This window comes from Hetaerina americana, unplaced genomic scaffold, assembly GCF_022747635.1.
Source record: "Hetaerina americana unplaced genomic scaffold, ioHetAmer1.1.p SCAF_16, whole genome shotgun sequence".
In the NCBI taxonomy this organism is placed as follows: Eukaryota; Metazoa; Arthropoda; class Insecta; order Odonata; family Calopterygidae; genus Hetaerina; species Hetaerina americana.
The window spans coordinates 5,549,299-5,690,565 of record NW_027286719.1 but is presented as its reverse complement, the minus strand read 5'-3'; the positions used below and the strand labels follow the sequence as shown (position 1 = coordinate 5,690,565).

Genomic DNA, 141,267 nt, shown 5'->3' with positions numbered 1-141,267 from the left:
TCACTTTTTTGTACTGGAATTCTTTTACAGAAATGGGTCGACCCGGTTAACGGGTTTGGGACAAGCAGCAGTGGCTCTTAGACTACTCAGTCCACCCAGTCGCCACCGACGGCAGAGTTCTTTATCTACACTCCTCAAAAGCCTCTAAGTCTTTTTCATCCTGTCACCCTAAAGACCAGGCTTCAGATTTATGCAATGCTATGCTCTGCATTAAAGTCTTAACCAATCAATTTACAAACTTGCTTAAAGCCCCATTCCAAATTCTTTACTTGTAAATGCTGAAAACAAACTGTAGCGGTAATATTCATATTTCTAACGTATAACAGTGAGTTTAATGTGGGTGATCACTTTCCATTCTAAATTATATAGTTTGGCTATTCATAATACAATCCAGATTAATCTGGATGAGGTTGGAAGAGAAATGCTTAACAATACCTTATGCCTGGCATAATCTCCAAAAGAGATGAAGGTACACCAGGAAAATGTCCTCAGATACATGGAGACAACTGATTACACAACGGTTAGATATAAATTTAGGGAAAATGTCAGTTGTTAACATAGCTTCCTCAAGTGGAAGAGATTCAGTCAAAATTGAACAATACATAGAAGAAATAGAAGGTAGTGTAGTATTAGGCTAATGAGCTTTGTGATAGAAAGTATATGGAGTTTACAAACAAGAATGATGAAATGGCAGCTTTGGGTCCTCATACTTGATAGACAAAGAAAACATGCATTGAGGAAAATGAAAAAAAATCTATGAGTAAAGAAAAAATAAAAGGATTACCCAAGGATTTAGAAAAAGCTTTTATGGGTAAATTCAAACTGTTTTTTGAGGGAGATATTTGACTGGAAGATATTGTTAGATCAATATTGACTACCATTGTAAAAAAGGGAAAGTCAGCAGCATGTGTAGAATATAAGCTTGATTTCACACAGAGTTAAGAGAGTACTTTAAATCGCCAAGAAAAGAATAGAGGCCCTTTAATACTTATGAAGAGATTATTAGTTTGTGTTTAGAAAGCATAAGGATATGCAAAATGACATAGGAGATTATGAATTGTGAGGTCACTAAAAGACAAGAGATTTAGTCCACATGTACCTATATGGTTTTTTGATTTTGGAAAGGATACAACAGTGTATGTTGTGAAGATTTGACATGTATTGAAAAAGATTAGGATAAACTGAAGGGTGGGTGATGTATTTGAAACCCATACATATCCCTGACTGCATGAGTGCTGCTTGGGCAAGCCAGAGGATAGAGAAGATAGGAGGAATTGTGATGCTGAATATTGATTAAAGGTGAATGTTGGGTAAGTGAAATATTAGATGAAGGATTGGAAAAGGTCTTAAATTAGCCCAGGCTAAGAGGCTTGGATCAAATTTTACATTTTTTCGCCATGCATATTGCCATCTCCATACTTTTTCGCAGATGAGTGTCAAAAGACCAGCTCCTTTCTCCTTATCATTTGTTTATCTGAACATCCTAAGTTTCATGGCAAACAGCATAGTAAACATTTTTGGCATCTTTTCTTTGAAGGTAGGAATGGGGGGTTAATATGGGCTTGCAATGAGCCTGAAGTGCCATCCATTGAAATATTTAAACATCACTTGATATAGTTGAAATTCATATACTATATTTCTCCTATCATGCTACTACTGCCTAAATGTTATGAGTGGTTCCATAAATGTGGAGGATGGCATTTTTTGACGTTCGGTTATGAGGATCAATGTGATTAGATGTGCTACAGTCAAAGCTTATTTATCAGCATTCATCTATCTACATGTATCGATCTAAAGTAAGTACCTACAAAATGGTATGTTCAGAAATTGCGGATGGTAACATTCCCATAAGTGGCCATACACCCTAAATTGACTGCAGTTTAAATTCAGCGAATAAGTAATGAATGACCATTTAAATATTAAAATAATATGTAAAAAACTGTACTCATAATGAAATAAAAGTAGAAAGCGGTCACAAAATACGTTCCTTATACTTAGCTCTCCCAATGATTTGACGCTCTATTCTGAGGGTAACATCTATCACAAGCTCGGCTATGCTTGAAATTGGCTCGTAGTCTCCTACCAGCAACCATGAAAAAATTCATGCTGTGTAAAGGGAGGAAAATTTGTTGGGAGTAATTACATGGTACGGAGGCAACTATGACCAACGTTTTACTCTTTGTCCACATTTCAATTCACAAAAGAACCCATCCTAATTCTATCAAAAATGCCAAATTTTTAAACATGGGCTATGTTAAAACAATGAAAGTTACAAATTTAATAAATAAAAATTTCCTTGTGCCCAACGAAGGCTACTTTATAGTTCAAATAGATGCCACAGACCCACTTAACTAATAAAAAATTCAATAGCTATTAAAGATAATGGATAAAACAAAATTTGAGATCCATTACAATGTACGAGGGTCATCCGGAAAGTAGTACCCGTTCGTGAAATAAAGACACAAAAGTAAATATTAACAAACATAAAAAATTTTATTTGAAAGAGGATACTTTAAACTACTTCTCAACATAATCTCCAAGCAAATTAAGGCATTTGTCATAACGTGTGACAAGTTTCTGTATTCCTGCTGCATAGTCCTTCGCCGCCAGCTCATTGAGATACGCGAGGGACCCATCTTGCACAAATTTTTGCATAATGCAGATGGTGTTTAACAATTTCATGAACAATTGTTCGAGAAACATTGGGAAAATGCTCACAGATGTCATCAATTGTGACGCGCCGATCGTTCCTCACGAATTCGTCAACTGAGCTCACCAGTTGGTCTGTAATGACAGACGGTCTCTCCGAACGCTCATCGTCGTGTGTGTTCCCCCTCCCCATGTTGAAGTTGCGACACCACCGCCGAACAGACGACTCGTCCATTACATTGTCTCCATACACCTCCTTTAATTGGCGATGAATATCACATGGGCGAACGTTTCTTGCATTGAGGAATTTAATCACTGCCCTCACTTCACAACTGGCGGCGTTCTCAATTTTTTTAAACATTGTAAACAATCACAGAAACAACACAGGCAATGCTAGCGTCACGCAACTTGGCTCAGAGAAGGCAGACAAGCCACTGAAGCTATCTGACCTCGTCCAGCGGCTACTCGCGTCGTCAGCACTTCATGCGGCACGAACGGGTACTACTTTCCGGATGACCCTCGTATGTAGGCAGCGCGCGAATGAGGGCGATTAAAGTGAATCGCCGGCGCGGTGAGACTTATAAGTAGTAGGATTTGGGCGAGTTTTGTGCAGCAGGCCAGCGCGTGCACGCGGCGGCCATCTTGGAAAACAAAAGCGCAACGGAAAAGCGGCGGGCGATTCGAATCGGGTCGAAGCCGGACCCTCCCCTCCGCGAACTTAATCGCGGCGGGGCGTGTCGATCCGGGCCCCGGCCCCTCCCCTCCCTCCCTCCCTCCCGTCCGCGAGCTTTAGCGCGGCGGCGGGCGTGTTTGGACTTGTTCTTCCCCTCTTGAAATGATTATTGCGACCTGAAAAGGTCGGTTTATTTATTTATATTTATAAATCTCCTCCTTTCCCTTGCGGATTTATAATTTCTACATAAAAAAGGTCGGTTTACTTGTATATTATTCCCACATCCATGGCAGTTCTTTTTCAATGGCGGCGGTCCGTCGATATGTGTCCGCCCTTTATTGTAATGTTCGTAACACAAATCGAACTCGGTACCATACCCTCCTCTTCGCAGCCTCGACAACAAGACATGCACCTGGCTGGGCCAGTACATTTCTAGAAAAGCGAGAGGCAGGTGTGCAATGTGTTCGTCGGAGAGTATATTAATTTCGCCCTTCGCGACAATGCATGCTCTGATGGAGTCGTTGACTCTCTCCATATGACTGCTCGCATTCATGGCTGGAATAATTATGAGCTAAATGCTCAGGTATTCATTTTGAGAAGCGTAACACGCGGGAGAGGAAAAAGGAAACCGGAAAAAAGATAACAGAGCTTTGGGAGACAGGAAACTTGTTAACCGCAGCTGCCTGAAACTCTTCTGAGATGCACACTTTTAAGAAGGCTAAATTTTATCATTACTTGTATTATTATTATTTTCCAGAGAAATAATTTCACTATGGAAGGTGATGGAAAAATGAATGAGGAAAAACAGTTTTTTTCAACCAACATATTTTATATAACTAATTTAAATACACATTACAATAAGAATATGATCAATTAGAACAAACACTAAACATTACAGTTGGAATTCAAAACAGAATAATGAAATAAATCTTAATATTGAATTAAATTTATCATGCTGCACATTATTGTGCATCCAAGCTTTTAATTTCGAACAATTTTTCACCGCGCATACTAATTTCTCCGTTTTGTGAGATCGCATGTCGTTGAATTTGGTGGGAGCGAGCTCAATGTCGGGACATCGAAATATTTTGCCAGTTCTATTCCTGGACGTTTTATGATTTCCGACAAAATTTCACATTTTTCCAACCCTTTTGCAAAACCATATTGAAATGGTTCTGTTTCCCTTTTCAGAATTGCGTTCAACATGTCGTAAGGTACACCACCCGAATCATAATCTAACCCGTGCCAATTTCAAGCGAGGCACTGTTTCGTTTCGATGGTGTTTGGGGTGCCAGGTGGAAACTGGAAAAGCCATGACCTCCGCCACTCCGATTCCAGATCCTCCATAGCCAATTCTCTGATCACCAAAACCTTTCCATCAACTCCTGCCTGGAAGTCTACAATGACCTTGCCCATCCTTGTGCTCGAGATGGGTCGAACGGGAAGGGTACGTTTAGACTGGCGGTCGACTTCACGCCAAAGGTTATTCTCATGTGCTTGCACCCCCCACTGTGCTTACGGCATCCTGAACAGGTGTAAAGAATTGGTCCAGCTTCGGGCTCCAATGATTGGCAACTAGGATAGCATCTATGGGTACGTTTAGAATTTTTGGAAACTCGAGCCATTCCGATAAGTTTAGCAAAACAGTTTTACCCAACCGTTGATCGAGGAGAGCCGCTCCTGATTTACAAACAAACGCTACAACATTACCACCGTTATGCGTACCAAACTCGACGGAGAAATTCGTAAGTGGACGGATTATTTTCGGTTTTCCCTTAGATCCGCTTAAAAAGCCACTAATGACCATTTCACAATTTCGTAGGGCATAAAGGTCACAATCGAATAAGTCCAGTCCGCCCAACTCGTCACAGTCGTCTGGTATATTTAACAATCTCACGTAAGCCCGTCCACCGTCACTGTGCCTCACCTGCCACGCAATGTGAATTTTCTTGTTTGCACTTATAACAGCACCGCAATAGTATAAATGTTTAATGTCAGATAGATGTTTCTCATCACCCCAAGAGGTCGTAGGTGTAACTGGTGATGGTTGAGGTGGAGGAGGAGGTGGATCGGATGCCGCATCGGGATTATCTGCGTGTAATGCTCGAAGGATCGCTTCCTCTATTTCCCTCTCCAAACTTTCGAATGCAGTGATACCGCAATGTTCGATTGTTTTACTTTTCTTCACCGGCTTCTTGGGCTGTATATTCTCCTTCCCTGCCGACTTGATATTTCGCTTGATGCGACGGTCAGAAGCACTCTGCTGTGGGGGCGAGCACGGCTGCTGTTGCTCCTCGGCAGGCTGTAGCTGATGCTCAGGTTGCTGCTGATGATCTGGTGGCGGCATGTGTTGTTCGAACTGCTGTGGAGCCGGCGGATACTGCAAAGGAGAAGAATGAGGCTGTTGATGCTCCGGCTGCTGTTGATGATCTGACGACTGCATGATGATTGACTTAAAATTTGTTTGGTTCTTCAAATTTCTTTATATGCTTATTTCCGGGCTTCTTATCTTCTTTGCATCCGGTCTTTTTTTATTATATCTAACCAATCCGGGATATCCTTTATTTTTTTTATTCCTTCGATTCCTTTTCTCGCGGAATGCGACATGGTTCTCTCCGTTTGACAGCAGACGGGTTAATGATTATTCTATTAGCTCGTGTAGCCGTATGTCTCAGTCTCTTCCGCCGAGCCTAATTTCCGCTAACGAGCAGCATATTGTGATTTTGGATGGCACTTGCGTTTACTGCTGACTTTACCGAAAAACTTTGCAAACAATGAAGCAACTTTGCAATCATTTATGTGTGTGTGAGAAAACCCTAATGAGCTGCGAAAGGGGGCGTTTGGTGGATTTGAAGAGCGTGTACAAGCAGCAGTACTCTCCACACAAATCAGACTTGAAATTCTGAAGACGTGTAGTATTTTTTCGTAAGGACAAAAATTTTTAAAGAAAAATTAATATATTGTGAACGAAAGGCTGAATTGCATACGAATCGAAATATTCCACATGCTGCGAATTGATGACGTGCATTGCAACCCAATGAATCCCCGGTCTGCTCGATGGAGCAAAATTAATTACATACATGCCAGGTTTAACATTATATTTCGGTAAAATGTCAGAGGCGAAAACTCCCCGAAATGAGTCTCGTGTTAGCGGATTTTGTCTAAGAACTCTCTCAATCTCGTGAGTTTGCATGACGTGCACCTTATGACAAAAGTAAAGTTACTTCCCTATTGTTATTAATTAAAATCTCCGAATCATACTCAGCATAAACGAGGACGGTCACGGCGTTTAGTAAGGTTTCTTGAATTTGGCTTGCAAGCGCAAATTCCCCGTACGAGTTGGGGAAATGTGACTCTCGTGCCCCGAACCGTCGCGAGTGAGATTCCACGCCATAATGAAGTACCCATGCTCAAACATCTCCTTGGTTACTTGGTTTCCACCGTCACTATGATGAAGCCTCAGGGCTCGGTACAGCTGACGGTATGCACTGATACATAACTTTTTGGAACGGGTATCAAAATCAGTTTCGCACCCTCCACAAGGGTATTCTTGATCGTCCACATAGACCGAACAGGCATATATGCTATAATGATGAAAGTTGAAAGGATTTTTATTCCTTTTACCGAGAAATGAATTGCTATCTAACAGAACGACGACTAGCGTGTTTGGAATTCTTCCTAATATTAAGTTATCATTGTAAAACATGCTGCTATTTGCTGGGATAGTAAATATTTTAATTTCAACTCGCTTATAGGGTAACGTTATCGGCATTCCACCGGATAAAACAGTAGCGTGAGCCACGAGAAGGGAAGGATCTAGATCGTAATGCGTGACATATAGTGTAGCTTCTTCAATTTTCAAAATGGAATCTCCGTCCTCTTTTTCCATCAAAAAGAAATCAGGCTTGGCAAATGATAAATCTATATCAACGTCTACATTATTGATGAACAATCTGTCTTGATGCAACACATCCGCGTGGAGTTTCCCTTCTAATTCTAGCAAGGCACTATCTTTCAACCAAGTTTGACGTTTTACGAAACCCATGTTCGGTAATTCAGTTTTGTCCAAATCGTCGCCTTCATCGAGTGCCCATCAATCGCAAATCATGTGTGTACGAGCAGGGTCTTCGCCATAGTTCAGGAGCTTTTCTAAATAACTTATTTATACATAGTATTCCGAGGTGGTTACCCTTTTCCTGTTTAAGGACACGTTACAATTTTCGAACATGGAATGTAAGATGTTCTTTACGACCCCAGGTTGATTTGGGTCAACACTCGCGTAAGACTTTTCATCAGTTTTGACTAGTCCTAATTTAACATTGAGACATATGCTGCTCAGATCGAGATACCTATCTCCATTGCCTTTGATTGAAAATTTCAATTCCGAATATGTATCCATTGCGGTAATTAGTTTGTACGCTACCATCCTGTGGCCTAGAATGCTGGTTTGCATAGAAAGCTGTTTGAACAGATACAAACACGAAGGAATGACTTGCTCTATTTCGTTTGATGTAGTCCACACCCAAGCTCTAGAAAGACTGTTTATCTTTTGTGTTAAATCACGGTTTTATGAGAAAATGTCCCTTCCACCACCACCACGCTGCTTCCCTTTCCTCTTCTTCGTAACGGTATTCTTTTTCTTGCGGTGAACCTTTTTCTTTCGGTTTAACTTTGTATTCCTATTAACTTTTCTTCTTTTTCTCTTGGGAGGTGAGGATATGCCATTCATTTCGATGACGGCGTCAGCAGGTATCCTAACATTATTTGATGCAATGCGCGGTCACTTTGCAGTACGCAAGCCTGCACCAGCCATTCCTTCCATCTTTGCTTCGGCTCTTCTCTTAAGGTTGCTTCCTGCCTCTCCTAAACGCGTTCGTAATATTTCCCTCCCCGACTTCGAGCCAACGTCGGAAAGTGCCCCTACCCCGGCCTTCACCGCTTCCTCGACGAGAGCTCTCAAACCGGAATTAAAAAATGGTGTGACGTATCTCCACAATCCGCTGAAAAAAGACCCAAGTCCCATTCCTCTCTGTTTGAAATGGCTGGCACGATAAACGGATCCGACATCGCCGCCTCTTTGACTCCTCGAAAGGTAATATCTTATGTATCGATTGGTATCATTCGCCATCTTGATACATACTAATGAAAATTAATGATATCACTTCAATTTAAAGTGTAGTATCACCGCAGCCGGATCCAAACCATCAATAAATGGAAATGGTTTATCCATTTTATCTGTGAGAAATATCTCAATGCTATCGAATTCCCTTCGTTCGATGGGTAAATAATATGGATTTGAAATATTTGATGTCTACAGCTCCCTGTACTTATAACTCTCATGCTTCTGGCTAATTTATCACCGATATATTGTCGTTTTATCAAATCGGTGTACACAAAGAGGGTTCCGGAATGGTTCACATTTTCAGCGGCCGGTGTATGACGAGTGATTCTTCTATAATCTTTTTCTGTCGTCCCTTGTCTATTTATTCTTCTATCTGCAATCCTTTTTATCTATATAATTGTGCCAATCCGAAGTAAATTTATTCTCCACTCTCACGTCAGCTTCCTCCTCATTCGCCCCCTTATCACCTTTGCTATTACCAACTGCAACTGTAGTATCATCCATAGTCGTCGCCATAGGAGAACCAAGAGTCAAACCGTCAATAATTTTAGCAATTTCGACGTTTTAATCCGCATGACTATCTGCAGGCACAGAATCTCACATCGCATCAAGTCATTCTTTCAGCGAGCCGTATTTTTGATCCAATTTCATTACGCGATTCGGGAGGACTCTCACCGATACATCTTCCACGGGTGTTTCATATGCTTCCGGTATCAAAATTTCCAGCAACCCCACGTCCACTCTCCATTTTCCAGTAAAATCCGATGAGGGAGCCTCGTACGAAAGTGTGCGATGGTATTATCAGGAAAATAATTACCAGAACTATCGCTGAGAAGCGTTACGTGAAAATTATCCAACATCTTACAATCTCTTCACGGCAGACGCCGGCACCCAACTCTTAAAGTCTCTATCATAACCTCTCCATTTAACGAAAAACTCCAACTTTTTCCCTTGCCCCTACGCTTGAGTATGTTATCGATCTGAAATTCGGTGTTATCACTCAACCGTACTCGAACCAACTCCTCTCCGTAAAATATTCCTCTTTTATATCTTCTCCGTTTAAATCTTCCAGTTGATAGGTTGGCACCTTCAAACCCTGTACTACAGCCTTAATTCTGAAGACTTCAGTGGAGTAATTGGGGGTGTATCCTTTTGCGAATGGTGTCTTTTCTTTGCTGATTCGAACGTGATCGCCCACTTCAAAAGCTGCTTTATTGACCATTCTGTTTCTCGAACGTCTTGATTGAGTGAGCTTTTGTGCAACCTGAAAAGCATTTGAAACGTTAACCTTCGAAGGTGGAATTCCGATACTAGAATGCACTCGATTGTTATAACTTTGGAGCAGTTTAGAGAGCACTTTCACGTAATTATATGTGTTGTACTTTGTAAAATATTTGTACATTCTATCTTTCAATGTCCTGTTGAATCTCTCTACAACAGCTGCTTTGACGCCGGGTTGGTTGGTAGTATAGAATTTAATTCCTCTTCTCTTGAGATATGACTTGAATTTTTCGTTGGCAAATTCAGTTCCCTTATCACTTTGCACTTTCAATGGTTGTCTTTTCTTGAAAATAGCATGAAAAGCGCGGATGACATCTTCAGCCTTCTTGCTCCTCGAAGGTACAGCCCAAGCATATTTAGAAAATAAGTCCATGATCGTCAAGAGATACCGATAGCCTTCATTAAACTTCATTAAACTTCTCATATCGTTGAGGTCGCACTGCCAAGTTTCATCAATGTAATAATCTGCGTAATAATTTCGCGAAATCTTCTTTCTGATGGGTTTGTGTAACGAATATGTTTCCTGCGATCCCAGCCATTTTTGAATGTCATTCTTTGAAATTTTCCTTCCGAGAGCCTCCCACAATGCGTTCTTAGTCGAAAAACTGGCCGTATGTGATGGGTCGTAGTAAATTTTATTCTAGGATGAGTCCAAGCTCGAATCTTGCCTCCTTTTTGAGAGACTTTTCCCTTCCTTTTGCCGTTTGTTGACGGTGGAGTGTATGGTGGTCTTTTCGATCGTTTTCGACTTCCTCTTTTTGGTGGTAAAACTTCCTCCTCTTCCTCGTCGTCGTCCATTATTCTTCCCTCCTGTTCTTCTTTTATAGACACGTTCCCCGTTGTTTTTCCCCTTCTCGCAATTGTTGATCCAAGTCGTGCAGTAGGTCCTCCAGCCTCTGTATTCCTTTCTCTTGGTTTTCCTTCCATTGCTTCCCAATCTTAGTGTCTGCTTGCAATAATTCCTTTCCAGAATTTACTATGTCACTTCTTGACACCGCCTCCTTGGAATGACTACCATCATCAAATATTGACGATGGAATGAACTGCTTATTTTTTTAATTGGTTTTCTATATACGAATTCAATATTCTTCTATATAAAATCCATTTTTGTTGATCGGGGAGGTCCTTTCGATTTAAAATCTCTCAAATTTTTTTGTCCAGAGCTATGTCATTGTTTTCTCCAAAAATAAAATAATGATCAAGCTCGGACGGTTTAGCAATTTTTCTTCCTTTTCGACGTGTCGACCAGAGTCTGGAGGACTCTAAAATGCTGTGATGGGTTAATGCATTATATTCGCTCCCTTCGGTTACTGTGTCTAAATATGAATCTAATACTTTTCGGTAATAATGCCATGTTAGCGAATCGTTAAAATCAATCCGCTTAAGAAATCCTTGCATTTCTTTATCAAACTTTGACATTTCGTTCTTAATATTCTGTTACTTTTCATATGTGGTGGTGGTGGTTGTGACGGAATCCACTAACATGAACCTTTTGAAACTCATTTATTTTTTATCAAACTAGGTATTCCGCCGCTGATTAGTGGGAGTACTGCACCAAGAAGAGCTGATAAAACTCCCCTTGTTGACTAAGTAACACGTATTCTTTTCAGGGGTGCTCTATAGCAACCTATCTCTCTGAATGCTTTTTTGTATCTGAGCAATTTTTTTCTCAATGTTGGACTAATCTTAATATTACCGTTTAGTACGTTCCGGCAACATTCGCTCAAAGATTTGACGACATCTGAACCAGCTGTCTTAATGATGGATCTTCTCTTCGTAGCCGAGGCCTTCTTTATCTTTCTTAAAATGTTAACATTTCGCTTTAATCTGGCTAATTTCATTCTCTTCATCTTGGGTTAACTTTGAAGGTGGTTTAGTAAATTTGGTGGGAGGAAAATTTCACCGATTTCATCGGGAAATATGTTCATTCTGAACCTCAAGCAATCGTCCGTTTCTTGAGCAAAGTCAAGTACCAAGTGAATGACTTCGAAGTCACCCGCCTATATACCTCGGTGAGAGCTGCAGGATTTTCAGGATAAACCTGATTGGCCAAATGTCTAAAATGTGACCAATCACGGAGATTTCTAAAATATACGATGTATTTTGCGTTTAGTGATATAGTACGTGAAAAACGCGACTGATAAAAACATTTTGACTAATAAGAATTACGGAGCTATTTGAATGATGCAAATCTTTCGTAAAAAGCTCGCTTACTCTTTTGTCGCTGAAGGAGTCATGCATCAAGTCGTCTTTGATGTACAGAGTTGGTACCTTCTTAGGATTTGCAAAGCTTTCAGGAAGGCTGAATATGAACTGAACCTTGGAATTCTCGATTGTATTAGGTGCACTCCCGTAGCTACAACACCATATGAATTTTTCAACCTTTCCATCCACCATCGACTCTAAATTTCTAAGAAACTTTAAGACAAATTCTGTTTTTCCGCTGCTTGAAGGGCCAGCAACCACACACGTAAAAGGATGCTTCCAATTGGTCATCATCAACGTTTTCTCGAGGTACGAATAGAAAAATGAACGCTCCTCTCTTCAGTTTGTGCTTTTATCTTCATATTTCGAGCATGTCATGCATACGTGCCACGAGCTCGTTCAACTCTTTCGCGACGTTTGTTAACACTGGAGAATAATTCTTGGGACATGGTATCCCGAATAGTCCTAGGTTTTTTTTACCTGCTCTGACTAGTGTTGTTGAACTCGCTGTACTCATAGACATTATCGCCGCGAAAGAAGTATAAGATGCCATTAGTATATCTAAAGACAGAAACAATGTCTGATGATATTTGCGGAAACCTCTTTTGATAGCGATATTGAGTTTTTGGTCTAAAATGATATTCATCCAGTCCAATGATAAAATCTTTTCTGTGAAATATTAACGTCATCCCAGTATATGTGTTCACGGCTGCTTGAATTTCGGCATTTCGCGGCAATCCTACGGATGACGCAGCCAAAGGCTAACCCTCTACCAATTGGATACTTGGGTAATTTATCATATAAATCATTTCCTTAATTAAAATTACAATTTCCCCGCTCGGTCTTTGATAAATTTCTGTAATATTTTTTTTATCCGGAAGAAAGGGAAGTCAATCGGCAATACGTTGGGGTCCAAATATAACCAAATTGGCCAATTTTCCATATCCATGAACCAAAAATACTGACCGTGAAATATGTATAACAAGTGATTTAGTATAAGATATTTATCAATTTTTTTTAATTCGCACAACATGGGAGGAGGGCCATTACTTTCTTGTCCCATATTCCCATCCTCCACCTCGCCACCATCTCCCTTTTCGTTTCCTTCCTTTTCTACAGGTCTGCCATAAATGTGCTGTATCGCTTGAATGTCATCTTCGTGTAAGGCTATTCTATAATCGGATGCGTTGTATATTGCGTACATGACAGCATTTTTATAATTGGAGAGCGCGATTCCCAAAGCATGACCACTTTCATGGATAATTGTTGCAAGAAGGCTGTATTTTAGTTCAGCCCTATCAAATCCTAAATACCAATCCTCGTCTTGGTCAATGTGAATTTCTACTAGCTCACCGTTAGCCCTCGGATAATCTGCGTGGGCTATGTCGTATCCCCGCGTCTTCGAGGGGATATTGGCGACACGAGAAAGTACCCCACGAGTCGAGTGGCTGCCTCGAGGGCAAACGGGGGCTTTTAGTTTGGTGGGTGATGACGTGTAGATGAGACGTCGATAGAAATGGGGGAAAGGAAGGAACTAAAGAGAGTACAACGGTGGTCCCGATTTAACCCAAATTTAATATAGTCTAGGGAGAACCAGAGTTTAAAACAATGTATTTATATCCCTTGGCACCCGCTTGGTGCTTCCAACCAGAAAGGCCCAGCCCAACCTTCCTCTTGGATCTCGAGTCCCAGACTGATTTCTTCGGGATCTCATTAGTCACCCGTCGTCGTTATCACCAAACCTCCACAAGAAGGGGGGGTTTGCATCACCCACTAGTCCGTAGTCCTTAGCGAGTCACCAGTTATTATTGTTGGTCCACCAGTCACCAGTCAACATTGAGTCACCAACGGTGATTCGGATGCTCGAATCCACGCGTTTACTTGGTCGGTGAATCAAACGGCGGAACACGTGGAAACACGCGGATGCAACAGCAATTGACTACCACTTCCATCAAAATTCATAGCGCAGAGACCCGGACCAATATTTTTATGAATAAGGACGGCATTTCTGATGATGATATCAGCTGTTCTAGAATTTTGCTCGAATGTTATATTCGTTACCTCGGCCCATGAATCGAATGCTTTCTTTGTCAATGCAATGTAGGTTTAATTTACGAAGATGTAATTCCAATTGATAACATTCTTACGCCACTTGTACGGGGTTATTGAGAATGCAAAATCATCCGCTACGCCACACCGTGGTTTTTTCATAAATCCACAGTCTCTTCATCCATCCGCCCTCTCCCATCCTTCTTATTGATTCGGTGATTTCCACCGGTTTTACGTTGACAAGCCCATTCTCACTCACATTCAGGTAACCATATTGTTGCAGATAACTCGATAAGCAATACGTACAGTTGTTGCCTGGTATGATGTCAACAATGCTCAACCCCAGCTCAGTGAGAAACAAGACCAAAAATATTAATCTCATGATGATGCTAAAAGCTTCGCGAATCCCAATGTGCCACTTACCACTTACAAAGAGTGACTGTGTGTGACTTGCACAAACGTTATTATATATATATATATATATATATTCAAATATACTCATTTCAATCAATGTTAACAATCGGTAATTTACGTATCGGAAAATGCTTCGTCCGTTCGCTTTAATTTGTAGTGGTAATGTATCCCATTTTATGGTAATGTATCAAATCCGTTTTCGCATACGTATCCTTTATCATCATCGGAGCTGAGAGCTTTTTTATTTATTTCTACCGTACGCAGTTGATGTTTCATGTTTTGAATTCGTTCTGGAAGTTCGATAAATCCGGTCCCCATCAAGGGTATATTCGTTTATTCTCAGTTCAAGTCCTTTCACCATCGAAAAAATCCATCCAGAACCTTTTGTTTGGTGTTCCGACTTTTCTTGCAACAATTTCCTGTACAATGCTTCTAAATGTTCATCTACGTCATCGGCTTGAAACACTCGAATATTTTTGGTTTTAAAACATCTTTCACCCGTTTCGTCGCCTTTTACAAACTGACATTTTAAAATCAAATTAATTTTTACTCCTCTGTTTTGCAATTGTTCGGTTATTTTTGTTCGGATAGTACTTTTTATTGAACCTAGAAATGTTACAACATCTGATATTTCGTTGAATCCACTCACCCAATATGTTTTACATCGACGTCGTGCTGCTGATTCAATTTCGATAATTGGTCGAATTTCGCCGTCCAGTTGTCGTACTGCGTGTCTTTGGTGCACATCCGTGGTTTGGTGTCTTTGCAAATTTCGATAATATGCGTAGCACACGTCACAAAATTGTTGCTCTATTGCTTCACAAACTCTTACTACTCTCACGTAAGAGGCTAGCAAGCAACCGAAGGACGAGTGCTAAGTTCGCATATGAAAAATGCTTCAGCTTCGCGCTACTGGCGGGCAGCACGAGTCGAGAGCCGATGGAAAATATGTTTGAACAGCGCCAAGCGTCCCGAGCGTGGGCTATATATGTGTGTTCGGCTTAACACTACTGGCGGTAGCACAAGACGGGAGTCGATGGAAAATATTTTTTCCATGAACGGAGCGGGGTCGCCGAGCGTTCACCTCTAGAGAGAGATAAGATAGGGCGAGCGAGGAGTCGCTCGCCGTTCCATCGAGAGAGGGGGGAAAGAGACGCCTCCCCGCTTGGTAAAAAATAAAATCGTAATGTTAAAAAAAAATAAATTTCTTCTGTAACGAGCCTTTAAACGAGACACATCGGCAAGATATTCTCCTTATCGGAAATGTCGCGTCCGCTCTTTGACCGAGCTTTTCCTGAGGGTGCCGCCCTGAACTTCATTCGAACTACAGCATCGTAAGAGGTAAAATGTCGTGCTTGAGTTGCTCAACATCATTACATTATTATATAAGTAAACCGACCTTTTTTATGTAGCAATTAAAAATCCGCAAGGGAGAGGATGTTCCGCAATACATATAAATAATATAAATATAAATAAATAAACCGACCTTTTCAGGTCACAATAATCATTCCAAGAGGGGAAGAAACAAGTCCAAACACGCCCGCCGCCGCGCTAAAGTTCGCGGACGGGAGGGAGGGAGGGAGGGGAGGGGCTGGGGCCCGGATCGACACGCCCCGCCGCGATTAAGTTCGCGGAGGGGAGGGTCCTGCTTCGACCCGATTCGAATCGCCCGCCGCTTTTTCGTTGCGCTTTTGTTTTCCAATTGGCCGCCGCGCGCACGCGCTGGCCTGCTGCGCTGCTGCGCCAAACTCGCCCAAATCCTACTACTCTTATACGAGCGACACTATTGAATACTAAGTAACACACAAAGTAAACTCTCCTCGCCGCAAACCAGCTGATTTTTAGCACCCATGAATAATACACGACTGCCATGCACTAAAATCAGTCAATGAACAATATATTAATACAATAAAATATAAAAAACTTGATTAATGCTATGGCATTCGCTTCAACATGATGCAACTTCATGATGAAAAGTGATTAATAATTGCTTTGTAAGTTCCACTGATGTTTATTTTCAAAACGACCGGTTTCGTCGGATACTCGACTCTCATTTTTTTGAGAGGGACCCAGATCGACCCATGAGCACCACGACCTGGCGTTCTGCCAGCGGCGCTCTCGCTCTAGGCGCTCATAGCCCCAGCTGCAGAGAGCCTCTTTAGGCGGCATGATTCCCCCTTGTGGGAACCACAAAAGCTGCATTTGCGCTCCAGAACAGCCAGTAGACGGTCACGGCCACTCCACAACTGGATCGTTGGTAGAGAGCAGGTGGGTGGGGAAGATTGAAGCCAGAGCTCATTCGGGCACGTCCGTTCACGTCAACAGCCAAGAGCAGGTAGGAATATCTAGGAAATATCATGCTCTACCTATGAGACCACTTACACATGTGAACCCAGAGGTCCGTGATGATAGGAGAGGGTACAGGTCATCTAGTACTAAGCCCAATGCCTATTTATTTATTCAATCGAGATTTATGGGGAGCCATTTTGTTTGTATTTAAGTTTTGTTGTAAGTATAAATTGGAGAGAAAAAATTAATTAATAATATAAAATGTGTAGAGTTATGGCCGGAGAAAATATAAGAAAACTGAATTCCCTGTATTTACTAAATTTCTTACTTCGACGGATCTTTTCGATGACTTTTTTGTTGTAATTATTTAAATATGTCTGAAAATTTATTAATACAACCGTGTGAAGATCCGCGGAATTTGCGCGTGAGGGCAGGGGAGTCAGTTCCTTTCCATGTGCCGCCAATAGTATTCAAAGAAGATGTGGTATCCCAAAAAGCATTTGGGCGGAGCGAGGACGTTCGGAGGTGACTCCTTGATTCGAAACGGGATCCTCCGGACCCCCCGTACTACGAGGGAGCGCTCACGGTCGACAAAGCATCTTCCCCTTGTCATGTTTCAAACGCAGTGTTGTCATAGAAACCGTTTACGAGATAAATGCCTTTTTCTGAGTGTCATTCACTAGCAAAAGGGGGCGAGATTGTTTTGCAAGGAGAATTGCGATTTGTGGGTTTTCACCAAAGATGCTGGTTTTATAGTCGAATGTTTTTAAACAGAATATTTTAATTTAAATTTTCATTTTAAACATATCACCCTAAGTTTAAAACTAGCTAAATATGAATAATAAGCTAGACACCAGGCATTGGCACGGGTGGCCTGGTGGCTACACGGCATTCTGCTTTGTCTGCCATATTCAGATTATTTTACGAAGCAGAAGCAAAGGATTACAATGACAATTGTTCACTCTCCCACTTAAAATTAATGCTGGAATCTTTTCCAAAAATCATCCTTAGTGAAGTTCATATTTTTCAGTACTTTATTTATTCCTTTATCTGTAGTATTGTATACTCATTTCTCTACTATTAGGTGTTTGCAGGATCGTTTACATTACTTACACGTACTGAATTCCCCGTAAGATTCCGCAAATGCGCTTGACGGGAGTGTTAAGGTGCAGACGTTCAATCGTAAATACGTATTAGTACATACATACTTTTTTAATCCGATAATAGAACTTTGGTGTATACATTTGTCGTTTTAACAACGCTGTAACAATATAAAAAATTGTATACAACGGGAATCGAACGCGCTGCCTCAGAGAATATATTCTAGGAATATAAGCTTGCTCTATCATACGTATCCTTTGTGCACAAAAATGTCCCAATACGACATACAATTATTTACCCTTGATCAATGTATCAAATTCCAATATTCAAGTCAATTCAATATTTTCTGGCCGGTGGGAGGAAAGTTGATGTACGCATTTGCTAATCGTTTCGGGGAAGAACGAATACTTAAATCTGAGTGTGACGTTTTTATTTCTATTAGTTTTTATCGGTGGTCGCTTCTACCATTATAGTTTTGAGTCTAAATAGTCCCTTCTGAGTCGAAATACTCAGGTAACCAGTGCGTTTCTTAGATTCTAAGCCTGCTAGTCTAATTGAATAAATGAAAAACTGCAATAGCCGTAAACAGTCAACCTTTCTAAACAAAGTACAAATGAGATTAGTTGGCTAACACCTCAAGTCAAGGATGAGGTAAAAAGTAAAAAGGAAAGGAATAAGATAGGTGAATAGGATACGCGTATCTCGGCCACAAAGTAGCCCTCTTCAGCGTACTGAAGGTGAATCGTCAAGACAACACTTCCTCACTTTCCTCACTTCGATTTGTGTTGTCGTGACGATTCACCTTCAGTACGCTGAAGAGGGCTGTGGCCGAAATACGCGTATTCGTATTCACCTTTCTTATTCCTTTCCTTTTTACCTTTTACCCCATCTTTGACTTGAGGTGTTAGCCAACTAATCTCATTTGTACTTTGTTGAGAAAGGTTAGCTGTTTACGGCTATTGGAGTTTTTCATTTATTCAATACTACAAGTCGTAAGAGCTCAATTCTATCAATTCTACTGGTCTAAGACTGCTTTTTTGATAGTCACGAGGCCTCCGACCCAAATCCTTCAGCGTACTCGTGACGCTTACTCATTGTAAATATTGATGAACTTAAGCTTTAGCTCGGACGAAACTTGATGCTGGGACAGAGAAAGTAATATATTGAATTTAATGATAAGGAAAACATCTATAAGTGAAGATAGCATCCCTTTAGATTAACCCACACGTTTTGGAGAGCATAGAGAAATGAATTTTTATGGGTCAATTCGTAGCATTTTTAAGGAAGACATTTCGCTGGAAGATATTGTCGGAACATTATCAGTATCATATAGTATCAGTACAGTATCATTTAGTATAGATCAGTATCAGTAAAATGGTCCGGCAGCCCGAGATGACTATATGGTCAAGAGTTGGATTTCGCAGTAGTTGTTTTTATGGTAGGCGACCGACACCTAAGGTCATTTGCGTCATCAGGGATGGGTGGAGAGAAATCTGGTGTCGAAATTAGCTTACCCTTGTCGAAAGGCGCCAAGGGCAGTACGACGACAATACAAACGACGCAGTACGATGTCTCATCTCTCCCATCACTAAGTGCTCTCCACGAATCACCTGAAGGATACCACTGAAAATTTTTGCTGCCTCCAGCATTTGCTCCTGGGCCATTTCGGTGGGAAGCTTGTACGTTAGCCACCGCACCGCGTTGAACTTTCTTCGACAGGCCACCTTTTACTCCATTCCTTCCCACACATTTACATCATAAATATATTCTTACCCACCAAATATAATAAACTTTTTAACGGCATTGATAAGTTTATAAAGTCATGTATGGATGTTTGGGAGGCAACTTTTGAAAATTCAAACAGTGACACCGTTTACGCAGACAAAGTACTGTTGTGCCCCTTGAAGTGTGTTATCCGAAAAAAGGAAGAAAGAATACCCATTAACTACTAAAGAGTAACGAGCAACTAAATAAGACGCAACGAGTAGTAACGATTACCAAGAGTTACCTGCAAAGACCCACACTATTCCGATTATAATCTACTCCATCAGCTCTCGAAGAAACTCCTCTATTTCAGTTTGCTTCCTTTCTTGGGCCAAATGGTTCATTTTGAAAACTTGATTTCAATTTTCTTGCACTAATCATATCATACCCGCGTGACTTATTCGTGATCATCAGTTCGGCTCCCATCGCGGGGATCAATGTTTCTCGTGGAAATTGATGCTCGGTAATCCTTCTCGCGGCGGCGCTATTCGTTGTTTACATGGCCTCGCATTCGTTGAGTGAGGATAACGTTTTCTGCTTCTTCAGAACGTTGTAGAGTCCTTTCCCGGTGATCGAATACCTCCGTCACCGTGAAACGAGTACTTTTGGCTGGCTGTTTCTATGAAGGTTGCGTCCAAACTCATCAGATAGGCGCCTCAATCGGTCACTTTTACGGAGGTTGTCATCTTGTGGGGTGCCAAAAATCGTTAGGCAGCAAGAGAGCGCAAATTTGGGCACCTATCTCGACCCCTGGATTAAGCATACAAGAAGTGTTTTCCAAATACGCCATATTACAACCCCACAATTCCAAGTACTAGAGCCGTGAAAACTAGCAGCATGGCAATTGTCATGGTGGGGATATATCATATTAGTAGGTCCAAATAAAAAAAGTCTTTTCTTTGAGAGAGTACACTTACTATAACTCAAGGAGCGCTGAAAAAGGGTGACCTTGATTACCGCGAGAGGGGAAAAGGTGGAGATGTTCTGAGGCAAGAGAAATTTCGCGTCTTCCGTGAACAAAGTTTAATCCTTGTAATATGTTTCTTTAATGAAGTTATTGGATACAGCTATTTGAAATGGAAGCTATATTGTTATATTTCTTAGTTTGGTGCATCATTTCACAACTAAAATCATCGTCTTTTTAAGTTATCGAGTTTGATCCGATTCGCGCTTACTATCCTGGGATACCTCGTGCCTGGTTTTTGTGCTTGTTAAATCTTGTTTTGGTATATAAAAATTACAAAAAATAACCTTCGGCGTAATGCTGTGTTTTTGTAAGTGCAAACGCTTTGTATTGCCCTTAGAAAAGATATAGCTTCCTATATTGATGCCACTGGGTAATTATAGGTCGCTCGCCAAATCTTGGTTAGGGTTTCACTGCATAGAAAAAGCCCAACAAGTGAGATAAATAACAAAAATTTAAAAATTCCAACAAAACCTAAATTCTGGAAAAAAATATAATTGATCCTAAGCTAAACTTACCAAAAATTTATATATATATATATATATATATATATATATATATATATATATATATATATATGTATATATATAATAATAATTATTATTATTAGGTAATCTACCGGTTAAGGTAGGTTTTTGGATGGACGTAATTACTAATTAAATTATTTGTGGCCCCTAGCAAAACACAACATCCTACTTTACATCAAGTCCCTCTTTAGCTCTGAGTACTTTCTTCCTCCCCTCATCCCGTCCAACATCCCTATCCTGTTCCTTCCCTTTCCTCGTTTGCCTAACATTCTCCCCTCTATCACAGTCTTCAACGTCCCGCTTCTGGTCAATACTCCATTCATCCACTTTTCCTGCCTCCATAGGATTTCTCCCAACAAACCCCTCTCTTCGCCCACCACACCAAGTACTTCCTCGTTTGTTTTCTTCTTGGTCCATTTCACCTTCTCCATTCTTCTACACACCCACATTTCAAAAGCCTCCAGTCTACGTCTATCATCCTGCTTCAATGACCACGTTTCCGCGCCGTACATAGCTACGCTCCATATCAAAGTTTTTACGAGCCTTTTCTTAACATCCTTACTCAATGTCCCCGTCATCAACTCCCTCCTCCTTGTGAAAGCCTCTTTGCCTAGTGCAATTCTTCTCCTTACGTCCCTACTACTTTGACCGTGTTGGTCCAAAACACTTACGAATTATATAAACTACTCTACCTGCTCTAGTTTTTGCCCTACAATTTTACTGTTTAGCTTAGCCTCTTTCTATCTGGAAAATCGCATAACCTTTGTTTTATTTATATTGATTCTCATCCCATACCTGTCGCACTGAATTTCCAATTCACTAAGCAATGCTTGCAGCCCCTTGGCTGACTGACAAACTAAAGCTTGGTCATCAGCAAACCTAACTCCCCGCCCACCTTCATTCCTAACTCCAGTTTTTCCCATGCCTCTTTAATCATTTCCTCTTCATACAGGTTGAACAGCAACGGTGATAATGGGCAACCCTGCCTTACACACCTTCCTAACACAGCCCATCTGGACTCCCCGTTCCCCACTTGTACTCGAGCTGTCTGAGACATGTGGCGGTTTATTTGTTGATGTAGCAGTTCATTTGTTTGTGCGATTCAGGGGTGTGCCGCGAGGTGTCACCCTAGGCACGACCCACGAGGAGGCATTTTGACCCATGCAGAACCAGTCCCTTCTCAACCCCCGCCGAGCGTTCATCCCTCTAGTGCACCTTGCGCCCATGGCACATATCTTACCGTGTTGACCTTTGGTCTGTTATCCATAGCACTCAGAATAAATCTGCTGTTCATTCAAACGCTTTATATGTGCTTTATTAGTATTTCCTAGCACCGCCTGCGCTAAAATAATTTCCAGCACTCCCACAAGACATGTACAGGTTGCGGATTAGCCTCCTTTCCCTCCAATCTATTCCTCTTTTCTGCAATATACTCATTAGTTTTTCCCAATTCACTCTATATATATATATACTACCTTGATCAAAATGTTCCCGGAATAACCACCGTGTGGCGCTCCCATCGTTCCGATTTGAGTTCAGTTTTTTTGTTAAATTGGTACATCTGTTGTTCATATTCCCCTTGGGTTTATGAGTACGACACGCAATCCAGACATCAGGCAAGTGAATGGCGTTCACCAAATGAGCCGAGACCAAAAAAACCACGTCGTTTTCAGTCAAAAAAGAAGGCAATGCTGACGGTTTTCATGGATTACAACGGTGTAGTGCATCATGAATTTTTGCCAGAAGGCCAGACAGTAAACAAAGAGTATTATTTGGGCGTTATGAGACGTTTGCGTGAAGCAATTCGCCGAAAGAGACCAGAAATGTGGGCAGAAAACTCGTGGATTTTGCACCATGATAACGCACCGTCGCACAGTGCTATCATTATTCGTAATTTTTTGACGAAAAATGCAAAAAATACCATCCACCAGCCACCGAATTCACCTGATTTGGCTCCCTGTGACTTCTTTCTGTTCAATCGAGTTAAAAAACCATTACGGGGAACGCGTTTTAGCAGCCGAGAGGAAGTAATGGAAAAATCGCAGGAAGCACTGATGGACATACCGAAAACCGAATATAAAAAATGTTTCGAGGATTGGATCAAGCGCTGGCATAAGTGTGTTGCAGTCGATGGGGATTACTTTGAAGGGGACAATATAGATTTAGATGAATAAACTTGTATTTTTAATTTTCTGAATAAATTCCGGGAAATTTTTGATTAAGGTGGTATATATAGAGTGAATTGGGAGAAACTAATGAGTATATTATATATATATAGATATATATATATATATATATATAATTTTATATATATATATATATATATATAGAGTGAATTGGGAGAAACTAATGAGTATATTATATATATATATATATATTTTTTTATACATATATATATATATGTGTGTGTATGTATATATATATACAAAACACAGTAATCGACCCGAAGGTCGGTTTAGTAGGTGATGGTAGAGATCACCCAGTACTAAGCCCTATACGGCGTGTGAAAAGTCACACATCAGGGTAGGGGGGCCAGTTCCTTTCCCTGTGCCGGTTATGGTTTCCCAGGAAGACCTGGTACCTGAAAAAATTCACTTTAGTTTGGGTGGAGCTGCAGGTGCCCTGAGTGCCTTGCCCGGGAATCGAACCCGGGACCCTCCGGTCAGCAGTCCAACGCTCTCTACCCACTGGACTACCGCGACCCACGTATATATATATATATATATATATATATATATATATATATATATATATATATATATATATATATATATATATATATACAGGTTCGCACCCAAAAGTGGTAGGACTGATTTTCTCTTCCGCGAACGGAGCGCTGGAGGGGGGTCTACCTGGCAGGATAAGGTGAAGGGGGCTCTTAGCAACAGACCGACAACAACCTCAGTCGCCTGCGGGCTGTGGTTGAGTGAGGACACCGTTTTTAGTGAAGCAAGTTTTCTGTCCGCGTCGAAAAACAAAATGAATCTGAATTTAGAGCAACGTTATTCCGTGAAGTTTTGTGCGAAACTCTGGAAGACGGCAACTGAGACCCTCCATATGATCAAGCAGGCTTATGGGGACACTGCCTTAAGCCGTTCCACAGTATTTGAGTGGCACAAGTTGTTTGAAGAGGGTAGGGAGCTCGTTGAAGACGACCATCGCTCCAGACGGCCGTCGACGGCAAGAACCGACACGAATGTGGATGGAGTGAGGCCACTGCTGAGCACAGACCGACGCTTAACCAGTGAAGAAATTGCAGACCAGTTGGGTCTGTCTGCATCCAACGTCCAACGCATTATTTCACAGGATTTGGCCATGCGCAAGGTGTGCGCCAAGATGGTGCCGAAAATTCTGAGTGTCGCGCTCAGAATGGCGCGTTCGTCGTCAGACAGCTCCTGGCCAAATACGGTGTTGCCACGGATCCGAACCCGCCCTATTCTCCCGATCTGGCACCACCAGTCTTCTTCTTCTTCCCCCTGATGAAAAGACAGCTCAAGGAACGACGTTTTGACTAGATAAAGGCCGTTCAAGAGGCTTCGACGAGGGTCATCAACGGCATCCCCAAAGAAAATTTCCAGCGGGCGTACGGGGAATGGGAGCAACGTTATACTAAGTGTGTAGCAGCTCAAGGAGCATACTTTGAAGATTATTAAGTCGATGTAAGTATATCGTCAATAAAAGTCTTGTAAAAAAATCAGTCCTACCACTTTTGGGTGCAACCCTGTATGTATAAATGAGCTACACACCACACAAAGCATTCCTTAAACCAATTACCTGCAAGGATTTATGACCAAAAAACTACCCTGGAGTGTGATACCATATAATAAGATAAAAATTCTTATATTATTAATGTGAAATACTATCTGTTCTAATAAATGAAAGCAAAAAGCCGGATAAGATAGAAGAGGATATATGAGGGGGGACCCAAAAATAACAGGAATGTTGTCATAGATTCTTTACTTCTCAATATATTCATTTTAAATTTTGTCAACTTCAAAGTATTCCCCATTGACCACAATGCACTTCTCCAAACGATGCTTCCATTTTTCTAAACATTTCTGAAATTCATTTATCGGGATGTCCTTTCGCCTTATAGCGATTTTTGCTTTACCTCCTCAACAGTGTCAAAACGCTTTCCTTTCATGCCCCTTTTGAGTCTTGAAAAGAAGTCACAGGGAGCTAAACCTGGTGAGTAGGTGGGGTGGACAATCGATGTCATGCCGTTTTTTGTCTGAAACTGCATCACGGAGAGGGCGGTATGAGCCCGTCGCGTTGTCATGATGGAAGACCCAGTCGCCTGTGTGCCAAAGATCAGCTCTAGAATCCTCTGAATTGAACTCCATGACACTCCAGACATCTCACAGAGTTGATCAATGGTTCTGCGACGGTCTTTACGAATGAGGGCATTGATTTTGTTGACGTTTTCGTCAGTTCTTGATTTTGAAGGGCGGCCCGAACGGGGTTGGTCTTCAATCGACATTTCACCATGTTTGAAACTTGTAAACCGCTCATAGACTCTGGTTTTGCTTAGGACAGCTTCCCTATAAGCAGTATAGAGCATTACATTAGTTTCCGCGCCCGATTTCCCCAACAGGAAACAAAATTTCACTGCAGCGCGTTGCTCTTGTTAATCCGCCATCACGTTTTTCGCCGAAATGAAAAAAGTTATCTCACTGAAACAGCTCTCACGGACGGACCGATCCAGTCCCAGCGACGGCACTGCGCATTCTGACGCAGGTGGCTTGAGCCTTACGTACAACCGGCCGAACAAATACTTTCCCCACTCTAGCTCCCCGCCGCCGCCCAATTTCCATTACTTTTGGGTCCCTCCTCGTATAGTCCGATAAAAGAAAATAAAAACGAAACAAGTCCCAAACATCACCTAAGTTAGTAAATTAAAAGAAATAAAAAAAATCATAAAAACTGCCAAATGAATTGTCAAGTGAACTCAAGATTTCGGAAAAAAATCATTTCATGGATTTTGCTCTTACACAAACTTCATGGCACAAGTCATCATTTGTCAACATATTTATAACCGTACCACATTTGTTAATTCCTAATTCTTACCTACATAAATGGCAGTACTCCTACTTAGGGTGTCCCAAATCAAGCTGCGTTTTCAATAGTCACCTTGCATTTAGGCACCTGAAAGCATGCACTCCAACGCCCGATCAGTTTGGACGCAGTCTTAATTTCGGAGACACTAGTGTTGCTTAAAAATAGAGAGTTTGGTTCTGCCGTAGATTTTGTTGTTTGAAAGACTACTTTGATGATTATTTTAAATGTTTTGGCCTGGCCAAAAGTCTCATTCCCTAATTAGGATATGTCATACCAAAGGGCACTATTGTCAACATACAGAAAGAGAATCATTCGAAATATTTTTAAATACTTTAAAGCATATGGCATGGAGACGATTTTAACAATTTTTTTTCTTTTTCTGCCAACAATTCAATTCACAAGAATGAATAAAATTTCTTTTGACACTTTTCTTCTCTTATATGTTTTCAATGAAATTTCAATTTGAATATAATGGATGAACAGCAGGCAAATCTGCATCCTGTATGTTTTAGAGTGCTCAGGTGCAAGTGGGAACCGGAGAGTCCGGATGGGCAGTGTTAGGAAGAGGTGTAAGGCAGGGTTGCCAATTATCACCGTTGCTGTTCAACGTTTATGTGGGGGAAATGATTAAAGAGGCATGGGATGAATAGGAGATAGGAATGAAAGTGGGCATGGAATTCGTAAAATCAGTTATGTTTGCTGATGACCAAGCTTTAGTTTGTCAGTCAGCCAAGGGGTTGCATGCAATGCTGAGTGAATTGGAAATTCAGTGCGACAGGTATGGGATGAGAATCGATATTAATAAAACAGAGGTTATGCGATTTTCTAGAAAGAAAAAGGCAAAGCTTAACATTAAAATAGGAGGGCAAAAACTAGAGTTAGAACAGTTTGTTAGGTAGAACAGTTTACGTATCTCGGTAGTGTTTTGAAGAGGAGAGTGTAGAAGAAGGTACTCAGAGATGAAGAGGGGCCTGAGGGCCTGATGTAGAGTAGGATGTTGTGCTTTGCTAGGAGTCACGGCATATTTATTAGGAGCTGTGTCCCATCAAAACCTACCTCAACCGGGAAATAACTTAATAATTTAACAAATCGATTTCAATAGGTATCGTTCAATGCAGAGCACTTCAATGCCACTCTTAACATTTCCCACAACTATGCGTCAAGAGAGCGATGTGGGAGACCAGTGGTTATAGCGTGGGGCTGCTGACCTAAGGGCTTGGATTCTTTATGGGGTCATAAAGACCACCAGGCACTCGAATTATCATTTATGAATATTTGGGCATCAAATCTCCTGCAAACCACAGCAGGGACGGGAAAAGGGAATATCCCCTACCCTGACGTGACTTTTCACAGGTCGGTGGGCTCAGTGTATGAATCTCATGAGCCCTCAATTATCTCAACTTTCGCCTCTCAAATCAACCTAACTGTTTTTATCGTTTGAAAACACGAATGAAAATGGACTGGATTCTTACACCCCCCGGAGGACAATGGATATTCTGATTTACTAATCTTCAGTAGCATATGCACTATGCGACGAGGCAATTGTGCACGTTTCAAAGACAACCAATTCCTTCATTTATCCTCAACTTTGTCAAACCTTGGTTAATTTTATAAATTTTATCCTATCGAAAAAATCACGAGAAATAGACTACTTATTGTTTAAACAGAACATTTATAAGAGGCATCTAGTGTTTTTATAAAAACGATTTGAATAATTATATTAACATACATTTGTTTTGAAGTTCACTTATTATATTAGATTGTATAACAAAGTTAATTATTGAAAAAAATTAGAGAAATATCAACCAATAATGTATTATATTCTTATTCGACGTGGAATAATATATCATCATAATAAACATTTACATTTAGAGAAAAAAATGGAAAAAGTATTTTAAAAAACCACTTACATCAATAAACATTGGCCGTCAAAGATACAGAGTGTCCATGAAAATTTCCTTTATCAATTTTAGCGAGATTTATGATCTTTTGCGGGTGATGGCATATGAATGACTTCAGGTTTAATTTGTATTAACGTTTAACGCTGCATCTGAGTCAGCCTTTAGCAATTACTCTTGAAATCGGATATGACTTGGTTGATTAGAGAAAATAGTGATTCTCAAGCGTAAGAAGCAGAAAACATCGAGACTATGGCCACTGCTTATAATTTTGGACAGGCAAGAATTTCCATGCTTTAAGAACTTCATCTTTCAGAATTTCTGCGTTGTTCAGTGTTGAACCAGCCAACTTATATCTTTCAATATTTTCTTATTCATGTCTCAAATCGATAATTAGCCGCAAAATACAACTACTCCGTACGTCAACTACCTAAATTTCAAAATTTTGCAAATTAATCGATTGGAGCGTACCCAATATCAGTTCGTATTTTGTTGCCTTGTCCGCATGTTTTATGGATTCTCTTTTTTCTTAAATGACCCGAGCCGAGTATATCTTAATAAGAACTGATCTAGGGTAGAATCAACAACCGATAATAATTGTTTGTTAGATCAGTGAACTTCCGGAACTTGACCTCTAGACTAGTTGGGTATTAATTTTGATTGGGAATAATGAGCAGTCTTATATCTGCATTCATCCATCAAAAACGAGCTCCTACTAAACGCTTTGTTTACAAATCGCGGATGGTAACATCCGCGTAAGTGGCCAACCACCCCGTAGTTTGAACTCAGTCAGTAAAAAAGAAATATTAATTAACCATTTAAAGGTGAAAATGATATGAATGTAAAAAACTGTACCCATATTATCATATAAGCAGAAAGCAATCAGAACGTACGTACCTTTTACTTATCTCTCGCCACTACTTGACGTTCTCTGGTGACTGTGATATATAACTACGGGTTACGTCATATAGTCAGCTGGTCCGAAGTCTCCTGCCGCACCACGCATAACGACATAATAAATTACGCTTACCTAAAACACCATGAGACTTGAAAGGAGGGAGAATCACTTGCTTGAACGTACCGAACTCCAAATGGCATGGAGACGACTAAGACCAGTTTTTTACTTCTTTTGCTACATTACAATTCATGAAAGATACTAAAAATTCTTTTCAAACTTTTTAATAATCTGTGTACGTGTCTTCTTCTGACATAATGACTGATGAAGTCGCATAATTTGAAGGATGCAAGACTATACGAAATTAAGCCATTCCAAGTTCAACAAATATGTGCCTTAATAATATCTGCATCAAACTCCACGCGCATAATTTGCAAAACATACATACCTATAATGGTAATAATCGTAATGATAGAGGAATCATTACGCTCATGTACGGGAGTACCTCTAGAGGAATCATTACACCCATACATGAAAGCACCTGAACTTGAAAGTAACGAGTATTTTTCAGATTGAGAACTCGCTAGCTCAGACACGAGTGAGTGACGAGTAACAAAGGAAGGGGTAGTGACTATTAGACCATCTCTGTAGAGCTTTCACCTATAAAGTGAACAGTTATGGCTGAAGAAATTTAGTTAGAAACAAAATGACCTGTTTTCACTATATTTCTTACTTTGACACCTCTTTTTGACAATTTTCTAATGGGGGAATTATCGAAATATGTGTGCAATGATCTGTGAAATTCGTGCATGATTGCAGCAGAGTTGATTCCTTTCCCTGTGCCGCCTATGGTATTCCAGGAAGATGTGGCAACCTAAAAATTACATATTTTGTGTGAAGCGGAGGGTCCTCAAAGCCTTCTACTAGAGTCGAAAAGGGATCCACCAGGCCCACCTGCACAACAAGGTAGCATTGGCGGTTTACACCATCTTCCCATTTCCCATGCGTCAAACGCAGTATTGTTGTAGAAACCTTTTTCGAGGCTTTTCTGCATACCATTCACTAGTAAAAATGGGGCGAGATTATTGAGAATTCCGAATTGAGTATGTTTAACTAAGATATTGATGTTGTTAGTGGAAGAACTTTCCTTGCAAGGGGAATATTTTAATTATTCATCAAATTTCCGTTATAAAATGTCATCTTAGGTTTGAAAAAAACTGAATATGAATAATGAGCTAAACACCAGGCAGTGGCCTGGGTGGACTTTACAATGAATTCTGGTTTGTCTACCATATCTAGTTATTATAAGAAACAGAAGAAAAGGTTTAAAATTACAAGTTTCTACTCCGCCACATAAAAGTAATTCGCTGCAGGAATCTTTTCCAAAAATCATCCTTCGTCAATTTCATATTTTACTTTATTTATTTATTAGTAGTGCTTTACATTTATTAGTAGTGCTCGGGGGGAAATTCCTGCTACCTGCAACGTTGGGTCGAATTCCCTTCCTTTTACTGTCTCTTTGGGGGGTAGAGTGTTTTGTGGTGCATTTTCATGTGGTAGTGATGTTTCACATTCTTGCTTGTTGTGTCCTGGCTTGCGTGTTTTAGGATGGCTTTGGTGCTGTATCCTGGGGTGCAGTTTTTTGTTGTTTTGCGGTGTATGTGTTTGCATGAGTATTGGATGGAGGGAGTTTTGCATGAGTGTGTGCGCTGCTGGGGTGTAATTTTCCGTGTTGTTTTTTGCATGTGGTATTTTTCGTTTTTACGGTTGGTGACCTAACACCCCCCGCCACACGCCCTTGCGGCGGCTTGCGGGGTATTATGTAGATGTAGATGTAGATGTACATCCATTTCACTAATATTAGGTATTTGTGGGATCGTTATTTAACCTACACTAATTAAATTCCTTATAAGGTGTTGCAAATGCGTTTGGCGGGGGTTTTAGGGCACAGATGTTCAATTAGAAATATTAGTACTTGCATATGCTCGAAAATATGCCACGTAGCATATATACTTCATGCACAAAAATGCCTCAATACTAACAATAAGTAATAAAAAATAAAATTTTAAGATCGACCAAATAAAGGCATTCCTGGAGTCCTAATGTATTAAGAATATCCCTCATTTCTGTCCTGGACATATTGTATTGGAGTCTACAAATTTGTACATGGTTGTCTGTATGTGTGCTTTTCCCTTGAAAGAAACAAACTGAGAACTAGAGTTAATTTGGATTCTACTGAGATCATGCATGTATAAGATTCGTTATTGATGAAATTAATGAATTGGTCCTCTAAAACCAAACAACATGAATGTAATGCCAATATTATACACCAGAATTTACGAGTTGAGAATAAAACTTTGTATCATTTTGTATTATTAAATTCTAACCATATCAACATAATTATTTAAATAACAATATATTATACAAAAAATTCTAATACCCAACTGATGAAAGGGAAGTCCACAGAATTCTCAATAAAATTAGCTCCAAAGTTAAAATATGAATCAAAAGTTTGATGTTCAAAGAATCATATATGATCTCAGTAAAATCAAACTATCACCAGCTCTCAGTATGTATTTTTCAATGGAAAAGCAGATTCTGACAGCCATATAAACATATATAGATAATACCCCATGTCCAAGATTGACATGAATGATATTCTATAAACTTAATGACTTGAGGAAGGCCTTTATTTGGTGGACCATACCATCTTGCTTATTAAACTGAAAAACTATGGAATCACTGACATTACTAATCCATGTATTCAATCATATTGCATGAATATTCCAAGATCCCTGGTAAAATTAATGACTTGTCAGATAAATGAATGCCATCAAAATGTGTCCCACTAGGCTCTCGGTCTCTACTATGATCAACATTTTTTCTCCTATACATAAATGACCTTCCATCATATTTTAATAATGATGAGCGATGTATGTGTGTTGATGATGCAAATCACTTCATAAAATATACCCATGGTACTGTGAACACTCTAAAGAACTAGTAGGTTTGGTACTACTTGCCTGCATGACAAATTAGTGCTGTGGAAATGTGTAATAATAAATAAAAACAAATCCACATTTATTCAATTTTAACCATATAAAAAAATGCAATCTAGTCCACTCCTCTGACTGAATTGCTTAAATCTTTTGAGCATCAAATGTGAAATTCTTGACTGTTAAATAGATGAATACATGCAGTCTGCACACATATTAATGACCTTTGTCTGAAAATTGCCTTAGAATACTATCTCTCTAAGATTATTTGTTGATCACACAAGGACAAATTTTAGGGCAGTCACGTCAGTTCATTATGCCAATAATTTTATTTGGCTTGAATAGTGTTTTTGGCTGGGGCAACACTTACACCATACAATAAGTATCAAATCAAATTAAAAATATGGATCTGTACATGGGACATGTCCGGTGTATGTTGGGAGTATTTTTCAGTCACCAATTTAAAAAGATAAAAACTTCAACTGATTTTCAACAGAAAAATATTTAACTGAAAGCTCATTTCATTCTGTAAGAATATTCTGTGGTGATGATTAATTTAAATATATTGTTACTACTCTGTCCAATAAATACTCAAACTAAGGCCATAAAAACTATTTTGCAAACTTTAGTCTACATTGATTTGGTCCCCTTCAAAGTACACTCCATTCACTGTTATGCACTTATTGTATCTTCTTGTCCACTGTTTAAAGCACCCTTGGAAGCCCTTGGCAGATAGGATTTATAGTTTCCTCGTCACTTCTTGCTTTATTGTGTCCACATCTTCCCAGTGATGTACCCTTATCACATTTTTGCATTTTGAGAAAAGGAAAAAGTTACAGGGGGCAAGATCTGGGGAACTAGGAGGATGATCAAGGATGGTGATTGCATTGTTTGCCCAGCTAACAATCTTGACTAGCGAACAATTAATGCTGAATGTGCAGGTGCATTGTCATGGTGAAGGATCCATCCATCATGTCCAGTTAAAATAGAGTGCACTGTTGATTTTCCCTAAATTCAGTCCACCAGGTATCATTTGGACAGTTTTTCAATGATCTGTACACGGGCAAGGGACCGCACATGATCAATGCTACCGTCAACACAGGTGTTTGAAGGTCATCCCGGCCTTGCATTGTCCGTGGCATCTCTTAGACCATCTTTAAAATGCACAATCCAATTAAAAATGGATGTTTTATTCAAAGCATTATTACCATAAACAGTTGCCAATATTTTAGTAATTTCTTGATAACTTACCGCATTTCACCAAAAAAAACTTGATGTGCTCCGTTTATCTGTGATTTTGTCACTTTCCGTTTTCGACAAAAAGTAAAAACAAGGACAACAGATATTACCATTACTGGCACCATATGCTCAGGTCGAAGATCCGCCAAGCACAGGCGGCTCATTGAGTCTCAGGCAACTGGCACCGCTGGTGGGCGGGGCTGTAGTCCACCTCACGGCTGCCAGATTGCACCAGTCCACGCATTTATTGCATAGACCACATATATACATTTGTAGTTCATTTATACATAATTCATATCAGTACAACAAGCTTTATATTTTTAAATGTTTTCAGTCTTCCATTGTAATGTTTGGACATGCCTTTCTGACACTCCAAGTGACTTGTTCTGTATACATATGTACCAAATGTATGTTCTGTATACATACATATGTACCAAAACCTGTCCTGGGACTAATAACTATGTATTTTTGTATAATCATTGTTTTTACTGACACCCAAAATGAAAAAAATATCATTGTTGACATTGTTGATAAGTAGCAAATTATGCAAATGATGATATTGCCGCATGGCAATCAAAGAGAAAAGTAGAGCAAGTCCAAGTACAAATCAATTTTTTTTCTTATGATCAAAGGATTATTTCTGTAACTCTCTGTCACATGAAGCAGTGGTTTCATCTGTGAAAGGTTTCAAGCAATGTTAAACTGTAATTTATATGAGTTTACCTTTGTTGCAAGTTGATGATAAAGAAATAAATAGTAATTATATAGTCCATAAAAACAACCCTGCACGGCATTAAATCACCACATTTATTAAAAATAAAATACATATATTTATTATAAAATACATCAACTGAATCCCTTTTAAGAATTACAGCAAACGGAGCCAATGAGGAATGTAATCACTTGAAATAAAATGAATAAACTCAAGTAATAAAATAAAACATATATTTAATGAATCACAATTCATCCATACAATTATATTTGCTGTATATGATCCGGTAAAACTCATAAAAACACTATGACAAAAATTACATTATTCGATGGTTTCTGGCTCAACTTTGCGGAAGTTCATGTTCAATAAATGAAGAACACAATGTAATTTTCCACTGTTATTTATTTTGGCAGTACTACGAGGGTCATCCGGAAAGTAGTACCCGTTCGTGCCGCATGAAGTGCTGACGACGCGAGTAGCCGCTGGACGAGGTCAGATAGCTTCAGTGGCTTGTCTGCCTTCTCTGAGCCAAGTTGCGTGACGCTAGCATTGCCTGTGTTGTTTCTGTGATTGTTTACAATGTTTAAAAAAATTGAGAACGCCGCCAGTTGTGAAGTGAGGGCAGTGATTAAATTCCTCAATGCAAGAAACGTTCGCCCATGTGATATTCATCGCCAATTAACAAGTGTTAGGAAGAGGTGTAAGGCAGGGTTGCCAAGGTATGGGATGAGAATCAATAATAATATAACAAAGGTTATGCGATTTTCTAGAAAGAAAAAGGCTAAGCTTAACATTAAAAGAGGAGGGCAAAAACTAGAGCAGGTAGAACAGTTTACGTATCTCGAAAGTATTTTGGACCAACACGGTCAAAGTAGTAGGGACGTAAGGAGAAGAATTGCGCTAGGCAAAGAGGCTTTCACAAGGAGGAGGGAGTTGATGACGGGGACATTGAGTAAGGATGTTAAGAAAAGGCTCGTAAAAACTTTGATATGGAGCATAGCTATGTACGGCGTGGAAACGTGGTCATTGAAGCAGGAGGATAGACGTAGACTGAAGGCTTTTGAAATGTGGGTGTGGAGAAGAATGGAGAAGGTGAAATGGACCAAGAAGAAAACAAACGAGGAAGTACTTGGTGTGGTGGGCGAAGAGAGGGGTTTGTTGGGAGAAATCCTATGGAGGCAGGAAAAGTGGATGAAGGGGGTATTGACCGGAAGCGGGATGTTGAAGACTGTGATAGAGGGGAGAATGTTAGGCAAACGAGGAAAGGGAAGGAACAGGATAGGGATGTTGGACGGGATGAAGGGAGGAAGGAAGTACTTGGAGAGGAAGAGGGACCTGATGTAAAGTAGGATGTTGTGCTTTGCTAGGGGCCACAAATTATTTAATTAGTAATTACTCGTGAAGCAAATTTTAGGGTAATACGAAGCCATCATGAAGCAGAGACCCACTCTATATTCATGAGCTGAAGGGAAATTGTTCAACTCATGTATTATTGAGAACCTTTTTGAAGCGTAAGCTAATAACATTGGAAGCTATAATATCAAATAATTGGTGCTGCTCACATTTTTTGCAGAATTGTCCAAAAGTGACCCAGCATAGATAAGAAGTCTTTGAAACATGGTACTGCAGAGGAGACTGATGAAGATTAAATGGACAATGTTCCTGTTCCAATGTTCCAATGATTAAATTCCTCAATGCAAGAAACCTTCGCCCATGTGATATTCATCGCCAATTAAAGGAGGTGTATGGAGACAATGTAATGGACGAGTCGTCTGTTCGGCGGTGGTGTTGCAACTTCAACATGGGGAGGGGGAACACACACGACGATGAGCGTTCGGGGAGACCGTCTGTCATTACAGACCAACTGGTGAGCTCAGTTGACGAATTCGTGAGGAACGATCGGCGCGTCACAATTGATGACATCTGTGAGCATTTTCCCAATGTTTCTCGAACAATTGTTCATGAAATTGTTAAACACCATCTGCATTATGCAAAAATTTGTGCAAGATGGGTCCCTCGCGTATCTCAATGAGCTGGCGGCGAAGGACTATGCAGCAGGAATACAGAAACTTGTCACACGTTATGACAAATGCCTTAATTTGCTTGGAGATTATGTTGAGAAGTAGTTTAAAGTATCCTCTTTCAAATAAAATTTTTTATGTTTGTTAATATTTACTTTTGTGTCTTTATTTCACGAACGGGTACTACTTTCCGGATGACCCTCGTGTGTGTGTGTGTGTGTATATATATATGTTTCTGTATATATGAGTATATATATATATACATACATATATACATATATATATATGTATATATATATGTGTATATATATATATATATATATATATATATATATATATATATATATATATATATATATATATATACATATATACATACACATTCAAACACGAAATCCCGCCAAACGGCGAATAAATACTCAGATATACAGAAAGAGATATCTGTTTCTGTATATCTGAGTATATATATATACATATATATACATATATATATATACATATATATATATATATATATATATATATATATATATATATATATATATATATATAATGTAGAGGACACTGCTAATGGAAATAGGCAAAAGACCACTACTAGCTCAGACAGGAAAGATTCATTAGGAGATATATATGTATGGTGTCTACCTTTCTGTGGATGTGAGACTAGGATGATAAGAACTGAGAAAAGAAGATTGGAGCCAAAAGAAATATGAATTAGAGAAGAATGTTGAAAATCAAGTGGATAGAGAAACAAATAAAGAAGCATCTCCAGGAGAGGGAGAAGAGAGAGAAGGCTCATGAGGGCACTGGCAAGAAGAAGGAAATTGATTGGACAAATTTTGATGCATGATAGTGTACTGAAAATCACTATGGGCGGAAGCGCTAATGAGAAGAATTACTTGCACAGGAGGGCCCAGGATCAACTATGAGAAGGAAGTAATGGAAAATGCTAGTGCAAGGAGCTAAGAGAGACCTAAGAAATTGGTTGGTTGACTGGAACTGGAGTCTCGAGAGCTGCCACAAACCCAATCCTTAAATTGATAACCTGTGATGAGGGCGAGTGTTTTTGAGCTTAAGTTCATGGTTCGCATTTTTTAAACTGCCTGCTGTATGACAGCAAGGTGACACCCACTCTCGATTGAGAAATGGGAATAAACACTCTAAAATGGATATAATTTAGACTTTAAGCTTAGCCACTCGCACTGAAATCAGAGAGTTCATTTGTCCGCATTTCAGCAACAATGATATTTTTATCGGGCAGAAATAACGAGTAAACTGGCTACTTACTGTTTAGCAAATCACCTCATATGTGGTAATTATGGGGGTAGAATTTAGATGTGGTTTCAACTTACTGCACTGGGCCGGCAGTTTCCCAGAAGCGTAGGAGTCGTACAACAGGAGATGATGCATGACTGGTTGCATGAAGTCCACAATATAATTGATTCAAGGATTGAATTCATTTTATTATGAAAGGGCCCATGGTAACACTATTTACAGAAAATATAACATTGAATATCACTAATTTAGGCCACCAAAGACATAGTGCCAAACCAAGTTGATACCAAATATCTATGAAGATACATTAGGATCAGCCAATGCAATCATTTATTGTTGATCTGTAATTCATCAATGGAATAACTAACACAGATAAAAAGGTAAAGAACTGGATTTTCAATTGAGATTCCGCCCCTATAGAGATTATTCTACAGAGTTACGAATCTCAATGCACTTTCACTTGAGTAAACTATGAAGGATGTGAGCTCTTCCAGGTGGTGAGGAAATTCTTAAGATTGACCCTAAAACTTGGATAAACAACCATTCACACATCTTATCTTATACATTTGACACACGCATATGTAAATGGTTTAGTTCTGTGCACATACAGAAGTATACATGGGAAACCACAGAACAGAGAATATGACAAGACCAGCAGAGTTGAAAAGACATTAAAAACAGAAAGATTACGAAAAAATGTCCACCTTGTCACACCAATCTTATGTTGGAAACAATTAAACCCATCCCTTTTACAATTAAGTAACCATTTACTAGGGGTGTGTGAAGCTTCGTTATTATGAATTTTGAATTATATCAGTCAAAACTCTTGTGAATCAGTCATGATTCTAGTGAATTTAGCCACACTTAAAAGAGTTATCAGATAAGAGTGCAAGACATGTCAGATGAATATCATTCACTTTGACCAGGACCCCTTGATTTCCAGCAGAGTGCTTCAACAGTCAAACTACCGAGGTGTCTTCTTCCAATATGAATATTTAATAAATGAAAAAACTCCAATAGCTGCAAACAGTTTACCTTTCAAAACAAAGAACAAATGAGGTTAGTTGGCTAACACTACAAGTCAAAGGAAAGGGTAAAAAAGGAAAGGGATGAAAAAGGTGAACCTTTCTCAGAACCTTCCTCATCCCTTTCCTTAATTACCCTTCCTTTGACTTGTGGCGTTTGCCAACTAACCTCAGTTGTACTTTGTTTTGAAAGGTATACTGTTTACAGCTATTAGATTTTTTCATTTATTCAATACTACTAGCCGTAAGAGTTCAATTCAATCAATTTTATGAATATCTAAGTGGTTTTATAGGAACAATATGTTCTGACTAATTACTGTACATAAAATACTAGCTGATATCTATTCTTGCCTTAGCAAGTGATTTTTCCAGTTAGCAAATTGTTCACATCTCTGTACACATCAGCAAGCGACTCTGCTCCAGTTGATATTTCAGCGCTTAAAGCAGCATCACATAATTGAAGTAAGTGTTGCATTCATGCAAATTTTTTTCATTTACACAGAACTCATTTTAGTATTGGCTTAAAAAATCGAACAAAAGAGTGCAATAAATTTAGGCTAGTGATTCAATATTTAAAAAAAGGACAGTAATTATAAATACCTACTGCCTGTTACTTCAAATATTGCATAGATAGTGATCACTTGAACATATTCCAAGAAAGAATAAATTTCCTCCATAGGTACCTAAAATCATACACACAATAAAAATAGTTTACAGATTAGGACATAAAAACCTATTAAAATATATTTCATAGTTCAAATTATCTCATTAGATAGATGTTACATCTAAGTCAAACTACTGATGTAGCAATGATATCTTGGGGTAATTTTTGATATCAACACTGGAGAAATAGTCCTGCGCCTCTGATCAAAAACTTTGTAAACCAAAACCAACCATAGTTTGGTAGTGTTATAAAAACATTTTTTTGCAAACTTGCTGGAATTACACATAACACTAGATGTGGATTTTCCTATTCAAGGGCAGAGATCAGTCAAATATTAACATATTTCTGGAAGAATAATTAAAAAATTACTTAGTGTCTCGTGGATTATATCTAATTCAAACATTGTCCAGTTAATTTAAGCAAATTTTATTTGAAGACCTCATTTTTAATTTAAAAAAACCCGTATCTTTGGTTCAATTAATGATCATTTTCATATCTCTTGGATGGCCCACACAATTTATCTTGATACACTGAGGCTGTTTAACTTAGCAACCACTATGATGATCAATCAATCAATCTGTGGGACTTGTACATTTGAAAACTATGGTTTAAGTAACAAGAAATAATGAAAAAATATTATGAATGCTATTGGTATAATTAATGACAAAATGCCACACCTTAACAATAACAGTCATCAGGCAGTTTAATATTTGGCTCCCTCAGTGAAAAACTCCTGAGCAACCAAAAAGATAATTTAAAACCACACCATGGACAGATCATTCTGGACTTCTAACACCATTAATTTTCGCTGACATTGCCACTGCAAGGTATTTTATAAGATCCTCACAACTTCTGATGAGTTTATATTAAATATCAGATAAATTTTAATATTAGTAGTTTTAGGGGAGGCGACCGACAGCTGAGGTCATTTGCACCATTAGGGATAGATGAGAAAGGAAAGGTGGAGAGAAACCCTGCGTTGTCATTAGCCTCCTCTTTATGAAAGGTACCAAGGGGTTTGCAGTTTAACGTCCCAACCAACAGATAGCGTACTCACTCAAAGTGCCCTCCACAAAGCACCTCGGGTAGGGATGGGATACCACTGAAAAATTTTAATAGTATTTTACATTCTATAACAACCTAATAATCTCTGGTCTTAGCTTCAGGATTCACTACTGTAATAAAAGCTGGAGACTTGAGAGGGGCTAAGCCCTCTGGTACCAACGTCTGCCACCATGTGATAGAGGGCTACCCTGCCACCAGGGGTGCCTTTTGAGATGGAGAGACCCCAAGAGTTATAACAACCCCCAACCGAGGCCTTCTGCACCCTGGCCACAAGTGGGATTCAGCACTCTAGCTCCACAAGCTGGGATTCATTTGATGTTCTCCGTAATGAACCCTTCACTCCAGCTTTTAACTTTATTTAATATTATTTGAAATTTAATCACCATATTTCTCGACCTATAAGAAAATTTTTTCAACTTCAAAATGTACTCTGGCTTCTAATTTTTTTTTGCATAAATAGAGTAACAATTTGCACGGTAACGTAGGTTCAATTTAGATATACTTTTCAGGAAATTTTTAAGATTAAAAAAAATCATTTTGAAAAAAATTTCACACAGATGGCAGCACATATTTCACTCATTATTAAGATTTTAATTCCTTCACTTCAATGAGGATTGACAATTAAATTGCATATTTTTTCCAGCTGTTGTATCAGGTACAAAATCATATCAAAAGTATTTATAACTTTTAAAGGGCATCAATTCATTTTTTCAAATTAAGTGTTCATTATGCCACAAAGATTAAAATCGCATTTGTCCAAAGCATCTGCAAAATCACCTACCCACAGATAACACTGTGATGAAGAAACAGCTCAAGTACTTAAAAAGACCTGTAATACATATTAAAAGGTTACAGCTGTAATGAAAAATTCATTCAGCAAAGACGGGCATAGCTGCTAATTATTATTTTACCCAATTAATATTGTTTTACGCATTCCATATTCACCTTTCACAGTAAACTGATGATGATTGTTTTACTTAAGGCTCTAATACATTCAAAATGTTAAGTAAGTAGGTAAGAGTTCGGAGTTACATTTTTCAAAGCTCAAAGTTAGTTTTACACGACATTGCACTCACATAATGCCTAAAATTTTGACCTTTATTAAAATCTAAGAAGAAAATGGAAATAGTATAAACTCCACTCTTTCCATGCTGAGTTCATCCCCATATACTGTCTCACCTTTGCACATACCTTTCTACCACTCCCTCACAACTTCACTTAACTTCCTAATCCATCAAAATACATTCCACTACTCCACCAAAAGAAGAACTAGCTCATTATTAATATTTACATTAGGATACACAAAGTGTATTCAAATTCCAATATCTCTTATTTTCTCTGACCAAAAATTACAGCACAAAATTGCAACTTCACCACATCATATCCCTGCAAACGTACAATTTTTCTTGATGTTGATGCCTTGATCCCAAGGCCACCGAGAATTCTTCTGCATGGGATCCTTTTGCCCTCTTGTCAAAACTGCTTGGTCCAAGACCATGGCTAAATGGATTCATTGTCACACACAATTCAGCCTTTCTTTTAACTATCACACTTACAAACACACATTTTTCACATCAATAAAACAATGACCTCACGTCCTACTAAATCGCAATAGAATTTTAAAGGGTAATGAGCCATGCCAAGTGGAAATAACGGATGACACTCTGTTCTTCTACACTTAATGATGCCATTTTAAGTACTCCAAATGCTCCTTACTCTAGTGGCAACTATATACACTGTGTGAACTATGTGTATGGTGAAGCAATACATGCATTTTATTAATTATGAGTTCCTGCAAAATTTAAGTTCAAAACATCTCTCTGTTCTCTCTCAGTCCCAAGAAAAAAATTGGGTGACCTTGGAGCTTGAATGCATCTTGGACTAATGTACGTCATGCTTGAAACTTGGTGCCAGTCCTCAGTAACGCCAAAACTCTAGACCTTGACACCCACTAGTTATTGCCATCATTTCTCCTTAGCTGTTATTGTTTTACGTCCTATTTTGAAATACCTCTGAATAACTGAAGCATTTACACAACTAACACCAATTATCAAAACAATTTCATTGTGAATAAAATGTGTGGACTTGAAATAAAACACAGAATTTTGGCTTAGGAAAAAAATAGGTTCAAATGACTGCCACTTTTAGTATTGTGCCATGCTGGGAGTAGAAGCCATTGACTCCTGTCAGTAGCTCCTCCTCGAGTTGTAAGTTGCCACACCTGGCCAGTTAATTGGTAAAGAGTTCTGTGCCCAGTTGAAAACAATTACTTTACATAACATATTAGTTATTTACAGATATATAATCTCTTAACATTCAATTCATTGAAAAAAATGCTGCTTCACACATCCCTAGCATTTACTCATTACAAAAATTATCTATATTCTACAAACATTAGGTAAACTCTGAATCACAATTAATGAAATATACAAAAATTATAAGAGCCAATATCACAATAAAAATACCCTTCGAAACACAAGAAGTGCAATCAATGCAATTATTATACTCAGGGGGGCATAGCTTTTAAAAATTTCTGAATTTTGAGGCCTTGAAGTCATTACATGAGAAATGACTGATGGTCTAGAATCATGACTTCTCACACCCAAGGTAGAAATCAGGGCCCGTTGCTGCTCATTGCATTGCACATCATTTTCTTTGTACGTAAGAAAGCATCCATCGTTATTTAGGGCCCCAGGCTGAAGCGCTGACTTGTTTACTTCTTCCTACAGGGATATAACCAAAACAAATAATTACAAATATTGAAAATTATACAAAATGGCAACAAAAGCTTAATAATGAAAACATGGTAGGGGTCCATGAAAAAAATCTGAGTAATTCTTATGACCTCCTCACAAGTCAAGTGACCACATTTTATGGCTTTTGATTATTCCCTTTAGGAGTTTTTTTTGCAAGTATTTAGACCATGGTGCTCATGGTGCTCTCAAAGGTTTGAGTACACATATCAAGTTGGAGAAAAAGTCTAAAAATGGGTGAAATTCCATTTCCAATACCAACACTTCTGAAAAAAACAACATGATAAATACTAATGGGATCAAGTTTTTTCTTCCTGAAAATTGTGTAAAAATATTAACTGTAAACTTACCAGGTCCATTGGTGCAGGATTTGGTGGGCAAATAAGTTTGCATGGCACTTAACCCAAGTGAAAAGCAGATCTGGCCAGCCATAGAACTGGCCGACAACATAAGCAACTGTGCAATGATCATTACTACCTATCACTGAATAATGAATAGAATGGTTCCTAGCTTTGACAGTGTTCCTAACTAAGACGATGCCCCGCAAATATTAAATAAAATACAACTATGATATTTACAAAATAAATTTTAAATATCTAACCTAAATCAATGAATTCATATGAAGAAACATATGTCTCCATTGTCTTTAGAGCAGAAATAGGCAAAATGATATTATGGACACTAAAGTATTGACTTAAATTAAACACCTTTATCATGGGAATTTTTTAATCCATTTTTTTATACCAGATATTTCAAATTCCTTCCAAATTTTTGGCTGGTTGAAATTTTAAATAATTACAAGGGGTAATTGTACAACATTATTCAAGGGTATACAAAAGAAGTGGCAGAAAAATCAAATTGATACATACTGTCTTCCCTTATTATAGTATCCTACACCACAGAATGTTGAATACTGGTATCATAAGAAATTCAAGTAATTTAGTAGAAGGAAAAGGGGAGGCTAAATATTATACTGTTTCTTTGTCGCAGAGGGCACATGGGTAGCTTCATACAATTTATGATATTTCAGATGATTTCAAAACTCCACGCATTGAAATAACGTTTATACACTCATAATATTCCTTACTTCTAAAGGCCTCTGAAACCATCTGAGAACATAAGGGCGAGTAGATGTTTAATATGCAGTCAGATGCAACCTAATTTTGAGTTTCAAATGCTTAATAAACTCAAAAAACTAAAATAAATAAAAAATCTTGTTATCACCTCTTCTGTGTCCCTCTTTCCAACTCCTCTTTGATGTTAGTTCAGCAAAAATCTCCAAATTAACTACAGGAGAGCTGCTGAATGCATAATCCTTCATTAAAATGAATCCTTATAAGCAGAAAGTCAAAGCCTCAACACTGGAAAATTTAGTACTTGGTCCCCGATGGGCTGATACAAGTACCGAAGATAGCCCGATAGTATGGTGATTGCACCTTGTTTTTCGAACAAATTGAATCACAGCAACCCAGTCTTAGAATTTAGCAATTTCTCTCACCGAGAAATTGCATTTTATATTAAAAAATGTTTAGATTTAAGTCTTGGAACTTAAACATTCTATATCATGTTCAGGAGAAAACATTTTCCATTTGCATCTAATCAAAGTGATTTCTATCCATAAGCAGCCCCTAGTATAATCAGTGAATCAACTAAATTGGGGGTCAGGTTGTTGCTATCCTGAGAGCCTGGGTTTGAATCTTGGCAGTGAGTGAATTTTTCAGAGGCATTTCAATCCCAACTTGGCGTGCAATGGGGAGCACTTCAAGTGGCGTACGCCATCCGTCATACTCCACTTGGATGGGGCATTAAACTGTGGACTCCTTAGCACATTTCAATAAGAGTAAACTCATGCCAACACCAGGTTTCTGTTCATCCTTCCCCATTCTGTCAATTCTTCCCCATTTCCTAAAAATATTTCATCTCTCATAAATTACCCACCAATTCCCCTGATGGCAAAAGTGACCTCGGCTATCAGTCATTTCCACCAACACTACTAAAACTACCCCCACCATTGTCATCCTTCTTTCGCAGAAAATGCTTACCTTCTGGTTAAAAATGACAGCGTTGCCATTACCATATAACCAAATATAATTTCATCTTTTTCTTTGTTGACAGTGTAAGGATTTTATTTTTAGGACTAATCTGACAGATAGGATTGGCCATAACAGACTCAATAAAGGAATTAGTCAACTTTTGGAAAAATCCCACACCACCTTCTTTAGTTCAACAGTTAACTGCAACCAGTTTACCTACCAGTATATTCTAAAGGTTCCCACTTCAAACTCAAGTATAAGGAACTATAAATAATATAATTGACAATGGAAAGAGGAGTGTTAGCCTAGTGGGTGGTGTTTGGCTTGGGGAGGCTGGCTTTGTAGGTGATTGCTAAGCGTACCTCAAGCTTCACCCAAGTTATACCACGTTTTAGGATCTAGGCCTTTCGACAAATATGCAGGCAATGTTGGGATCTGATGAGGTAAGTCCCCAACCCTGAAGTGAGAATTTCACATGCCAAAGACCTTAGCATGGAGTGGGCTCTACCCTCACCCATCATAACCAACTTTGAGTTAATTGCTGTGATTGGGTTTGGATTTGAAAATTCATGATTCTTCCATGGCTTAATCATAGCTTAGGACAAATATTTACTGAAAGTTAAAGTTAATATTCCCTCCAAGGAGAATGCAATACTGCAGAAGACTCAAACACTGGCAATACAAACAATAACCAAACAAAGTAACAGAGGTTTGACAAAGTAGCACACAAATTCACCAAGTGAGTACAATGGCAGTGGGTGAGTGGTTGACTTTTTGAGAGGCAGGAGGTCACCCGCTGCATCCTCGTAGGTCACTGGAAGGTTTTCCACCCTACCCCAAATACCTTGGCTCAGCTCCTTAGCCCCAAAGATATTTAAAAACGACAGTAATATTCTTTGGGCTCCATCTTAGTCAATGTCATACACCTTTGATAAATGGAATATGCGAAGTACTTTGCCAAAAAGAGTAATGGGCAAAGCTCCTAGCTGGGTAGTTGAGACTTTTGCCTTGCTATGGAAAAAATCAAACTATTTTTTTATTACAGGCTTTTTAGTGTGAGGGTGCGCAAATACATATTCTCTTTAAGAAGTTTCAAATTCAAAAACAATATAAGGAGGATGTGCATTATTACGGTAGGCTGAGTAAGAGTATGTATGTACCAAGTAAAAGTGACAATTGTAGGGGACTCTACAAGGTAAATAAATATTACATCTTCGGTGAGCTTTAGGTATTATTTCACAGGAACATTCCTGAACAATGTTCCAATAACTTTTCATTGCACCAATATTCAAATTCTGAGGTGTTTCAGCCATAATTCTTTGTACCACAAAATATTTTCACCAAGTTAAAACAATCGACATGAGTCAAAACATTCTGTGTCCGAAATATATTTTTAGAAAAACCCAATTCAGTCCCTGCCCCAGTTCAAAATCTAGGCCATTTGATAGAATTTATATGCAGCAGATGAAGGCTAAATACAGGCATAGAACAAAACACACCCATAACTACCATTCCAATCTCTTTCAGTTATTAATGTGGAAGAGTGGAAAACTTTTTGTGTTGCTTGGGTAAATCTCATTTAAAGTGTGCCTTCATGGATAGGATACCAAAGGATTCCAGCATAAAAATTTATTTAATTTTTCATGAATACTATGGAAGAAGGTTTTTTTAAATATTCTATCAAACCATCATTAAAGATTTGCTATTATTGGATGCTGATTCAGAAGCAAAATATCCAATAAGGATGTCAGGGTGAGCCCACCATAAAATGTTCAAAAATCTACAAAAAAGGTTCACTTCCAAAAATCATCCTCCAACATATGCACGTAAAATTGACTTGGAAATGAAAGAAAACTAGAGGAGCAACTAGCTAAGAGCTGTAAAGAATTGATGCCTCTTCAGCAGGCTCAAGTTTATATGGGTCACTTCCCACCGAGTAGTTTTGTGAAATTGAGAGTGCTCAACCTTAAACTGCCTCAAGTTTAGCCTGTTGCGCACATGGCTGTTGCCAGGATATGCAGTCAATGAGTGGGGGAGGGAAAAGAGGCAAGGGGGGCAGAGTTAGCACTGCTGCGCTGAGATACCCTCAGAGAAGTGCTGTTATGGCGTGGTATTTTCAGACTAACCTCACGGATTCCACTTGAAATTTTAAGAAATTCCATATTCTAGTTTAATCTGCAAAGTCAATCTTCTTTCATTTATGCCTATTATTTGACTTCAAACAGGCCTTATAGTATACAGTACAGAATATGCAATAATAAAATAGAATTTTGCATGCAAGTTTTGGACATGTTCACAAATTCAGACACACCCGCCCATCATTATGTCCTTAAGATTTACAAATAAAAGCTTTCTCATCTTGATTGAAATTTCAGAAGATACGCTAGATGTGGGATGCCAGGACCAAAGATGACTTGATGAATATTAATTCATTAGCAAGATTAGCAAAATTTGATGAGCCGTTGAATCAAACCCATTCCCAACCTTAATATTGTAGAGGATAAATAAATAAAATATGAAACTAATATTTTTTCTGACTGCAGGAAAGTGTCTGGCCCACAAAAGTCAATTTGTACAAAGTAATTAACTTGTATCTCCCATTTTGTCAGCAAACAAAAATAGGACAAACTTTACTTTAAAATCATAAATAGCACATGGCCAGAAATACACCAGGCAAAATATGTTATACACATATGGTTGTTACAACATAGGTCTTCATCAATAAAAATGTCACCTGCCCATCTTCACCAAAACAGTAATAGGGGGCATGGTTGACTGTGAAATGAAATATATTTTAAAAATGGCTTGATTGGGAAGGAGTACATTTTGGCCATTTAGCCTCCACTCCCCACATTAAAATCACATTCATATGTAAAAATATGGAAAGATCACAGGTATATGAGTAATTCCAATACCATAAATCTTGGTCTCATAAATTACATCGCCTTATTTAAACACAGGCTCAAGTGACAGTCATTGGGTGACTTACATGAACATTTGAGACTCAATGGCATTGGCAGAGAAGGAGAGGTCTCCAAAATGTCTCATCTAAAAACTTAAATTGGCATTTCTGCAATCAGGACAATCACAAGGTCCATTTGCCATACCTCCAGTTCATCCCCTTCATATTTATAATTGACCAGCTGTTCTATGGTGTTCAAGTACAGCTGTTCACACGTATCACAATTTCCTCAAATTCTGTAGCTTTTTAGACCAGAGCCAATAATTGTCCTTTCTTAAGAGTAGTGGTAGTTTTTATGGGATGCAACCGACAGCTGAGGTCATTTGCACCATTAGGGATGGATGGGAAAGGAGGAAGGGTCGAGAGAAACTCGGCATCAGCATTAGCTTAACAAAAGGCACCAAGGGGTCTGCAGCTTAACGTCCCATTCGACGGACTCACTCGAAGTGCTCTCCACAAACCACTTCAAGCAGGGATTGGGATAACTCTGAAAAATAACTGCCGTAGCTAGGATTTGAACGTTGGCCCTCTCGGTTCGAGGCCAGTATGTTAGCCATCGCACCATCCCAAACTCCTTGTCTTTTCTTTCTCTTTGAAAACCCAAAACGCATGTGGGCTATGACCTCTAAAAGACTACATAGGTAAATAAACGAATAATGTACGAGACTATCAGGGCATGTAGGGAGGTGCTAAGCTCATAGCCATTTGAACAATCATGAGTTTCCTAATGCCGAGGCATTAGGAAATATTACTGTTGAGTATTTTTAATGCTTTACATGCTGTTCTCTACTGTTGTTTTCATGAACGGTAAGAGGGGAAAAGGGATTTCTTATATAATTTTCTGGTAATCAGTTTCCTTTAGCTCATTGTGCTTTCACCTTCCAAAGTAATGGGTGGTTTGAATTATTTCCACTGTGTTATTGAACTAATGTGATTTGTATCATCCAATATGTTCAGTCACCCGTGTAATAATAATGCTTCCAGCAGCTCCCATTCAAAGCTTTCGAGTAATTTCGTGGTATTTTCTGTTCATTCAGCACAATTTTTAATTTACTTGGCCAGCTAGCTGTATCTTATTCCATTCAGAAAATGGAGTCTTCAGCAGAGGGTCCTAAACACTCAACATGTATTTACGGTTAGGTCCTAGTAGTAGTTTTGAGGGGAGGCGACCGACAGCTAAGGTCATTTGCGTCATAGGGGATGGACAGGAAAGGATGAAGGGTGGAGAGAAACCCGGCGTCGGCATTAGCCTACTCTTTACGAAAGGCGCCAAGGGGTCCGCAGCTTAACGTCCCACCGGACGGACGGCGTACTCACTCAAAGTGCCCTCCACAAAGCACCTCAAGTAGGGATCGAGATACCTCTGAAAAATATTCAACACCGCCGGGATTTAAACCCGTGCCCTCAGGGCGGGAAGCCAGTACGTTAGCCCCCGCACCATCTCGATCCCCTTACGGCTAGGTCCTCCTTAGTTGAATTATATAGAAATATAATAGGGTATGCGAGAAATAAAGATATGTTATTGCGCATATTATAGGCCAAAATACACCATATGGCTGTCTCTGAGTAACATTAAGAAACACATTAAAAGGAAAAGAAATATAGATGTATGGATCATGCCACTGCAGTTGCACACAAAATAAAAAACAATACACTTTAACAATGAGTTTTAAAGAAACTGTGGGAGATGCCACAACAGTGACTTTTAACAGATTCATCTACAAATATGCATTTCAATGCAACAATTTCAGAGTGTAAAAATCATTCGCCTTGACTGGGATTCGAACCGGATCCCTTGATGTCCAGCCGAGTGCTTTAGCCAGTTGAGCTATCGAGGCATCCTCTTCAACTCTGAAATGTTGGAGTTGAAGAGGACGCCTCGATAGCTCAACTGGCTAAAGCACTCGGACGGACATCTAGGGATCCGGTTCGAATCCCAGTCAAGGTGAATGATTTTTACACTCTGAAATTGTTGCATTTAACGATAAGCTAAAAGAGCAACTGACCTTAAAAAAATGGAAAATAACCACAGTCCCCCAGGAATTTAGAGATTAATAAACAATATATACAGCGGAATGAATACTGAAATACTCTGGCATTTCATAAGAGTAAGAGTATCATGAGTAATGTCTGAGGTATAGTTTATTGCCCCCTTATTATTTACATGCAAAATAAATCGATAACAACAAGGCCTACACATAGGACCCTCAGGGGATATTCAATATTATGATTCAACATTTGCATTTAAATGGAAATAATAAAATTCTACCAATATTCAAACTGTCAAGGGCACCTATTTTCCACTTCCTTATCCTCCCCATTTATAATTTTTGGGGGTACAAGTGCAGGATGATATGTTACCGGTTAGTTTAATGCACAATTTAAGACCCTTAGTACACTGTGAGATTCCATAAAAGACACGACAGAGATACTTATAGGAATTTAAATTACATGAAACTATGTTCCTTACACAAACTGCACTATGAGTTACCAGTAGCGAGGAGAATAAACGCTCTGAGTCTACATCCCTTTTAGAGCAAGTGCAATGAGAGACCATACATGTTGTTATCTTACAAATCACCCCAGGTAAATCTGAAATGATGTTGCACATTATTTTCCACTGGCCACCTTCATCAAATACATATTACCCAAGTGCCATTAATGAGATGGCTTTAAAATTTTTTTGTTGGTGTACGTTAATATTGCCTTAAAAAACATAAAATGTAATATTTACAAAACTATAATGCATACGAGGGCAGTTCCCGTGTACCCGTGTTTGATGACAAAGGGCGTTCCCGAGGGAAGTTTATGTTATCATCGTGTGCTGCCATCTATCAAACAACAACAACGTAAAACAAATTTCAGACTGATTTAAAGGTTAGTTTGGATTTGGCAGCCATTCGAGTAAGATGTGTTTCGTGATTTTTGCTAAAATGGAACAAGAGCAGTATCGTTTGGTAATTCGCTTTTTGTTTTTGGATGGGATGAAATGCGAGGAGATAAAAGCAAAGTTGGATGCTGTTTACGGGGGCACTTTGCCATCTATGACTACAGATTGGTTCAACGAATTTAAGCATGGGCGAACATCTGTTTTTGATGAGGAGCGACCAGGATGCCCAGCAGACGTGGTTGCCGAGGAAATCATTCAAAAAGTCCACGCCATGATTCTCGCTGATCGACGAACGAAAGTGCGCGAAGTAGCAGAGGCCATGGGTGTGTCGACCGGAACGGCAATTAATATTTTACATGATAAGTTGGCGATGAAAAAATTGTCGGCCCGATGGGTGCCGCGATTGCTCCATTGCACCAGCACATTCATCCGCCAAACTGCATGAACTACGTTATGAATTGCTGCAGCACCCCCCCCCCCCGTATTCACCCGATCTGGCTCCCTGCGACTTTGTCCTATTCCCTAACATGAAGAAATGGCTTGCGGGAAAAAAATTAGCTCAAACGAGGAAGTTGTCGCCGAGACAGAGGCATATTTTGGAGAGTTCGAGTAGTAGTAGTAGTAGTTTTGAGGGGAGGCGACCGACAGCTAAGGTCATTTGCGCCATAGGGGATGGACAGGAAAGGATGAAGGGTGGAGAGAAACCCGGCGTCGGCATTAGCCTACTCTCTACGAAAGGCGCCAAGGGGTCCGCAGCTTAACGTCCCATCCGACGGACGCCGTACTCACTCAAAGTGCCCTCCACAAAGCACCTCAAGTAGGGATCGAGATACCTCTGAAAAATATTCAACACCGCCGGGATTTGAACCCGTGCCCTCAGGGTGGGAAGCCAGTACGTTAGCCCCCGCACCATCTCGATCCCTTGGAGAGTTCGACAAATCCTATTTATTAGCGGGGTTAAAAAAATGGCCGGAAGATTGGGAGAAGTGTATCTTTCTAAAAGGGGACTATGTTGAAAAATAAAAAATTTTTTTTGGAAAAAATGGTTTCTTCATTTCTAACACGGGTACTTATTGAACTACCCTCGTATGGGTACATGTTATGTGTGAGTACCCTTGATGATAACAGGACATAGTAGAAGCACACTAGTAGCCAGTAGTTGGTAACCTTAAGCATAAACCCCCAAAAGGTATGCTCCAATAAACTACTCTCTAAAAACCCTTGAAAGTTGTTTGATGACTTAAATGTACACACTGTTATTCCATAATATCCATTTCTTTCCTAGCGAAGCATGTGTTGTTTTATAATGAAAATAAATAACCTAGAACTCCCGTAAGAAACTTGAACGGAGATAGTTGCACAACTTACCACACTTGATCTTGTGGCCACATCATTGGTTTGGCGTGCTATCAGTCGAGACTTCCTGCCAAATAACTGAGATACATCACCACAGATCGGGCAATGCCAACACCGAGACCTAAAATAAAGAATTTTCATCATCAGAACAATACATTACAATAACTTTTCAACTGTGTAATGTAAACAACACATTTATTCTTGCGATTGTTTGTAAAGAGTATCACTATTGCAAAGCAAAATTATCAGTCCTGGCCAAAATGGTAAAAGGTATGCATCAAAGGTTAAGTGGAACTTCATTTAATGAACGCCTCGCATAGGGATTAATTCACATAACTAGCAAAAATATTTTACCCCAAAATGACTCACTTAATGAGACTTATCAGATAACGAGTAGCCAGAGAGAGGTATTCCCAGAATAATTGTCTCCAGTTTGTGTTCAGCACCCATTTCACTGGCATCTTAAGAGTCGCTCTAACGATCACGTGTTTTTCCAAACTTGTTTTCAGACACATAATTTGAGATTTGTTTCATGCAGAGTTTATTAATATTTTGTGGATAGTTTAAAAAATATCCCCAAAGCAAATGCTGCAAGAAGAATGCTGCTCATTGGAGAATAAACATAACTGGCAGAAATGAAAAAGGAAGACACTGAAAAGCGAGAATAAGGTGTGAGTGTGTGGTTGTTCAGGCATGCACAATTAATTGGTCTATGTCAGCGATTTGCACAAGCCTCAAGTATAAAAGAAATCTAAGGAGACAGATGCTTCAAAGGGAGTGACAGGAACAGTTACGTATTCCAATTCATGTTGAAAGGTTGCTTCCCATATGGATAAACAAAAAGTAATTGCAATTCATAACTATTGATGTGAATATCATTTGTGAGAAGCAAAAGTGATTTTTGATGACCTCATTGAGAAAATGTCAAGATAGTCAACGGCTGAATAAGTATTTAAGGGGAGCCGTGCATGGATCGAGAAGTTTAAGAGAAGAGCCGGCATCCATGGCATTGTGAGCCATGGCGAAGCAGCAAGCTCCAAATCCAAGGCAGCAGAAAACCTCATTGACGGCTTTAAGCTTGTAGATTCTGAGGGTTACCTGTAGCAACAGGGTTTACATAGTGAAAAGACAGGTCTCTTTTGAAAGAAGAGCAGAGGAGAATTCATTACCTGGCCTAAAGCCAAAGAAAGGTCATTTCATGCTGCTATATTGTGCTTAGGCAAGGGACAATCAGAAAATGAAACCCCTGCATGTTTAACATTCAGAAACTCCATGAGCAAGTTCAGACAAGCAGGTTAAATGTGATGTGGAGGCCATGGAGAACTGTACCACGTGTACAGAGCATCCCCTGATAAGGCAGTGGCTACAAGCTAGGAGTTTATTTAACAATGATAATGCTCGGTCACATTTTCACAAAATTTTGAAGCATCAGCAAAAACAAATATCTCTACCCAGGTTTCTAGTAAAAAAGAATTTGGAAAATATCATTAATAAATGTTTTTAAAAGCGAGTTCACATTCCTGGTTGGTTCATTCTGCAATAGGTGAAAAGATGATCCTAAAAAAAATATTTATAATTAGTACATAATTTCTTTCATTCGGCACAGAGTGCATTAATATATTTTACATTAATTTATATGGGAAAAATTTTTTCCCTAAACTAGTGTTTTGCCGAATGAGAAAGATTCCAGAACTAATTATGCCCATTGTATAAGGTTTTACTGCATTACTATATTCAAGATTACCCAGTTTTTTTTTTTAGGTTTTCGATCCATAAATCAGGCACTTATTTTTGAATATTATTTTTAAAATACCAAAAGAAAAACAATACTGAACATAAGAATTACCAGGAAGTTCTGCAAGTAGTATATGTGAATATAGGAACCCCATAAGGCTAAAAAAAGTGATGTCCAAATTTTGCTCCCACACGAATGGCCGGGACCCCGTACTCTCTATCACAGTGTGGATGAGCTAATGTTGGTAACTAACCCCGCCCAAAAACACTTCCCTTCTCTCATATATTTCGGATATCCCTACTCCTACTTTTCTCAAGCCTCACTTGGCCATAACTTAACACCTATCCCACTCTTGATGGCTGCCACAGTGCTGAGTTGTCTTTTCTAAGGTTTCCACTGGGTTGCAAACAACGCTAAGCATGATCACTTCCAGATTTCAAGCAGTCTCTTATATCCTATGCCAAATTCAGCATTTAGCTGCAGTCCATTTCTGAATAGTGAACGTTATATTTCCTATCTGCATCATTTGAAAATTACTGACTCATAACTTTTGAAAGTAACCAAGTCCTGGCCCATTGTGACCAAATTTTCAGTTCACAAGCACTCTTCCCTTCACCCTCCTTACGCATGTACCATCCCACGTCTTTATTTATCATAAATCAAAAAACCACCATTTTTTGGCCTTTACATAGGACTTTTTAATTTGAAAATAACAGCAAATACGATTACAAACAACCAAGCCCTTTGTAGAAAAAAACCCAATCAGGCAGGAATTGAACCCACGGCCTCTGGGTTGCCTGGTGCAAATGGTGCCCTGCCACCACTGGGGCCAGCACAATACATCACTCCTCCCTGCTGGACACTACGAAATTATCAGGTTAATTGAAGTCACCAACCTTCGGGCTAATGCTTTACGTTCCTCCACGGTGTAATCCAGAGCACCAATCATTCCTTTCCCTGGACTGGGCATAAATGCAATCAAAGCAAGAAGGGCTGTGCGTATTGACCAAGATGGTTGCCAAGTCTCAGGATGATGTCCTGAGATGCTCAGGCATATGCTTTTATTTGTTTCAAATCTCCCATTTGGCTGAAAGGATAAAAATTAATCATAGTTTTTTTACATTAAATTCTCACACGAAATCACCACAAAATGATTAAATTTCAACTGCACTAGTATTTTATATAAATGGTAATTTTTGCTCAAGAGCTAACTGAGCAGACACAATGGAATTTCAATCGGGCCACGTTCACTTGTCCAGAATTTGGAGATATTAAAAGAGTCAAGTCATCAATTTGCATATCCACATGTGATTATAATTCACTGGCCACACCAGCTCCTCAACATTCATGAGGGATACTTTCCTAATGCCTAGCTAGAAGTAGAATTTCATGAATATGCAAATTGACCTAGTCACAACACCCCATGCTAAATTTAACATTCCCACGATTAACCCTTCATGTGAAATTGTGGTAAAGTTAACGGAGAAAATTATAAAGAGAAAATTAAAACGTGACAATAATCACAGCAAATTATGCTCTTGACACAATGAAAATTAGGCTGATTTCACAATGCTAACCCTGGGGAAAGGGAACAATGAAACTTTATACAAGATTTTGAGGAATTACAGGTATGTTACGCTGAAATACTACTATCCTTCTGTATAAGCATTAGAAATTTTAAAAAATGCACAAAATTTTCAAAACAATTTGCATGTGCAGCAATGTAAAAAATCCTTTTTTTGTGTGAGTGGTTCAAAATTTTCCAGCTCAGGAAAATTATCAGCAGGGCAGCCTATCAATTTGAAGGCACAGGGAGTGTATTACAATTAATAGTTAAATGTTCACATTGGCAATGTTCATATATGCTCTCTTCTTGGAATATCCTTTTTCCTTCCAATGCCCTTGAAGGTAGGTCTGAAGAGGTCCTTGCGGGAAACAAGAATAAAATTGATAACATAAAGGAACCTGAAATTAAGTATCAATCCACTGTCATTGAAGTAGGAACTTGCCTTTTCTTAACTTTTTTCATAAAAAAATAATTATCGGTAGTTACATCAATCAATGCAACCTTGATTTAAGATTTTCTGAAACATACCAATGAAAATGAACTATGAGCGTGGTAGTCCAGGGGTAGAGCGTTGGACTACTGACCGGGGGGCCCAGGTTTGATTCCCAGGCAAGCCTTGCGGAGCACCCTCAGCTCCACCCATGTGATTTTTCCGGTACCAGATCTTCCTGGGACACCATAACCAGTACAGGGAAAGGCACTGGCCCCCCTACCCTGATGTGTGAATTTCACATGCCATATAATGTTTAGTTATACATGAACTCCACCATCACAATCATCATAAACATAATGTAATATATATATACACACACACATAATTGTGTACATATATATACACATATAATTATACATTTATATATATATATATATGTTATAAAACCATAAACACAGTAATCAACCCGAAGGCCGGTTTGGTAGGTGATGGTAGAGTTCACCCAGCACTAAGCCCAATGGCGTGTGAAATTCACACATCAGGGTAGGGGGGCCAGTTGCTTTCCCTGTACCGGTTATGGTTTTCCAGGAAGACCTGGTACCCAAAACATCACGTAGCTTGGGTGGAGCCGCAGGTCCCAGAGTAGCTTACCCGGGAATCGAACCCAGGCCCTCCCGTCAGTAGTCCAACGTTCTATCCCCTGGACTACCGCGACCCACACATATATTATATATAACAAAATTCCATATTTTGTTATATATAATATATGTCAGTGACATACCCTGATGTCAGTGTCATACCCTGATGAGGTGGCCCCAGCCACCTCATCAGGGTATGTCACTGACTGTAAGATACGGAGTCGAGGGGAATGCCAAAAAGGTGCTACCTCTACCAAATAATATAAACACAGAAATCAACCAGAAGGTTGGTCTGGTAGAGTTAACCAAATACTAAGCCCGATGGAGGGTGAAATTTACTCAACAGGCATCAGGGTAGGGGGCATTCCTTTCCTGGTACCAGCTATGGTTTTCCCAGGAAGACCTGGTACCCGAAACATCACACGGCTTGGGTAGAGCTGAGGGTATCGAGAGGTGTGCTAATCGAACCCAGGCCCTCTGCCCAGTAGTCCAATGCTCAACCACTAGACTACTGCAACCCACACACATATATATATATGAATCGGGGCAGTTGGTAGCATATACTCCCCCTGCTGATTTCAGTGACCTTTTGTTTCCTTGATAACTCCAGTGGTTGAGATCATCAGCCCGGTATGTTAGAAGATCTCTGGTTCAAGTCCCAGTCAAGAAAACTCTTTTACACTTGTGATCTGTTCAATTCCACCTTCCCCACCATTCCTGTGTTTTTGCCATTTGGCGGGTTTTTGTGTTTGAAATCCTGGTATTTTAGAAGTCTTGAATGAAGTTGGGTGAATACGAATTAGGAAAGCGTTTCTCGTTCGAAAAAAGGAAGTTATGTTGCCACACCCTGAACTAATTCTCAGGGAATTATACGCTGCCGCATTGTTGGCAAAGGATTTTTTAAAACTTTTTTCAATCTAAAAAATATCCAGCATGTATACCCACACTGGATTTAGCCTATATTAGTGAATTTTTATCTATTTATGAAAAATATTATAAGCCTTTACTCAGTACCGTCTTGGAGTGATGTGTCTCCAAATACAATAAAAAAACAAATTGATATTCAGATTAACATATATCATGAGGATTAGGATATACAAAATGTACACACACACACACACATATATATATATATATATATATAAAACTTGTTAAAATTAACATCTATAATCCAATTTGGAAGGCCAAAACCTGGCTGTTTTGGGTTCAGTAAGTAAATAAATTAAAAAAATACATTTCAGCATTTTCTCAAATAAAAATGTATGCATATATTTCCTCAGAAGTCTTTTTTATAATTAAAAATAATAAAAAGTTAGGTTGTAGAATAGTTTCATAAACTAAGAGTTTTTTAGTTAAATTATTATTTGCCCCTTTTTAATAACATAGTTTAATTATCAACAGTGAAGTCCAATATAAAAACCATTAATTAAATAATTGCTGTGATGACATAATGGCAGTTTTTTATAAGTCTGGAATTAAGCTGGGTAAATAAAAATTAGGCTTACAGTCTTTAGTCAAAAGATCAAAAACACATTCTTTCAAATTTATGCACTAATTCTACATTTAATAACAATTTGTGAAATCAACTGAGGAAGTATTTCCATGGCAAAAATTACAGGGTTAGCGTGTGTTAATTACAAGTGAAACTTGTACATCTCAAAGCTACATGAATGAGAGTGGAGAAGTTTAGGATGATTTTTAAGGCCACTGCTTCAAAATGATTAGGACAAATATTTGGCTATCAAAGCTTTTAACCCAGCAGCTGTGGAAGCCTTTTGGGCATAAGAAAGGTGAAATACTGGCCCCCTCACTTGTATGTTAAGTCAAAGTAGGGAGAAAACCCTTATAATACCCTGAGCATTTTTTCTTCCCTCATATCTCAAGGGGTGGCCATCAAAATGCTCACCTAGATGACTCACCAGTGGAATCTTTAAGTCTAGAAATTTTTTTTTCAGAGATATACAAAAAGCATAAGATATTTATTTTTTGTGATACTTTGATCACTTAGTCACCAAGTGATGTGTAAATCCATTGATTCCCAGCCCTACAATGCTTACCTATTGAAAATGGCAAACAGAGAGCGGTACTATCTCAAAATGGAGGAATACACACACGCTCCAACAAGGGAGGGAGGGACCAGTTGAAGACATGAGTTAACCCTCCCTTATTAGGAGAGAGTTCAGGGCAAAAAGATGAGAAGGGGCCCGGGCAGCAAGAGACGGTCAAACATACAGAAACACTTCTCTCACTGTTCATATTTTCACATCTCCCAGGGCATAACGGTATAGAGAGACATCTTACCTTGCAATTGAAGCTCTAGATCCCAGCCTGGTAAACAAATGGTCTACTAGTTCAAGCATATTCCACACACGATTTCAAGACTATGAAATTGATAAAAACATATTTACTGATTGTTGGAAACCAATGGGAAGCAGTGATTTCAGCAACATACAAATCTTGAGCTATGCTAGTTCGACTTTTGAGCACAAATAAGATCATGTTTTTCCTGATTTCCATTAATGTATATACCTGTATCCAAATGGAGATCTGGTCAAATATGTAAAATAGTACGATTAAGCGATTCGACCAAGGAGAACCCAAGAATGGATACCGTAGTGGCAGATAACACTAGAGATACAGCTTACTGTATATTATAGAACTCTTTAGAGATAAATACAAGCATATTCAGCAATGAAGCCCATTCTCAGCTAAATAAATGAACCTGCTCCAACTTGCTCTTAGTGGCATGTTACATGACCTAACAGAATTCTTTACATTATATTAGCAATAATTTTTTGAAGACATGCAGTTTGGGAAATGGGTGCCATAAATAATACTTACATGCTAAGTAAGGGCTATTTCGCTTAGCAGACCACATAACCATTAATCACATAGATGATTCCTGGTTTTCTCCATATCGAGAAGGAACGCCCAAATTGCTAGAAAATACACTTTTCCACAGCAAAAATTAAAAGAAACTGACCGCGTATCTATGCTGAGACACCATGGATTGAATCGGTTGCGTCACTTAACATAAATTTCAATTTCCTGAAAGAATCTATTTCTCTTGGGAGATCGAGTTTGGTGACAATATCGTAGGCTAGCAATATTTCTTAAGGTGTGAATTTGATATGGTTTTATTCTGAGCGACTTGGAGAAATTTGTACTGGAAATGATAAAGCAATCTTGCCGTCTCGGAATAAATATTACTTACGGCCTTTGAGCGGTTGAGGGATGAAAAAATAACGTAGGCTATCAAATCCCGCTGGTGCGATGACATCTTCCACAGTTAGTGAGTAAATAATAGACACCCATAACTTAATAAATTCTCAATGAAATATAACCGATCTGACAACATGAACAGCACCCAATAAACGTAAGAACGGACATTCAGCAATACAAAACTAAAAAAAGTGATGCATATTCGCAAGGAATGGTGGCTGGTGTGGGTATAAAACAGCAACATGCTGGTAAAACAAAAATGTTTCATCGAAAATATGAATAAACAACGAATATACAAACTAATACTGAGACGACACAGTCAAAACAGCAAAAACGTGGAACATACGGTCAAAATAATTATGTTTGGTGGCTTCATTGGATATTCTGTCGGAAGAACAATTCGTCCGTGATAAATTCCTCCCTCGAATTCCGTCGATGGTGGACCATTGATGGTGAAATGCCATTCAAACAAATTATCTTCCAAAGGCTGAACAAAATATTCATCAGCAGGATCCTTCAGCTCAATTGCCTCCCTCATAAGTCGCTTTACCGCTATTATAGAAAACATGGATTAGTCTTTCAACAAAAGTAAACACTCCATCAAAACAAACAAATATGGGAGACTATTTACAAAAAAATACACTCATAATATACCTGGGCTTCTTGGGTTATATATAGTTTGTGATTCCATTGTTCATTCATTAATCATAACATTAAATTAGGAGTAATCAAATAGTGACTAGGGAACTACGAATGACTACTATACCCTATCACTCGCCTATCATATGACAAGTGGCCATTTCCGATTCGATTATATTTCGACATAAAACTCACAATCGATTATTGGCCTGCTCTTTGCCAAGTCCGCGGCAATCACGTATGAGTGATGCCAAATCTGAAGGTGCTTATGGAAAGGGGATAAACTTCAAATACATATATACCATAAATAAAGTTGCGTTCTATATGATTTTTAGAGCGCCATATTGAACCAAGCTTATAGCAAGCAGCATTTGAAGCACTCTAGTATGCGCTCAGTAAGAGTGCCTTCATCAGTATTTGATTCCTGAGAGAGGTTTACTGCAGCCCTCCATTCTTCCCTATTTAGTGTTAATTCCCGTGCCCTCTGACAGGTTCCCTGTATTACGACCTTCTTTATTTGCCCTATGCACTTGTCTCTTGGCCTTCCTCGTGGGACTTTTCTCAATATATATTTCTCAATATAAGTGCTTAGAGGAAAAATGTAAACCTGTTCCTTCAATTCAAAAGGCGGATATCAATTGCATTGTTTCAAGTAAAGGAAAGTAAGTGAAAAATAGAAAATAGGTAACAATGACTCTGCTGTGCCCATTAAGGCATAATGCAGCACTTCGTCATCCTCTTCAAGCTCGTGCGGCTGAAATAGTTTTAGTGACTGTATTTGTAGTGTTGTACATAATCCCACGCCGCTCATTTCGTTTTGGCTGCAAACCTTAGGTCCTCTTCCGAAGACAGCCGCGCACCCTGCGAAATTAATATTAGAAGAGAAAAGAGGTGTCGATGTAAAATAAAGTGATGGTAACCCTGATGTACTGTTAAGAAGACATTTTTTCATTAGATGTGCAAGATTTAATCTCCACGGATTATAACATCCTAATTTTTTTTAGCTTGTCCAGATATTCCCGTGTGCGTTTAGCCCAGGAGAGATCGTGAGTGAGGGTAACGCCCAGGTATTTAATTGAGTCTATTCATACCATTTCGGTGTTCCCAATGCAGTGGTCGTTCGGGCGGGAATTGCTATTTTTCAAAAAAATTATGACTGCGCTCTTTTTTAAGTTTAATTCTAATTACTAAGAGTCTCACCGACATTGTTTAACATTAAGATCATCTGACAAAGCTGCTGTGTCTTTAGGATCACGGTAAACCAGTTCATCAACGGCAAATAAACGTACCTTACTAGTGACTTCGGAGTCAATGTCGTTAAAGTAAAGTAGGATTGAAAGAGGCTTAATGACACTTCCCTGGGGAACACCTGAAGTAACTTCTACTGCATTTGAGCGAACTCCATCTATGGCTACTCTTTGTACCCGACCATTCAAAAAGTCTTTAATCCAACCCCAGAAATTTTAACTAGGCCATATGCTTCTGGCTTTTCTAGTAGTTTATTATGAGGTACTTGTTAGATTGTCAAAGGCAATCTAATAATCTAGAAAACTCGCGTCCACTGGAACATTGCTATCTCCCGAAGTAAGAATATCATGAGCAAAAAGCGCATGTGTATCTCGCAGGATCTACCTTTTCCGAAACCGTGCTAATTTTTCATTAATAACTCCTGATTATCGAGGTGTCTCACGATCGAACTAGCAACTTTATATTCCATAACCTTGCACGAGATGGATGTGAGGGAAATAGGTTTGTAATTGCTCAATGTTTAGCTTTTCTCAATGTTTAAATATTGGGCATTACGTTAGCCGTTTTCCAATCTCTGTGAATGTTGTGATCTACCAGCGACTTCTCCAATATTATTTCTTGATACGGTGCAATTTCCGAAGCTAGATCCTTAAATATACGAGCTGGTATTTCATTGGGCCCGGAGGATTTACTAGGCTTCATAGTTTTCAGCAAACGTTATAGTCCATGAAATGAGATTTAAATGTTGGGCATCGGTTGACTGGCAGGATTCGGTAATCTATTGGAGGCACTCCGTGAGACATTGATGAAGACGCTTTGAAAGAAGGAATTTTAATAAGTTAGCATTTTCCTAACTGCTGGTTACTGTTTCGCATTTATCGTTTTTGATTGAATTAACAGTTGATTTACTTCCCTTAAGTATGACCAAAATGCTTTTGGACTCTCCTTCAAATTTTCCAGTAACCTCTTCCTTTGGAATTTAATTAAAGCTTTCCGAAATTCATTCATTAAAATTATTGACATTTTATTTAATCATTCAAATTAGTTACAATCGTTACGTTTGTCGGCGGCACTGTTTGCAAACAATGAAAGGGATTCGCGCACAGATTGGTTTGCAACGAATGCAGCATTCCAAAATAAAAGGCGGTAAATTTTTACTATATAACTTTTTAAAAAATTCAGCAGTTGATGAGCTGTCCAGTTGAGAGGATTTTAGCTATAATGGAAGCAAGACATTCGACCTTCACGATTTTCCATGTAAACGCACAAGTATTAGATATTTCATTAAAAGCCCCACCTCTTATGTTACCTCTTCTTTCCGGACGAATGAGGAATTAAACTATACTCACATCAGTTTAAAGGAACACTGACGTTTTCTTTTAACTGTAAATAAACCCATTGAGTTGCTGGATACCACAGCTATATTTTCCTAAATTTTCCCCGAGATTACCTAAACTGTTGTCAGCACTGTTTGCCTAGATTTATGCAAATATATCTTTGTTCGGAAATTTTGGCAGCCTGGTGAATTTTGTGCTAGAGACCTAAGTGGACCTTGCCCATGCCTGCCGGATCTGATAAGTGAAAGGGTTATCTTCGGGTCTTGTGCATGCATGATTTGGTGTGTAATATTTCCGTTATAGAGTAGCACGATGGCCGACAATTCTGAGTAAGTTATTAACATTATTTCTCTAAATGTTGTGGACCATTTTTGGTCTACATATTACTTATTCTTGTAATTGAAAGTTGGGCACAAGAATATTTTTATTTTACTCTGTTAAATTTTGTTTATATAATATTATATTTAAACTTCCAACTGATGAAGCAGTTCCATCCAACCTCATTTTAATGCATATATTTCTCATAAGCTTTTTAATACAATGTTAACGGTGTAATAGTTTCTTGAGTGAAGCTGTTCATGTGTGCCAGTATAAATTAAGTATTCAGAGAATATATGCCTAATTCTCATTAATGTTTCCGGAATTATATTGCCTGTAATGGGTATAATGAAATTGTGTTAGGATATTTGCATACAAAGGCGTTATGACTGTGAACTGCCCTGACAAAGAGTGGGGCCTTTATTTTGCTACCTGATAACTAAAGAACATAATTGTAAATAGGCGATAGTACTCGTAAAAGCGAACGCCTTTAGAAAGTATGTTTTGGGTACCTATGGCACAATATTCACTAAGTTATCTTGGTTAACTCCCAAGGTTAATCCCAGAAATAAATAACGATGTAACAAAACCAGTTAACCAACCTGGGACAAGACGCACCACAAATTGATAGTTAGAAACTGCTGTATTCATTCAGGATCCAATTAGAGGTATTACTGTGTATGGTACCCACACATAGCGCATAGTTACAAAGCAGTTCAGTCTGTAACTCCTCCACATTGACTGATGGAGAGGGTGAATATTCATGTGAAGAAGTTATTTATATTAAATGTTGAGAGATCTATGCATATGTTGCTGAGCGAAATTTTACGGCTAATTCTAATTCGTTTGGAAGCTCTTCTATTACTTTTTCTTTATTTTAGTAGAGAGGGGTTAATTCTAGGACTTGGAAACCCTTTACTGGATATGACAATCGCTGCAAATGAAGAATTTCTCAAGAAGTATGATCTAAAGCCAAACGATGCAATTTTAGCCGAAGAGAAACATATGCCCCTATACCAAGAAATGGTGGACAAGTTTGAGGTCGATTATTCGGCTGGTGGAGCTACAATGAATGTCCTTCAGGTGGCACAAGTAAGAACCTTTTAGTTAATTTATTGAGCATTGGCAGGGCCATTTAGAGCAAGAAATATCCCGTAGAAGATTATGATAGAAGTATGTAGTGTAATTTTAATTTATTTAGTGGTATGTGACAATTACAACTTTCAGCTCAATTGTTGTTTGAAGAATATGTACAAGTATAGAGGTAGTATTCTTATATTGAATATTAAAACATACTGCCATTGTATTTCTCTTTTATTACTAGCTTTGAGTAATAATACTCCTCTGCATCTTCCACTTGCTTAGTAAAATTGTGATTTTTCCTATGCTGAATAAGGACGTCTGGAATTATATTCTCTGCATTTAATCATTTCATTGGATTGGAGATTCCTACTCTCCTCAAAGTTTGTTGTGGTGTTACTTCTATTGTCCTGAATGTATTGGATTTACTGAAGGATATGTACAGGCCAATAACTTATATGTCACGCCAAGAATAGTTTTAGAATAGTTGCTTATGCACCAGATAGCCATTATAAGACTATCATTCTAGCCCTTCCTGCTTAGTAAAATTACAAAATGACGAATTATTTCTTTCCCTCTTTGCAGATGTTGATAATAATAATTGTGAGGTCTGAAGGTGGTTTTATCCATGCATCACCTTTCACATTCTAACCGATAAGTAAGAGTTTAATTAGGTACGCTTCATGTGTTATATTAGAATTTCCTGGTTGTTGGAGAAGCACAGATTTACTAATAAAAATATCATTGAAGACTGTGTTTTTAGTGTCACATACTGCCGTGTGTTGTGGGCAATGGTTGAAGTAGTAGGTACTCTGCTAGTGGCTGATGGGTCCCTTTTATAGATTCAGGAGGATTGCAATGGAATTTCTATTGACTCCATGGAGACCTTTAGTATGTTGATTCCATTCAACTTGCATCCATTTTTATGCTTTTTTTCCTTTATACTTAAGTTAATTTGTTCTAAGAAATACTGTTTCCAATGCAAGTCATGGGTATGCAGTTTGTTAAGTATATTCTGATGTGAAATACAAAAGTTAATGTTCAAGGCGATACATTCAATGGTGGTTCATATGGTGCATGTTAACTGATGTGGTTGATTTGATCAAAGTGCCTACATTTACCTATTTCTTGGAATTGTCCCTAGCTGTGGATAAGTAATTCTTTTGCCTTTTTGTGGAAAACAAATGTTTTGGCCTTCATTGGCGAAAAGCTATGTTAAATGTCAATCAGCTATGCTTTCAAGTGGCATGAATAAACAGGATAATACTAATTAGAAAGGCTATGTTTATGTGTATGGAAACAAGGAAAAATTCTTTATGTATTTTATTGATTAAAAACAAAATTTTGTTTGCATATGATAGCATACGTGTGCTATGTTTTGCTTTAACTCGGGTGTTCTGCATTCCATTATTTTGTGACGAGCCACATGCTTTTGCATTGGATGATAAGTTTTTCAAGTGTAAATAATAAATTCTATGAGTGAAGTGTTAACATGTTACTATGATTTGTATTGGTTTGCTCTATTGAGTTAAATCTCCACATTTGAGTACTTGACCAGGCCTAAACAAATAGTTTATGTTAAACCTATTTTTCCTGTGGGGTATTTTCTCTGAAATGGATATATCTAGAAACAATTATATCTATACAGGCATTGAACATTTACTTTGTCAGTGGAAGCTATTGAGGCTAAAGCCATTTTTTGATGTATAACTGCGTACATTCTCTAAGGAAATATGTTAGAACTACATGGAATTAATTATTGATCCTACTTTCATAATGCCAGCTTGATCCAATGCCTTGGACATCAGGAACATGAGGAATCCTTTAAGTATTATCAGGCAAGTGGATTCAGTTAACAATACATTTTTTGCATTGTAGGCACTTGTTCTGCATGAAATCTGTGATTGATTTCTTTGATCTGTTTTATATTGCTTGTATAGTAAAAAGCTAAATTTTAATGGGTGACTAGAATCCATTTCAGAGAATAAGTGAGGCTCCTTGCTGAAAATTTGCACTGAATGGCATTATAATGGTATGCAGCCTGAAAATGCTTGTTCCAGAGTGTAATTCCTTTTTACTCTAATATCATTATCAAAGACGCATGATTAGGCTCATACATGCCACATTTGCATGCCTGTTGTAAAATTCACTGCTACAACTGTGCTGTTAAACATAGGGGAGAAGATATTACTGACGAATTGGAAAAAGCCTCTGTCATATCATGTGTCCATGTGTTATTGGTTGCAGATGTCTTCAGCAAAGGGAGCTGTGCCAATGTTGTGCCTGCAGGCAATTATAACTTTTATGTTTGTCTTTTATTATAATTCTTGAGACACTACTACAATGCAAGAAATTTACCTAGTAAGTAGTGGATTGATAATTTAGGGATTGAATCCAAAGGTATCATTGTTCATTTAATTCACATAATAATTAGAAAAGAAATGGGCTAAGCATTTTACGGAGTTTAAAAAATTCTTTCATGCAGACTGCAGGTTATATGGATACCAATGTGGACATGTTTTACTGGCAAAATTTAAATGTATACTAAACATACCATTTCATACATACTCTTATATTTCACCTTTATTTTTGCTTGAATGACTATGAAAAAAAACTGTAAAAATCCCAATTCCACTTGCCTTCATCTTCTCATTTAGTATTGCCTTTTTGGGTAAGTTGACAATTAATGCTTTGATTTATAGATGGAGAGGATGCAGATAGTACTAATCGTCTCTGGGTGATTTTTATTCCTATATTTTACTTCCAATTCAGTTTAATTTCAAGAAATAATTCCTCAATGAACTGGATCCACAAAGTCCATTCTCAACAAATATTCAGGGGATGGTGTTTAAATTGTTATGCTAACTACCAGATTTCTTTATCAGTAAGTGCCTAAGCTAGAGATCCTACACCATGCCAATTCAGGAAAGGATGTTTCAGGCAGCAAATTGTTTTATCCCTCTTGCTCTCATTTGTTGCATTTCGCAGTGACCAGCCCTCTAACCCTGCCCCCCACCAGCCAACCAACCCATCCCCAATCCACCCTACATCAGGCCATCAATGGTCTCCCGTAGTCCTCCACCTAATCACCATGCCATTAACTGGTAGACCATCCTAAGACATTCCTCGAGCCTTCTTCCCTTCACTCCTTGACCTTTTCCTTCCCTCCCCTGACCCAGCCTTTTTTTCCCCCGCTCTCGTCCAATTTTCCTTTGGTTGTTCTCTCCTCCTCCCCTTCCCTCTTTCCTAGCACTTGGGTGCATATATGCATGTTTAAAAATTTCCAAATTACCTGAAGATGTTATGCGGTAACATAACCTCGTCATAATGAAAACATTCTCTGTGGAAAAGCAGTGTCTTCTTTCATCGTGAAAGATTTACACCACGCCTGAAACTGTCCTTTTGGAATCAGTCATGGAAACTTTTAGAAAATTGAATTTTTGGTTAACATCCTCGGGAGAGTAGGCAGTCTCTTAAGTTTCTAAGGAAAGGCAAGATGTGAAGTAAATAACTGTTTCATTACTATGGAACTGTTTTTAAATTACTTTTTTATGGACAGAAATATTATCTGAAAAATTCAACTTTCAAAGCATGGTGTTCAGACAGGTAATTTTATAGCAGTTAATGGGATAGCAAGTCTGATGGAAAATTAGTAATCACTTAATCAAGGTATCTCACTGTGTACATACCATTTAATATTTTATTAGGAAATGAGGAGAACATTTCATCCAACTCACCCAACTCCTCTTAGGTTGGATTCCAAGATGAGGTACATAAATTGCCTTGTAATGATGCACTCCTAGTCAGTGCCCCCTGCAGAGTTGTCTATTTTTGAGATGTGCTCCAAAATGAGAAGGCAGAAGTGTGCCACATTCACTCTCTGATATCTCACACTGAAAATCTTCAAAATGGTGGTTGAGCTATTATCGACTGATTCAGATGGGCTAATTGCACTTTGGACGCTTGTGTGCCACTCGATGGCTCAAAACCAATCCATGGCTTGTCTTAGCCTTCATTTCATGGCTAGCCAGCAAATTAGGTCAGTTTTAGTGGAGGGATGTCATAATGCTTAATCATCAATGCTGATCAAGGTGGTGAGGTGGCTAAGGTACTGGCTTCTCATCCTTAGGGTCCAGGTTCAAATCCTGTTGGTGGACGGATTTTTCAATGGTATCCCGATCCCTACTTGGGGTGCTGTGTGGGGAGCACTGGAAGTGGGTCCATTGTCTGTCAGATGGGGCGTCAAATTGTGGACCCCTTTCGCTAAGATCAAGCTAATTACGTTGCTGGGTTTCTTTCGACCCTTCCTCCATTCCCCGAATATCCCATCCCCACCAGATTACCCACCTATGCCTTCTAGTGCAAGTGACCTCTGCAGTCAATCAGTTTTATTACTATTACAAGAAGTTTGGTTCATATAACTAAAGAATGCACAAGCATGTAGTTATGTACCCACCAATGTATCATGAATTTCAATCATAGTGTTAGCTGTAAGGATTTCCGTACATGCCTTCTACTATACTGCACAGTGTGCTAATCCAAGCCTCCGTTTTCGACCCAAAGGTCGGTTTGAAATGTGACAGTTGAGTTCACCCAGGGCTACGCCCAACAGCATGTGGAATTCACACATCAGGTTAAGGGGGCCAGTGGCCCCCCTGACCTGATGTGTGAATCCCTGTGCAAACTGTGGTTTCTGATGAAGATCCAGTTGGGAAAAATCATGAAGCTTGGGTGAAGCTGGTGCCCAGAGGCCCCCTGAGAATTAAATAAATCAGAGAGGCCCTCTGATCAGTAGTCCGATGCTCTCCCCCTGGACAACCACATCCTCCACTGCACTAATATTGTTTGTAAATGTGACATTTTACAATCAAATCAGGAAATTGCTTTGGTCAATTTTATTGCAGTAATAATTGTGCTATTTTTGGGACTCTTATTTAAGTGCAGTAGCTTAAGCCTTCTCTTTGATGTATATCTCATATTTCTTATGATTGTTATTTTTGATGTTGCATTTTTGCTTTAAAATTATTTTATAAATATTCCTATGCCCAGGAATTTGGTTTAGAATTACAATATGGATTGCATTTTTACATTAAGTTTGTATTTAACTCTCCCATCATTCATTCATCACTGCCCACTTCATCTTCTATAACAATCAATTGTTTTATTCCCCTCAAATTTGATATCAAACTGTCTCCTGATTTTGCTGAAATGCCATGATATGTTAGGTGTTATTCAGTTCCCACTGATATCTCAACAACTATCTTAAAATATTAAATGACAAATTTTTGTTTACACTGGGACTGGCAAACCTCAACCAACAGATTGCAGTTTAATACAGATAATAATAAAATCCCTACATTTGCGCTAATCAATATATTTTTTCAGTTTTCTGCCAACCATGGTTTCACTACTGTGTAGCATTTGAAGTGGAGTTTTTATTTGTCTGTATGATGAAAAATTCCACCTTATTATGGCTCAACTTGTTACATAGGAAGGTCAATAAATTTGAAATATTAAATATCCTCCTCGCATTTCTATTTCAAGGTAGCAAAGGATAAAAAACAATTTGAACTCATTTCATGGAACTTAATCTCTTCAATAAATTTCTGTCAGTACACTGTAGGACAAATGAGCATAAAACCAGTATCCCTTTGTCTCTCCCAGTGGAGGGACAAACAAATTCTGATTTTCAAGGAAGTCCCTTAAGAAAGTAAACTAGCTTGTTTAAAATAGTGTGATTTAGCCTGGGGTATTCCCAAGCATTGGTTTTATTTGTGGAAAATGTGACAAAACTGACATGTTTAGTGTTGCAATCATCAGGTGAGAATGCTACAGGTGACATGGGCATTGCAAGGGCTGGTGAAACTTAACCAAATTTCATTGCTCATCAAAGTCATTCCTTGGATGCCTAAAGCATTGGTAGCATAGATTTAGGTGGAATATTTGACATTTCATCCTTCAAAGATGGGCAAATGTTGATGAAAGTGTTTATAACCTATCACAACCTTTTTATCTATGAGAAGGAACCCCAAAAAATTGTTTTTTAAAAATTTTGATATGGGTTATTTATGTTATCCTCTTTTAAAATTTTACATGTGAATCTATGCATTTTTTTCCACTGCTAAAAACTTCTGGAATTCTTTTCCAATATGGACCATAACCCCCCTGAATTTCTTCTTTGACGTTGCCCCCAGATGGAGCAAGATTGGGTGGGTGGGAAGGGTGTGATACGAATACTATCTTGGTTTTTTTTCACCAATGAGGGCTCGTGCACGGGGACACTGAGTTGGTTCAGCCACTAATTTTTGCCTCCTCCAATTTCCTTACCCACAGATGTGCGAACTTCTCACAATGTGTGGGCCACTGAGTGCCCTGTGGAAGCAAGGTTGTGGTTCTCTAACTTGGCATCAAAGAAACAGATCAATATTTTTTTGGCATGTTTCTGAACTTGATATGTTTTCATGGGCTTTGGTGAACTTAGTATTCTCATAGACTCTGCTATTGTTTTGATTCAGGAACGTAACTCGAGAACCATGACTCATATCCAGAATCAACTTTTGAAAGAAACTCCGGACCATTAAGGAATTATTTTTATTAGAAGTAATCTAAAGGGACTGGACCGGTTTTTGATTGACCCAGACGTGACACACTTCTGCTCTCCTAATCCCCAGCTAACATGATGCAAAACATCCTTAAATCCCTTAGTAGAAAGTACAGCGACTGAGTCTTAAACTCTGCATACTTCCTACCTCCGTCACTTCCATCCAAAATGCCTATTCCTTTCCTACCTCTGCATCACTCCCTCAATCCTCCCCTGTATAATAATCACTCTTTTAACATCCCGTTGCCTGTCAGTCTCTCCTGCTTCCAGTTGTCCCGTCTTTGAATTTCTGAAAACAGCTGTCTCCCTTTCCCTTCCATGCTAAGAATATCATTTGTTTTCCTATCCATCAATTTCATTTATTTTCTCACTTCCTCAACACAGGCATATCTCAAAAGTCCCCGATCTATACCTACCCCCGCCTCAGTTGACTCGAATTTCCCAACCATATAAAACTAAACAAAATCTTTATTTAACCCTTTCATGACAATTTTTTTTATTTCGTTTCCTATTTCAAGATTTGGCCCTCACAATATATCAATTAAATTACACCAGAATATGTGCAAGGGTTTTCTAGAAATGGCCCTGTATGAATAATTGTGTGATCATGCTTGGTGTATCTCACCGCAATGGCATCAGTATCGGCTGAAGTATCTGTAAATTTCTGGAAAACTTTCACTCATTTCTTTGCATCAGGTTTATTATTAGAGTAAAGAAATAATATCTATGGCAACTTAATTCAATGGGTAATATTTTAAGGTTTAAATGAATTAACATTATAAAACCAAAGTGCACAGGGAAAAATTTATGTCAGGAAAAATATGGAAATGATTGCATAAGAATTTGCACAACCCTTTTATTAAATATTTTCTGAAACATGACTTCAACGAAGATATTGGGAAATTCTAATAGAGACTGTGCTTCCTCTCACTTTTTATGGGGTACCTATATGTTGTGCTACAATGTAGATGGAGAGCACCATCATTTTCCCCTTTTTACCCCATTTCTATAGTAAGACATTTTTATTCTTTTTGTCAGTTTCTTTGGTGTAAAAAATATGTATAACAGTACACAAGTGTGAAGTATACACAATTATCTTTTTTGCCTGTTAAAATCCTGGGAATGCCAGTGTAATAGGCTGAATAGTATGATGCAGAGTTATTCTGATGATGATGGAATAGTCAACCGAGGTGGTCCAAATAAATCCGTCTTTTACACCGTGGTAGTTCTCAAGGAAACCCTCTGGTGTCCAATGGATTCCTTTTCAAGGCTTCATGGGATTTGTCTTCTCCTATTGCACCCATGCATGTACATATCGCACCATTTAGCATTATACCTTGGTCGTAGCTATTTTAGGGGTGAAAATCCAGTGAATAAGTTACCAAAATAAATATTGGAAGGCAAATAACTTTTTCAGTGGGGCCTTTTTTCAGAATTGCAGTGTACGTATGTTTCCCTGCCATTTCTTCATATTTTTCATTTGAAATAGGTTTCCTGCCTCTTTATGTAGTCGAGCTCCCCAAATACTCCGTAGCGATTGGTTTCAAGCAAAGTGCACCCTTATCACCTTAAGAAATAGCGGACCCTGATTGAATTAAAGTAGGTTAGAGTAAGACACTGTCATAAGGTAACTAGTGTAAATATGTTAAATAGTATTTTGGTCTTTGGAAAATGTTAATTAGTGAGGTAGGTAAGAAAAAACGTAGGCATTAAAGACACGTTAAAGTCTACTACAGGCAGCAAATAATTATAAAATGGTGAATCATAGGATAATCCCCAAAAAAGGACACATTCAGGAGACCTTCAACTGTGTACATGATTGGAACAGATAATACTCCTTGGCACCCCAATGGCTATCATGTCCACCCACCATGACTGTGCACCCACCCAAAGAGAGTGCTTCTTTTAATCAACAATTTTACTAAATCTCAAGTAATTAATGGTCAGTCATCTAGTTTGATGCATATTAATTCTAATTAAAAAAGAACTCTGTGAAATGGTAGTGTTGAGCTATTCTTAAAAATCATTCTCGATGATACAAAAAAAACCATATCAATTTTACAAATGTCAACGGTGCTGAGGTTGACAACATATGCATTGCCATTGAATTAAGTTGAAATTGTTAGCCCTCCAATTTTTTAATCTTTTTGTTTAATTCAATTTGTTGAGCCTATCACAAAAGAATTGACCTGTGAACAACTTCAAGTTGTGAATGTGTTGGAACTCATCCCAAAATGATTTCCACATCATGAAATTGTGCAGGGAGGAGTACCATTTAAAAACTATTACGTACATATATCTGTAAAATTTCTTTTATTTTTTTGGATTTGCTTTACCTTGGTATATTGGGAGTCCTTATTGATGCGTATGGACTCTCGATCTTTGGGTATAATTTATAAATGTGCAGTTAATTGTCATATACCTTCAAAACATACAGAGCCATTTATTTGTTTCTTGCATTTAAGAAATTTTTCATTCTAGAGGATTGTGTTTGTCCATATCAGTCTCAGCCTCAACATCAATTTTGCCCTCGATATGTCAATGACTACTTTAAGTCAGGGTTGACAGGTTGATGTCAAAGTTAGTATTGATACCCATCTCGAAATATTGAAGTATTGCACAGCCCTTCTGCCTGGCACTGCCCATCCCAACTCTCCATTTGCCCCCCATACTAGTTCAGTCTGAGACATGCATAGGCTCCAGACGAGTGTCATGTCCCTCTAATCTTCTCAAATTTGCTGCAAAATATTCAATAATTGTGTACATGAGCACCATGACTAACTTCAATTAACTAAATTTTATTTACTGCTCTTTCAGCTCTCTTTACTGATTGCCTGATGGAGTTGGGTGACATTTCAAGAGATCTGCTGGTTAAAGGCTGGCCAGATTGTTGATTGTCTTTGACTGATGTGTTGCCATTTTTGAAGCATGAAAACCACTCTCGTCTGGATTTATCCACTGTCATTTTCAAAGACTTGCCATAGAATAACAGTAGTTCCAGCTACAGTTTTCTCGGTGAGGTGAAAGAAAGAGAAAAAACAACTTTGCACTTCCACACACTTTTTTAATATAACACGACCATGGTTTCGATGCTGCGCATCATCTTCAGGTGCGCATCATCATTCCAGCTACAGTTTTCTCCTTAAGAAAACAATCTGACACACTCCCTTTGCTCCTTGAAGTTAAGTATCACAAAATCACTGCACTTTTTTTGCCAACACTGACAAATACTTGGGTGCGAAACTTTTCATTCACGCAGAAAGTTGCCATGTAGGCTGGCCAAGTTCTAATTTTAGTTATTTCTGGGTCCCCCCCTCCCCTGTAATTTGATCTGACCAAAACTATTTTTAACATTGCGCATAGTCTCTTGTAGTGGCACACATTTTTGGTTTGTTGCACGAATGAGTATTATATTGTTCTTTTACTCACAGGGCCACCCAGATGTTCATTTAAAAAGCCTTAGAGTAGAAAGTGGGAGATGGCTGGCTAGCCCGCAATTATCAAGGGTATCTGAAGTCAGTTTAGTTCATCAGCGTCCTGATTAGTTAAGAATCAACGTCTTAGATGTAGTAGTACTTCATCCCTGTAGACCTTTTCTCCACTCAATCAAAAGCCTGGGAATGCCTATTTGTGTGTATATTGCTGAGATTCAATTTAGCAATCCATTTTCAGAAAAGGATGTATTCACCACCATCAGTAACTCAGTTGAAGTGTACTTGATCACCGTTCTTCATTCTTTCTTATCCAGTGTCAAGTTTCTTATGCCCTGATAGGTTTGCCATCTTAAATCCTTTTTAATATGACCTACGCACTTGTCCCTTGTTCTTCCTTTGAAGGCCTTTTTTCTATTTGCCCTTCTCTTATGCTCCTGATGTATTCATTGCTTCTTCAGTGGGGCCAATCCACTTGGCCATTCTCTTCCATAAAGTACTCCATGTCACCTTATGCCCCTCTATTCTTCTATCAATTCCCTCAGATTTTCCTCTATTCACCCATTTGATCTTTAGCATTTAGTTTCCTGTACTAGCTTTCAATGGATCTCATTCTTCTCTAGTTGCTTTTCCAAGGGCACGCATCTCTGATGTATGCTGTGCTACAATTAGCATGAATGTATTTTTAAATTGCTTCTTGTTTTCGCTCTTCCATGAGCATAGTAATTGCCTCTTTGTTGTGAATGCCTCCTCAGCTTGACCTATTCTGTTCTTGGAGTTTGTCAGGACTCTTCTATCCCATGTAATGGTGCTCCTAAGGTAGGTTAAAAATTCCACTTCTAATTTCTCTCTTCATTGTGGTCATTATCCTCTGTTCAAATTTTCTTCCTTAAAGCTCCTCTCTACTGCACATTATGCTCTTAGTTTTGTTCCTTTTGATTTTCAAATTTTGTTGTCGAAGTATGTTGCCCATTCGCATTCATTGATTCCTGCAAGTCTTCGTAATTCTCTGCAAAGAAACATAAATTTCTACTGACCATCTATGGCCCCATCGTCAAACGACTACCTATCTTAGGTCCCCTGCCATCTATGGTCCTCTTGTTTGCAAAGTTAAATTCAATTATCTGCCAGTTTTTAATCTTTATTTTTGCTCCTAGTACTGTAACCTAAGTATTTAAAAAAATTCATTTCTTTTAGCTGAATATTTATTTCAACCTTTTCATGTCCAATAACTGGAACATATTGCCATTTCTAAATTGACAATATGACAAAAATTTCTGGCTCACCTAACCACTGTCTCATTGGGGCAATGCTTCGTATGTATGGTACGATGCAGCAATTTCCTGTTACCTCCACATTGCCAGTATACAAGTAGTAGTAGTATGCCTGTCATTGGCTCGTGGCAGGGCAATGATTTCTTCTCTGTTGTTACTAGTACATTTATAGGTTCACTTCAGCATCTTCTTCCGTAAGACCCATTCCATCACAATTAAAAATCAGGTTCAGTAGATAAACATTGGAGTCTGTGAGCTTTTTGGAGTCACGACTTTAGTTCTCTGCTGCATTTGAGTTCGAGCTTGCTTCTTTACCATGCCTCTCAATGCCATGGATGACGGTTCTTCTCTTAAAATTCTCAAACCACACATGGCTTCCCTGAAATACTTATTCAGGTGTTGATGATCCTGGCATATTAATGGGATTAGCGAAAATTACTTTTGCCTTCTCCAAAATGATATACTCATTGATATTGTCGCATAGATTGCCTTTCATTTATCTATATGAGAAGCAACCTTTCAACATAGTGGAGAATACATAACCATCATTGCATGAGTCACTCCCTTTGAAGCATCTGTCTCCTAAAATTTTTTCATGTACTTGAGGAGAGTGTAAATTGCTGATTTAGGCTGATTGTATGTGCATGCTAGATCAGCCACGCTCAAGCCTTATTCTTACTCTCAGTAATTTCACTTTTCATTTTTATCTTGTGTTTATTCTCTAATGGCTCTCTTCGTGCAGCATTTTCTTTGGGGATATTTTTCAAATTATCTACAAAATATTTTTAAGCTTTTCTCAAAAAAAAATTTCAAGTGACATGTCTGAACATAAGTTTCGAAAAAATGTGTGATCACTGACGAACCTTGGATGCTAATAGAATGAGTGCTAAGCACGAAATGAAGTGGCAGATGATCAGTCATTCTGGGAATTCCCCTGTTCACATCACTTGCTATGCATAAAGTTGCTCGTTAAGCGAGTCATTTTTGGGCGCAGTATTTTTGCTCATTACGTGAATTACTCTCAATGCAAAGGTGCTCGTCAAGCAAGGTTCCTCTGTAATATATACTCCAGAAAGCAACTGAACCTTGAATGGAGTTAAGTTTTACTTTACATCCTGGAGAAAGGATGACCACACACATTGATTCCAGAGGGAAGTAAAATTAATAAATTCTGCATTTTTCGCAGCATATAGCAAAAAGGAAGATGGGCTACTAAATGAAATGGAACAATTTTGCAGTTATTAAGAAGGTGGAAATATAATTTCATATAGAATGACATTTCTTGCTAATGAATATGCTGCTATTATTTAACAGCTTTTTTATAATTTTCCATTTAGCAACATATTGATTGTAATTAGAAATGGAAGATGTTCTTGATTTGTTATTACAAATTACTTTTTCTGACATATTAGTCAGGTTTAGTTGTCGGATTTCAAATGCCCATGACTAGTCAACAAATCTTAAAAGAAGGATTCAGTATGTGTTACTGGTGAAATAATGTTTTGGCTACTTTGAATAAATAATTTATTTAATTCATCTTTTGTTAATTATTTATTTATTCAAATTTAGAAAAATTTTCAAAATCAGTTTAGATGTTTCAAAATGAAGACATGTGCAACAGACCGCCAGGGTACCAGCTACTTACCACCGCCCTCTCAACAATGACCACAAACTCTTATCTTCCCCCCCCCCCCATCATTTTAGCTCTCCATTTCTGTGGTTTCTCTGTTGTCTTTGGGTTTTACATGTTTCCCCTCCAACCTTACTCCTCACTCTCTTCCTCCCCCTTCCTCTAACAGGAATTATTATGCTGTATTCACAATTTGAATATTGTCCTGTACCTGGAGATGGTTCTGTGAACCGAACATGTTGTGCATTACCAATTAACCGGTGGAAAAGTGCATTTTTTTCTCATAGAAAGTTATATTGACTATTGAAAATATTTTTATGTCTCAAAAAATATTTTGCATGCACGTTCCCATGTCTGCATTAGTGTCAGTTCAAGAGTTCATTTCGTGATTATTGTGATTCAAAATAAAATGTTTGTTTTCAAGAAATTGAAGAATGCCTGGAACAGGGCTTCATGCTTGTACATGGCTTTTGGGGCTTGTAGATCCCTTGAGTGCATATATACCACTCAATAATATGTATTTTAGTTAACCAGCATTTTATTAGCTGGTGTAATATTTTGTACATGAAAATGGAGATGAATGAGGAAAGGATATAGATCTGATTTGCAGTCAATGTAACAATGTAGACAAGGATACTAGCCACTATGACGAAAGAGATGAAAAGGTTAGCCTTAAGATAAACAAGGTTAATACTATGTAAATAGTCTGCAGTCAAAGTAGGGAAATACTCTTTCAAGTAAGACTAGGTAAAGACATGTTGGGCCAAGTGACATATTGTTGCATTTTAGGCGGCAGGGTCACTAGTGATAGGAGAGCAAGAGGGATACAGTAAGCAGAGTAGGAATTGCAAAGAAGGCTTTATATCAGAAGCAGCCACTTTTACTTCCTGGTAGTGCTTCCTTTTTCCTGTACAACACACCTACTTTGCCCTTCCTCTGTAAACTCCCCATGTCTATGTACTGCATCTTCCAATATGCATCTTTTGGACAATTTCTTCTTTGCCTCAGTTTGTTATAGATCTCCTTGTGCTCCATCTGCCTAATTCTGTTTTAATATTCTTCCATTTCCTTCTCTTCTCTTGTCTTTCTAACCTTCTCATCTGTATTCCATAGCTTCCTTGTCGTTCCCTATTTAGAGTTTCTATTGTTTTGTTTGTGCCTTTTAATATCCCATCATTCTGTAATTGTTCCCTGTCAACACTCATAAATTTTCCACTTCCTTCTAGTAATCCTTCCATTTCATCCCAGATAGTACATCTGCATTCAAGTTCATCATTTGGCTCCCGTTTTATCCTCTTGAATCTGACATTACATTTCAGTAGTACTAAGTGATCATCTGAATCTGCATCTAATCCAGGGAAATTATAAAATAATCATGTACTGCCTAAATCTGTTCCAAACCAAAATGTAGTCTAGCTGATATATCTCTGAATCTCCATTTTTTATGAATACTTATGTCTATTTTTTTTGTTCAAGCCAAGTGTTAGTTATGATTAAATCATGTCTCCTGTAAAACTCTATTGTTTTCTCCCCTTGGCCACTCTGTGTACCACAGTCACCAACCTCAGTCTCATCCCTACCTCTGCCTATTCTCCCATTCCAAGTCCTTATGTAGCTGTCAAATGTTCCCTTCCAGGGATGTATGATTACTTAATCTAGTTGTTTTAACATCCCGTCTGCTTCTTTCTCCATATGATCACTCGATGACATTGGGACCTGAATAATTACCGAATTCATTTGTTCAGCTTTTACTTCTACTAATAATATTCTATCATTCACCTGGTCACGTTGATGATGTTGCCTCCTACCTTTTTATTTGGCATCACTGCCATCCCTTGCCCTCCCCCACTCTCTTCCCCTCTGCTTGAATAATCCCCTGCATCTGTGTGGATCACCTCACATACACCTAAAATATAATCTATGTTTCCTCTCTCTCCCCTACTTTGTTTCTAATTTCCTGGTGCTTATCATCATCCAAGCAATCCAACTCCATATTCCTGTTGGTCTGGTCCTCTCCTGTGACTTCTTTTCCACTGCTGCTTTCTCTTCAATTTTGCAAGGATTCTGCGTGATGGCAACCGGGAAAGCTTTTTATCTCCCACTGCCAGCCATTACACATGGCCATGTGAGCTGTCTCATTGTTGCCAGAATTCTTTCTCTTCCTTGTGTTCACAACAGAGTTGTTAGGTAAATAATTGAGCTGGTTTCCATTAACTTTCTCAATAGTCAAATTCCAAGAAACTGGGAGATGCTGTGACAGTAACTTTTAATGGAGTCATCCGCTAAATGTGCTTGACAATGCAACGATTTCAGAGTGTAAAAATCATTCACCATGACCAGAATCCCGGTCAAGGCGAATGATTTTTGCACTCTGAAATTGTTGCTTTCTCAATAGTGCTTGTAACTTGGCACTATGACTTAAGTGGCTCTCTCCCTGGGGTGTGTTGCCTTTCCTGCCATCTCACTGAGGAGCAGATGCCCCATGGACTGCCTTTCATCTGGCTCCTACCCTTCTACTTGTTTGGCATGGGGGGATCGGATGGTGCAGGGGCTAACGTACTGGCTTCCCACCCTGAGGGCACGGGTTCAAATCCTGGCGGTGTTTAATATTTTTCAGAGGTGTCTCGATCCCTACTTGAGGTGCTTTGTGGAGGACACTTTGAGTGAGTACGCCGTCCATCAGATGGGACATTAAGATGTGGACCCCTTGGCGCCTTTCGTAAAGAGTAGGCTAATGCCGACGCCGGGTTTCTCTCCTCCCTTCACCCTTTCCTGTCCATCCCCTATGGCGCAAATGACCTCAGCTGTCGGTCGCCTCCCCTCAAAACTACCACTTGTTTGGCATGGGTGACCCTACCAGGACCAGTAATCATTGATCCAACCTGAACAGACAGCTCTGGGGTTTGCCTGAATATTTGATCTCTTAAACCACTGACTTTATTGTTGGAATAATTGAAAATCAGTTGCACTTTTTCCACTCACCTGGAAAAGAAATTTTATAGATATAAAATTTTAGTTTCAATGCTATTTGATCTTTTTCATAATTTCACCAATTGGTGGCTTCTTTTGCCAATCATTCCTTGTTTTTTTTCAAGCTAATTTTATGATGTGATAATTATTTAATATTAGTGATGAAAGTGTGACATTTTCCAAATCTTTTGTAGATTTAATAGTGAAGATAAGTTTATCTAATTTTTAGAGTTTTTTAATATGATTTTCTGAAGTAATTTAGATTTTTTCTTCAAAGAAAGTGTACAATTTTAAAAGTCTCTTCTATGAAAAATGTTGTAAATGGCGTTTTCCATTAATAAATAAAGCATTATTAATAATAGAATCATTTTCAGCAATTGTTTGGATAAATACAGTATTTAATACTTAAGGTTAATATTACCATGAATAAATTATTTGGAAATATTAACAGTGCGGGGGATGTGGTTTTGCAGTGGGTAGGTGCTGGGCTACCGACCAAAGAGCCCTGGTTGATTCCCGGGGAAGTCTCCGAGCACCCTCAGCTTAACCCAAGCTGTGTGATTTTTTTGATTACCAGAACTTGGGGTGAAACTGCAGGTGTCGTAGGGAATTAGGAACTGGCCCCATGCCCTAAATTGTGATTTTACAACTCAAAAGGGCTTAGTATTAGATGGGCACTACCTTTGCCCATCAGATCAACCTTTGGGTTGGGAACTGAGGTTGGCTGGTGGTAGTAAAAATATTTTATTTATTTTGTAGTAATCTGAAAACAGCCTTTCTGGACTCCAACTTAGGATTTTAGCCGGAGAACAACAACAAAGGCAATTGCAAACATCGAAGCCCTTGGTGGGGGAGAACCCACCAGGGTGGGCTGGCGAGGCGAATATTACCCTGCCGCCACCACCCAAACCTGCCAACATAATATAGTAGGCATAATGAAGAGTTTCTATTTTTACTCTGGCACACTTGCTGTAATGTCACAGCGGCAATATTTTAAGTGTGAACAAATGGCACAGCGGTACTTATTGCACCATTAGTATATGCTTAAGAAGTATATCCTGTGCATCGAGGGTTGGTGTGATGCGCATTGCTCATTCTCTACACCATGAGAATTTGCCATATATCATCATATTACCAACCTCTTTTTATCAGGAGCAATTGCACAACTGAAAATGGTTTTAATTAGTAAACTTTTAGATGTAATGTATGTTTGATCAATTAAAACAAATGAAATGATTCGTGTGAAGACGTGTTTTCATGCCCAAGAATATAAATTGATATTGGAGCGTGTGAAAATGTTGCATTTTGCGATGAAGAATTGACCTATTTGCTTTATTTCTAAGTAGTCATGAATATTAGGTAAATTCATGATAAAGATCACTTTAAGTGCACTAAATTATGTCGTTTTCTCTTTCTTTTGATTTTCAGTGGATTATTGGCAAGCCGTATACAACTGTGTTTATGGGATGTATTGGGAGAGATTTCTTTAGTAATGTATTGGAAGATAGAGCGAAGGAGAAAGGTGTGATTGGAAGATTCCAATATGACTCAGAAAAGTCTACTGGTAAATATATTATTTCAGAAGTTATATTTTGAATTAATTCAAATGCTCTCTTGTTCCCTACTGACATTCTCGTTGGCATATTCGTGTTTCATTTTTGTCCCATCACCCTTAATGAGATGAAGCAAGGGTATCGATAATTACCTCTTAAAAGATGCACCCAAGGTCTGTGAGAGAAAATATTTTAGTTGCATTTTATAAGTGATTATGAAAATGATTATGAAAATATGCTGTCTCCTGGGTGAAGCATTTAAGACGTAATATAAAAATTCGATACCTAAGTCGCTTTGCATGTTACGATTTATCGTTGGAGTGAGCAAATAAATACTTCTTGTAAACATGAAACCCACCATCAGCAGTTCGACAGTTTGTTCATGATACATGCCCTAGTGATGAAATGAACAGTGATGAAATGAACAGTGATGAAATGAACAGTGATGAAATGAACAGTGATGAAATGGAAGAAGGGAAATGAATGGAGAAGTTGATGAATGAAGGGTTGTGTGTATGCAAGAGATCATGTGCAAATTGATTTTGCTGTTGCGAGCTAATCGCAAGTTCATAAAGCAGTTGATTTTGCTGTTGTATAAGGTTTTTGGAATTAATCTCCTAATTTTGCACCTCCCATTTTTCCCTTCCCCTCTCAACTGCTGTTAGTTCCTCCCTTTGCTTGAGAGCTAGCATTAACTCTCCTTTTATCCAAATTGGACTAGTTGTACATGTGCTCTAAGCTACTGAATATCAACTCGGTTTATTTGAATGATGTGTACTCTCCCCTGACAATTGTAAATGCTAGTTCCCGTCCATCTACATAATGCCCTACAAGCTGGCGTGTGGCGGGGGAGCTCTGTCACCACCCCCTGTAAAACGGAATAAAACCACATGCAAAACCAAATCATGTTACCTCTAAGCAATTATTAGTTTGATCATGCACTCGAAAACTTTTAATCACAAGAAAAGGAAGTACTTACATGCAACAATATTCAATAGCGGGATGCATTTATTCAAATCTTGCTGTAGAACTGTTAAAAAGATGGGCCTATTTAATGAAAAATAACATGCAGGATATCGACAAAATATATGCACTACCAATTCTAATTATCTCCTATGCAATTGCTGCCATATCTCTTTTGATCTCTAATGGTATGAGGAAAAAATGACATTTAAAATTTATCCGTTCTACAATTAATCTCCCTGATTTTATGTTGATGAGCTGATCTACCATAGTAATTGAGGGCCTCTAATATGTCTTGTACATCTTCAGTTAAGTAACCTGCCTCAAATTTACATGGAACATATTCATCTGTGTTTAAGTATTAAGGTCTACTAGTGGTTCCCATCCTAATCCTTCCAATAGTGTCATGGCACTGCTACCTTGTTCATGGCAACTTTTCACACACCTGGCTGCTCCAAGCTGCACTCAATCTAGTTCCAAAATTAAGCCTACTTCGTGAGGATCCCGTGCACTTGCAGTATACCCAAGGTGGGGGCTAACTAGCATAAAATAACAAAGCTCCTTGACCCTTTCATAACAAATCCCAAGTATTCTTTTTATGAAAAGTCGCTCAGTACTTAGTGTTTTTCTATTATCATAACTGTGAGTATGTATTCGTCCTCGTATTTAGTACTGTGGTGAGTTTTTGGGCTTGTGATGAAAATAGTTCCATAATCTGACGAAATTATAGTATTGTTCAAACTTAGGGAATTTTTTTTTGGAACCAGTCAAATTTAACTTATGAAGAATTTCCACCAAGTGACGCCAGAAATTGTTTTATTTATCAATTACATTTAGATAATTGTAAATCTTTTTTGACCTGGTTAAAATTAAAAGTTGACCCACTATAAAACTAGTTTGGGCAAGTTGGACTCATCAAAATTACCTTTAAGTTTAGTTAATTTAAGAATTCAGTACCCCTTATTTCCAATGAGACTATCTGTCATTAATGTTTAAGAAAACTAGCTCAGAAATTGCCTCTGTACATCATTGCATGTATTGTATTTGACTCATACACGCAGTAACTAATGAAAACCTTAATCTTTACAATTGTAAAACTCAATTCAGTGCTATCAACTGTTAAAGATCAATCCTCATCAATGATCATCTCAAATCCTCATCATTGATTTATTACTTCCTATATGTTTTTCAAACAAAACTTTTAAATTTGAATGCTTATAGTGGAGTCGACTTATTTTAAAAATATTTCTCTTCTGGCATCTGAACCTTGGCAATTAATAAAAAAGATCTATTCTTATTCCTGTGACACTGACATAATAATTGCAATTAATTCTAGAAGAATAGATTTATGATATTTGCTAATTTTAATAAAAAGTAAAAAAGCATGAGCAAAGAATAATTATTTAAAGAATATTTATTGCAATTTTGTAACAATCGCATTCTTAAAGTATTTGCCCTCGGGTGAAAAATGTCTGTCAATGCTTAGCATTCTCTCGGCATGTGCTGGTGAGGGAAATTGGTATAAAGTTAAATGGAAATACTTTTCATTGTTGATAACTAGTCATCCAAATTTTCAGTCACTGCCGAGTAAAAGTGTAGTTGATTGGATGCCATATCTGCACCTCCTTACTCTCATATTTGAAGAAGCCTTCATCCTCTTCGTCCCATTTTACCATTGCTTTACTGAGCTTTTGGGCATAGTTATTTCTTGCAAAAAATATTTCCTGACTGCCTCCCTTTCCTCAATCGAGCCTAATTTGAACTGTGGCATAAGTGTTGCTGCCAATTTACTGTCTCTGATGTGGAAGTAAGCTTGGCACTTGGAAGAAATGAAGACGTAACTAGTTAAGAGCCACGTTGATAAAAATGATGTCGAGTTAGACTAGTGGACAGAGTGCTCAGTTGCTGACCATAGGGCTGTGAATTCAAATTTGGGTGATTCTTCCAGACGCCCCTTGCTAAAACAATGGCCATGCGAATTTAAGGATGCCAGAACTTTTGGAAAAACCTCAGTTTGTGTAGGTAAAGGAGCAGGCCCCCTTTAAATAAGTACCCTGATTGTGTGAATTTGACGTGTATTAACACTTGGTAAGAACCTACCTTAACCGGTAGATTACCTAATGATAAAGAGGTGAGCTCTCTTTTCACCCATCAAAGCAACCTTTTGGTTGTTGATTGGTAGCAGTACTTAATGGTGGAAATAAGAACTAGATAGCATACCATAACACTAACAGAAAGAGAGGAAAACTAACAAATTAATAAAATTTTCCCTTTACATACTTCTGAACAATATTTTCATGGCTGGTGCCCTGACATCTGCTGCCATACTCCCCCGCAGTGGCTTGCAGTATATCATATGCATGTGGTTCTATTCCCTGTGGTTATTTTTTCACTCGGTTGTTTTTAAGGTTGTTCATGGTAAACGGTGGTTTATAATTTAAATTTTAAGGGAGAAGAGAATTTTGAGAGGGAATATTATGCGCGTCATATCAATCACAGCTCTTTATGGGGACATTCATTGTGTGGAATAAATGTGTCCTTTAAGTTAAATCTTGGTTTAATAATTTGGGTTATTGTTTGTTAGTTTACCAAAATGTTTAAATGCCAATATGCTCATTTTGCATGGCTATTAATTTCTTTTTGATTTGAACTCAAGGTACGTGTGCAGTAGTTTTGACAAACAACGGTGCGAATCGATCCTTATGCGCAAATCTGGCGGCTGCCAACTGCTTTACCATAGATCACCTGAAGAAAGAAGAAAATTTTAAGTTTGTAGAAATGGCAAAAATCTACTACATATCTGTGAGTCCTTTTCATGATCAAAGAGTGACACGTGTGGACACATGAATTTGTTGAATGATAATAGAGTATTCAAATTTGTTTTCACTATTTCAGGGTTTTTTCCTTACTGTGTCTCCAGATTCAATACTAGAGGTGGCTAATTATGCTCTCTCAAAAAATAGATTGTTCATCATGAATTTAAGTGCCCCTTTTATATGCCAGGCATTCAAAGAACAGATGATGGCTGCTTTTCCATACATTGATATTCTTTTTGGAAATGAATGTGTAAGTATTGGTTCAATCATACGTGGTCATTACAATCCATATAGTTTTTCTCATAATATGCTCAATATGCATAGAAATTTTCTCAATTTATTTGCCTTCAACGGCATATGAAGGAAGAAGTTGATAATGGCTGGATTAATGTTATCTCAAAATTGAGTTTTTTAAATACCAAGGTTTCCATGAAGAATGTATTTTTCAAAGCAAATGTTGGTATTTTGTCCCTGGCGATTGCATGCATGCCTAATCATGGAAAAGGAAAAGTAATCACAGTTTGAATCCACTTGGCATGTCACTCTTCCCTGTCGTCACCGTGAGGAAAGAATGTGTGCTTGCCTGTGTACACACAAGTTCACTCTCTCCTGATGCAAAGGAGTCCTGTTCTTGGTAATTAAGCTCTAACTGGCACACTCTGACACCCCCCTCCTCTTAGCAGTGTATTATCTTTGGTTATAATTTCAAACCCATCTGTAAAAAAAGAGATCAGGCAGCACTTCATAATATGGATCTCCCAAGGCATCAGTTTTGAAGATGTTGGCAATACTCCGGCTAAATCTCAAAATGAATGAATGCAAAAAGTCTTTGACTTTCAAGGCTTTTACCACCAGAAAGAAGGATATGAAGAGCCATAAGGATTGGAGGCCATTCAAAAATTTTCCTCTTTCTATTCATTGATTTGTTTCTAATGCATGAAGCTTAATTTTTTTATTTCTGAATCATTTACAATTTTTTTAAAACACGGTAATTATAAAAGGACATAAATCTGACATTGATTTGGCTATTTTGTAGCTGTTATCAGTTATTATTATTATTAGGTAATCTACCGGTTAAGGTAGGTTTTTGGATGGACATAATTACTAATTAAATAATTTGTGACCTCTAGCAAAACACAATATCCTACTCTACATCAGGTCCCTCTTCATCTCTGGGTACTTTCTTCCTCCCTTCATCCCGTCCAACATCCCTATCCTGTTCCTACCCGTTCCTCGTTTGTCTAACATTCTCCCCTCAATTACAGTCTTCAACATCCCGCTGCCGGTCAATAACCCCTTAATCCACTTTTCCTGCATCCATAGGATTTCTCCCAACAAACCCCTCTCTTCACCCACCATACCAAGTACTTCCTCATTTGTTTTCCTTTCTGTCCATTTCACCTTCTCCATTCTTCTCCACACCCACATTTCAAAAGCCTCCAGTCTACGTCTATCCTCCTGCTTCAAAGACCACGTTTCCACGCTGTGCATAGCTACGCTCCATATCAAAGTTTTTATGAGTCTTTTCTTAACATCCTTACTCAACGTCCCCGTCATCAACTCCCTCCTCCTTGTGAAAGCCTCTTTGCCTAGTGCAATTCTTCTCCTTACGTTCCTACTACTTTGAACGTGTTGGTCCAAGACACTACCGAGATACGTAAACTGTTCTACCTGTTTTAGTTTTTGCCCTCCTATTTTAATGCTTTTTAATGCGTTTCCTGCTCTATGTTGACTATGCTTCTTCCTACCTCCTCATTTAATACTATGGCAACCCCTCGTTGGCTCTCGTCCCCGCCGCTGTATATTATTCCAACTCACCTCGCATAAACCTAAAATATCTATTTTTTGCCTTTCCATCTCTCGCTTGATATTCTCCAGTTTCCCTGTCCTCATCATTGTCCTAACATTCCACGTTCCTATTCTAACTAATTTGGTTTCTTCTCCTGCGTCTTCTGTCCTGCTGCTGCCGGTTTTCCCTTGCAAGGGTTTCGTAGGATGTTATGTTATTGATGTGGTAAGATAATTTTCTGAGAAAATACATTTTGTTCTGCCAGAAATGCTTAGAAGTGTATTTATTTCCATTGATACTTATCATTATTGTTGATAGGGGATCGAGATGGTGCGGGGGCTAACGTACTGGCTTCCCACCCTGAGGGCGCGGGTTCAAATCCCGGCGGTGTTAAATATTTTTCAGAGGTATCTCGATCCCTACTTGAGGTGCTTCGTGGAGGGTACTTTGAGTGAGTACGCCGTCCGTCGGATGGGACGTTAAGCCGCGGACCCCTTGGCGCCTTTCGTAAAGAGTAGGCTAATGCCGACGCCGGGTTTCTCTCCACCCTTCATACTTTCCTGTCCTTCCCCTATGGCGCAAATGACCTTAGCTGTCGGTCGCCTCCCCTCAAAACTACTACTACTATTGTTGATATTGGAATATTTAATAGTTTTTCCTTTACATTGTTGCTCAGAAATGTTGTTAGCAACTTGCATGAATACTCGTGAGACATAAGGTTGCTCTTAAAGTAAATGTGTAATTTCTCTGGGAGTTAGCAGTCATAGTAGGAAAGCACTGGATGGCATGATATTGATGCAGCAATGGTGTGCAATGATGACGTGCCATCATACATCTTCCTCTTACACTTTTCCCCGGGGGATCGAGATGGTGCGGGGGCTAACGTACTGGCTTCCCACCCTGAGGGCGCGGGTTCAAATCCCGGCGGTGTTGAATATTTTTCAGAGGTATCTTGATCCCTACTTGAGGTGCTTTGTGGAGGGCACTTTGAGTGAGTACGGCGTCCGTCGGATGGGACGTTAAGCTGCGGACCCCTTGGCGCCTTTCGTAAAGAGTAGGCTAATGCCGACGCCGGGTTTCTCTCCACCCTTCATCCTTTCCTGTCCATCCCCTATGGCGCAAATGACCTTAGCTGTCGGTCGCCTCCCCTAAAAACTACTACTTTTCCCCTCTGTGCTCGAGGTCTAAGATGACTTACTGATAAAGGATTAAATGCTTGCATCTGTGCGCTGATTGTGTAAGCATGGTGCAAATTAAGGATTTTAAACATAAAAGGGAGCTTGCATTTGCAAAGGCAGGCTAGTGATGCATAGTTTTGACCCAACATTCCAATTTCTCTTAGCCTAGTAAATACCTTGTGGACTCTTTCTCAATCATGTTTTGGTTTTTTACACATTTTCTCTCTGTTAAGTCATTCTCAGTTCAGCAAATTCATGATCTTATTTCAAGAAAGCCTTAAATGAACGAAGGCATTGGAGAGCTTAAATGTGCAAATGATGCTCTTCTGATTTTCCTTGGGCCCTAATGTTTCCCACAATAGTTTTTTGAAGTGTCTCATAAAACCACCAGGTGGCACTTGGCTGCATTAAAACCTCTCTCTTTGCTGTGTTCATGGCCACTTTTTTACTGTAATATCAATGTACTAATTCAATATTATCTATGTTCTAATTGAAATTTAGGAGGCTGCAGCTTTTGGTAAAGCACAAAATATGGACATTACTGATCTGAAGGAATTGGCTTTGATGATGTCTAATTTGCCAAAGAAAAATACGAATCGGAGTCGTATTATAATTATAACACAAGGTGGAAGTCCTGCAATTGTTGCAAAAGGTGAGGTTTGCGATCATCGCTGATAGTGCCATTGATGCATGCTGTGCATAACATATTTATAGCCACACTGAAAGTGAACTTGGTAATTTTCCACAGTTTAATTAGACATTGGCTTGGCAAGTTTCACTTCACTGTAGTGTGATAATGCATAGTGTTAGAAATATGCAGAGGTCTGTGGCTAATGGAGGTATTGCTGGCGGGGGGTGTGGAGGTGGGGGAACAGAGGGGAAGGAGTGCAGGTTTGTGTCGTCCAATCCCAGCTGGAGATTGATTCTCTGGTGAGGGGCATGAGGGGAGGCTGAAGGGGAGATGAGGGAAATTCATTTTCCTGACGTGGTTCAAAGAAGCGGACTCGAGAGGTGAGGTCAATAAGGAAGGGTGGCAAAGAGCCTGTTACACTTTGGGTGCTAGTGGTGCCGGGGGAATGTTTTAAGATTTCAGAGGATGTTCAGATATTTCCGAATGTGCTGATTATTTTATGCTTCTGTAAAAATCATTCAATGTGACATCACTAGCAGACTGCATTATGATTACTTTTATAATTTAATATTTTGTCATTTCAAGCACTGTCGTGAAGCCAAATGGAGTTTTTTGGATGTAGTGTAATTTTAATAATGAATTTGATACAACTGCCATTGATTTTGTCATAAATTTGATTCTTTGGATATCGCTAATCTCACTCGTGGGTGAATTCAAAGGGAATGAAAATGGGATTGAACCTACCTGGAATGTTTGAACGTGCCGAACATTAAAAAATAACCATGTCTCATCTGCTTTGAAAACATCTGTTTGGGCTCTAGCCTTCAAGAGGTTTATTGAATTAATTCACCATTGGATTCTGTGAAATCTTCAATTCTCAATCTTTAGCTCAATCTCAATGGGTCCTATGGAGGGGATCTTTGATGCTCTATCACTTGAAAACTATTCTTTCAGTAATCTTCATACTTGGAATTCTTGACATTTTTTCACTATTGTATTTGGTGTAGAGGCCACCAATCTTAGACGTTTCACCAGATCAATATGGGTTCAGTTATGAGAATCAACTTGTTCCAAAATTTTTAGAATTCCCTCAATTAAAAATGCTCTCTTATTGCCTCCTCTTCCCAAGGTCAAGCCGGATAAAATGTATGTTCCTATGTAATTAAGGAAATCTTAACACATGAGAATCTGAGCTACCTCACCTTTCGACTGTTCCAGACAGTTGTCAAACTTAAAAATTTTTAGAAGAAAATAAAATTATTTTTGGTTCAGTGTATTTTTCATATGATAAAGCAAGTTTCAATCTTTTTTGATATTCAGGAGCCCATCATTGTTATATCTGTTGCGTCGAGTTAGTACAAATGATCTCAGTTGTCAGTCACCAGTTTTTGCATTTTGCACGTTTCATCATGCTTTCCTCAAAGTTGCGCATGGGTGAAGGGTGATATGCAAAGTTTTTGAATGTGAAATTTTTTAAATCCAGTGCTTAAGGATGCAAATAGTGGGAAAACTAAAAATGAAGTCTTGTAAATATGGGGTTCCACAATTGATTTAAAAATAGGAAAGCATAAAAGACATGATAAAAATGTTGTAAATTGTGGGAAAATATAAATTTTGTTAGCAAAAATACAGGGTTTGACTGTGTATATTTATGTGGGTACAATAGTTGTCTTGGATAAAAGATTTTGGACTATATACTTCAAATAGAGGCTCGAGCAGGGTTTTGCTAGTATGATGACCTTTTCTAAAAATACATCCTTTTTTTGCTTGTCATGATTCATCATATCATACCAACGATACACGGTTTAAGCCATTCATACATTTTGATTTTGTGATTAAATTATGACATCAAGATCACACCAAATAATTTTCATTCAAAAAATACCTGGCCGTCATCTTTACTCGGGTGAAGAAGATATACCTGTATTCAAACAATGATATTAGCACGTGTTCCTCTCTACTCTGGTTGCCTCATTGGTAGATGATTCATCTATCATTCGCTTTGTTCGGTAGAATCAGTTACGTGAGGGGGTGTCAGAAAGTTTTCTATTTATTACTGTAACTAAAACTATTGGAGATATGAGCTTAATTTTTACTTATTATTATAAAAGGCAGACTAACTCTTAATAAATAATTACAATTTTTTCTGCAATTTTTTTTCTTTAAGTCTCATGGCAAATCATTATTTGAAGGTGGTATTTTTTTTTGTTGCATCAAAGTTGGGCTGCAGTCTAAGTGTAATATGGAATGACCAAAATTACTGGTGGAAAACTATGGAATTAAGGGAAATTTTCTAGGTTTTTTTCGCTAAATCTTACCCAGTTAATTTTTCTTAACTTACTCCTCTGGTAACATTTATCCTTCATATTAATTTGCAAAATTTCATAATTAGTAAATAGTGTTTTAATGTTTGATGTAGAATTACTTTTCATTACAGCAGTATATTTTGCAACATTCCAAATGTTTCAGAAGAAAATTTAATTTATATTCATTTCAATGCAACAATTTCAGAATGTAAAAATCATGTGCCTTGACTGGCATCCCGGTCAAGGCAAATGATTTTTGCACTCTGAAATTGTGGCATTGAAATTCATATTAGCGGATGACTCCGTTATAAAGTTACTGCTGTGGTATCTCCCGCAGTTTCTTGGAATTTGTCAATTTCTATATGTAAGGGCCTGTGACTGAAAGGCATATCTTGTGAATAATTTTATCGTATTTATATGCTGAAACTTCTCTTTTTCGTTCTAGATGGTTGTGTACAAGAATATCCAGTGCCTCAGCTACCACCAGAGAAGATAGTAGATACCAATGGAGCTGGCGATGCATTTGTTGGGGGTAAGCTAATTAATTTATGTAGAACACCTTGGATCACTCTGCTTAATACTTGTGGAGTGTTGAGGATCTTGATGGTGCGGTGGCTAGCATATCGGCTTCCCTCCCAGAGCTTTCGAATCCTGAAGACAGCAGATCTTTTGCAGTGGTATCCTGATCCCCACTTGAAGTGCTTTGCGGAGAGCACTTGCTGTGAGTATGAGGCCCATCAGAGGGGATATTAAGCTGCATACCCTTTGACGCCTTTTGGTTAGAGTGGGCTAATGCCGACCACAGATTTCTCTCGACCCTTCCTCCTTTCCCATCCATCCCCAATAGTGCAAATGACCTCAGCTGTCGGTCGCCTCCCGTAAATCTACTACTGGTGGGGTGTTTCAAAACTGTATAGAGTTTTGTCAAATCTCTATGTTGACTATAAGAATGCTGTTGTGTATTTCTACTGACTAAATGAATTCTCCAGTTCACATTGTGAGAAGATCTGGTACAATATGCATTTCAAGTTAGTAGTAGTTTTTAGGGGAGGCGACCGACAGCTAAGGTCATTAGAGATGGATGAGGAAGGCTAGAGAGAAACCTGGCGTCGGCATTGGCCCACTCTTGTCAAAAGGCACCAAGGAGTCCGCAGTTTAATGTCCCATCCAACAGACATCGTACTCACTCATAGTGCCTTCCGCAAAGCACCTCAAGTAGGGATTGGGATACCACTGAAAAATATTTGTTGTCTCCAGGATTTGAAGCTGGGCCCTCTTAGTGGAAAGCCTGTACGTTAGCCACCCCACCATCCAAATCCCCATGCATTTCAATCCATAACAAATGGATCGGTTGGATCCATCATTCATTTACATATGTGATGTATCTTGTTGCTTAAATAGAGGAGTGTGGTAGTCCAGGGGGTAGAGAGCACTGGACAGCTGACTAGTGGAGCCAGGTTTGATTGTGTGTGACACCTGAGGCCAGCATCAGCTTCACTCATGCCGTGCGATGGCTGTTCTGACAGAGGAATTGCCAAGGGACCACGACAACACACTTCATATTGATTCTAAATCTGATCATTTCCTCTATAAGTTTGTAATGATTTATAATCAGGATTTCCCTTCAAAAACCATTACCTCTAAGCAAGATCATAGAAATATCTAATTTCCACCAGCGCTACTTGATAGGGATGCAAGGGTAAGAAATCTACATTTTCAGTGCAAATTTTTGGACTCGTCCCTCCATAAAAAGTTAAGAGAGCTTCTTAAAAAATACAAGCTTGAGATTAATGCGTTTAAGTGGAATTCCTTCAGTCAGCATTTATCAACATCAAGTAATCTCAGCAAGGATGCATGGAATGTTATGAATGAGAATAATTTGAGCCGAAAAAATCTTCCCTGCAGAAAGTTTAATCATATTCCAGTATAAAATCTGTTGATATTGCAAATCATTTGGATGGTCAATTTCAATTTGGGAAAAGCTAGAGTCTGCTGATTCATAGTCTAAAAATCTGTTCAAACTCAGCATTTCTCACACCATTCAACTCCAAAGAAGTTGAAAAAACCATGCTGACTTTTGAAAACAAATAGTCTGTAATGTAAATCATGAATTTTGATGAATTTTGAATGGAATCCTTCATTTGAATCTCAAAGCTTTGTGGGTTTCCAGTATTGCGTATACTTAATGCTAGTGTTAATATTATTTATTATTTAATTAAAGCAGGAGTATTGTCTACCCGCCTTCCCTTTATATTTCATACCAGTATTTGGCCAAAGAGAGGGTTCAGAAAAATTGGGAATGTTGAAACTTATGGTGGAAGTCCTCATTTCTAAATTAATTGCCTAAATTGTGTACTTTTTCTGTCAATGCAATCATATGGTATAAGTTGTTGTAATTATTCTGATTTCAATAAGATATTATTGCCTTTTCAGGGTTTTTAGCTAAGCTGGTGTGCAATAAGCCAATTGAGACATGCATGCGTTCTGCATTCTACACAGCAACCCATGTGATTCAGAGAGTTGGCTGCACGTGTGTCGGAACCCCTGATAAAGAAATTCTTCAAGACTAAATGACATTTACGAGTTCTTTGACAAACAAGATGGCCAATGAAGAATCTCAAATTTGTGGCATGGTACTTCAATTGTTCCTTGTAGTTAATGCTTAATTAAATGGTGATTCAATGAATCTACTTAATATTTGGTGTAAGGCTCATGGGAAATCTCAAAGAAGTAGGCAATCAAATTCCAAGTTCATATCATTTAATGGCTACAATACTTAAATTTCATATTTGCTATTGTCCTGATGTTTGTACAGTTTTTGTACCGATAAACTGCTTAAGGCTGAATGGAATAGTGGAATGAAACCCTTTTAGTCTGCTGCCTTCACTGTTTGTTCTTGGAACTGGTTAACTTGAGAAGCTGTTTTTAAGTAGCCTACCATTCCACCTGCTAATACTCGTGCAGTCATTATCTTCACCGTGCCTTACCGTTAATTCTTGGGGGTTTTTGCCACAAAAATCTGTGAAATATAAAAATAGACTTGAAAACATGTAATGGAATAACTTCTGATGCTCACAGTGAATGCCGCAATTATACATGCTTCATCGAATGTTTTTTTTCAATGTTAATTAGATATGTATGTGATTTTATGTACAGGAGAGCCTTTACATTATATTCACTGGGGGTGTGCAAAGCAGGGTATTTTTTCCCAAGGAATGAGTCATGATTTGTATCTTAAATGACTTATAATAATACATGGGCGTACTTACAGTTTGTGCAAATGTAACACACGATGTATACATGCATGCAGGTATAAGGTATGGCATGCAAAGTGTTGAATTCATGTGCTACCTAATATTAAACCACCTTTGATAAGTAAATGTTATGCACGTGAAACAATATCTTAATGAGGTATTTATGAGAATATTAATTAATATTTGCCATCGCTGTATTTAATATTTGTCTGTGGTTTCATGCAGCATAAAGAAGACTTAAAAGTGACTGCACCAAACCATTATTAAATCCAAGGGCTCGGAAGATAGTCTCAAGCGTGATTTTAAATATTCCATTACGTCAAAATAGGATAACTCACTTGGAGATCTAACTGTCATCCCTTATGACAGTCGTCACTTTAATGTGTCTCCTTATTCTTCATAGCTTCTTCTAATATTCTAAATAAGCTTCACAATATTTTTGCATAATGTATCAGTACTTTTAGTAATTGATTTCTAGCCAATAAGTCTTGCAGCTCATTTGCAATGTCTTTTTTTAATAAGGATACTGCAGCATGGCATTAGAGTTTTCAAAATAAAACTTTGTACATTGACATGTACTCTAAACTTAAATGTGACCTAGGTTTTATTGCGGTGCGGCATGATTACCATTAGGCCTGGTGGTGCTGCGCTGCAGTGAAACCTGGGTAGCATTGAAGTTTATTTTTCATGTGCATTGACAAAGTTTTATTTTGACATTGTTCATCATGGAATACTTCCGCAAAGTTACGCCCAAAACACTTATTTGAGGGGTTTCATTGTTCCAAATCATGTGGATGAATGAATATTTTCCAACGACATACATGATAATATGCGAAGGTTGAATTTGAATCTCTTGATTTGTCATTCTGTGCTAAAGTAAAGGTCTGCATGAAGAACCTACTACTCATCATGTTTTCTAATAAGTGTGCCTTAGCTTATCATCTCTGTATCCATTTCATAGTAATTGATAAATGATATTAGTTATTCATAAACTGATCAAAATGCCACCAAACTCTTTCAGTTGCTTGTATGTGCATGTGGTGCAATTCTAGTGTCCATGTATCTCCTAGATATTGGCGTTTGATGGTGCATGAGTGTACCTCAGCTCGCTGCATCCGAAGCAACATACTACAAAGGACTTCATCTAAAGAATAAAATTCTGTGTTCCGAACTTATCAGCTATCCAATACTATTGTGTATGTTTTGAAGTACCATTTCGGTGGATATATAATATCAGTCATGGGTAGAGTTTATGCGATCATTTGATGCTTAATCTTTTGAATTGATAATTTCTTTCAAATAATCTTGAAAACATTTTTATCATGCATTGCCCTCTTCTGTGTTTGAAATTATATGCCAGCACTAACAAAATTGCTCATTTTTTTGGCTTATGAATTTGGCCTTCAAGAAAGTTGTGATGTACATAACATTTTTGCAATTTCGTTGACAACTCTTCATGGCATGATTCAAGTTCTTAAAGTTACAACTGATTTTTGTCTAAATTGATAATAATGAAGCTTTGCACACCCCTACTAATATATGTCCCCCAAAGTGCGGAGGATTTTTTTTGCTGAAATGTGTTGACTAAATAGATACTCTTAGAAAAATCTGTTTTGTGATGTGGTTCCCCATACTTAAAGCATTTTAATGTATGATTACCTCTCCCTCTGCACTACTAAGGAACTACTCTTAAGAAGATCTCCGACACCAAGAAAAAGCAGGTTTTCAGTTGCACAATTAAACGTGGAGGTTTTCCATTGTGAATTAACTTCAGGATGGAATTCTCATTTCTCAAAAGAATTTTTGATCCTCTGGATGCTGGGCATAAGCTGCATTTGGCAATAGGGTCTACGCAATAATAGCCAAATCTTGGCTTGGAAATGTCTTTGTGCAAAATGTTTAGCAATTTAAGTAATGCTAATTTATTTTCATATTGAAATATTTTTATCTCAACAATTTACTTTTGAATCTATTTTTGGTATGCTTAGTGTGCTTTGACTTGTAAAGGCTGTAGCAAATTATTATGCAACACTTACCATCTCATGTATGGTTAATGCCCCGGAAATGACTCCAGTTAGATGCTATTTAGTTGATGTTCATGAGTACTCTTGTCTAGGAAAATGAACTCTAAGCAAGATCTCTAGGTTTCACTCCTCACACAATTTTCCTGGTAATTTTTGTTCAGAGTTTCACTTTTACCAAAAGTTTATCTATTCTTGAATGACATGTTTTCTTCCCAATCGCAGTTACAGCACTATTTAAGATAGAGTCATGAGATAAAACCTTTATCGTTGTTTGAAATGAATTGCTACAGTTGCCTATTTGAGAGACATGTGCTAGAGCGCAACTTCTCCCAAATTGGCAATGAGGTGATAGAGAAGTCTCAGTGTTTCGAGCAATGCCTTGCCTTTACATCCCCATTAAGACCACCAATAGTACCTCAATTTCAACAGCTGCCAACTTCCACGCACTAAATGCGATCCCCTATTCACTCTCCATCGCATTTGCTATGATCATTCAACACTCGTCCATCATTAAGATAACATCAAAGCCTCCCTTCTTAAATGTGACTTTCACCTTCCCTTCTCAACCACTGCATCATCCCTTTCTCTCCCCATACACTCGATGCCCTAAATCCAAAACCATTACACTGTCAAACCTCTATACCACCTTCTTCACCCGTACACATAAAGTGATGAACTTCCTTGGAGACCTTTTCCTCATCCTTCCGGACAGTCCCCTTCCCTTAAACCTTGCTTCCACATGCCCTAATATCTCTTACAAAGACCAGCCAATCTTCATAGCATTCTACATCCCACAATGTTGTACCAGTCATGATTTAATATGCACACCCACGGAAGTACATACACACATGTGTAGTTGGTGAGAGATAGAAGAAGAGCCTTGTGGTGTTGGATGCAGTTTTTTTAGATTTATTGTGAAGTAGAGGCGTCATGAAATGGAGAGTTCCTTCCGTAATGATTCTCATGTGATTGTTTTTGTGCCAATTTGATTGAATACTCAGCATATTGTTTCCATCAGGCTTTTTGAAATGAGGGTATTCCCATTTGTTTTACTTTGTATGTTGTTTGCACATTCAAGGAGGATAGAGTTTGAAATCCCTTTGGGTGGAAATGGACATTTCTCATTCTGTGGTATTTTCTCCAAATTAGTTTGATTTTGCTGGTGCATGATAGCAATTGTATGTCGTATGCAGGCCAGTAATTGGAAATTAACTCTTGAAAAATATGTGAATAAACTTAAAGAGCGAGTCGGGAAGAAGTTCATGAATTATCTCAGCGCCCATTTATCCAGGCAATTATGGCAGTGCTGAGTGCATCTTTAATGTTTGTAATATTTTGTGACCTAACACCTACAATTTCTATTTTATGTATGTTGATTATAAAAAGTGAATTGGGGAATATTTTGCCACTCTATCTGTGATCACCACTGTTAAAAATGCACCTTGAGAGAGCCGTATCCCCTGGGAGAATCTTGTCACTACTTGCCTGGGGTAGTGCCTCTTAAACTTAGGCTTATTATAATCGACGATCTGCGGTGATGATGAGCGGTTAATTTTTACATTCTTGTTGCAGTATGAAATGTTGACTCCTCTGAGTAATAGTCCTCATATTATTGAAAGTAAAATGTACGGTTTCATATCCGTTGGATTTCCTGGCCCAGTGAATCTTATATGTTGACGTGTTCAATATAGATTATCTCTTGATGCTGTCAGCTCCCCTTATTATAGGAATTAAACCCCATGAAAGACTTGCAAATGATACTTTAAATATCCTACCATTGGCGAATACCATTGATTTTCCACCCACTGAACTTGGTCAGAGTTTTTGTGTTGTTCTTTAATATCTGAGAATGTTATTACATTGTGTTCTGGTACAAAAATTTCGAATGTTGGTCTCATTTAAAATTGAATTATTTTGGAAAATGGAGCTAACAGAAAAATGCAGTTAACTTAGATGAAGTGACCCTTAGAAGTTTTTTGAATGTTTGTTTAGGTATTCATTACTACATTTCCATGCAATGAAAACTTGGGAAAGTGATCTTTTTATTTTTAAAATGCTTTGTTGCAGTTAATTGTAGCTACTAATGGATTGAAAAAATGCTATTGAATAACACCAATTAGCAGTGGCTTACCATAGTTAAATTTTAAATGTGGCTTTAATAGAGGAAATGGGTGCAAAACATTCTGAATAGGGATTTCTGAAATTCCTAGAAACTGCAGGAGATGTCGCAATGGTAACTTTCAACGGATTCATCTGCTAGTATGTAACAATTCCAGAGTGTAAAAATCATTCACCTTTCCTGGGTTCATCCCTCAATGTCCGGTCGAGTGCTTTAGCCAGTTAAGCTATCGAGGTGTCCTCTTAAACTCTTGGGGGCTTCAACGGAACAAGATGCTGTGATGAAATACCGTACATACAATTTCACAGGCATTCGTAGTTGTGTGCGATTCGCCACAGTCTGCAAGGTTAAAACCAACTTTCAACACTTCCGTTGTTTGTACCTTAGACAAATTCCTAGAAACTGTGGGGTAAGCCGCTGCAGTAACTTGTAACGGAGGCGTTTGCCGTTTAAGATGATACCTCGATAGCTTAACTGGCTCAAGCACTTAGCCGGGCATCAAGGGATCTGGGCTCGAATCCGGGTCAAGGGGAATGAGTTTTACTCTCTGAAATTGTTGCATTGAAAGGGATTTGTTACATTTTAAGTTTTCCAGTTTCTAATGATGTTCAAAGGAAAAAATAGTGGGTATTGCTTTTTTTAAATGTACTTGTGTGTGGTCCCATGGAGATAGTGGTACGCATTAAGGGGCTATGCCAAATGAATCTGCTGGTCGTATTGCAGTTAAGGGTCCAAATTATTTTGTAATTTTTGGAGCTCTTTTGTTAAACTGGTTTTTACAAACTTCAACTGCATTTCTGTGAAGTGCTGAACTATGCAATGTTAGTTTTTCATTCCAAATTTTTAACTCTTAATTACACCTAAGATTTTGTAAAAGTGTTCATTGAAATTTCCATCAGCCAGTTCAGTGTGGTGTTTCAGAGCCTGTAATTTGTAATGTTAGAAAAAAGCATGTTATTTTATTTAGAACACACTTAAGCTATTACAGTTAGGTAATTTAGTTAAATGCAGTTACATGGTTTTCCATTTGTAGTTGGTCTAGTATGTGCATTTGAAGTACTGAAATTATTTTGTTTTAATTCTAATTGTACTCATTTGTTTTTACGTTCATAATAAATGAAGCTGTAAAATTGTTTTAAACCCTTATATTATATCAGTATATCTCGGGTACCTGAATCAAAGAGCCTGCAAGTAAAAATTCCCTGATGTCAGTGAATTGATAATTATTAATAATCACTGTCAGGAGGAAAGCTCCTGCCTACTGACAGAAATGGCAATTAAAGTGGAAATAGCAATCTCTTGGCAGCATAGGCCACTTCTTGCATATGCAAAATCGGAGATATATTAGTTTCCAAACATACACAACTCTGATGATAATGGGTTATAGCTTACATATTTAAACTTAGAAGCACATGAATACCACTGTTTAAGTACAACAAAGTGGAAATTGTTTGTTTAATAATGAATTTAATGATTTCCAAAGTTTGAGAATTTTATCCTGCACAATAAATCTTCTGTCAATTGTTTGTTAAGACGGTGAGGTACTTCCAGAGTACATTTTTAGCTTTACTTGAAAGAGGAGATAAACTAAATGGTGCAAAATTTTGTAAGACCATGAGTTTTATTGGCGTTCCCAAATGACATGATTATTTTTTGTGAGTTTAGATTTAAGACTATCAATTTGATGGAAATGGCAGTCCTGACCTTGTAATGAGATAATTTCAAATGTGAATTTAGTGATCTGTTTTATTAATGCCAAAGATTTAAGAGGACTTTCATCTTGTATGACTTGTCCAAAAATTTTGAAATGTTTTCATGTTTTATTTACCATTCATTTGATTGGTAATATCTTATTTGTTGATTGGTTTTACATTGTTTTACATTCTTACACTCAAGGTTGTTAATAATGCTGTGGGCCACCTATGTGTACAATTTTGAGAATTTAAAATTCACATTGTATTTGCTACAAAAATTCCTGATTAAAAACTGATTTCATTGGCATCATACCTTTTGGATTTTTTTTAATATTTTAACCTTTTTCCTGGCATTCAATTCTCTTTATTTTTGTGAGAATTTCAGAGGAAAAAATGGTTCTTGGAATTTGAATCTGCATTCATCAATTTATAACGGAGTACTTTAGACAATCAACCTACTAAGGTGACTTCTTACACTGTGAATTTCCATAAATTGAAGGATCCTTGTTTGAATCCCAGTTTACGTAAATGATTTTTGTGCTATGAAATTCTCACATTTGTGTGCAGACTTAGCTGGGTAGCTAAAGTTAGTGTTGAAATATTTCCTACAATTTCTCGCCAAGTTCTTCTATTCATGTTAATGCCTTCCAAAAGATCCAGACATTCTTAAATTTTTATACCATATTGACAACATTTTTTTATGAGTAGTCAATCAAAATAAAGAGTGCTCCTCTTGTGTAACTATAATATCAGTAATATACATATAACATTAGTATATGAATAAGCAATGAGATTACTAAGTGAACTGCAGTTATTTGAATAAGCACCATTATATTTATGGGTTAGATGGAAGGAGGGACTGCCGCAGTCTCAATTTTGCCCAATTAAAGCCGAATTATTAATATATCTATAACAATATTCATGTAAGTATTACCAGTACATGCTTGTCCCTTATTGTATGGAAAATAATTAGTTTATGATTGAATAGCTTGAGTATTTGTCCTATTTGGGAACCCATTTGATTATGGTTCCAATTCAAACATGATATTGAGATTAACATGGAGATCTATTATGACTTTTGAGTGATTTGCTTAATGCCTTCTGCCACTGAATTTTCCATATTTTTGGGAAAGTTGGTTAATAATATGTTTTTTTACCAAAGTATTTAAGAAGCACCACCTCTTTGTTTTTCAATTAAAAAAATGCTTAACAGATGTTACCTACTTCTGAACTCTTTTTAGGACTAAGAATTTGGCTCTTAAGTAGAAAAGTTTTTTTAGGGCAAATTTGTGTTTCTAGTAATGTTAAATATGAATAACCGCTTGATCAACAAACAACAAATTGGTCTTGAATACATTGTAGTCGGGGAACTTTTGGGGGTACGTAAAATCTGGAAACGTCTGTAAATTCAATAAAAATCACCATGACAATTAGTTTGTTAATGAGGAGTATCCCTTTCACTGAAATACGGTGTCCATTGCTCTATGAAGGAAGGCTGAATATTTAATTTTTCATCGGGTTTTCCAGTTTCTCTTGCAATTATTACAGAATAAATGAAGTTTGATTCCTGATGATTGGTTTCCAGGCATCCTCGGGCAATATGCGCATCTCCCCATCACTAAACTCAATCAAGCCATGGAAGGTTAGGGTGTGTTTTGATCCAGAGGAAAATTATGGTTCACTCTCTTAAATTGGGAGAGGACTTTATCATTCTCTCCTGAGTAAGTAGGTGCTTAAGGCATATTTCCTACTAAAATTAATTTTAAAATGTGACAAAATTAAACCTTGTGATTTTCATACAATGACCTAGAAAATTACATTTTACGTGCGTGGATATTTTAGGAGTTGACAATGTCATTTAAAATAGCATATCTTTTCTTATGAAACAGGACAGAACTTCCCTAGTTCATTATGCTCATTGTCAATACCCTGTGCTCACCAGAAATGTTTTTTTAGTGGTTTGTTTTGCCCTTCGTCGACAATGGCAGGAGTTTAAAAATAATTGAAACAAATAATTGCAATGCAGCAATCTTCAAAGTGTAAAAATCATTCACCATGAGCAGGATTCGAACCTGGATCCCTCGATGTCGGGCCAAGTGCTTTAGCTGGTTAAGCTCCTGAGGCAACATTTTAGACTCCAAAATTTTGGCAGTTTCATAGGAACAATGTGTCGTGATGAAATACCGTACCTACAATGTCACAGGTATTCTTAGCTGTGCGCAATGGGCTTCAGTCCACTAGGTTAAAAGCCTACTTTTAAACACTAGGGTGTTTATCAATCTTAGATAAATTCTAAGAAACTGCAGATGACTCTATCAAAAGTTACTGTTGCAGCACCCTCTCCAGTTTCGTAGAAATATGGATTGATTTATATAAGGTATAATAGTAAAACCCTAATAAAACCAAAACAGATAATGCTTTTAAATTAATTTCAATCACGGGGACAAATTGTTGTTTACCTGATAAAAACAAGTTTTTCTTTAGGTGAATTAGGTATAGATATTTTAACTGACTCAATGGCTACACTGGATGTTGAGCATAAGGAATTGAATGTAGTTTTCCCCTTTCATGGATATATCTTCATGATAACTTTTGGTAGGTCTCGGAGATGGATGGTTTTGAAAACATCTTTTATGAGGGCTGGTTGGAGGCTGCGGAAAGAAATCCCCACGCTGCACGCAATCAATTCTTTACTGCTCCTGCTGCCTTCTGACCTATCCAATGTGAACAAGGTTTTGTTGGAACTTATTTCAACAAAAAATTTCCTAGCTTGAAAATTAACCGACTTGCCGACCCTGGTGGCGGCGGGGTAACGTCCTCGTCTGCCATTCCAAGGGTCGCGGGTTCGATTCCCGCCTGGGTGAGTTTCCCTGCACCTAGGGCTTGGGTGTTTGTAAATGTGACCATTGTTATCGTTGTTAATAGTTCGATGTAAAGGCCAAAATGTGCTGTTTTCGGACTAATACTGAATAAATAAATAAATAAAGGATTTTTGTTCATGCAGTGAAATTCTCTGGTTAAAAATACATATGGGCTTCAGGCAAAATCTCACAATATTTATTTTATTGTGGTCTCGAATTCAAAAATATACATTACTTCTGGCAGTGATGAAAAGCGCAGTTAATTTTTGTCATTTTCACCCACTTTCAATTCACAGGAATCATTAATTTCCATTAATCACAAGAGAAAGATCATCTCAAGAAGAGAGCAACGCCAACAGCTATCCGTTTGGTAACTTTGTGTCTTGAAAAGTGGAAATTTCTAACCTCCATGAGGCAACATGAAGGATATGAATAATAATCTGGTTTCAGAGAATGGCACCTTCAAGAGCTTCAGGGAAGACTATTGAAATTTATTCTTTGCCAGATATAGTATGGTGCATATTGTTTGAAACATTATTTTTTTAAATCCAACGAATTAATTTTTCATAACTACACACGATGATAATTTTGGGATTGCTTGGCACATCCAGGAGAAACCTAGCGATCCCAGGGTAATGATGAATGCAGGGATGCACAACACATGCTGAAAATCCACATGACAGAGAAAGTGTGGATACAAGGTCCCGCCAGACGTGAGGAAGCATATGCTAGGGTAACGCTTACATTGATGTACAGGAAATTAAAATTTACTTTAGAATAATATACTAATTACAGTTTACACTGCATATGTCCATTTAGCTAGAATAAATAAGACCCTTCAATTCCCAATAAATAAAAGCGTCATTAAGCACCCAGAAATTAATTCACCATGGGTGTTAACCCTAATTTATTTTTTTGCACACCAAAGTGATTCATTTATTCAGTATTATGAAGAATTTAATCGAGAAATCCACATACTTACACTTAGGATTATTAAAAACTCATTTTGTGATAAATGCTAAATTTTATATTGGTGGATTGGTACTCTCTCTAATGAGTTAAGATTTTTAATATTCTTAGTCTTATAATTACAAGTCCAAATACATTATGGATACATTACTCTAACATATCATTCCTGGGACTAAGTCTTTTGCCACATGAAATATTTAAAAATAATTGATGGGACTTTTTTTTGACATATTCAAGTTTATCACCAAATTCAGTTTATTTGCACAACAATAACAAATCAGAGAAGACAAAAAATGTGCAATATGTATATTTATTTTGATAAACAACTTATATAAATACATAAACTTTCTGAAATATAAAATACATTTGACACAATATTGCTAACAAAATAAATAAAACAAGGATAATCAAACTGGTATAACGACCAATATTGACTAAAATAAATCCATAGAAACATTAAAGAAAGTATACCACAATATTTCTCTTGATTCTAAGACAAACATCTAGATTTGTTTCATAAAATGTGCTTGCATTACAATGACATCTCACAACCAACTAATGCTGAGAAAACAATAACACTGGACCCCATCACCATGTGAGAAAATTCAGAGCTCTTGCTAAATCTAAATATTTTTTTAAATAAAGGAACCATAGGAATGTGTTATGGACAGTGATGAATACAGAACCAGGCTTCCTCCATCTCATCCATTCATTCCACTAAGTAAAACAATATGTTGACCCCTTTACGCACCTCTTGCAAAGACTATAAAGCCACGCACATTTAGTTCTAACAAAGAGGCTACCAGAGTACCACCAGAAAATAAATTCAATGACTAATACCCTGTTTCCCATGCCTCATTTACAACGCTCAAACAAGAAGAGGAGTTCTTTGCTCAAGGGGTAATACAGCAGTACATATATTATGCCTTTGTTTCTAAGTACGTTTAAAATTTTACCTTATGCACCTCCCTACTCAGCTGGAGAAAATGCCTGACATTGCACAACATAAACATTTAATTTTATTCTTACATGTTTTCCATTATGCTTATAGTATATATTGAACATTTTCATAAAAAATGTGTAGCATATTCTCATCCCATTGTGTCAAGTTAAGACTAGAGTAGGACTTGAAATATGTCAGACAGGTACAGTATAGCATTTACTCAGTGAACGTTTCCATTCACTGATTCCGACTACAAGTACAAATGTTTACAACACAGCAATTTCTTCTTGTTACAATAATCACAGATGCTCATTTCTGAGCATATAACATACATTTTAAAAACTACTAAGAAAATGATCATTTACCACCAGTTGAAGTGTGTTCATCATTCCCTGAAGATTATCAAAGCCAAAACCATTCTACAAAATGAGTATTATAAACATAAAGAACCAATACCCTTCCTTAATATAATAAATTTACTTCACAGTTAACATGAAACATCAAACACACATAGTATGATGCATAAAACATTTACTGGATACCCATCCAACGAGATACACTACTGACCAGCAGCTAAATCAAAGCTAAATATTGCACACAAAGAAACTAGTATTCGAGTCATTCTATGCAAAAGGGTCTGCCTTTCACAGTTTGTCAGCAGAAATTCATCCCATCCTCATCGTTAAATAGAGGGGGGGGGGACATTTCACCAGCAGAAAATACTATTCAATTCTTTGAACGCCAGAAAATAAAACCATATCACCTTAACAGGCATAACAGTACATAGTAGACTTTAGGTCAAAATAAAATATAGCATCCCATTCACTGATAGATATGCTTACTCTTCATATTGAGCGTGTTTTATTAAAAGAGATTCCAAAAATAAAATTGTCTTGACCATAAAAAGTTGACAGCCCTGACATATCATTACCTTAAAATATGTTAGCAGTTAAGATCACACACAGATTCATCGAATTGTTGAAACTAGAGAAAATAGAGCATACAATCCATTTACAGGGTAATGGCATAAATCCCCAAATTTTTCATTACACCATTCATTAATTCCAAACATCATACCTCCGCACCATTGAAACCCAGAATCTATTTTCATATGCTTTGTAAGATAGAAATACAAAATAGATATTCTAGAGTCTATTCCGCAGTAGAGACCAGTTACACTGAAATTTTCCCTAATACATGTGATTTGATTTGCTACATTTGAGAGCAAAATATTAATAGAAATGTATTTTTTTATTTGCAGACTCTTCTGATACTTTGGAAAGAGACACGCAAACATTATGAAGTTAAATGAAATTAGAGAACTTCAATAAAGGCGACATAATAGCTACAATTTTTGGTGGATGCAGACCCACCATCTTCGGAGGGAGAAAAAATAGAATTAACTCTCAGGGTGTGTATATCATTAGCATAAACCATTCGAGAAAACATTGTACCTTTGGGATTCTTTTCCATTTGTGATTTTGTATAATGATATACCTATGGTCTGCTTTATGTCAAAACGCGAGGAGCAAATAAAGATTACTGCTATACCATTCAAATATAAAATTATAACAAATATTATATCAATTATTTAAAGTTAGAAATCATACACACATTTGCTATGTGACCATCAGGACGAGATAAATCTGTAACTCATCGTTCCAATCAGGATCAGATTTTAAATAAGAGGGCCTGGAATGATATTGCCACAAAACTAATTGGGAGAACCCAGAAATTTATGCTGGAAAGACATCAATGATAAAATAAATTAATTGAAAAATTTAATGAAATTGCAATAATAAAAATTGTATTCCCTTAAAAAAAATAATCATATAAAGACATGGAAATTTCATGCATGAAACATTACAAAATAGCATATAAAAAATAGAATTTAATTGTTCACGCTACAAGAACCACTTTGGCAGGCAGTAAGTAACAAATAAGCAAAAACGATTTTAATAAATATAACCTTCATTTTAATAAATATAACCTTCATGGAAAGGAAAAACTGAACACACCATAGTTACAATATTATTTTGTATAATATATTAGATGTTAAGGAAACACAGCATCCACACATATAACGTTAGCTACCATCCACATTACGAAAACAGATTCTAAGTCCACTCCAAACTATCCTATTCTGTACACAATATATAGATTCTCTTCAGATCTACTTCCAACAACACACAAAATTCCATCAGAAGAGCAACAAAATATGTGGCTCTGATATTTTTGTTTGGTAAATTGATATAATTAACAAACACTTGTCTATACAATCTCTCCACACTTTAAAGTCATACAAAAATCTTAAAAACCATCGCCTTTCATTTTACCACAGTCTGTTAGGAATATCTCTTTTTGGCACTTTAAAATGGAAAATATTTTTTGTAAAATCTTAGAACAAATTGCCTGATATTCATTTTCCTAAAGCAATTCACCTAAATGCGTACGTCAGTTTATTTACTGCAGATAAATACATATTTACCAAAAACCAGTAAAAATAGTTTTAAAATTTTCAAAAGAACACCATTCAATCACAAAAAGTCGGCAATAACAGAGCACATGAATGAGAAGATCTAAACTATGGAGTGAATTTTGGTCACAAAATAAGAGTAAAATCACAGAGATGGATTAAGCACATGCAAACCTCATCCTTTACCCATCAAAAAATAGTAATAAAGCCTATTTGTAGGTGGATGTCTCAATGTTTGCATGTAATACTGCTTTTGAGTATTTTTAAGAACAAAAAAATAAGTGTTCCTAAAATATTAGCATCTTTTTATTATTTTTCATGCTCCCTGAATCTTTCTGATCTAAAATGTTAAATGAATCAATTAAATATATATGATTTCTATAGAAGACCATTCCTATCAAATATCAAGTCTTATTCATAACTAATCCCCTTTGCAGAGAATGACCCAAGTTAAGATACAGCCAAAATTTTTATCGGATACACTAATCTATAGAATGTTTAATTCCTTCCTATAACACATAGGACAAAGAATACCTACTCTATTCAACAAGACATGTTGAATATTGACAGTGGATAGAAGACATTACCACCCTTGGAGAAAAAGATAATTACTACATTATTCGGAGCAAAATGAACCACCGACAGATAGTTCAAATTTCATAATTGCGGAATTTGTTCACAACATCACTTGGTGGATCTGACTCCCATTTGATACCACCAACATTGCGATTGCCAAAATGTATATTTGCCCCACCTTCCGAAGCCCTCCGCTGACCTTCACGCGATGTAGAAGGGCCCACACTTGATGTTCCACCTTCTGCTGGCTGAATCATGCGATCTTTTGTCTTTGGAATCGACCAGTGCATTGACTGCATGGAGAGACAAATATTATTTCATTGAATACCCTGACTCTCCATAAAAACACTACATAAAATATCAATTACACAACTAACCCTTTGCGCCATATACTTTGTGCTCATGCGGAATATTATTATAATATATTGCATTAGTGCTCAGAGGTAAGTAATCCCTCAGCATTTCATCTTTCATTATTCAAGTTTACAACCGCACAGGGAACAAAAATTGACCTTTATTCTATTGCTTTAGCACGGTTCCTTAGCTTTCAATTTATTCAAATTTCATATTAGTTTAAAACTCCCAAACACAGGACGGACTGGTTTATTGGATCACAGTACCGAAGTTTAGAGGGTACAAGACTACAATCTCATGATTGCCGTATCAATAACTCTCGGTAATTCCGAACATCACGTAGGTATCTCTGAGTAACTGGTGCGAATTAAATTATGCAGTATTGCTCAATAATTTCTTGTGAATTAATAACAAGAGTGAGTCTCGATAATGTACTAAATCAGCTCAACAACTTACTTGAACAATATAACATTTGAACTGCGATTTCCCCGGATTGTACTCTGACACACAGAAATACCTGCCTAATTCTATAAAAAACAGAATAATTTACAATAGCTTATAATTCCTCTTATTTCACTGGGCATCAAATTGCCCCCCCCCCTTTCTATACCGCCTTTCGTTCCAACTCAAAATTTTGATTCCTGCAAGAAATTGGAAATGATTGTGATTTCAATTTGGAAAATAAATTTAATTACCTGCTGCACATGCTCTTTCATTCCGCACCACTGCTTGTAGCTTATTGTAATGCCACTGCGTCTCCATTTATCATAATTAAGTCGCTTCTCTGGATCACAGAGTATTTCTTTTGCTTCCTGTGAAAGAAGTAATACGATGGAATGTAGCATTCGCCTCAGCTGTCGCTTGGAATGAACTACTCCAAACGCAGTTTTATAAACGGAGGAAAATTTCGCAACCATAAGTTATGAACTCGATCACTCAGTGAATCAAGCAACGTAAAATTCATGAAGCTACGAATACTACTACTTACCTTCAGCTTCTGAAACTTCACCTCCGCCTCTTTGTCACCATTGTTTTTGTCTGGATGGTACTGCAAAGCCCTCACTTTATATTCCGTTTGTATTTGTTCCACCTAATTTCCACAGAAATGAATACAGATTGATACGTTTTGAAGTGAAATACAGTTTAAGGGTGCTACATTGATACCTACAGAAGAATCTTCATCACAGCCCAATATAAAATAGAAATCCTCTTCTTCTTTTCGTTTATAAGCTAGAATCTCATCAATTCCACTCATCTTAATCCAAGCACAATATCACCTGTTGAAGGAACCGCTTAACTGAACGACCGACCTCAAACAGCTGCCCTGGGAATCAAGAACCTGTACGGAAGATGTGAAATTGAATGATTTTTCCCTAAGATGCGCAGAGCGTTGCTCAATAGATGCATCGCTGTGGCAGAACTGGCAGCACTGTATTCCAAAACAATGAGTAGCATATTTTTTCGTCACGCCTGAAAAGCGGAGTTCGAAAAAATGTCGATTTGAAGGGAACTCCCTCCTTCCCTCTCAATGCTACCTGCTCTGCATTTAGCCGATATAATAATCTAGCTTTGCAATATTTTACTCGACAAAGTTTTCTACCGTGTAGCTGTATAGAAAATGAAATTTCTCGGCATGCGTTACGGGAATAAAAACAAAAATTTCCTTGGTGGGATGTCATCTCACACCGGCGTGTATTTAAGTGGTCCGTAATTATGTGGTCGATTTCAATCCAACATAAATCTCCGTTATTTATGAGCGGTCCCGCAGAGAGGAAAATTAAACATGAATGCGTTACTAGATGCAAGATTAAAAATACAAGTAAGGGTTCATATCTTATCGTAAGGGAAGATCTTCGACGAAACCCGGGTCGTACAATAAAGCTCTTCTGTGGGATAACATAGTGTATTTCATTTTGATATGAAGCAATTCCACAAAGTTACTATGGATACAATTAACCAAAACAAGTAAGGGTTAATTATAAATAGGCGAAGGAAATGTGAATAAAAAATTTGAACGGGATACTGCTTTCTGAATTTGTCAGAGTTCGTTCAGCAAAAGGAGCGATAATATGTAAATATTAAAGGAAATCTTTCGGTGGTTAGCTACGAGTTGTTACATTGGTCTCGCATTTGATTCTAGGCCATTCTCAGAGGCAGATAGTCTTGTATTACATTGAGGAAAGGTTTTTTCAAATTAAACTTGGAACACTAATATTACCATATAAAAAACTCAAAAAGTGAAAATGTCTTCATGTGTTTAAATATTCAAGATTTAATTTCACATTTATGAAAACATATGTGCCGAAATTATTTCTTCGCGTATCGATCAAGTTTATTTCTGCTTCACTTAGCTTTGGTCTCTTTGCTTTCTGAGCTTCACTTACTTAATTGAAAGCAGTACGACTTCAAATATATACCGTTAGCTAGCAACATATTCTGGGAAATATGTCTCACTTATTTATATATGTCTCCCGGTATCTCTCTCCCATCACAATGTAACGGAGAGTATTCTATGAATTAATTAATCTAACAATTGCCTATACTCCATCAGCACCCCAATTACTTCTTCGCTGGGGATAACCCTTCCGTCGATTTTACATCTTTCTTCTCCTCGCTTCTCCCTCAAGAGTCTCCAATCCATCAACTAGCTCTAGCGACCATATTTCCGCACCGTACAAACCTTCACTCCTTACAAAAGTTTAAAGAGCAGTTCTTAATATTCTTAACCAACGTCTCTATCATCAATTCTCTCCTCCTTGTGAAATCTTCTTTGCCTTGCGCAATTCTCCCTTTTGTGTCCCTGCCACCTTGATCATCTTAATCCAAAACACTTCCAAGATAAGCATACCGTTCCACTAGCTCTATTTTTTACCCTTTAATTTTATCGCTTACTTAGCTTTTCTCTTTGTTGAAAACCACAAAACGTTTGTATTATTTACATTGATCCTAATCCCATGCCTATCACCCTAATTCTTAATGCTTCCAGCAATGTTTGTGCCCTTTGGATGACCGGTTAATTTAATTTGGTTGACCATGTCTCATATTATGAATTTCCCACTTATTTTCATTCCTATCTGCAGCTCTTTTCTTATTCATTTTAAAATTTCCTCCCGGCGAGGGGCTTGGGTGATCACGGAAAGTTCTTCCACACCCTCCTGCCTGGCACCGCCCAACCCAACTCTCCATTCCCCTGCGCAAACAGAAACATTTACAGATAAATCGCCTCTCCCTCCATTCAGCGCCCATCTTCAGAAACAAATTCATCAATTCTGCCCAGCATACTCAATGAAAAACATTCTCGAAATACACGAAACATAGAAGTACTGGCTTTATTCTATATTTCATTCCATCCGTGACCTCATTACTTCTATGACATCGCGGGTATCTATGCCCTTCTTAAACCGAAACTGATCTTCCTCCAAATAATCATTTGCCCTCCTCTCCTTTTTATTGATTCTCCAAAGTATCAACTTGGCTGAGTGGGACCTCAGTCTGCTGCATTTCCCTTTTTTTGGAATGGCAACTTGTACCGTTCTGAACAATTCTACCAAACATATTCTGTGTGCATTAATATTATGAATGGTCCCATGAAACTCTTCCAGTTCCGCGGGTATTTTAACTATCTCAAAGGGCTAATTTCACTTGATTTCCATTAATGTCCTTTCTGCCTCGTAAGTATGTGTGGATCAAGGCTATTTGTGTCACATTCTCTTTCCATGACTAACTTTGCTGTCATAATGCACGTATCCTTTCCAAATGAGGTCTTATATTTATTATCCTCCTCGGGGGTAGAGTGTTATGTGTTGCATGTTCATGTGGTGGTGGTGTTACACATTCTTGCTTGGTATGACCTGGCTTGCGTGTTGTTGGATGGCTTTCGTGCTGCATTCTGAGGTGCAGTTGTTTATTGGTTTATGGTATATGTGTTTGCATGAGTGTTGGATGAAGGGATTTTTGAATGAGTGTGTGCGCCGCTGTGGGTGTAATTTTCCATGTTGTTGTTTTGCATTTGGTATTGTTCCTTTTTACGGGTGGTGACCAAACACCCCCCGCCACAAGCCCTTGCGGCGGCTTGCGGGGTATTATGTAGATGTATTATGAGGAATCCAAAATTTGAAGTTTTCCACAGATTTATTTGTAACGTACGAGGCGTTTTAGTTCATCGAATCATCTTCAGGCACAAGACAAGATTCAACATGTGATACATCGCATTTATACCTGTTTGAGAAAGGGGAGGGGGAGAAAAGAGTGAGGAGTAAGGTAGGCGGGGACAAAGAGGGGAAATATGGAAAACCCAAAGAAACAGGGAAACTAAAGAAATGGAGAGGTAAAAAGAGGGGGGGGGGAAGCACTTGTGGTCAATATTTGAGAGGATGGTGGCAGGTAATTGGTGTCCTGGAAGGAGGGAAGAATAAATAAGGATTAAACGGGAAGGAGACATCGAGGGGATAGATGCAGGTTAAGGGATGACACACAAGTGATTCTAAGAAGGACATTACCAGGGAAGGGTCTTTCGACACATGCCGAGAGTGGGGGGTAGGGGGTGGAAATTGGATGGGAAAATACGCGAAGGGTGGAGTTAATTGGAGAGAGGGAGTTTCACTGTTTGCTGTGGAAACGGGATCCTGAGGAGAGGAGGGTGGTTTACAAAAATATTGTCGTTTAAAATACATTCATACCTAATTTCACAATTTCAAGTTGCTTTAAAATATCAATTCTTTTGCCCTTGTTTTCGTGGCGAATAATTCCCGGATTAAATTTGCAAGAGTGGGATAATTGTTGTAGATGCTTAGCAGGGAGTGATTTTTCTTCTAAAGTCCTCCAGCATCTTTCATGTTCTTTGATTCTGGTTTTGACACTTCTTCCGGTCTGGCCTCTGTAGCACATTTCACAGGAATCACACTTCACCTTGTAAATGGCAAATTGTAAGAGGGGTTCTAATTTGTCTTTGTTGCGGCAAAGGATTTTTCCCAGAGTATGCGGATTATGAAATGAGATATTCAATTTCTTTTTATTATATTTTCGGGAAATCTTACTAGAAAGATCACTCACAAACAATACACGACGCCACTTTTTGGGCTTTTCTTGTGCTGGACCGAGGGAGCATAATTGTGAAATAGCTTGAAAATTTTTCTTCAATAGATTGGCGAAAATGTTTACACTATAGTCATTTGATACTGCTATTGACTTTATAGTGTCCAGCTCATGGTTGAAATGTTTCAAGTCATTTAATTTCGTGGTAGATTCATGAAGAAAGGCGATTTCATTTTGTTATTTTTATATTTATTGCACAGACCACGTACATGAATACAGGTACACACCATACAAATGTTTTTACGAGCCTTTTCGGAGCACCATAACTCAGCGTCTCAGTCATTCATTTCGTCCTTGTGAAATTTTGTTTGCCTAACGCAATTCTTCGTTTTATGTCCCTGTTAATTTGACTATTTTGGTCCAGAACAATTACGGGATGGGTAAGCTGCTCTAGTTTATGAACTCCTATTTTGATATTTAATACTTAACTAAGCTCAATTAACTCTTTCTGGAAAACCACATGACCTTCGCTTTGTTTACATTAATTCTCATGCCATACCTATCGCACTGACGTTTTAATTCACTCAGCAAAGTTTGCCCCTTGGCTGCATGTAAAACTATGGCGTAATCATCTGTTCCCCAACTGATTTTATGAATTGTCCACCAACATTCATTCCTATCTCCAGTTTTTCCCATGCCTCCTTTACCATTTCCTCCACACGCACGTTGAACAGCACCGGTGATAATGGACACCGCTGCCTCTTCCTCGCACTGCCCCTTCGGACTCTCCGGACTGCCCCTCATGCCTGCACTTTGAGAAATGCACAGTTCACGGATAAGACTCTCATCCCTCCAATCACCCCTATTGTCTGCAATGCATTCATTAATTCTACCAAATGCACTCTATCAAACGTCTTTTCAAAACCTGCGAAATGGACAATTGCATTCTGATTGTATTCTATGCCCCTCTCCATTAGTGACATCGGCACTGCTATGGCATCACGCGTCTCTCTCCCTCCCCTTAACCCAACTTGATGATCATCCCCTAAGTAACATTGTCCCTGCTCATCATCATCTTATTAATGATTTTGAGGACCACTTTGAATACGTGCTAAATTAGAAATTGTTCTGCAGTCCTAACATACGCCAAATGGCTGCCTTTCCCTTGTTTGGAACAGGAGCTAACACTGATTTGATTAAATCTGCCGGCCAAATTCCTCCCTCAGAAATACTACGGATTAGTCCATAAAAACTCGTCCTTCCGTATTTTCCTAACCTTTTAGTAGTTCCGCAGGAATGTGGTCCACCCCCACGGCCTTAGATGATTTCATCTCTCTTAATACCCTCTCTATGTCGCTGACGAGTAAGCCTGGACCTAAGCTGTCCTCATTTACGTCATATTCTCTTTATATGTCTGACCCTGCTGGCCTATGTATTCACCATACAGTTCTAATATTCCTTCCATCTCTCTTGGCTCTTATCCGGTTCAAATAATATTTCTTCTAAATTACCTGTCATCCTAACCCAGATTCTCCCTTCTTGCTTCCCAATAGTGTTTTAACCGTAACTGTATGGCGTACCAATCTCACTCTTCTCCTGTAAACTTCCCATAAGCTCGCCCTGGGTCTTCAGCCATGCTTCTTTCGCTCTAATTTTTAACTGCATCTGTGCATTATTTAACCCTTCATAATTCCTTCTGCCTTACTCCGTATTTACATTCTTCCATTTCCTTTTCTCGTCTGTCTTTCTGATCATCTCGTCCTTAATCCATGATTTCCTTGCCTTTTTCATTTATTGTTTCCATAGTTTCGTTTGCAGCTTTTGAAATTCCATTTGTGATATGTTCCCATTTTTCTCCTATAGTACCTAGCTTTCTTTGCTCACTCATGATTTTCTCTAAAGTCTACCGATTTTTCTTTCTTGTCGTTCCTGTTAATGCTTTTACATCCCATATCCTAAACTGTTTTCTCTGTTTTTTTCTTTTTGAATCGGAGGATACACTTAATTATTAATAATTTAATGTTTAAGTCCGCATCCGCTGCCTGGAAACTGCGAATTAATGTAATCACGCTGTTCTTAAATCTGTGCCTAACCAAAATAAAATCTTACTGAAATCATCGCGATTCACCGCGCCTTTTCAATATACCGTATACCCACGCTTTTTGTCATGTCTAAACCAATCGTTATGATTAACCTCTATCTCCTACAGAACTATGTTGCTCTCTCCCCGCGACTATTATTCGTCCCTAAACCGTAGTCCCCCACCTCACTACCGACTCATCCTTTTCCTACCGTCACGTTCCAATCCGCCTTCACTATCAAATGTTTCCGTCCAAGAACACCTGCGATTATACCCTCCAAACTGATCGTATACCCTATCGACTTCTTCCTCCTTACGATTGCCTGGTGGCATGCATACCAAGATCGCTGTTATAGATTTTTCTTCCACTAATAATATTCTATCAGTCGTTTGCTCTTATGTTCTATTCTCTACCTTCCCATTTATTCAATATTAAACCCCTCGCTGACTCTCTCTCCCTCCTCTGCGTATTAATCTACAACTGTCACTCCAATAATCCCCGCTATCCTTCCATCTCCCCTCGCACAACCCTAGAATATCTTATTTTCTTTCGCTTTTTACCTCTAATTTTACTGTCCTCAACAGTGCTATAACAGTCTAAGTCCCTATTCTAACTAATTCCATCCTATTCTGGGTCAAATGACGACCGAGGAAGCCTTGCCTCCCCTGCTGACAATCAGAACACTCGGCCGATTGGACCGAGTCCCGTAGAGACTCAGTTCTTATAGTGTCGATCGTGAAACCTAGGGAATTGAGGTGGTCTCCCGTTTCCTTCGTGAATATTGTTTTTTAACGTGACACCATCCCTCAATAGCCGCCCCTATGACTTTTGGTCTGATACCTTTGCAGCCAGCCGCCTCACTGAGGAATAGACGCTGCTCGGGTTTTCTTTCGTCCGGCTCCTACCCTTTGACCTTTCTGGCATGGGTGGTCGAATCAGGAGCAAATATTAATGAGCCCTGTCTCAGCACAGCTCTAGGTGCTATCAGAATGCACAAACCCTTCCATCACGCCAAGGCTTTAGTCCGTGGGGAGGAATATTATATCATATTATTATAAAATTAGATATATATTTAATGAACAATTGAAAGGGTCCATAATGTACTGATCAAGAACGGATGCTAGATTTCCGCGATGAATAGTTTTTGCGATATAGAACCGCTCACTCAATGAATAATTAAACTATGTATATTTTAACTTAAAACCCATTTCATTGCAACATATCCATGGTTTACGAGTATTTATTGGGTGGTCATGAATTTAACTGGATAGAGTCTCAGATATTTGAATGGAACACATTCAATTAACACTTTATTTCGAAAGTTTTCCCCGAGATATTTGATGGAGTCAAGAGATTTTTAGAAGTCCATATTTTTTGTTACGAAAAAATAAGTTCCTCTCTCAGTTTTTGCCAACTTGACCCCCACACGCACAAAGTTTAAGAAATATTTAAGTAATATTTTTCTTTTTTGGCAAAGAAGTTTGCTGACTTGCGTACAGGGCACCGACATTGAACGTGCAGTGACAAAAGTTTTAGCATGCGCTGCCAAAAATAGGAATAACTGAACAAATTATGAAAAAAGGATATTAAAGTAAAGACATAAATCCAGCACCCAATTGTGCTCACAGACAACAAAATATAGAACTAATTATATTAATTAACAAAAATATTTAAACTAGGAAATAAATTTAGGTAGGCTTAATTTGATCATTGATGTCCTTTTGATATCCTTGAGGATGAGAGTTGACGATCGTAGCCGTTTATATTTTATGCATTTATTTTATTTGTTCTTAGCTTTAAAAGCCATCTAGGAGACGACTATTGGGCGAATCAGTCCACCGAGTTCAATATTAATTTTTATGGGTTCAGCCTCATTATTTCAAGCCTCTATCCTTCTACTCCACTTCCCCCTTCACTGGAAAGGCTTACTGGTCGTTCTACATTTTCGTTAGCATTCTGCCGGTGCTAAAAACAACATTCATTTTAACTGAAGAGGTTGATCGCCATTTCATCAGAGCAGTGACTTCTTTTAGACCCATGTGATTGGTCCGGCATCATAGAGAGTATTGCATCGTATACGCATACAGTATATCCTCAACAGATTCAGGTAGATGCCGGTGGAGGCAATTCTAAACCCCTATCTTATCTCGCCGTCCCGAAGAGCCTTCTAGCCGAGCTTATTCGTCCAGCCATGCGTGGCCACCTAAAGCGGTCACACTGCAATGAAACCTCTGTCAGATTGTCTAAATACAGGGTTCGTCCGGAAAATAAGTGTACTGATTTTTTCCCGCCGCTCCAGGCGCGCCCAGCACCGCTCTGACGGGCTGCGATTGGAGGGTGTATGTTGGCAAGCGACGCTGAAAAAGGCAGTCGGCTCTGAGCTGTGGTGTAGTGAGGAGCTCTGTTAACGCAAACCTCCACGCTCGACCCACGTCACGGAACGCGATGCCGAAGGTTTTGGAGCAGCGTTATTCCATCAAATTTGCGGTAAAGCTTGGGAAATCGTCTACCGAAACTGTCGGTATGATTAACCAGGCTTACGGGGAGTCAGCCATGTCCAGAAACATGATCTTTCGGTGGCACAAGATGTTCGTGGAGGGCAGAGATGAGGTCGACGACGAACCACGGCCTGGACGCCCATCAACGACACTCACCGACGAAAATGTGCGAAAAGTTCGCGATGTACTGAACTCTGATCGTCGTCTTAGTGTTCGGATGATAGCAGAGCAGTGTAATGTGCCAAAAACAATAGTGCACGAGATTATTAGGGAGCAATTACAGATGCGAAAAATTTGTGCAAAGTTGGTGCCGAAAGTGCTCAGTGATGATCTAAGACTCAATCGTTTGGAAATCGCGACACAACTTGCGGATCACGGCAAAAATGATCCACATTTTTTAGAGAACGTTGTTTCGGGTGACGAGACGTGGATCTTTGAGTACGACCCGGAGTCGAAGAGACAAAGTGCGGAGTGGCACACCCCATCATCACCCCGTCAAAAGAAAGCTCGCATGAGCAAATCTCGGATCAAGGCGATGCTCATTGTCTTTTTTGACAAAAGGGGAGTCGTCCACTACGAATTTGTACCTGAACGACAAACTGTAAATGCTGCATTTTACGTCCAAGTGCTCGACAGGCTTCGAAAACGAGTCGCCCGCGTTTGGCCAGAGATCAAAAACATCTGGCGGCTGCATCACGACAATGCGCCGTCTCACACCGCGCTTGTCGTGTCGGACTTCTTGGCCAAGCACGGCGTGGCAACGCTGCCGCACCCGCCCTACAGCCCGGACTTGGCACCACCGGACTTCTTTCTGTTCCCGAAGATAAAGAGGAGTTTGAAAGGAACGCGATACGGGACTTTGGACGCCGTCAAAGAGGCCGTGACGACGTGTCTTCGAGAGGTTCCCGATGATGCCTTCGCGGGAGCGTTCCAGGAATGGGAACGCAGCTGGAACAAGTGTATCGGCTCACAAGGGTCCTATTTTGAGGAATATTAGCTTAAGATATGTAAAAGTGTAATAAATTTTTTTTCCTGAGCTCAGTACACTTATTTTCCGGACGAACCCTGTATGTTCAATGAAGACTGTTTGGGAAGACCCGACTGAAATGCCTGGCGTTAAAATTCGCAATATCAAATCTACTTCTGACTGACGTATTTATTACTAACGTTAAAACTGATGTCGGCGATGAAAAGCGACACAAATGTTGACAAATTAAACTCATATTTTGATATGCGATAAAAAAATCTCTGTTATCTTCACTCAGCATTAATAAGACATGATATAGATTCAGATGTAATGTGGTGGAATCGATCCTTCATAACAGAAAAAGACGCATTTTCCCGCTTGCCTTAGCTTTATCAGTGGTATCGATGGAACTACATCATATCCAAGAATTTGTCAATGTCGAAGATAGTGCCAAAAACTCATAATAAAAATTAAACCGGTTTGAAATTGCATGAATCTTTTTCCGTTAACATGAGCAGTGTTTTTTTAGGATTCCAAATCATGATTTAGGTTTTAAATAAATCTTATTCGCATCGCAATCGCAGCAACACTAATACTTTCAACATTTCAATCAATAAAAATTACACGATGTGGGGATTATCTCTCATACGGGTGCTTAAAAAAGTAAACCGTTTCCTGGCGTGCACAGCCTCCCTTTCATTTGATGAACTCCGCTTCCTTCATCCCATCCAGCTCACCGATGGCCAACTTGCAAAGAATTTGATGATCAGATATGCACAATCTCCATTCAATAATTTCCCGCACTTGTTCATTAGAAAAAAAATACTTCTATAACAAATATTTGGTCAGTGTCCGCTTCAAAGTAGTCTAATTATCCCAACGTATACCTATGTATACACGTGTGTGTGTGCGCGTGTATATATATATATATATATATATATATATATATATATATATATATATATATATATATATATATATATATATATCGATTATACGGAAACACTCACACGAGTAGTACAATACTGGGACGGCACAATAGAACACAAATAGAAAAGCAACATTTAAATGGACACTCACAAGGTAAATTGTTCGAGCTTTCGGCCTTCTTCAAGTAAGACTAAGGCCTTGGAGAAGGCCGAAAGCTAGAACAATTTACCTTGTGAGTGTCCTTTTAAATGTTGCTATTCTATTTGTGTTCTATTGTGCCGTCCCGATATATATATATATATATATATATTTGTAAAGAAATTATCGTTTGGCTATCCCTGATGAAAGAATTCTCAAGTAGCGTGTCCCCTGGACTGTGAGCGTCCTCGCATCGTTTTCTGCAGGTCCTCTCTCGGCCGCCGTACCCTGGCAGGAGGGGGATGGTTGGTGTGGGGGGAGGGGGAGGCATCTGCCGGTGATCCTCTTCCAAGTGTATTTGGAATCGCGGGGAGAGAGAGAAAATGGGCCGCGGGGTGGGTGGGGAGGGAGGGCAGGGTTGTGCGGTGAGGGACAGCGAGTAGGAGGGGAAGGAAGACCGAAGGGAAAAGGGAAAGAAGGGAAGAGGCTCCGGGTTTGTTCCTTGCCGCGCTCTCCCCCTCAGTTGGCCGCGGGCGGCGTGGAGGAGGGCCGCTCTGGGGCGTGCTACTTGGTCGTATCTTGGACGCACGCACGGGCCTTTCTCGCCCTCCCCCTCCGAAGTCTTCTCCTCTCGACCGCTGCACATGCCGTGTGCACGCCACGGCCGCCCCTCTCGCACCACATCCGCTCGGACGGGCACGTGGATGAGCCGTGACTTAGCCGATCCATCCAGAGCGACCGAGTCGCCGGGGACCCAGTCGCCGACTCTCGCCGGGGACGCTCGTCGCGTTATGTCGTCCATCGCGCCGTGGCCGGAGCGGCGAAGGTGAGAAGATCTCGGTGCCCACGAGGGCGTCGCTGCCTCGCCGAGGAGGACTGCCCGCGTCCGTGGGGCACGTCCCGAGACGTGCGGGCCGGGCGGGAGGGGAAGAAGGATCACCGAGGCGAAGTGGAGACAATGGAAGCCATGGGTAAGGAGGCTGATATGTATTCCCACCTCGGAAGCCCGCCCTCGCCGAGCCCTCTGGAATCCTTAAGCTTCCCTCGGGCGAGGGGAGGTCGGCGGCGAGGGGCGTCGCGATCGGGGGCCGATCTCACGCCCCATTCTCCCCCAAGTGCGTGAGCTCTGGCGTGGTCGAACACACTCCACGCCGAGTTGCCCTCCCTGCCGGGCGATAAGATCCTACCGCGCGAACACTCCTCCCCTCAGCGTTCTGGTCGACGGCGGCGTCTTTCGTCCCGAGCCGCCGCAGTGAGGGCCATCTTCCCCGCGGGTCTCCCTGCGCTCTAGGTGTGGCCGGTGAGTCGATGGGATCCGTTTCACTGGTGCTGCTTTGACGTCGGCCCGGTGATTCGGAAATATGTGCTGGAAGCACTGACGATGCTGCTATTCTTCGGTGTTCAAATTGTAGTGTTGGCTGAATCCAGATTGATACTTTTCCGGTGCTGCACTTGATTCTTGAGTCTTCTTCGTATGTGCAACTCATTTGCACCGTGAACTCCTTGTAATACTTTTTTTCACCTAATCATAGTATCTCGTGGTCTGCGCTTTCTTCCAAGAATTTCGCTCCCGCTTTGTTGAGCTGTATAGTTTTCACAATTTTGGCGACTTTTCGTTCGTAACCGAACTCTTTAGCGGGTGTGCGTCCATTGTATGAATTGTTCAACGTATCTTAATGTGTGTTTTAGTGCAATCTCAATTATTGATGGAAACGTTTTGAGCATCAATTCCTAACTTTTAAAAATATAACTATCCAACTCGTAACGGGTTTTCGATTTGAGTTAACGAGTCAATCTGCTCAACACCCGGCTTTATGGTAGAGTAATTTGTATGCCTTGAAATTAACTTGCAGCGCATACTTAAATATTTGGTAGACTATTTAAAATATTTTAAGAAAATCACATTCCATTTTCAAAAATATGAAGGAAATTATCCATTGATGATGTGGAACAGTGTAGTAATTTCAAATGGTTAGCATCTACTCCAGAGTATGCTATAGCAGGCGGTTTGAGTCCACAACATAGGAAAATGCATAACGGGTCAGTTTATGCCATCATGATATTTTATGAATATCATAATGGACATAAATGCCGTGATCCCAGTTTTAATTAATCATTTAGGTGAATATTCCGCAACCGGCATCGGGTGCCCCTTAGTTTTCAATTTTTTTGCATTAATGGCTACTTTATAGTTTTAAGGACACTGGCCTATGTATAATTTGACACCATATACAAAGAGTACCGGACATATCATTTACCTGACTTTCCTATAAGTATAATCGTGTTTTTCAATAAAATGTTGCCTAATGTGTATTGCATAATATGGAAGGTGGTATTACATAACTGTAGATGTGCTACCAGTTTTGGGGTGTTTATATTTGTTGCTTACGGCAAAGATTCTCACGTAGAAACAAATGTTTTGCAGTGAAATAAAAATAGTAAATGACGTACATAGATTTAACGAAAGACGTTCTATGCGTTAGCATAACCTTATTTTCAATTCAGAGTCATGTCGTTTTGAAGTGAAATTTTGGGAGCCTCACTCATATTTACAAGGATGAGGAAATAAAACAATTTTCTGCAAAGTTGGATATCGGGGGCCTGATAGGATCCGATCCTGAGGCTTCATTAACTAGACGCGATGGGATGAGATTTTACAAATGGCCAATGGCCAATTTAAAACGACTTTCATTTGAAATAATTTACATAGCCTTTTTCCTACTCATTGTACTGTGCTCAATGTTCCCAAAGTCGAATACCCATGTTAGGTCACCATGGCTGTCACGAGTGAAAGAACTGCGAACTGGGGCCCTTAATTTTAAGCGGGAAGCATATTTTCCCGAGGAACTTCTAGAACCTTTCTTTTCGCTTTTTTTTCCTTTTTTCTTTGCGCACGTGTTTGTGTTTTATAGTTTGATATATATTAACATTATTAAACGTATTCTTTTTTCGGCAAATTCAGCAAAATTAAATCGAAGAGAGGTTAGCAAGCTAGGAGAGTTAAGCAAATTGGTAACATATCAGTCTCCTCAGCATGAACCCTACGTGAACCTATTCCGTTCATTTGAGATATGATGGGATAACTCTTCCCTGAAGATGTCGACGTAGAATTTTCAGCGTCTAGTAAGTAGCAGCCGCTATGCACATACTTTCGGATATTTCTCCATGCTCCGATGATGGGATGAGATTTTACAAATGGCCAATGGCCAATTTAAAACGACTTTCATTTGAAATAATTTACATAGCCTTTTTCCTACTCATTGTACTGTGCTCAATGTTCCCAAAGTCGAATACCCATGTTAGGTCACCATGGCTGTCACGAGTGAAAGAACTGCGAACTGGGGCCCTTAATTTTAAGCGGGAAGCATATTTTCCCGAGGAACTTCTAGAACCTTTCTTTTCGCTTTTTTTTCCTTTTTTCTTTGCGCACGTGTTTGTGTTTTATAGTTTGATATATATTAACATTATTAAACGTATTCTTTTTTCGGCAAATTCAGCAAAATTAAATCGAAGAGAGGTTAGCAAGCTGGTTAGCTAGGAGAGTTAAGCAAATTGGTAACATATCAGTCTCCTCAGCATGAACCCTACGTGAACCTATTCCGTTCATTTGAGATATGATGGGATAACTCTTCCCTGAAGATGTCGACGTAGAATTTTCAGCGTCTAGTAAGTAGCAGCCGCTATGCACATACTTTCGGATATTTCTCCATGCTCCGATAAATATTATGCTTTTATAAAAGCTCAGCAAATGTGGCATTGCTAGAAGACTTCGTAACGGTTATTCTTATTATTTAATATTTTGTCGTTGCAAGCAGTGTCACGAAACCAATTGCAGTAAATTGGAAATAGTGCAGTTTTAATAATGAATTTGGTACAACCGCCATTGGTTTTGAAATAAAGTCGAGTCTTTGAATATCATTAATTTTACTCGTGGGTGGATTTTGGGGAATTAAAAGGGAAAATGAACCTCCTAGAATTTCTCAACACAAAAATGTACTCCCACTAAACTATTTATTTTTTGGGGTAATAAATTTACAATGCCAAGTGTTTACTCAATTGTACATTTTGTTCATCTTAACTCCCCAAAAAATGTATCCGTAGGTGGGCACAATCGTTGTAATGGGTTAAAAAGCTTTTTTAACTATGCACTTTAAAAAGATTTTCAAGCATGGTTTCCCTAGTTGTTTGAAGATATACCTGTGTTCAAACAATGGTATTAGCACGTGTTCCTTTCTACTGTGGTTGCCTCATTGGTAGATGATGCATTTATAATAAGTTTTGTTCGGTAGAATCGGGTACACGCGGTAGTATTGGAAAATTTTACTATTTATAGCTATAAATGGTACTATTGGAGATATGAACTCAATTTTTATTTAAAATTCCTAAGACTTCTCTACATAGTCACCATCCAGAGCTTCCTGACCTTTTGTAGGCCATCATTGTAGAACCCGAAAACCATTGTTCCACCTCTTTATTGACGTCATTTGTGTTGTCAAATATCCGGACCTGTGATAGTTTTTGAGTTCTGGGAATAAGAAAAAAGTCACAAAAGGCGAGATCGGGAGAATAGGGCGGAAGTGGCGAAGTTTGAAAGCCACATCGCTTAGATTCGTCAACCGCACCTCGAGATGAGTGAGCAGGTACATGGTCGGCAAGAGAAGGATGCCTTCGGTGATCATACCACGCCGAGTTTCCTTTTCTAAGTATCGCGCTTTTTGTACAGAAAAAGGCACCAGTGATGATGTGACCCTTCTCCAGGTAGTCTGTTCAGATGGCTCCATGGCAGTCCCAAAAAACCGATAGCGTGGCCTTCCCTGCGGACTTCTGCACCTTACCCTTCTTGGGGGGAAGGTGGGTCGCTGTGCCTCCACTCCGCCCTCGTCTCTTTAACTCTGAATGCTATCGATAGGTCCAAGATGTATCCATTGTCGCCTGGCGACCAAAAGGTCTTCTTCACCTTGCCCCTAAAGTTGCAAAACCTCCATGGACAGGTCGCGCGCTGCTTGCTTCCTAAGTCGAGAGTCGGAGAGTCGTGGAACCCAGCATGCTAACACCTTTGACAGTTCGTCTTGAATAATTTTCCACACACAGCCGTCACTAAGATCGGTCCTATTCATGATCATTTGGATGGTTGCCCTTCGATCTGATAAGTCCACCACTTTCTTTGCAGTGGCAGAATCGCTTGTGAGTGATAGTCTTCCACATCTAGAATCGTCTGTGGGGTACATTTGGCCAGTTTGTAAATTCCTTTTCTGCCTCAAAACTGTGCCATATGACGGACTATCATTTCCATAAACAAAAATCTAGTCGTGGATTTGCCAGGCATTTAGAACTTTCAAATGAAAGAAGTTAATCACCCTGCCAATCTACCCTCACCATACTGCGAGTTACTTCAATCTACGGCTTACTGAAACAAAATCTGAGCAATAATAACTGTAATTGACGAAATTATCTACATTAAGATCAATAAATATGCTGGTATAATTTTATCCAGATATATAGGTAATTCCTTAGTAATAACTTCTTACAAACGAAATACCCACATGTTTCCCTGGGAAGTAATTATGTAGTTCCAATGGAGACGGAGAGTACTAACTGTGAAACAGATTTAGGACACGGACCCACTCGTAGCAGAAATCTTTATGAACATGCTCGTGCATACATCATCGCAATATATGCACGTAATATACAGTGTCGCAATCATACCAAAGAAATAAAAAACACGGAGAAATATTTTATTTTTGCGTGGAGCAGAATTTCAAAATATTGTTTCCAATTGCACGCGCATCACCCTTGAAATCAGGAACGCCTCCAAGGGGCTTCAATGGCTCTGCTTGATACATCTCATTCCTCTAACATTTTCCAAGAGTTAGAAGTGTGTAAACAATCATCTATGATAGATGTAGTTGAGTGGTTTGCAGTGGTTATCAATCGACCAAACCTGCTTCAGGAGTATTTCTGAATTCCACTCATGCTGGTTGATATTATAATTTCCTCGTAATCTTTTGATTATTGGCCTTTACCGCGCACTTCAGCGCCTTGAGCGTATGCCTCTCGGAACAACTCAGGTGTTTTCTAGCAAGATATAACTATGCCCGTCCATGCTCGTTTGATGGGAGCTATCCAACGCGCTCCATTGAAACTAAACGTGCGCAGATACGAGACGCACGAGGCATTCTGTTAACTCTAGGGACTTTCTCCCATGGAAAGCAGCCGAAAAGCCAAGGAGCTCAGGGGACCCCTGGGAAAAAGGGGAATAAGTGAGATGAATCCAAGGGGAACAAGGGACAGCGGACGTCCGGCAGGCAAAGCAGTAGATACTCCGCGTGGCCGCCTATTCTTCTACCGCCCTTCATCTCTTAGTGGGCTCTCCACTGATGAGGAAGTCCCGGAGCGTAATTACCAATTAGCCAGGGGGAAGAGTCATTTTCGGCACGGCCTCATTGCTCGTTGAATAAGGTTTGACATGTCTAATCGAAGCCCTCCCGTTTCCTGCTCCCCAGACAATCCGTCATACTTCACCCTCCCGGGCTCGGGGGTGGCATCGCTGAGGGCCGCCCGTGGAAGGATCCTGCGCATCATGGGAGCCGCCTCCTCCTCGTCCTCCACCTCGTCCTCCGGGTCCGCGGGGTGCGGCGGCGCCCGGGGGCACTCGGCTCCGGTCACCCCTACCTCCGAGGCCTCCACGCCGCTTCGGTCCCCCTCCGGATCTGCCTCCCGGAGATCCTTCCGTTTCCTGGTGCCCTCCCTGGGAGGCGGCGGGAGCCGTGGGACCCGGGCCGAGATCCGCCAGTTGGTCCTGGGACACCCGCGGATACCCGCGGACACTGAACCTGCGGGCGACGAGTTGCCTCCCCGGCAGCGGCTCTGCAGCGGCGAGCGGAGAGGCTCCTCCAGGGACTCGGACTTCGCTGACGACATGGTGTACTACAACCTCCCGGCTCCGCCGCCGCCCCGCTCGGAGGGCGAGGGCGGAAGGGGGGGTGAGGCTTCCCGGGGGGACGAAGGGGATGCCCGGTATTACAACTTGTGCGCGGGCCGGAGGCGGCACTCCATTGGCACATTCGTGAGCCGTGAGCGGTTTAAGGGGGCGCCGGGGGCTCGCGAGGAGTCCACGCCCCGAGGAAACGTGACATGGGGGGCGAGAAGAAAGGCGGAGGAAGGAGAGGGGGCGGAGAGCCAAAAGGGGTCCGTGGGGCGCGGCCGGGGGATCGCCAGGGGCGTCGGCGCAGCGGATATGGTCCCCACACGGTCCATCGGGGATGCTTCCGGGGTGCTCGAGTGGAGGCACCACGTGAGGAAGAGATGCCACCGGTGCAGCAGCAAAGGTGAGTGCATTTCTTCTTTTCGAATGGGGTGGAGCTGGGGAGCGAGCCTTGCGCTCGAATCTGCTCTCGGACGACCTACTATGAAGCATAGCTTAGAAGTTCTTTCTTAAAGGAAGAAACGAAACTGGAGAGGAACAATATTGCGAGTCCATATTCGAATTTTTTCGATGCGGAATCGTCTGGAGTAATCCTTGTAGTCTCAGCCGGTCTCGTTTAGCTCCAGAGTCGGTTTTCACATTAGAACTAACCGGCGCGGAGGTTAATTGATATGGGTGCATCAGTCAAATGTGAGTTGGACTTCGAATACGATGCAGTGCAGCCGCGACTATGGAAGCCATCCCCTTCCATATTATGCTGAGGATCTAAAGCGCCGATTGCGATTGTTAACCAGTGGTAAAATGCCGTTAACATAAATGAGATATGCTATTCGATTCCTGTTGTTCCTATTTCTCGTACTTTTTTCCTTCGTATCGGTATTTTACCACCTTGATCAAAAAGTTCCCGGAATAACCACCGTGTGGCGCTCCCATCGTTCCGATTTGAGTTCTGTTTTTTTTTGTTAAATTGGTACATCTGTTGTTGATATTCCCTTTAAATCTTAGTGTCATAACTTGATATTTGCAAAAGTTACGTAGCCAAGAGTACATCTATCTCTGTGTGTGTTGGCGATTTTTTACAATTGCAGAAATGGATTTAAATTTGCAACAACGAACTTGTATTAAATTTTGCGTAAAAAACGGATTTAGTGGCGCACGGACGTTGGAAATGTTGGAAAAGTGTTTCGGCAACGATTCTCTAAAAAAACGGTCGTTTACCAGTGGCACGAGCGGTTCAGAAGTGGTCGTGAGTCAATCGAAGATGATGAACGCAGTGGCAGACCATCGACATCGAAAGTCGGTGAAAAAATTGATAAAGTAAAAGAAATGTTGGTCAATAACCGCAAATTAACCATCAGAGAAATAGCGGAGGACTTGAACATTGCCTATGGATCCGCCCAAGACATTGTGGTTAATGATTTGGGTTTCCGTCGTGTAGCAGCAAAGTTGGTGCCAAAAGACCTCAATTTCATGCAAAAAAGAGACCGTGTTGACGTCGCAAAAGACATGATTTGCGAGGCTGAATCCGATCCCACATTCATCAAAAGGATCATTACTGGAGACGAGACGTGGGTTTATGAGTACGACACGCAATCCAGACATCAGGCAAGTGAATGGCGTTCACCAAATGAGCCGAGACCAAAAAAACCACGTCGTTTTCAGTCAAAAAAGAAGGCAATGCTGACGGTTTTCATGGATTACAACGGTGTAGTGCATCATGAATTTTTGCCAGAAGGCCAGACAGTAAACAAAGAGTATTATTTGGGCGTTATGAGACGTTTGCGTGAAGCAATTCGCCGAAAGAGACCAGAAATGTGGGCAGAAAACTCGTGGATTTTGCACCATGATAACGCACCGTCGCACAGTGCTATCATTATTCGTAATTTTTTGACGAAAAATGCAACAAATACCATCCAACAGCCACCGAATTCACCTGATTTGGCTCCCTGTGACTTCTTTCTGTTCAATCGAGTTAAAAAACCACTACGGGGAACGCGTTTTAGCAGCCGAGAGGAAGTAATGGAAAAATCGCAGGAAGCACTGATGGACATACCGAAAACCGAATATAAAAAATGTTTCGAGGATTGGATCAAGCGCTGGCATAAGTGTGTTGCAGTCGATGGGGATTACTTTGAAGGGGACAATATAGATTTAGATGAATAAACTTGTATTTTTAATTTTCTGAATAAATTCCGGGAAATTTTTGATCAAGGTAGTATTCAAGAGTGTGTGATATGAGAAAAATTTCAGAATCGGCAAAAACTCATGAACATATACTTTACTCGGGGAATAACAAATCAAGCAATGTTTTTTATGTCTACTCAAGAGTGAACATAATTATGATGTCAGTAAATAGGTTATTACCCAGCAAACTGGCCAGCCATGTCTCGGCTGTGAGTTTCCAGAGAATCGACTCTGTTTTGAGAAGGGTGTCCTCGGGCAAGCATCGGATTACTCTCTGATGTCCTTTCGACCATTTGAGTCGTAATTAAAATATTGCGAAGCGAGTATGCACATCCTCCTTCATTTAATTCTGAAGCCACCACTGCATTTGATGCAAGCAAGGGAGTTACATTGATTCTTTTAATCAGCTGCTGATTAAACCCTTGGGTATCAATTATACTTTGTCTGCCGAATCAGCCCTTTGGTTGCGCATATAATTCTCTGGAGGCAGAAAGAATTTCATATTAGTAGCTAAAGGGAGGGCTTAAAACACACTGCCGAACCATCTCGGATAGTCAGATCAAAGTTTTTTACGCAGTTGACGAATGATACATTAACATGAATTTTGATGACATTTATTCGCTTTTGTGCTGAAATATTCGACGTTATTATGTAGTGATTATGCAAATATAAAATTTTATTGATTAAGTTCCCTACTCAGCGGTCAGTACTGGGCCCTGTCACTAGAAATTCTGCATCCTTCCCCAAAATTTGGCAGCCTTGTTCATGACATCTCTCCGTTACGACTTTGCATGAGATACTGCGTGTCGTAGCGGAATTACTAAATATCTAGGTTTCTACTGTTTCCTTCGTCAATTTCATGGTGAAGTATTATTTTGCAAACTTCATGGCTGAAAGCGCCTACGGAAATGTATCCAGTGCGTTTTTAGTTAACGAAAATAAATTCAAATGGCCGGAAGTGTGAATGAAAGGGCTTTTCCCTCGCATTTCATTACATTTTCGCAAATGCAATAACATTCCCAAAAATGATTATGATAAAGAAAGTAGAATATTGAGTCACACACAGGTAATCTGCCGATTAAAGGTGGGCTTAGGATGGCCCATGACTAGGTTTACTTTTTACATATCGCGTGCATTTCCTCTTGTTTGCCCTTGATTATTTCTTTGGTCTATTTTTCATACTTTCTGTTTACCTTCTTGCTCCACAAGATTCCTATCCTCTTACATGCTCTTCTGCGCTTTCTTCCTTTCTTTTATTTTTCCTCCAACACCCACTCCCTTCGAATTTCTCCGAATCTCTCATCTCACACCATGCGTCGTCGGCCTTCTTTCTCCCTCTTCGACTTCCTCTCTCCATTCGTCTCAATATCCACCTCTCAGGTGCCTCTAATTAATGCTCATCCTCTAGTTTCAAAGACTTCTACATGTTACCCTGGAAGTCACCGCTTGTGTGTGTGTATGGCAGTGGCTGATTTCACATCAGGCATGCGCCATCAAATTAAAATTTACCTTTATTGTTGGTTACCAATCAACATATAAAATATTTCTAATAAAAAAGTTAATTTTAACTTCAGCTACACGCACCGTGATGTAAAAATGTGAAATAATTATCCACGCACGTGAGACTAGCCACTTGTAACAAGAAGAAACAAAAAGAAAAAAAACAGGTTTCGGATCTACAGTGCTGGAATCCATATAAAATATTTAACTAATTTTGACCGATCTTATTGAAAATTTTTACGTCTTTAAATAGTTCTGTTTTGAGAGCCTATCCCTTATGTCTCCATAGTTACCATTCATGTACTATCACTTAGATTATCATTGCTTCTTTGATATTTCATTTCAATTGCAGCTTCCAAGTTTGACTTTTGCATTCAATGTTCATGTGTCTTTATGCAAACATATTGATTAATTGAAGATATTAACTGAAGTTGTGGTCGAGTCTGCCTTGATGGCGAAAAATGTAAATCTCACTGATTTTCACTCTCTGGCTCAATATTCCGCTCGCCGTCTCCCCATATTCATTCAGTGCTGTGGCTACCTAATGGCGACTCTCCTCCCCTTGCTATTAATTGCTCTTTCATTGAAATCAAGGGGAATAATGTATAATAATTTTCGCATCAGCAATGTCCCGCCAACAGTCCATCTCACCTCGCAGAATGACAGATCACAGATCTTTAAAGTATCTTTCTTCAGTTTTCTCTTTAAATGATTACGTTCTTGCCTCAGAATTTCCCCAGCATTCCATGTCTCCATCCAATGGTGCTATTTCATTCAGTGCCCGCTCATCTTCTGTTGTCAACTAGGTTGTGTAAGGATTTCGTTGGACTTCCACGCGGCCATTCTTCCCCAGCCCCGCTGCACGTCTGGACATCAATTCCACTCGGCCGAATACCACATAAATTGGTTTTCTGTTGCCTTCTTACTAATGTTTTTAACATGACACAGTCACTTTGTCCCCCCCTGAATTCCGAATGAACATCGTATTTACGGTGTTATTTTCAAGTGTTATGTAAGGTTATGACGACGATGCTTAAATGAAGGTATTCTATCACAAGTCACAACAAAATATGTGACTCTAGTGTGGCCGAAAATGTAAAATACAACATCAGGTCCACCTCATTTAGATAACGTGGATTCAGATTCGTCTGTCCTATTGGCATCCCATGAGTCTCAGATTCTTGGGTAGTGGCTACCTTCTCCCAATGGTGAGTGCCAACTGTTAGCTGCCCTTCGTGCCCCTGATAGCTTCGCCATCCATGACAGTGACTTGGGAGGCGTCGCAGGAGTCGCCCTATTCGTTGGCTCGCCTCCAACACCCGCCGTTCTCGGCCTCCCTCCACTTAAAATGCCCATTGCTTCATCAATGGGCCGCGTATTTCGGCAGGGGGGGAGGGTGGAAGGAGAGGCGGTGGCTGGGGGTGGCCTCCCTAGAGGTGCTCGGCATCATCGCCTTCCCCTCTGCCCAACTGGAAGTCGACAACGACTCTCGAAAATTTCCTCGAGCCGTGCTTCGGGTGAATTCAAATGGGATGGCATATCATCTCACCCCGAGGTGGATGGGCATTTTTATTCATCTACCAAAAAAATTGAAACAGTCTAAAAAATATAACATATATTTTCTTTTTCTTCTGAATTGTATCGGGATAATTATTCAAGGCCCTGATACTAATTTCAGTACCAATATAGCGAAAAGCTAACTTATAATGACGGGTACTGTAGTTTTTAAGACTGAGTTCAAGCTGGTCAAAAGGGAGTTTCGTAGTGTCATAAACATTTATGTGTACTACTCGCCATTTCTTAATTTAGAATATAAACTGCTGATTACAGAAATATATTATGTAAAGAATATTATGAAACGCAAAAAAGCTGCCTAAACACTAGGATGAATGATTAGTTTTTTGGCCATAAAACTGCGACTGGGCAATATGGGCCATGCTACAAGCATACGTTTACATAAATCCCGGCGAAAGAATTTATATTTCAATTAAATGTAATTGTATTGCCTCGTTAAAACATTTCAGCATAGTAATTATCATTTATTTTTGAGCATCAATCATTTTCAATTGCAGTTTTCTAAACGGAAATAAGATAGAAGTGATTAAAACATAGATTGAGACCAAAAATAGCGTTATTCACTTTCATGTTTTTAAATGTTAACGACTAATTGGAAAACAACCTAGTGGACCTTTTAAAATCCGTGTTTTATCCAAAAGGCTTACAAGGGTAACCATGAACACCCAATGCCTGAGTAGAGGAAAACACAGGAGGTAATTGAACCCGCTAACTCTGGATTAGGGGGCGGGAGCCTTCTTTCTATCCCAGAGGCACGAGATCGATAACTATCGATACAAGTAAATGTGTAAGTAATGCTTTGTCGTCATTTATCAGAAATTCATCTTTACACAAAAATTTAAAAAAATGTTGGAACCAAGTTAAATTGTTGAGCTCACTGACCCTGATTTCGACGAAACCTACATACTACATTGTACTTGAGAAAGTGCTTATTCCAAGGAGAAATGAATCCTAAATTCGCGAAACAAGTAATTGGAGAGGATTATTGGAAGGAGTTCATCCCTGTATCGCTACATGAAAAAAGGTAATGGTGCTGATTTGGACTGTGAGAACAATCAGAAGTAGAATTGCCAAAAGAAAAGAGAATCCCTAAAGAGGATATATGTTCCTTTTCTTTCTTATTCAATTATATGGCTAAAATTATCACGAAGGCCTGCTCCAATTCCGTGCAATGAGGCTTTTCGATTACACAGTGTTTCAAAATTAAAATTGAACGATGAATACAATTGCAGTGGCTTTGAACTCTATTTAGCCCAAGTGCTTTTAGAGACTAACAATTTCCGAGAGCCTTTTACACTCTTTTGTTTCGCAGTAGCAACTCATTACGAATTGGGACCAGGAATTCGTGTAATTTCACTAATTATATCTCTGTGGCCGACCTCAAGTTCACCAGCCATATTGAAGAGGAGACTTAACTGACGCCAAAGAACGCCTCCTTTTCGCCCGAATATCCCTTCAATATGATTGAAATTTGCGTAGTTATTGAAGTGTGAAATCCAATAGCGACGATTTTCTCTCTTGATAACCATGAAGCCTCTGCGGCCGGGCCTCCACGGAGGGAAAGTCAATTAATTAGTTGACGCCCGAAGACCCACGCTGTCAGGGGATTATGGGGAAGAGATTTAGTTGAGAATAGAACATTTGGGGAAGCAAAATAATTTATGTTCCCGAAGAAGGTTGTAAACTAATGGTAGAGGTTTAAAAGAGGCAGAAAGATCCCTCGGAGGTGGCGCGAGACGTTCCGAGGTGCGTAAAAGTTTTACATTCAGAAAAGTTAATAAAGTCAAAAAAGTACTGACAGGAATGGATTTGAATAAGTATCATGGACTACGAGCTTTATTCACATGAGAGTAACACCATTTCAAATGCAATTTGTGATGTTTAAAATTTTTTCATAAAATTATATTGCATCGAAGCTAACATGTTTCCATCATTATTATTTTTATTGTAAGTGTGTGTATATATATATATATATATATATATATATATATATATATATATATATATATATATGATTTTGATGAAGACGATCGTGAAATTTTGAGCGTCGTGACCAGACTGAAATTACAAATATGGCAGAAATTATATTTTAGCCGCTTTGTCTTCTGAAATTACGTTTCGGTTTCATTGCATTTGATGAATCAAATAAGTTATCTAATCACTGAGGAAACCGGAAAAAGTTAGGGAAATTTTCGAGATCAAGATATCCGAGCTTCAGGGAAAATTCGCGTTAACAGTGATTTTTTGAAGGACCGACGCAAAAATTACCCCTGACCAAAGAAAAAATCATGGAACTGCATATTTCAACGCAAATTCTCGGCGGTAAAGAAACAGGAAATCGACGGTTTGGAAAATGTTGTGTTCCCGCGAAGAATGATACTTATAATTGATTCGTAAACAGCATCGAATCTTCCGACTCATTAATCCGAGACGTAATAATACTCTTACGCAGTTAGTGGTTGACAAATTTGACGATCTAAACAGATGCGATTGAAAAATTAAATTCTATTTAATTAACCTGCGTTTGTTTTTTGTCTATCAGCGAGGCGGTTATGCATTGAACTTGACGTGTTTCGAAGGAAAGAGACAGGGAAGATACCGCAAGCCCAATTACAGTTTCCACTCCCAGCTGAAGATCACTGGGTTAGGTGGAGCAGCATAACCGCAATGATGTGATTCAAATTGCTATTGGCGAAGTTAACATGTCATTATGCATCACAATAATATTATTGTATAGATTTCTCTTGTATGACAGCATCACAATTATGTTTCTTTTGCAGCATCGTCTGAGCTTCACGCACCTAGCTGGAAAGGTTTTTAGCAGGTATGACAAACTAACCTGGAGTACGAATCTTTCTTGAGATAATCAGCGCTTGTCCAATGCGTAAGTAGAATAAGGCTACTGGTATGATACACGCGGAGCGAAAATCACATCAGACTCTCAATGAAGACGATCAGATACTTAGCGAGCACTGTTTCCAGTGACTGTGTCTCTTGCCGCTTTCGAAGCCAATACGGTAACATTGTATTGGATCAGGCCTTCGATTTCAAAGATCGTTACGTGCAGTGAAAATTTGGCGTTAACGAAAACAAACCTCTTTTCATTTTCCGCCACCTCCTCATAAAAACCTTTTAATGATTGAAGTACTGTCGATTTTTCGCCCACACTGCGGTAATACTTATGGTTCATCCAAGTTTTGCCATTGAAAATTGTTAGCTACTAAATTTTCGTTGTTTTTACAGGATAATTAATTTATAATTATTTCCGTCCGTACCCCCTTTTATCTTGTATTCAAAGAGAATGAAATCTTCTGGCGATAGGAACATACGCCATTTCGCAATTGGTGATAGCAGCATGAACGTTTCATCAGGATTTTTTGGTTGGCACCACCAATACCAAGCTAACCACCGTGGTATAATTCGGATGGCATTTTTTGGGAGATGCGGCCACTATATTTCACTCGTACTTTATCCTGGAAAAGGAAAGCTACGAGGTCCTCGTAACTTCGAACTTCCGAATTTCTCATGCGTAGCAACCGGCGGTAATAAGAAAAAATGAGAATTCATTGAGAAAACCATCATCGTAATTATAGCATTTAGTGGCCAGTTTTCTGAAATGCCCCCCACATAGATAGGTAGGAGATAGGTTAATCCTTTTATCGCAAGGGCAGTGGTAATTTTGTGGTCAGCAATGATACGTATTTCCTGCCTTATGTCCCATTTGACTTATCCCGTGTGGTGCAAACACTAAATTCACCGCGAACGGTGAATCAATTGCTCGCTTTGGTACGTGAGTTGGCCATGACTTTGTAAAACTGGGGTTGTTGCGGGTTCGGCGGTGCGGGAAACCGCCAAAACAAACGCGGAGGTTTGCCTTTCTCTCCCGGGAAATATGCATCCAGGATGAACGTAGGGCCCAAAGGAATCACGCAATTCGACTTGGTCATGGCCGTCACTCGTGGATTCAAACCCAGCAGACGCAAGTGACCTCAACTGCCGGGTGTGCACTACAGCATTACGCGAACTCAGGATCTTCTTTTCAGCAAAATCAAAACTAAAATAAAAACATGAAATGTATGAAAATGGCGAAGGGGGAATCGAGGGAAGTTGACCGTGTGTGGCATGCGAGATCCCTGCGATCCGATTGTAACCGCGTGCCGAATCCGGGAAACCAGGAGAAACGCAGCCGCTGGTGGCGCAGGGAGATGCGTCCCCACCCGAAATCTTCCGAGGGGGTTGAAGAGGAGGTGGAGGAGGAGTAGGTGGAGGAGGAGAAGGTGGAGGAGGAGAAGGTGGAGGAGGAGAAGGTGTAGGAGGCGAGGAGTCCTCGAGAAAAGGGCGGGAAAGTGATTTGCGTCATTTTTCGCCCATCCCCTGGCCCAGCACTGTCGAACTGTTGTGGGTGTCCTTCGACACACGTATCATAGATTGATTGCCCCGGCTATTTTTGCCATGCATGGTGCCTGGACTGGAGACATTTCTCATTCAACAAAAAGTAATTAGCCCTTTTGGTTTTTATGTGAGGGTGAAAGCCCCATCGCATTAACCCGTGTGGTGTGTGAAATTCGTACATCCGGGTATTGACTGGGGAGGGAATTTCCCTGTGACTTCTGGGATTTCCGATGAATTTATTAATTTCAATAAAGGATAGTACTTGGGTCCTAGATAGGGCTGATCAAGCCAAGGATTTAACCTCTCGGTTCCCCTATTGGTAGGCGATAATTCTCCCAATAGGCTTACGTGCCAGCAATTTAAATTCGCATTGGGATTTTTCTTGTGCGTGACCCACCGGCGGCACGATGCTGTCAGTTTTTGAATTTTTGTGGTAAATGGATTTTTTTCTTAGCGCGAAAAGAAACACCGACGCTTCCGTGTGATATGTGGCAGGCCAGCGGCGTGGTGCGTGGAAGGGGGGAGTCATACACGGTGCGCGCAGAGTTGTGATCACGTACCGTATATGATATAGTGGTAGTTACGAAAAACATCTTGTATATGAGGCAATAAAAAATTACGAGAGTAATATTTATGGGGAAAAAACGATCACCATTGGTAGAGGAATAACGCTATCGAAGAAAAAAACTTGCTTGTATTAAAAATATCTATTATATTTAAGCAAGAGTGATACAAAATTCCATCTGCTACGGTCAAAGAAAAAAGATGAAACAGGCCGAAGGTGTTAGCACCTACTACCTGTTTTATAAGAAATATGCAAATCATCGAAGTTAATGCCTATCTAGGCCCCTCTGTACGCAGGTTGTGGGGAGAATATGTCGCCAAACGTCGCCTCGGCATCGCCAGAAAGCGTCTGACCTAACCGAGAACTGAGCCTTCGGAGAAATTGCAAATGCAGTGAAATTCAGATTTGCAGAGTTTTATGTATGATTGTCTTGGTAGTGGGGCTCGGTTTATCAAGCGGCTCTCTTTACACGGTTACTGCCCCTGGGGAAGCCGTGCCTGGGAGACGTTGCCCAGGGATGCCACGTGGCTAATCGTGCAGTGGTCACGACTCGCCGCGTGCGGGCACGGCATCGCGCCGTGTCCGTACGCCTCGTCGCGGAGTCAGGAAATACAATGGCCCTTTGATTATTAGGCAAGTGTCGGTGCATCGTATGTGACAAGGGATGACGGCTTCCTCAGTGCAATTCATTGCCGTCCGCGACTTATAAGGCGATCGGTTCAGCAGCTGAGTAATGAGACCTCAACTCTTCATTCGCTTCAGCTTTGGCTCCGCGGGAAGGCTTTAGAGGGTTAGGCTGCGAAATCGGTTATGAATCACAGATATGCGCCGTAGAAGTTGAAACAACTGATGCTACTGAGCGAATTGACTCCATTTTGATTGAAATTTATTTGTTTATTTAATGAGTAAATTTGGTGAGATTGAGACTATTGTCCCTTCTTTCACCTACCCCCTACATATTACATAGAACACAATAACATGCACCCAAGCCCGAGGTGGTGGAAGACCCACCTAGGCGGGACTCGAATCCGCGACCTCCGGGTTGGCGGAAAGCTGTGGAATGTGCCGATGTACTCGTATGGACACCATATCGATATTCTGTTCAGGTTGATTAGGTGTTCAATGTTCCATGACCCGAAAAACTAAACTCTAATAAGGCAAACGAAACAAATTCATACTCCTTAGTATCCTACCCCGTTCTCTCAGGAATTAATGGTGATCGGAACATTGCACCGTACCGCTTTTAGGTGGAACTTGGACGTAAAGAAAAGGCTGACCTCTGATTTTGGTCGGAACGCCAGAGCTCTAGCCACCGGGACATCACACTGCCCCGTTCCAGTACATCGAGGTTCAAATATCATCGTTGATATGCCGATAAGGACGACAACGGCAGTAAGAAGATATATGCTATTTTGTCACAGTACAAAATAGATGTAGACATATGAAATTAAAGTAGTTTGGTTTATAATTGCAATGGTTACCCACCCAGAGGGTCTGTGTTCAAATCTAAGCGGTGACACAATTTTTCCGAGGTGACATATTGAGAGCAATTGGAGTAAGTGGAGTGAGTCGTGCGTCAGGTGGGAAGTTAAACAGTGGACCCCTCGGAGTCTTTCTTCAAGAGTAGGCTAATTTCGACGCCGGGTTTCTCTCCAGGTGAACGACACCTAGAAAGGTGTCGTTCACCTTCCCTAATAATTGCTACTTAGCGATGTGTTCTTAGCAACGACCGAGGCTAACCTTTGGGGACGACGCCCCCCTCCACTCTTTTACTTTCCACTCCAAAACATCACAAGCAACACACTCATCCTATAACCCACTGTCACGTGATTAAGTCCTTTCTCCTTCCCCTTAACTTTCTGAGGCTTGTAAATTTCATAATACTTACGTCATGTTGCCGCATTGCGACGAGACGAGAGCCGTAACAATTGAAGACCGGCTGCATTCCTTTCAGTGCGAAATAATTCCACCCAATAACATCCGGTAACAGTACACCTTCATGTACCTCTTATTTCACAAGCTAGCGTGGTGGCATCTGGTAGGGGATTTGGGGTCACCAATCAGTCAATTTGTGTTCAATGGCATTCGGGTGGTTCATATTCTTGTACGTTACGTTCCTTACTCTTGTGGTTAAGAGTTGTGCGTGGGAAAAGTGAAATCTCTGTGTCGATCGGTTTGACACCCAATTGTCCTTCTTTACGTGGTCCCGCCTACCAACGTGAAATGGATGTGAGCTACCACAGTCCTCGAGAGACCTAAATATAGGGTGGCATTTTTAAAATTGCGAAAAGGAAATCATTCTTTCTGTGGCAGGGTTAAACTCAAATTTTTTGTATTTACCTAAAAGAACTTTAACGCGAATGACATTTCTGTCTGTGCGATCTTTTTCGTCGATATTTATGAACGGAGCCGGTATTCGTTCGTGGCCCCCGACAACGAACGCCACGTCGATTCAGCGTCGCCAACGCCACGTTGCTATTTTCTCGCATCGAGATTTCAGAACGCACGCTGGGTATCCATCGCACGGCTCCATCTCTCCTCGCACGGATTCCATTCCGGCGATTCGAGAGCGGAGCGGGCCGGGAGAGGCAGCTTCGGATGGTCCCCATTCCGCCGAGTGAAGCGACGCCAGAGCACTTCTTACATGCCGCAATCTCGGCGCTGAGTACTCGCCCGAGCACTGGCCGTTTTCCACGTGTCCTCGAGTGCCCCATGTGCGGGCGGGTGTGGTGGGAGGGCGGAAGTGGGGTGCGAGAGCGTTGGCGCCCCGGGGAGGAGACGGGAGGCCGGGCTGCCGTCCCGGGAGGGCTGGAGTGGGAGGAGGTGGGGGAGTCGTCGGAGGGCTTGCTCGCAAGATGTGCGTGGTTTGAAAATGGCATCGGCAAAAACACTTGAGAGTCGAAAGACTGCTCATATGATTTCATGGAATGTTTCCGTGTCACTCAAAATAGTAAACTCGAGTGGTCCCTGCCTCTTGGCGGTGAGAATGACGTGGGTTAAATGGTATGTACCTGGGTGGCGTCTTAAACAGGAGCCCGTGGAAATTTCAAATTTGAAAATATGTTTGCCATCTCGGTTGGCTTATGTTAGACGAAAAGATTCGTCTAACTGGCTAGTTGATTTGGCGAACGTAAGGATTTATACTGCCGCCGGTATGTATTTAGTTACGGAGAAATACATTGAATTCTTGACCCGGGTACAGGCAACCGGTTTTCTTGTAGTAAGTACCACAGTGGTTTTCACTTTTCCGCAGTGGTTCCGTACACGTCGTGCTAGAATTGGTGTGTTTGACAGAATCGTTAAATTTTAATCTTTTAGCTAATATAGCCGGACGCCTAGTTTCGATTTAGTTATGATTGCGTATCGTACGAGGGAAGAGTGAGTCCTTGAATCTGTCGGAGATAGTGACCGTAATAATTACCTCTGTATCGCAAAAAATCTCAGGCGGCCTGTACCGTGTAAAACTCTCGCAAGTCTACGTGAATGAAGGGGTCTAATCCAGCCTAATCCCTCCAATGTCCTCGTCACGCCCACTCTACCCATAGAAGTTTCTAACAAACATGGCGGAATTTCTCAGAACCTTATTCAAATCTTCAGTCAACCCCATGGATCCCAGATACCTCGCACGCATTCCAAGTGCGGCCTTATTGAAGTGGAGGAACACATCTCTCCTGCCCTGTCATTAGATTTTAAAGTGGGATCCAGCAAGCGGAAAATTGCAGCCCATGTAGGGACTTCAATGTTCTGCTTGGTTCAGATTTTCTTCAAGAAAACAAAGAACTACTCCTAGATCCAAATATAATCTGATTTCTTTCGAGATCCTGAATTCAGAGGCACGTAAAGGGAATCGCGGCTGAGTTAAAAGTCCCAATAAAGTAATCTAGTTGCTCATTGAGCCAAGCGTTGATCGGGTTAGCACGGCTTGGAAGGGAATGGTAGGCGTTGATGGGGAATGGGGGGATTTTGTCG

At 39.2% G+C, this 141,267-nt stretch overlaps 4 protein-coding genes across 6 annotated transcripts; 2 read left to right on the top strand and 2 right to left on the bottom strand.

Moving 5' to 3' along the window:
- Window positions 1–38,295: 38,295 nt before the first annotated feature.
- Window positions 38,296–60,264, bottom strand: LOC139686992 (ubiquitin-conjugating enzyme E2 J1-like). Of its 2 annotated transcripts, none has more exons than XM_071584050.1 (5): window positions 60,130–60,263; window positions 59,822–60,051; window positions 54,512–54,702; window positions 51,893–52,001; window positions 38,296–42,609 (listed from the first exon to the last, which is right to left on the bottom strand). In XM_071584050.1, the coding sequence occupies exons 2-5, from the start codon at window positions 60,041–60,043 to the stop codon at window positions 42,337–42,339; spliced, it is 795 nt and encodes a 264-aa protein (XP_071440151.1). In that variant the 5' UTR covers window positions 60,044–60,051; window positions 60,130–60,263; the 3' UTR covers window positions 38,296–42,336. The 2 variants fall into 2 exon arrangements, with proteins under 2 accessions (XP_071440151.1, XP_071440150.1); XM_071584049.1 differs by having other exon boundaries at window positions 38,297–42,609; window positions 59,822–60,027; window positions 60,130–60,264.
- A 2,649-nt stretch (window positions 60,265–62,913) lies between these two features.
- Adk2 (Adenosine kinase 2) lies at window positions 62,914–100,642 on the top strand. 2 transcript variants are annotated; one of them, XM_071584047.1, is made up of 8 exons: window positions 62,914–63,028; window positions 63,899–64,109; window positions 81,432–81,567; window positions 85,176–85,321; window positions 85,415–85,585; window positions 88,804–88,954; window positions 91,685–91,771; window positions 93,673–100,642. In XM_071584047.1, the coding sequence occupies exons 1-8, from the start codon at window positions 63,012–63,014 to the stop codon at window positions 93,807–93,809; spliced, it is 1,056 nt and encodes a 351-aa protein (XP_071440148.1). In that variant the 5' UTR covers window positions 62,914–63,011; the 3' UTR covers window positions 93,810–100,642. The 2 variants fall into 2 exon arrangements, with proteins under 2 accessions (XP_071440148.1, XP_071440149.1); XM_071584048.1 differs by having other exon boundaries at window positions 62,936–63,028; window positions 63,902–64,109.
- A 3,838-nt stretch (window positions 100,643–104,480) lies between these two features.
- Window positions 104,481–109,849, bottom strand: jdp (DnaJ domain-containing protein). The gene is made up of 4 exons (XM_071584046.1): window positions 109,678–109,849; window positions 109,498–109,599; window positions 109,205–109,321; window positions 104,481–108,448 (listed from the first exon to the last, which is right to left on the bottom strand). Exons 1-4 carry the CDS (start codon window positions 109,762–109,764, stop codon window positions 108,230–108,232), a joined length of 525 nt encoding a protein of 174 aa, XP_071440147.1. The 5' UTR covers window positions 109,765–109,849; the 3' UTR covers window positions 104,481–108,229.
- Window positions 109,850–121,092: 11,243 nt separating this feature from the next.
- Window positions 121,093–131,572, top strand: LOC139687064 (uncharacterized). Its single transcript, XM_071584169.1, has 3 exons — window positions 121,093–121,128; window positions 126,661–127,485; window positions 131,496–131,572. Exons 1-3 carry the CDS (start codon window positions 121,116–121,118, stop codon window positions 131,570–131,572), a joined length of 915 nt encoding a protein of 304 aa, XP_071440270.1. The 5' UTR covers window positions 121,093–121,115.
- The last annotated feature ends 9,695 nt before the right edge of the window (window positions 131,573–141,267 follow it).

What these genes read in the sequence shown, in the direction of transcription:
- LOC139686992 (XM_071584049.1), bottom strand. Translation starts at nt 60,166, where the DNA reads ATGGAATCACAAACTATATATAACCCAAGAAGCCCAG. An exon ending in CAAACATAATTATTTTGACC is followed by an intron (nt 54,703 to 59,821) that starts GTATGTTCCACG and finishes TTATCCTTTCAG; the next exon opens with CCAAATGGGAGATTTGAAAC. An exon ending in CGTAAAGCATTAGCCCGAAG is followed by an intron (nt 52,002 to 54,511) that starts GTTGGTGACTTC and finishes TCTTTATTTTAG; the next exon opens with GTCTCGGTGTTGGCATTGCC.
- LOC139687064 (XM_071584169.1), top strand. An exon ending in CCACCGGTGCAGCAGCAAAG is followed by an intron (nt 127,486 to 131,495) that starts GTGAGTGCATTT and finishes TTCTTGCCTCAG; the next exon opens with AATTTCCCCAGCATTCCATG.
- Adk2 (XM_071584047.1), top strand. An exon ending in TGACTCAGAAAAGTCTACTG is followed by an intron (nt 81,568 to 85,175) that starts GTAAATATATTA and finishes TTTGAACTCAAG; the next exon opens with GTACGTGTGCAGTAGTTTTG. An exon ending in TTCTTTTTGGAAATGAATGT is followed by an intron (nt 85,586 to 88,803) that starts GTAAGTATTGGT and finishes ATTGAAATTTAG; the next exon opens with GAGGCTGCAGCTTTTGGTAA.
- jdp (XM_071584046.1), bottom strand. Translation starts at nt 109,764, where the DNA reads ATGAGTGGAATTGATGAGATTCTAGCTTATAAACGAAAAGAAGAAGAG. An exon ending in TGAAGTTTCAGAAGCTGAAG is followed by an intron (nt 109,322 to 109,497) that starts GTAAGTAGTAGT and finishes CTTCTTTCACAG; the next exon opens with GAAGCAAAAGAAATACTCTG. An exon ending in TGAAAGAGCATGTGCAGCAG is followed by an intron (nt 108,449 to 109,204) that starts GTAATTAAATTT and finishes CTCTCCATGCAG; the next exon opens with TCAATGCACTGGTCGATTCC.